This window comes from Pantherophis guttatus, chromosome 7, assembly GCF_059756535.1.
Source record: "Pantherophis guttatus breed Tessera chromosome 7, ASM5975653v1, whole genome shotgun sequence".
Lineage (NCBI taxonomy): Eukaryota > Metazoa > Chordata > Lepidosauria > Squamata > Colubridae > Pantherophis > Pantherophis guttatus.
This window is the reverse complement of record NC_142069.1, coordinates 69826311-69970489: the sequence shown is the minus strand read 5'-3', so window position 1 is coordinate 69970489 and position 144179 is coordinate 69826311. Positions and strand designations below refer to the sequence as shown.

The 144179-nt window shown below is 37.9% G+C and overlaps 2 protein-coding genes across 2 annotated transcripts; both read right to left on the bottom strand.

The window, feature by feature from the left end:
• Window positions 1-60767: 60767 nt before the first annotated feature.
• On the bottom strand, window positions 60768-65059 carry LOC117667842 (hyaluronidase-4-like). Its single transcript, XM_060687062.2, has 3 exons — window positions 64178-65059; window positions 62565-62654; window positions 60768-61178 (listed from the first exon to the last, which is right to left on the bottom strand). Exons 1-3 carry the CDS (start codon window positions 65057-65059, stop codon window positions 60768-60770), a joined length of 1383 nt encoding a protein of 460 aa, XP_060543045.2.
• A 23358-nt stretch (window positions 65060-88417) lies between these two features.
• Window positions 88418-96285, bottom strand: LOC117667820 (hyaluronidase Eo Hy-1). The gene is made up of 4 exons (XM_034421418.3): window positions 96118-96285; window positions 92553-93503; window positions 90708-90797; window positions 88418-88766 (listed from the first exon to the last, which is right to left on the bottom strand). Exons 1-4 carry the CDS (start codon window positions 96133-96135, stop codon window positions 88434-88436), a joined length of 1392 nt encoding a protein of 463 aa, XP_034277309.2. The 5' UTR covers window positions 96136-96285; the 3' UTR covers window positions 88418-88433.
• Window positions 96286-144179: the final 47894 nt, after the last annotated feature.

Below are 144179 nucleotides of genomic sequence, written 5' to 3'. Positions count from 1 at the left end.
ATCTTGTGATCATGCTATCCAAATATGATTTTTTTTTCCTTGAAGCAAATAATGTCTAATAGATGAGAAGAAACACTTTGATTTGAAAGATTGAAATACACAGGGGGAAAAAAATGAGAAAGCAACTGAATGAAAGGCTAAGCAGAAACGGTGGTGGCAATGGCATAAAAAGGATGAAGCAAATTCTATATTTGGAATAACAATATAAAGGCAGACAGGCATTGATGAAGGGGCACACATGAAAGAGGACTGTTGAGGGAGTGAATTTTTTTATTTATTTATTTATAATTAAATTTATATACCGCCCTACTCCCGAAGGACTCAGGGTGGTGAACAGCCAGAAAATAAAATATACATCATACAAACGTTAAAAACCCTTTAAAATACATTAAATACATTGGCCAGATTTAAAACACCCCAATTATAAAACCAATTTAAAAGCAATTAAAAAGGGAGGTTAGGCTAGACCAGCCTGCTGGAATAAGAATGTTTTGAAGGCGCGGCGGAAAGTGCGCAGATCCAGGATCCTCCGTATCTCCGGGGGGAGCTCGTTCCAGATGGCAGGTGCCCCCAAAGAGAAGGGTCTCCCCCTGGGGGCCACCAGTTGACATTGTTTGACCGATGGCACTCTGAGAAGACCCTCTCTATGGGAGCATACTGGTCGGTGAGAGGCTATTGGTGGCACAAGGCGGTCTTGTAGATACCCCGATCCTAAGCCATGGAGCACTCTAAAGGTGGTAACCAAGACCTTGAAGCACACCCAGAACACCACAGGGAGCCAGTGCAGCTCACACAGGAAGAAGTCACATGGAAGCGCCACGTCACTCCCGTAACCCAAATGAAGGGAGATGTAAAGAGGCAGAGAATTACAAGAGTGGAAGGGGAACACAAATAAAAAGTAAACATTAGATTCTCGTGAAAGCAGTCGTATCCCTGCTGATTATTTGAATAGAACTCCAGTTTTCCTCATAATGTATCATAAAGAAATATAATTGAAAAAAATTCTAATCAAAGCATCCTTTCAAAAACGTTCCAGAATGTCTTTCATTGTTTTCAAACAACCAGCTGATCCTTTGTCCCAAAGCTAACAACTCAAGGTTAAATCTTCTCAGGTTCTTGTGAGATGGCTGAGACTTTTGTGCAACTGGGCTGCTGTTCATAATGTTGCTCTTGTGACTACTACAGACCCTGATTGCATAACTCTACATTGTGTTGAAAGGTGTATAGAGATGGCTTCCTCTTTCACCTATAATAAGTAGAAAATAACAAGACCGGTAAAGGTAAAGATGGCTTAACAGGGGAGGTATAGTTAGGGAATCTGGTCCCATTTCTTCACTCACCAGATAGTAATTGTAAGGCCAGAATATCTGAAATTTGGCTGACTGTTCATTGCACAGTCAGCCAAACATTTAGATTAGATTTGGCACTTTCATCCACCTACTGAGTTTTTCCCAAAGACCTAGGGTAGGCAGATGCTATTGTTTGATAACAATAGCAGGATGTAAGCTGTTCCCAGTAAAGCTGTCTTTGCAATTGACTGATGGTGATTTTTTCAGTGCTAAAGAAATTGAAATGAAGCTCCAAATGTTTTGGGATTGCACCCAAATCCCAATTTTTTTAATTACTTTTTTTTTATTACTGTTGTTACTATCATTGCTTTCTTTTGCCATAGTCATTCTACTTCTATTTTAAGGTCTTTATATTTTGCTCCCCCAATTCTTTCTCTTTTATTCTGCTGTCTCCAAGTATTGCCATGTCCAATATCCAGACATTTTGCCTTTCTTATCAGTAATTGTCATTGTGGTAGGGGTTTGTTTAAAGTCCCAGAGCACTTTGGCTTTATCATTTTCTATTACTTTGTCTATTGTTTATTCCCAACACTTCTTGTTTACGGGCAAATGGGATTTCTTGCAACTCTTCCAATATTCCATTTTGCTATTTTGTCGTTTGTAATCAGTCTGTGTGATCTTGCAGCCGCTAACTTCAACACCTTTAAAACCCCAGCAGAGTGGGGGCAACTCAGGAGTCGTCTCGTTGCAGAGGGCAGGCACTGTTATAGAAAAGGTGCACCTCTGGTGTCCTGGTAGATGCCATTATTTAATCAATGGAACCCAGAGCATGCCAACCATGCCAGATCAAACTGGCCAAGCGAATACTATAGGAGACAGATTGTCTCTCGAGTAACCAGACCTTATGCCATGTAGGACTTTATGGGTGGCAGTCAGCACCTTGAATTTCATCTGGCAATAAACTGACAACCAGTTCATCTCATGAAATGAGGCATTATACAGGTATACCAAAGCATGCCCATCACTCCCTGTGCCAGAATATGGTGTAAATATTCTCATCCTGACCATATGGCATAGGGATGCCCTGTTTCACTCCTTCCATTTATATCTTTGAAAACTTGCATAACATTTTCTAAACAGAATCTCTGCTAATTTGAAGGTCACCTTGTTTACTTCATGCATTAACTCAAAAAGACTGAGACCCCCAAAGCTGAAATTCCCTGCTGACACCAAGAAAAATTGACATTAAGAATTCATTCATTGCCTTGCTTCATTTCTGTTATGTTGAGCTGAAGGAGCAGCATAACATTTTGAGTTAAAGTAAATGTCATTTTTAAAATGCATCTTAAAAAAAGCTGTCGCTTGCTTTGAAGCTACCTAATTTTAAGAAGACAATGTCAGCTGTTTAGAGAGACAGCAGATGTATGGAATGTGGCTTTATTAGAAAAGTGATCTTATGAATCAAGGTTGCCACGAACTGTGACCTATTTTCCAATTATGATTTTCCCCACATCTCTGTATTTCTAGACTACCAAAGCAAAATGTACTCTAAGAAAGATTCTCCAGAATTGCAATGAACAGCACCCCAAAATATCTTCCTTGACATCTGCTGAATTTCCTGCCCTGTCAGCATTTCCAGATTGTTCTCTTCCTCCTCCTTGCTTTCTAGAATTTCTTTAGTGAATGATTGCAGATCGGAGACTTTGAAAAGAAAGAAAAAGCTACCTTTGAAATGTTGGAAATGTATAATGTAGCCTCTGTGAAGGGGGTTCCTTTGGGAATTCTACTTCATTTTGTGTCTCTATTGTGCAGACAGTCCTCTCAGGAGTAGCACTTTCTCTCCTATGGAAAAGACTGTCTTCCTTTCGGTTCCTTGGATAAATTTTAGTCTCTTTAGTACAGCATCTCCCTTTTCATTCTGTAAATACATGATTATTCTATTTAAACCTTTCCTTGGACTTGAATTCATTAAGATGTTCTTGCTGGCTATACCAAAGATAAGGAACTTCTAATCTGAGCCTAATATGTCCTTACAGGTGGACAGTTATTCCATAGAGCTTCAAGCAAGGTCCTTCTCCAAAGGTCCTTCTCCATTTTTGTGACAAAAACAGTGGCCCAAACTGTGGATGTTTTTGAGTGCTCCTAGGAAATAGATGACGCACATCCTGGATATTTGTTAAACTTTCATCTATTTTCATCTACTTTCATTAATCTAAATGCTCTTTTATCTATTCACTACCCTGTGGCAAGATGCGAGGCCAATAATTTTAATAAATAAATAAATATTCTTGAGATCAGTCCCTGCCTCTGGATTTAGTCATCTAGCTGCTTTGTAGCCTGATGACTATTTTGCAACTCCAACAGCTTTTTGTGATGATAGCTGGTCCTCAGATATTCAATATCCTCATGGGAGGATGAACAAATTGAGGAAAGTTTTCTCTAAGATAAAAACACATGATTATTGTGTCTCTGATGTTAGTTTCAATTAATCCTGAACTCAGTGACATACATATACATATACATATACATATACATATACATATACATATACATATACATATACATATGTACATATACATATACATATACATATACATATACATATACATATACATATACATATACATATACATATACATATACATATGTAAAGGTTCCCCGACTCTAGGGGACTTTGCTCATCTCTGTTTCAAAGCCGAAGAGCCAGCACTGTCCGAAGACATCTCCATGGTCATGTGCCCAGCTTGATTAAATGCCAAAGGCACACAGAACACTGTTACCTTCCCACCAAAGGTGGTCCCTATTTTTCTACTTGCATTTTTTACGTACTTTCAAACTGCTAGGTTGGCAGAAGCTGGGACAAGTAACAGGAGCTCACCCTGTTACGCGACACTAGGAATTCGAACTGCTGAACTGCTGACCTTTTGATCAACAAGTTCAGTGTCTTAGCCACTGAGCCACTGCGTCCCTCATACATATACATATACATATACATACACATATACATATACATATACATATACATGAATAAAAACACTTTCAAATAACATAAAATTTTGTTGCTGGGTTTTTTTTTTTTTTTGTTCTTGCTGACAATACCAAATGGAACTTAATATTCACACCATTGTATGATAGATAACAATAAAACTGATATCTGGGAAAACAGTGCTGATATTTCTGTTATCCAAACACAACTGTTTTCAATTATGATGGAATAAAAGTGTTCCTTTGGAACTGTGTATAGATGGATAATTAGCAAGGGCAACAAAGTAAATATTAATCTAAAACTCAGCAGGAATTATGAAGCTGATCTAAGTTGGTCCTTGGTACCCAAATAGAATTTAATTCTGGTTTGCTAATGTCTTCTCATTGCTTTTAACAAATGCAGTTATAGTGATGAAATTCTTCTGTAGAACAGCTAGTTAATTTCTTCTTTTGACATCCAGTAATTTAATTTTTAGCAGACTTAACACAATGCTAAAAATAGAAAATAGTATTTGTCAATTCTGAACAGTGTCTCCGATTTGTGTGTATGCTGCAGAATAATCAATGTTGTGGGATGGAAAAGAAAGGAAAAAAATAGCTACAGTAGCATAAGACCTGCTCCATCAGACAGATGATGAGATTAAAAAGGTTACGGTATTTATAGCTTCAAGGGTAAGCATGACCTAATGCAGTGTGGTTGGCTCCAGATGTTACTACCTTACGTAGCAAAAAAGTTACACATATACATTTCCTAAATTAGTGTTTCTCAATCTTAGCAATTTTACATTGAGACAGACTTTAATTCCCAGAATACTGGAAGATGAAGTCCACACATTTTAAAAGTTGACAAGGTGAGGAAACACTGCCCTAAAACAATAATCGAAAAGCTGACTTGTTGTTTTAAAAATGCTGAGTTGTCATTTCCCCACTTTAAAGCTCCCTTTGACAGACATACTGGATTTATAGTACTGTACAGGTAATCCTCGACTTACCCCAGTTCATTTAGTGACAGTTTGAAGTTACAATGGCACTGAAAAAAGTGACTTATGACCATTTTTCACTTATGACCACTGTAGCATGCCCATGGTCACATGATTTACATTTGAATGCTTGACAACTGATTCACATTTATGACGGTCACAGTGTCCTGGGCAGGGGTGGGTTCTACTTACCTTTACTACCGGTTCGCAACTGTGCCACGCACAGAGTTAATGGTGCAGGCCATTAGTTGCTAAAACGTATTCAAACACTAAAACTGATCACATTTTAATGGAAATAATTTTACCCTCTCCCTTCAGTTTATATGTCTTATATTATTTATATCCCATCTTTTTACTCGACTAGTTGAAGTAGCTTGCATAATTTAAAAATCACAATATCTTGTTTAGCTACAGTGAAAAGCACTTGGGGTAGGTGTATGTCTGCTCTCAGAAGCCAACAGTTTTTGTATCCACGTTTTGTAATTATGCTTTCTTTTCTTCCAACAAAAATGATTTTTTTCAAAAAAATACCCCAGATGTACTTATTATACTTCTTGAACAATGCAACAATAAAAAGAAAAGATTACTGTGAGTTCCATATTATTATGAAATGGATTCTATTTCAGGCATGCTTCTGAATCTGGATGCAAGTTTTTTCCAATGAACTAAAAAAAATTGTGCATGGCTTTTCTAAACTGTGTTCACTTTTCATCCAGAAATCCAAAATATCATGCAGGCCAGAGAGGGGGAGGAAGGTTGTGTTGAGGAAAGGAATATAGCAGGGTAGAGTTGTGGTTTCACATGGTGTAGAAACAACTTTTGATCTGTGTAGCGATTTGTTGTTGTTATTGTTGTACATCATTGTATATTATTCTTAACCAATTGTTGAGAAACCGATTACCACATTAATTAATACATCTAACAGATATTGTAGAGAAACCATGTTGAATAGAAATAAACTCAGCATTGTTTCTTTATACATTGAGAACAGGTTCCTTAGCAGCATGCAACCACTGTATGAATTATTGCTACTCACATTTCTAGTTATAGGCCACAACTATATATGTCTAGGGCAGTGTTTTTCAACCTTGTGAACTTTAAGAAATATGGACTTCAATTCCCAGAATTCCCTGGCTGCGGAATTCCCATGCTGGCTAGGGAATTCTGGGAGCTGAAGTTCACACATCTTAAAGTTCCCAAGGTTGAGAAACACTGGTCTAGGGAGATCCATTGGTATAACTACAACAATGCCTTCTGGGTAAGGATAGAAAAATCATTTATTTCCCTATATTCCTAGACTCAAAAGCCAAACAAACCCCTGAAATGAAGAAGATAGACATTTATTTATTTTGTTTGTTTATTTATATCCTGTCTATATTATAACTCGAGGCCAGGCGTCTCGAAACTTGGCAACTTTAAGACTCGTGGACTTCAAGTCCCAGAATTCCTCAGCAAAGCTGGCTGAGAAATTCTGGGACTTGAAGTCCACAAGTTTTAAAGTTGCCAAGTTTGGAGACCCCTGCTCAAGGCAATGAACATACCTTAATATTCTTTCCTCCTCTTCTAATTTCCCCACAACAACAGTGAGATGAGTTGGGCTGAAAGAGAGTGACAGACCCGACAGACCCAGTCAATTTTCATGGCTAACGCATGATTAGAACTCACAATCCCCTGGTCTCCAGTCCAGCATCTTAATCGCTAAACAAAACTGATTCTCATGTGAGCTTTACTCCAGCCTGCCTGTAGCTTATAGAATAAGAATAGCTATGAGGGACTATTCAGCCAACAAATGTGTGGATCATACAATGGAAAATAGGTCCGGAGTATATGCTGTGACACCATATCTAGTAAGGATGTCACCACTGCTTTCCCATCAGTCCAAATAGGCACATTTTTTTCTTTGTATGGTTTTGATTTTACCTTCAATTCCCAACTTGTCTGGGGGTTTTGCTTATTTGTTTGCTTGTTTGAGAACAATTGAGTGTTCTCCTTGATTGGAAGGCAATATCAGTGCCTTAGGCCCTATGAACCCCATTCTATCTAAATCATAAGGACTTTGCTCTGAATCAGACATAAAGGACATCAGAAACTATATTTATTAGTTATCCTGAGACATGCATGATTCATTTTCTGAACAAGGGCATGGTTCTTTCACGCGCTTGAAATTTGCACAGTAGTAACTAAATTGTTACTATTGGATGCCCAAGAAGGATCCTGGGCTTAGCTACAAACAAAAGGTGGAGAAGGTGTGGAGAGCTCTTCTTGAAGGACCTGATGCCTTGAATAGATGTCTGATGATTATGTGGGCAACCTAAATGTACACTGACTTCTTCTCCATGGAATCCATGTTCAGGAGTGATGATGAGAGTACCGATACAGTATAGTCTCAAGCTTGTCTGTGTGCATTTTAACAGAGGATATCACTCAAGCTAAAACTATGCCTCCTATATGGTTTGAAAACCCAAATATTTATCACATACATTTTTGCAGCTTTTTAAATACTAATGAAAGGATAACAGTATGCTCTACTTACATTGCTGCTTACTGCCTCTATCAAAAATTTCACTTTGCCTTGATACTATCAGTGTTTTATACATCTGATGACTTCATCTCAGTTCTTTATATCGAGTCTGTTAGCTGCCTCCGTACTTTATTTCTCTTTCCAAAGTAAATGTTCTGCTGGTCTAAGCATCTGTGAAAACATTCAAGCCAGATGCTACAACTGTTTGCTCTCAGTCTGGAAACCACTTTTCATTCAATCAGTGCTTGCCATATGGCTTCTGCATTTGTATTTTCAATCATCTAAAATGTAAGTATGATGTATACATACAAGTATACAGGTGTCAGGAGTTGCATAACAGTTGAACAACATAAGGCTCAAAGACAAAGAACATGCGGGAAAATTACAAGTATGGCATCCAACACTTGTGCAACCCATGAATAAATAAAAGAACCAACTAAATTGAATGTTTATCAATATTATTGCATCCAAAAATGCACCAGATTAACAATATATAAAAGAACTGATCTTTGCATGTAACATACACAAAAAAGTATGCTAACAAGAATGTTATTATCCAAATTATGATGTTATTTTGTAGAGAAAAACACTATGTCAATTTCAGGGTCCATATTGAAGGTCATTTGTTAAATCCAATTCAAGTTTATTTGCTTTAAATCCTTATACATCGTGTCTAGCATGGCAATCTGAATTTGGATATGTAATGAGGACACACAATAGATTGCCCCAGATGGCATATGTCCTGCTGCTATTATTATCCTATGAAATGTAACTTCATTCATGTCAAGGGTGGATCATGAGATATTTGTGAAATGTTGTTACATTACCTCCTCTACCCAGCTATTCTTTGAACATGAATACCCTTGTTTTACAGATTTCTTCTGAGCATTGAAAGCATTAAAAACAATCTCACTACCAATGTATATTAACTTCAAGTGGATGGTCCTTCCAATAGTTTCAGGGAAAAATAAGCAGGTAATTTCATTCTGGGGGTTGCATCACATACTAGTGATAGGTGGATCAGAAGGAAATGGTGGGAAAGATCAGATTGAACATTATAGGGAGATCATCTTTTCTTTCTCTCTGGCATCTTCTTTTCTCCACTTTCTACTCCTCCTCACTCTTTTCTCTCTTCTTACTCTATAACAGGGTCTGCACTTCCAATTACTGGAAAAACTGTTGAGGCTTCAGTCTCACCCCTTTGTCTAGCAAGGGACAAATATTACTTAATAGACATTTTTGCTTTGTTTCATTTTTACCAGGATGGATTGTCGTTTTGCAAAGTAGGTAAAACTTTATACTCAATGTCATGGGTTTTGCTTTTCGAATTTGTTCATTGAATTGCCCCTAACTTACAGGAAAACAATATTGCCATGATGGAATAGAGAGATAGAATTCTTTAGTGGCCAAGTGTGATTGAACATACAAGAAATTTGTCTCTGGTGCATATCAGTGGTGGGTTTCAAAAATTTTTACTACTGGTTCTGTGGGCGTGGCTTGGTGGGCATGGGTGTGGCTTGGTGGGTGTGGCAGGGGAAGGATACTGTAAAATCTCCATTCCCACCCCACTCCAGGGGAAGGTTACTGCAAAATCCCCATTCCCTCCTGATCAGCAGGGACTTGGGAGGCAGAAAATAGATGGGGGTGGGGCCAGTCAGAATTTTTACTACTGGTTCTCCGAACTACTCAAAATTTTCGCTACCGGCTCTCCAGAACTGGTCAGAACCTGCTGAAACCCACCTCTGGTGCATATGCTCTCAGTGTACATAAAAAGAAAAGATACATTAGTCAAGAATCATAAGGTACACCACTTAATGATAGTCATAGGGTACAAATAAGCAATCAAACCATACTAGGAAACAATCAATATAAATCATAAGGATATAAGCAACAAGTTACAGTCATACAGTTATAAGTGGGAGGAGATGGGTGATAGTAATGAAGTAAAAGAAAGCAGTTCAATGATTTTAAAACCAAATTCCTTTAAATTCTGTCTTTATATAAAGAGTGGAAAGAAAGAAAAATAGAACAACGGGCAGCAAGGTGGACTCAGTTACAGTTGCAATGAGTGCACCATTGGAGACCTGAAAGAACATGCTAGGGATAGTTTGTCTTAGAAAAAATCTATCCATGTGGTTGCTAGGAATTGAAAATCATTTGATGGCGTATCATTGTCATCATCATCACCTTTCATACAGGATGTTGGAATTTTAAGAAGCTTTGAAGTTTGGTGTTAGGCAAGACTCCTAATGAATATTGAATTTAATGAATATTAAAGAAAACAGACCATGTTATGTGAACAACTTAGTCTTTGAAAAAGGCTTTAATACTGAGTAACTTGGAAGGAAAGAGAGGAAGATGACCCGCCACAGATGAATGAACTCAATTACTCAGTGATGAAAGCACTGTTGGAAGCCCTGGAAAACCAGATTAGGGAAAGTCTGTCATGGAGAAAATGTATCTATGTGGTCTCTAAGAATCAGTACTGACTTGATGGTACATAATCAATCAAAATACTCTTTTTGTGGGTAGTTATAGGCAAATAAGGGGTGGGGGGGCAGAAAGGAAAAGTATAGGAGGGAGGAATAATGAAGCTTCTTTGCAAATAAATCGGAGGTTATTGTCATGGATAGAGGGCAGGCAAGGTTAAGCAATTTATCATATCTATTTAAGATAGAACAATCTTTAAGCCAATCAACAATATGTAGCAGCTGCAAAGCAGAACTTCTAGAATGGATAATATGAAACAGTGAGTAAATCAATAAATACAACTTTATTCTCATGGATAATATGAAACAGTGAGTAAATCAATAAATACAACTTTATTCTCATGTTCCTTCCATGATCCACAAGATGTTGCATTGGGACAAGAAACTTGTGTAAGGTGATTGAAAGTGTTAGTTTCATTTGTGGCCAGGCAGACTGTCACTTTCTAAGATATTTTAGTGCATTAGCAAACACCAAAAGATAGCACTTTTTTTAAAAAAATTAGATTTTTGGACAAACTGGGGCTGTCTGGCTATCTAGCATCCTAAACTTCTGAACAACATATTGGATGTGCTTCATAGAAAATTTTGAATCAGGGAACTGAAGTCTCAATTCCCACTTCTGAGTGACATTAAAAAGTGCTCTGAATTGCATGAAGAGTTTGTGCCAAATTAGAACATGGATCCATTGATAAATATATGAACCAAGTTTTGTAACTAATTGGACTAAGACTTTCATCTGTTCTCCACATGATTCTGCTATATTAATACATTAATTTGCTCCAGAACTTTCTATAAATAATACCCAGAAAGATATGCTGAGAATGATAGAGCAGATCAAATTAATTCTAACAGTTCAAAGGGAATTTAGGAATTTTGTTACTTCCCTTGATGATGGCACAGTTTCCCTTAAGGGGTTAATGTTTTCCATCTTCATGAATGGCTTTTAATTAAATGCATCCATAACCAGACTTTGGAGATGACACATCTTGTTACAAATGTAATCCATCAATTTGCAGCAATGGCTGTAGTCATTCTGTCATTTACCACAAGCGGAAAGTGTCTCAACTCTGTGTTAGAGCAGATAGGTGACAACCTCTTTGGGATTATGGAATGAACCTTGATATGAAAGGTTTATCTGTATTGTTGTCATAAATTCACCATGAGTTGATGCTACCTAGTTAATATTGCACTTTTGACATCTCCAGTGTCACATTTCCAACCTCTGCAACAGACAGTTTTGCTAAACACTTCCCCCAGACATACTTAACTAATCCTACTATAGATCTTGCATTTCTCTTTTTACTTTTAAAGGAGAATAATGTAATTCTTCCACTTGTGACGTGCAGATGTAGTCTTCACTCAAACATTAAACATATTGCACACCACTCCATAAGCAAAACATGTCCATATTTTATATTTTCTCCCTTTATACCACTCACACTACCTACATCTCCAGCTTTATTCATTTTTCAACATTTTAACAACGTCTATGACTTCTTGGTCAATTTCTTCTCAGATATTAACATTTAAAGCATTCATTTCAGTTCTGTTTTTCTGACATATTTCTTATAATTCCCATATAAATCTCTAAAATAACTCTTCCAGCATTTCTCCATTTTAGTTTCATCCTAAATCATTTCATTACTTTCATTTTTTAATTTTCCCTGATTCTATAGGAGGTTCCTTTTTTGGACCCTTTTAACTCATTTCCAAAGTCACCCTTGCATTTTCTTTTCTCCTGTGATCTTCCTCTCATTACTTCCTTTCTTCGATTGCATTCTTCTGACTTATTGCATTTTTTGGAGTATAAGATGCACCGGAGTATAAGATGCACCTTAGTTTTTGGGGAGGAAAATAAGAAAAAAGCTGATTGGCAGGTGGATCAGCCTCCCGGAATACCCACAATCAGCTTTCCCAGAGGTGAATTTTAGCAACAGGTTCCTTGGTTGTGAGCTCTGTGCCTTCCTTTTTTTCCCCCTTTTTTTCTGCCATGGTGATGCATGCCTTTCCTTATCTTCTTTCCATATTACAGTGCCATTTTATTTTTTTCCCAAGAAATTATTTTACAGTTGTTATTTTCATAGTAAATATAAACAGCCAAAGAATTTTATTTTCATGAATCAAAGTTTGCATACATTTACATAGATACGATGTAAAAAGTAATATTCTTGATATTTGCTTGCAATAAGAGGCAAAATTACCCTGACACCACCCCACAGTTCCCCTCTCCCCTCCTTTTTGCATAATTTAATAATCTGGATGACAATCTGTCCCTGTGTTTTACAATCATCTTTATAAATAGCTGTTCCCAAATTCTTCAGAACATGATCTAAGCATTAATAATTAATATACCCAAAGCTTAACAACAGAAACATCAATAAACATTCTTCCTTAAGCCATTTTAAAAGAAGCTAATAAAAATGTCTTTCTCTCTTTTTCCTTTTCTTTCAATACATTCCTCATTCATTCGTCTATAAAATGCTTCAGGAAAGTTTCTTACATGATATTTGTGACATTCTAGTCTTTGTGGTCCGTTTTTCCACAATGAAATTTTGTATCATCATTCAGGTCCCAGTGGTCTGTATATTCCATTCCAATAGTGCTTCTACTGTAGATAGCTCTTCTGGCATCTACTGAGTTCCAGGACTTGGACAATTCCTAAAACCAATATTTTCTATATACTCATCTAAAAGGGCAAAAGGTCTCTAATTCAATTGCCAGTACAGGGTTAGAAACCCATAGGATAATATCCAGCTACCTGTATCTGAACAAGGGTGAAACCAGTCATGCGGTGCCTCCTGGTAGTCAAAGTATCCCTCACAATATACATTCTGTGAAAGTAGAAAGAGCAGCGGTGGTAGGATTGAAAATTTTTTACTACCGGTTCGGTGGGCATGGCTTGGTGGGCGTGACATGGCTTGGTGGGCATGGCAGGGGAAGGATATTGTAAAATCTCCATTCCCTCCCCACTCCAGGGGAAGGTTACTGCAAAATCCCCATTTTCTCCCGATCAGCTGGGACTTGGGAGGCAGAGAATAGATGGGGGCGGGGCCAGTCAGAAGTGGTATTTACCAGTTCTCCGAACTACTCAAAATTTCCGCTGCTGGTTCTCCAGAACTGGTCAGAACCTGCTGAATACCACCTCTGGAGAGCAGCCAGTTTGGTGTAGTGATCAAGGCACCAGACTAGAAACTGGAAGATTGTGAGTTCTATTCCCACCTTGGGCACAAAGCCAGCTGGGTGACCTTGGTCAGTCAATCTCTCTCAACTCTCAATATATATATATGCTATATTTAGGAGGTTTCGCAATTCCAATTTTAAGAGGTTAAGAAAAGTTTTTCCTATTATCTCATTTTTCCCACCGTTCTTGTTCCAAAATTATTGATTGCTTGAGCCATTATACCTTAGCTTCCAGGAAGCAGATCAATGTAATAGAAAATCAGGAAGATAATAGAAAATACTGCTTGAGAGATGTTGTGTCTCCTAATTATATAGCTTGCCATAGTGGCAGGTAGAAAAGATCGTATTATCTTCTTAGCCTCCTACTAGTCCAAGTATCCTCTTATTTATACATTTACCTGAGATAATTAGGCAAACCTAGTTTATAACAAGGACTGCTCTTTTCAAGGTTGAATTTCTCTGTGGGCTGGATCTAGACAAGCTGCACAATCTTGATTTCTTTTCTGCTAGTGGAGAGACATATCTCCATGACCTATTCTAGTGCATTTTAACAACTGATCTAAATATTTCTTGCCCTTGAATGATGGCAAATTGGGAGGGCTTTTAACTTTTCAGATCCATAGCCTTTCCAACCATGCTTCCTGACCACCATCCAACATTCTGTGTTTCTCAGTAGCATGTTTCTTATGTTCAGTGTGTGATATAAAGTCCAAGTCTGGATTTCCCTCTTCCAAGTGAGAGTGGTTCTCAAATGGTCCTAAGACTTAGTGCTGCCCCAAGTGTTGAAAAACTGCCAGCTAGGCTGGAAGGAGAGGTTAAGCGAGGGCCTAGCTTGGAGTTTTCACACAACTGAAAGTTGCATAAACTTGACTTCTTCCAAGATCCATGAAATCTTATCTGGTTATTGCCAGGGGAAGGCAAACAGTCAGGAGGTTCTTGTAACATAGGTGGTAAACAATAAAGTTACTGACTTTCAATACTCACAAGTCAGTCTGATTGTTTGCACCTGACACCAAGAATTTCATCTCAGGTGGGTCTATAATCTAATTCAACAGAATGTGTAGATTATGACAAATAGTTTCAATGCAATTTTTAATTTTCCACAATTTCCAAGGACAATGCTTTTCTTTGTGTGAAATAAGAACATAGATATTGATAGATGCTTGCAGTTTATTCGTTTATTGTGATTTTGGCACCACCCAACTCCAGAACCTAGGAGAACAGCCAGATTTTTAAGGCCTTCCTGAATCCCATCAAAGTGGGTGGATTTCAGGGAAGACCCTATTCAGAGCACATATGCCATGAAAGAGAATGTGCATTTCCTGATCACCAAAAGAGGACGCTCTTTAATCAGCTATTACCAGCCAGGCAGTTGGTACTGTTATAGTAACAGAACCATCAACAAACGTTTTGGCAATGTATCTTCAAATCTTTAAGCATTTCTTGTTTATCTACCTACCCATCAACATACCTCATCCGCTCTCTGATACATTGAAACTTTTCAAGTAATATCAGCATTTAATTATTTGCTTTCACTTCATTATGGATGTCTTCCTAATTTAAGCAAAATATTTCATTAGATTCAGTCACACATGATTGATTTCCCTAAATAATATTTTATTTTTTGTGAAATGATCCAAAACAAATGCCTTGGTAGCATGCCAGAAGGACTTTGGGGAATAAATTTCACTCAGTCTCCTGACATTTTTAGTCCATCATAAAGCTGTCATTTTCTTGCATACTTCAAAAGCAAATATTAGTATATTGTAAATTCCCTGCTGAGAAATGGGAAACCAATAGTAAAGATGCACATATGCATTGCTGAGCTATTAATCAAGATTACAGATTTTGATGCAACACAACTCTCTGGCAGCATAAAATGAATAGAAATATCTGGATTCTTTTGAGAGATTACTTGTGATTATTCTACTCTGATGCTCTACGGGATTAAATTATACTTTTTAATGAGTTAGTCTTGCCTTGAAATCAGACTTGAAATCTTCCAAAACTTGCCTTGCAATCAGACCAAAATTGTTTGCCCCACATTATCTAGCCATGGATCCCTGGAAAAATTGGAAGTTCAGTCCAAACTGATTAGGTTATCAGATGGATGAGTCATATCCTAAGCAAGTTCTAGAGCTGTGGCTTATTAATGAGAGGTTTTTTTTTTAAGAGAGAGAGAGAGAGAGAGAGAGAGAGAGAGAGAGAGAGAGAGAGAGAGAGAGAGAGAAACACAAGATTGTGCAAAATATGGAAGCATTTATCTTCATCTCCTGTAATACTAGAGTCTGGGATTCCTGTACCCAGAGAAACTAAAAGTTAAGAGAATCAGTACTCATAAGAAAGGAATACTTTTCAAACTATGGAATTTGTCATCATAGAATGTAGTGACAACTATCAAACTGACAGCTGTCAAAGTCTTATCCAAAATAAGTTTTGTGTAAATTTTAGGATGTGATGGCCAAGAAACATTCCACAAAAGTCATGCAAAGTGAGAGACACTGATATAGTGGTTCCACTTCTACTTAGACTGTTTTCTGAAGGTGGTACTGGATTACTCTTCTATAATTTGATTATAGCTCTCTTTTATTCCATATTCTCTTAAACTTCTACACAAAACTACCGGGGAGATTATTTGAGGATATGAGCCGAGGAGTCATCAATATATACATGATGCCCTCTACTATCTACTGCTCTTTTTAATCTAATGGTTGATGTCTTGGTGTTCTGAACCATTACTCAGATAAGATAATGGAGACTCAATCTAGCTAATTACTGTTTGTGGGTAATGCATCTGCCCAATCGAGTTGTGCCCCACCTATCCCAGAAGAAGTCTCACTCAATCTAAAGGAGCCAGTTTACAGACCCAGGTATCTTGAAGGCATAAAGGCCTTTTAATAGCTTGGCTAATTTAATATTTGTGGCCTTAGTTGGATAGAGACAACCTCGCAACAGTTGTTCATATTATTGACTTTCTGGCTGGATTATATGTTTTATGTGGTGGGCTGCTTGGAAAATTAAGCTCAGGAAAGAGTGACTAATCTGTTCACTGGGGCTTATTGATGTGACCTATTATATCAGTTCTTTGCCATCTACACTGGTAGGTAGTCTGTTTATTGACTAAATTCAAAGTTCTGTTTTTGATGTTTAAAACCATAAGTAGCTTAATACCAGGTTACCCAAAAGAGTGCCTTTTCCTTATGTGTACCTTCCCAACCCTTAAGATCATCCAGCAAGGCCTTTTCCAGGTCCTTCCTTCATCAAAGGAGAGGAGATGGGCCTTTATGAGGGACAGAGCTTTTTTGTGGTGACACCCCATTTAGTCACTCCAGAGAGGCTTAATTGGTGCCCATATTAGCATCATTTCAGTGCCAAGTGAAGATGTTTTCATTTTCCCAGGAGAAAATTGTCTTTCATAGTATTTTAATGATATTTGAATGACCACTTTGCATCTGCCTACTTTATATGGTGTTTTAATTTAGCATGTTGTTATTCAAATTGTATTTTTTTTACTGTGCTTTATTCTAAACCACTCAGGGATTTGACTGACACATTAAGTGTCAGATTAAAAACCCTTTTATTTTCCCAGGCTTTATAATTGAGTTTTAATTGTTTTTTAATTAATTTAATTCTTAGTTTTTGAATGACTTGCACTAATATACATTTTTATGCATTTTGATATTAGAGTATATTATTAATTAATTAACAGATTAATTAAGAGTTGGAAGGGACCTTGTAGGTCATCTAGTCCAATCCCTCACCCAAGCAGGAGACCCTACATCATTTCTGACAAATGGCAGTCCAGTCTCTTCTTGAAAGCTACCAGTGATGAAGCTCCCATGACTTCTGAAGACAATCTGTTCCATTGGTTGATTATGTTTTGATTCAGATGACATTTTAATCTGTTTGATTATAAACTGCCCAGAAAGTTTTGGATATTGGACAGTTATAAATTCTAATAAGCAAAATTTATAGTAAAATAAATAAAATCTATTTTTGTTTTGTTTTTATTATGTCTTTTACTTTATTTTATTGTGCATTTTGTAGATTCTCTTGGACTTGGCTAATGAGTATTATAATGCTATTACAAGCACCATATCATGCAATTCCTGTAGATCATGTTTCTCAGCCTTGGCAACTTTAAGACATGTGGACTTCAGCTCCCAGATTTCCTTGTCTAGCATGCTGGTTGGGGAATTCTGGGAGCTGAAATCCACTTTTCTTAAAGTTGCCAAGACTGAGAAATACTGCTGTAGGGAACTGCTGTTTGACTAACTTCTGTATGGATTCTTCTACTTCATTTATCGGTTTAGCATATTTAGCAGAGCATGCAAAATTAAGTAAAGCTAAGCTTGTCATGAATATCTAGTTTAAACTCCAAAGGAATATCTCAAGTTTATTAGGGAGTTACATGCTCTGCGAGAAAGTCTGCATCTCTGAATATTTTTTGCTTATTGTCATTATCATAATGAAAAAAAGGCAAAGAAGAAAAGATGTTACCTACATTTTTATAGGAAGGGGCTCAGAATATAAATCTTTCCAGTCAAGGAAAAGAAGAGCAGAAAAAGAACTGAACAAAATCTATACACCTTGTTTACTATCTTTGTTTGCAATGCTTATGCTGGTCAATTGGACAAAATGTGCAATGTGTTTACATCCTGGAACTGTATCTCCAACAATTCCTTTCCAATCATCTGAATTTAATTAGGTTTTGAATGCCAATACAAAAACGGAATCAGAATCAAAATAGCAAAGTTGAAAGGGACCTTGGAGATTTTCTAGCCCAACCTTATGCTCAGGAAGGAAACCCTATACCAGTGATGGCTAACCTTTTCACAAAAGTGCATGTGAAACCCCAAAATGCAATGCACACAGCCCCCGTACATGTGGCCTATAGCCCGGCGCATGTGCGCACACCCACCACATGTGCCCTGCTCCCCGCACATGTACACGGGCTCCCATATGTACCCCGCTCCCTCCCAGCATGTGCAGCAGAACCCCAGAGACCAGATGGCCGGCAGATGGCATGCATGCATGCGCAGCAGAGCTGAACTGGAGCGATGGCTCACATGCCATCATAAAGGGCGCTGTGTGCCACCATCACATCCCTATACCATTTCAGACAAATGGTTGTTCTATTTCTCCTTAAAAACCTCCAGGTATTCCTCTGATTAATTATTCTAACTCTCAAGAAATTTCTCCTTAGTTTTAGGTTGCTTCTCTCCTTTATTAGTTTCCCTCCATTGCTTCTTGTCTAGCCCTTTGGTGCTTTGGGAAATAGGTCAAGCCCCTCTTCTTTGTGGCAGCCCCTCAAATATTGGAACAGAGACAGCCAATGCCTCATGCTGGATTGGGGAATTCTGAGAGTTGAAGCCCACACATCTTAAATTGTCAAGATTAAGAAATACTGATGTAGAAGAATACAGACACTATTTGTACTTTCAGCAGATAATTTATTTCCCTGTGAATTGTGACTGTCAAGAAATTTACACCATCAACATTCTCAAGGGAAAACAAACAAACAAAAATTGCCAGATTCTGATCTATGACCATAACCAACTTTAAGTAACTAAACAATTTACCATACTTCATTTCATTTCCATTATTTTTTGCCAGGCATCTAGAAATTAGAGTTATTCTTATCCAATTGTGTTTCAGTGATTTGTTGTTATTTAGAAGCAAGACTCTTCAATATTTATCAGTTTATATTGTTTCTATTCATTGTACAAGGACCTTGTACAGTCTTCTCTGGGCCAGAGTTGGGCCAAATTAATTATTGGATTGCAAATTTCCAGAGAATACCGAGGTATAGACCTGAGTGAGATTCTTAAAGCATCCTGTAAATAAGGCTACAGTAAACTGCTGCTCTTGCCAAGAAACTGTGTCCATGAAGTCACCAAGAGTTCAGCTTGATTTGAGGGAAGCTACCTTTAATGCAATATGTCAATCAAGGATGATTATAATTATTTTTAACAAAACACTAGAAGGTAAAAAAGATGTCTAGAATGTTTAGATTCCATAAATTAAAATCAGTTCATGCCACCTACCTACTCATTATTAACATTCAGCTCTCTCCCCCCCACACCCCCACACCCCTGATCCATGCTGAGGTTCAACTTTGATGGACCTCTGTAGGGAAAAAATTTGTAGCTATAGCAACCACCAAAAAACATCTCTCTATGTGTAAGTACAGAGATTTTAGGTAGCAAACTTGAAAGGCAAATATTTAAGATAATGTAACATAAGACATTTTAATGAAATATAGGTTCTCTTTACTGAGACTGCACTATTCATATTATAAGGAATGAGAGAAATTTCCACCTACAGCTACAGTCCTATGAATATTTAAGGATTGAAAGAGCCCTTTGGGATTAGACCAGCACTTAGTATCACAATCAAATAGCAACCAGTCAGCTACATCCAGAAAGTTCAGGTGCACTATAGAAGGGAAATGACCCACAGTCAGTGTACAGACACCCAAAATTGTAAACCATTTATATCTTTATCTTCAATCACTTTATCCCCTTTTTAAAAATTCATTTTCATAAGATGCCTCAGTCACAAATAGTGGGCATTATAGTTGAATCTTAAATTGGCTGTTATCAGGTAAGCTGGATATATTTTCTTCCTGTTCTTCAACTTTACAAAATCATAATAATCAGAATGCCAGTAATGGCTCAACAATATCTACCTAAAAGCCACACACAACAGCACCATATAAATATCTCACACAGAACAGCTCAACCACACACTCTGCTGGAGAGAAATTCTCTGAGGAAGGGCTCCAGCACGAGTCCAAAACTCAGAAATCTAAAGTTCTGGCCCCGAGGACCGACCCAGAGTGGATCCTGCAATATCTACCTGTATTTTTCAGATTACTGTTTAAGGTTTGTATTATGTTGCTATTCTAATGTTTGTTTTGGCTCTTTGCAGGTTTTAACAACCAAGTCATACAAAGAAAAAAATTAACAAATGTTCAGGGAGACAGTTTTGGATCTGCTGTTCCTGAAAATATGAATTAATATCATTTGTGAGCACTGTTAATAATACAATAAAGGAGAGAAGGAAAGAAGCTTACTGCATTTGTGATGATTTGCATAAACCTGTTATTATATGAATGATGACATGTATGTCATTAGCATAACAACACAATTATGCAAATAGAGAAGATTGTTGCAAATAACGCAAACTTAATAGGTGCTGTTTGGGGGAAACTTATTTCGGTTGAACTTTTATCCATTTCATTTGAAGTTCACCACATAGGAAACTTTAAATTGAAGCTTCATTGTACTAATTATTTTCTACGAATTCTGCTAGAGTCAAGCTCCTAGTTACATATACCTTGAATTCTTCTTACCTTAATTGGTTTTAAATTTTATAGTGCTGAAAAGGAATTGCTCTTGCCCATTAAACATTTTGGCTGTCCTTTTTGGTGCCTTCTTCACCTCGACTCTTCTTGACCCCAAAGGTGATAACACCATTGAAAAGATTTATTTCTTGTGAGATTCACATATTCAAGCTACAATATTATCCTACAACAGTCACTTCTGGATCTTTCTCCTCACTTTCTATGGGATGAGGATTAAGACTTATTGCTTCTTGCCTCATCCAATTTTTGGGGAAATTTTCTTAACTGATATTTAAGTTCTGAACTAACAGAGGTCAGCAGAAACCTGACCTTAACAGGAATTAGCTCATTTATATTGATTGGAAAAAAGGTGAATTGGTATTAATTTGGTGCTCTAATCTTATCTCATTTTTTTTCCAGGCATGTGTAGCTTTTGGAGGGCTTTTATTTTTAACCTTTTAGTACTATTTTTGGTAACTGTACAATTGTAATGCCTTCAGCTTTTAAATCATCCTATTTTAGATGCTTCTCTGGTCTATTACTTATTTACTTATAGTAGGTATAATATGCTTTTAATTTGTATTGCTTTATTTACAGTCTCACAATAATTCTTGGGTTTTGTTCTGCCGATAAAGGACAATTTTGCAGCTTTGGGTTTTTCAGCAAAGTTTTATTGGCTTTGATATTAGAGTCAACTGGGGAAAAGGCACAGGGAATAGCACAAGGTCTGTTTGCTAAGACATTAGCAAAATATATTATACTCTATGAAGGAGTGATAAAATAAATTAAAATAAATTGAATGTTCATGTTTGTTCATTCTAAAAGGCTCACTATGTGATATATCCCTTTAAATAAAAAAAATCTTCCAATTAAATAATGTGCCACCACAGTTTCCACTTAAATAAACACCTTTTTACCATATATCAGTAATCAAATGGATGTGATATATGTTAAAACATAGGGGAACCAATGTCTTGTGTATCCCTCTGTATCTGGAATGTTGAATTAGATTAATTACTGAGTTTAGTAATAATTTTTATACTCTAATTGAAATGCATTTTGGTAGTTGAAGCAATTTACAGCCTTTGTGAAGTAAAGACTGTAAATTGCTTTAAAAATCAAACATGAATTATAATTAGAGTGCTAAAAATATTACAAATTTAATAAGAAATCATTCTCATAGCTGAATGTCTAGTTGAAAGACATTACAGAAGATACTATATGGAATACAAATTTAAAGTCATTTGAGGGTTTTATTTATATATGGAAATATCTTTTAGTGATATGGGCAGAAGAATAAAGATATTAAATATATTATGTATGGTAGACCTGTAGGAAAGTGGGTGAAATAAAATTGATATGGTACAAGGTGATAGGTAACGTTACTGATTGCTTAGTTTAGGAAAAGGGATGTTATGTTTAGATATTAATATACTTAAAAGATTTGAATTAAGAGATATATGTATGGGGGTGGAGGAAATGGGTAGATTATGAGTAGAATAAATGCCAAATTAGGATTTATTACATAGTTTTATAGTCAAATGCTGTTTTGAAATATATAGTATACGGGGGATATAATAATAATGTTAGAAAGAAATGTTTAGTACATAGGGGGTGGTGTAAAAGGGTGGTAAAGTATTATATAATGTGATATTAATTTGGATTTCATCTTGTAGAAGCCATGGGGGGAGGGGAGGGGGAGGGGGGTTAGGGAGTGGGGAGGGGAAAGGGGGGGAAATTTGTATTTGAAAAACTTTTTCAATAAAAAAAAAGAAAAGAAAAGAAATCATTCTCATAGCAACGACCCTATCAAGGAAGCCAATGTACCACTATGCAAATTTGACTTTTAACAAAGAAAATAGCAATATAGATTACCAATAAAACAAATACTGTTTTTGAAATATAGTTCTATTAAAATACATTTTTGAGCCAAATATTGTCAGGTGAAGATAATTTGATTTAAAACTAAGAATTAGGATTTTTTATATTGCATTTTTTAAGTCAAAATAGATTTTAAAAAAATCCACAGCTCTAACTCTGTAGACAGGGAAATAGTGCTTACCGTTTTTACCAACTAGTCTCATTTCTGATTTTAATTTCCTTATACAAGAACAGGAAACTAATTTGAATCAGGCCCATGGACTGAAGCTTTCTCCTTGTTGCTTTATTTATTGTTTTTAAAAATCCAGTATATGAGAGAGTATTTTTCCTCCAAAAAAACAAATATTAGAATTAATTATTAATTTTCTGAATCATCTACTTTTTTCAATGAGGAAGGATTAAAAAATAGAAGAGAAGAAATATGATAAAGATATTTCTGTAGCAGTCCTCATCACTCTTGTATGTACATTTGACCTGTTTCCTTAAGACATAGGATAGGTTGAATTAGTAATTGTTTTTGGGATGGAGTTTGGAGTTTTTGTCTATAGAGACAGTTCCTATAGTCCCATTCCTGCCTTTAACTCAAAATTGTATGTAAATCAGAATTTGAACTTACAAACATTACTATTACTAAAAGTGGCAGAATACATTCTCCTTCCACAAGCTGATAAACTGAACCAATTTTCATAGACTGCTGAAAACCACTGAAAACAGAATAGAACATAAGTCTGTTTTGTGCCATCTTTACACTAGTTACCATAAATGAGGCCTAATCAATACAGGTACTTTCTACTACCAGCAAGTTTTGATACAACCTCTTTTTATTATTTCAGGATGGGCAATACAACTTCCATGGGTGACAAAGTTCATTAAGCTCCAGAATGACATTCCTTGCCCCATTAAATTTTTGCTGAAATTTACACACTTTCATAAGGTTGCCTAAGTTAGGGGTATTCTTTCAAGATCTCAGGGTAGGATTACCAACTTCTTATCAGATCTGGACTTTTTTTTAATATATAATTTCAGGCAATTCCTTTCCTATTTCTTTCTGTGCCTGGAGAATCTTGCCAACAGGAACTGATTACTGTAGGCGTAACTTGACTCACCCCTTGTGATTTCCATTAAAGACTTTTCAGCATAATGAAAATGTAAATTATCATATGATCTTGAAATAAGATGTCTTTATACATTTGTTCTGCAACATTTGGCCATGGAATTGATTTAAAATGACTAATCTGATCATGACAAGCAAATTTAAGAGTTCTCATTGCCAGTCAGAAAATGGCAAACCGTAAACAAGAGTCTCCTTACTTAGCTGACAGCAAGGATCTCAAATTGTGAAGAACATTTCCATTCCCAGATTGCACTCACTGTGAGCTGGCACCAAACCCAAACAATAATTTACCTCAGGCCACAGACACTGATGGTCACTCAGTATGTAAATTTTACACATGAATTCCTGGCATGTTTTGAATCCCATTGTTGAGGCATTCAATAATCTAAGTGCTGAAGAACACTTAGCCTGGAAATGTGAATCTCTCTACATTAACCTAGAGGCAATGTCCTGTCAGACTTTACTTTGCAGTATTCTTTCTGTAGGATATATAAAGTTCTACATGGTGTGTTAGTCACAAAGGTCACAGTATTGAAACAAAACATTTTTCTGTATCTGAGAAATACAATGAAAAAGTGGTACATTAAAATCGAGAAATGTTGTGCCTGTAAGTATAGGCTGTTCTGTGTTTTATGGTACATCATTGTGATAGATTTCATAAAAGAAAATTTTCTAGTTTTATCCTGCACACTCTGAAGGTGAAAAAGAATCAAGACAAAGGCTTCTGCTACTCAAAAGACACAGCCAACTGCGGGAGTCCTCATTACCCTTTATGCATTCATTACCCCATTTTCACTACTAGAGATAGAAATAGAGATAGTTGTTCCTGTATTTGTTTGTCAGCTGGTCTATTATTAGTTAAAGGAATCTCTAGGTTTAAGAGATAAAAGGAAACTTCCTCTCCTTTCTCTGTCTTCAAGATACAGTTCTTATCCTATAAACATCTTAATAAATCTACGTTTACTTCAAATATAATTAATGTCTGCCTGCATTCATTGATAACTGTGCTAAGCCCATACTTGGTATTCAAGACAAATATATGATGAGCATTTTAGAAGAATCACTTGATGAGTGGCAGCCATATAAATTGAACATAAATAAATGCAATCTTCTTTATAAATGGGTTATGCTGCTATTTAATTATTGGATGTAGTTGAGCACTCCCCATATATTCTGGAGCACATCCTCTAACCAGGGCTCCTGCTGAATTCAAATCTTCAAAAGAAGGACTATGTTGGTTATAGTTTTAAAAAATTATTATTCTAGATTAAGTAAAGAGGACTTTATCAAATTCACAATCCTAATATGGGGTGAGATGGTACAAGGCAATAAATCAAGACTGAGTTTTTTCATATGTTTACATGTTTATGTTGCCATTCCTGGGTAAAGTGTAAAATATTTTAAAGTAGTGCATTAAGGTAATTTATAGTTTGGATTTAGCACAGGAACAAATTTTCTGATAGGCTTACAATGTATTTTTTTTAAAAAAAACCATGAAACATAGTCAATATGATTCTATGATTAGAGAACTGAATGAAGATATGGGAAATATAAATTTAAATCCCAGCACAGCTATGAATCTCCCTGAATAGCTATAGAAATGCCATTCTTCCTTAATGTATCCCAGGTCTTTTGGGAAGATAACGAAACACTGAAGTGACCTTCTTAGAAAATCTAAATGCAAGTGTAGTAGTTTGATGCAAAAAGAACAATGCCCAAGATTGTTTGCTTCTTTTGCCAAATGTGTTTTCTTATAAATACTTATTTATATTTCAATTTGCTCCTGAGAGATATTAAAAATCTTCTTTTCCTTCTCCTTGATAATTTTACTGCACACTACTACAAATAGAAGGATGCAACAAATAAACAAACAAACAAGTAAACAAATAAATAAACAAATAAACAAATAAACCTGAGTCATAAGCACACATACCAGGAATTTCAAAAGGCTTAAAAGCTAAAGATGGAATGCATGACCTATAGGTATATAAACCTGCATTTGTATTTATTAGTTTGTCAAACATGTACAAGATGGCAGGTATAAATATAAACATGGATATGAATGAAAGAAATGAATACAAATAAATGGAGACAGTAGGACAGGGACAGTAAGCACGCTGGTGCGCTTATGCATGCCCCCTTTACGGACCTCTTAGGAATGGGGTGAGGTCCACAATAGACAGTTTAAGGTTGAAGTTGTGAGGCTTAAAGGATTTAACAACGGACTCAGGTAGAGCATTCCAGGCATTGACCACTCTGTTGCTGAAGTCGTATTTTCTGCAATCGAGTTTGGAGCAGTTTACCTTGAGTTTGTACCGATTGTTTGCCCATATATTATTGAGGTTGAAGCTGAAGAAGTCATTGACAGGTAAGACGTTGTAGCAGACAATTTTGTGTACTGTGCTTAGCTCATACCACAGGCAGCACAATTCCAGATTGTCCAAGCCCAAAATTTCAAGTATGGTGGCAATTTCAAGTATCTTGTGAAGTACCACTGGACCGCTCAATTGTATTAATGTCCAATATACAGTGTGGATTCCAGGCAGATGAGCTGTATTCGAGAATTGGCCTGGCAAAGGTTTTGTATGCCCTAGTTAGCAATGCAATACAGTACAATACATCTCCTAGAATGAAGCAGCTTGCATGCTAAGAGGTAAGGGCTGACCCAACCATATGTTTGTAAACACTGTACTCGTTTTCAAAAGTTTTCTAAGTGTAATTGAAAGTGCTGTACTTAATTTTTAAGGTCCTAAATGGTTCATAAGTATCTGTTTCCTCAGGTAGCAAGAACCCATTCAATGCACTAATCCCAAATGAAAAAGTTTTCCACAGTCTCATGTTGCTAGGGAATGGCCAACATCTAAAACTGAATTTAGAATATAGAAATCAAATAAATAGTATCAGCAGTAACTGACCAGCATTATCTTTGTGGAAGTAGGTAATGTTCACTAGCAGGATAGACGTTGGTAGCTGTTTACTAACAAAAAGTGTTCAATTATCTACTGCCTTTGTAGCCTGTAACAAGTTTCTGTGATAAAAGCAGAGAGTTCTCCTCTCTTAATAGTCAGTAAAGTGGTGATGGGTTTTCATTGCTTTCTATTTCATCTCAGGATCCATCACCAATATTGCATTGATTGCTAATCAATACCATCTATGCTTTTCTTGTAGAGGAGAAAGAAGATTCAGCCGGGCTTAATTGAAGAGATTTGTGGAAAAGCTGGGTGTGCCATGGTTCAATCCAATTTCTGTCTCTTTTTCGCATCCTTGCCTTGTACCGATTTGCGCAAAAGGAAAGATGGCAAAGAGGATGAAAAAAAGTACAATTAGTCAAAGTGATCAAATCAAATATTTATTATGGACAAAGGCCAGCATAAGGAGAAAAGAATATAGTCAATTAAAAAGCACAGAAATATATTAAAGGCTCAAAAACAATAAAAAGCTAAAATATATAAAACAAAATTATACATAAAAAGCAAAAATCTAAAAGGAAGACTGGCGCATTAGATAGATATAGGGAAGAGAAAAGCCAGAGAGAAAAAATTGCTGTCTAAACTACCGAAATAAAATCACATTTGTAACCTTTGCTGAAATTAATACATTGTAAAAGTTATAATGCTTGGTGTACCTGGTGCCATTTCAAAAACATATTAATACGTTAAAGAACAACAAATCTAGCACCTTTGTGGATTTTTAAAGCATCTTTAAGGGCTCATTGTGAATAACTTATTTCTATTTCTTAAGAAATGCCAGGTTATAAGGAAGCAAACTGTTGTTGCTGTAAAGAACACACTGATCAACATGCTAATTGTAGGGAATCTTTTTTTAAGTACTCTTTTATTGTACTCAGATGAATAATAATGCACAGCAGCTGTGACATTGAACAAGGGTGGTATAATTACAATAACCAAAGCAAGTCTATTGTTCAATAGACCCATAAAATACATCTCCTCCTTTCAATACAGATTTTTCTTGTCCTGCCAGTAATTTAGGAACTTTGCACTAGTACTGATTTCCTCATTCAGAATATCAGAGTGAGCAGGTGGCATTGGTAAGGGAAAGGACTCTACCACCCTGTCTTCAGGAGCATTAATTCCTGAAATTCAAGAGCAACTTACATGCTGCATTATAATGCCCCTGAAAAGGTTTATTCTCCTTGTTCCTAAACCTGCTGGATTTGCCAAAGAACAGCATTTGTTATGTGTTCCTTCAATTCAACATTCCCCATCTGATTCACAATAAGGCTTAGCTTTTTTTTTTTTTTTTTTTTAAAGAAGGGATCAAATGAATCACAGTTCCAACAGAATAACATTAAGAATCTGACAATGGCTGAGGTTCATAATAAAATACGGATTAAATTTAAAAGAAAAGCAGAAAACATGTCAATTGTGATGATGATGCTATTATTCTTAAACAGTACTTTACTTTACTATTACTTTATCATCATAATTAATATCCCCATCAAGCCATACATTTAAACCATCCTTCCCTTATCAGAAAGACGTTTTAAAAATTCAGTTGGTTTAGTAATAGGATTTGTTTTACTAACTTACCTCAATATCCAATTCACAAAAACTTAAAAAATTGTTATCATTCTGACATGCCAAGTAAGGGAAAAAAAGCATAAAGGTGGCTAAGAAAAACAATGAGTCAAAAACGGTACCTGAAATTCTGCAGAAAACAACATGGACAACATCCAGTTCTATTTCCCCAAGTAACATTTGCCAGTGTCTATATACGTTGGCAAATGGCCAGGAATATACAAATTTTACTCTCTCTCTCTCTCTCTCTCTCTCTCTCTCTCTCTCTCTCTCTCTCTATATATATATATATATATATATATATATATATGTGTGTGTGTGTGTGTGTGTGTGTGTGTGTGTGTGTGTGTGTGTGTGTTCTGAGGTTTTCGCAGTGGTTTGTATGTAGGTCTTTGGTTATTTGGGTTTTCTCCCGCATAAAATTGGAAGTGTCTTGGCGACGTTTCGACGAAGTCTCATTCGTCATCTTCAGGCTGTGAAGATTTTCACTCAGAAAAATGATTGCCTAGCGTGTAGTACAGCTTGCTGGGTTAGATAGATCATTCATTGTGTATGTGTATGTGTGTATGTCTCTGTGTGTGTGTGTGTGTGTGTGTGTATGTATGTATGTGTGTATGTATATATATATATATATATATATATATATATATATATATATATATATATATATATATATATGTTTTTCTTCTAGCCAGGTTTTCCCTACGTAGCCAAGGTTTTTTTGTAGCTCCAGCTCAGTAGAATCTCATCTACTTGAGTATATATATATATATAAATTTTAATAACACAAAAACAGTTGCAAAAACATCTCAAAGGCAGAATAATCAGAGAGGCCATTGAAATAGAGAAAAGACCATATTGTATGAATAAACGTGATGACACTTCCTGTCTGCCTACCATAGATCAAAGATTCATCATAATGCCTGTGTTGCCACCATTTCCAGCATAACTTATCCATTAACCCACAACCAAGCAACAGCGCTTCCACCCAATCAAAATACAGCTACGTCATCAGCCAATCAGAATACAACAACACTGTCAACCAATCAGAATACACCTTTGCCTCTTTTCATAGAAAAACGTCAGTTACGATCACACAGTTTGCCCATAAGCACCAAACCGAGAACTTCAGCCAGAAGATGACGAATGTGATTTCGTCTAAACTTCGCTACTACCCTTTTAAGGATATGTTTACAATTACACGGGAAGAAACCCAAGATATAACTGTACACACACACACACACACACACACACACACACACACACACACGTGTGTGTGTGTGTTTTCTTTTCTTTTCGTAGGTCTTTATGTGTATTTCTCTTTAGCCAGGTTCTTCCTACGTAAACCAAGATTTTTCTGCAGCCCTAGTTCAGTGAAATCCCAATCCACTAATTTCTAGGCTTTTTTTTTCCAGCAGCCAGCAAGCTCCCTGCTGTCCATTGGGGGACTAAGGAGACTCCCAATGGGCAGCAGGAAGCTTGCTGGCTGCTGGAAAAAAAAGCCTAGAAACTAGTGGATTGGGATTTCACTGAACTAGGGCTGCAGAAAAATATTGGTTTACGTAGGAAGAACCTGGCTAAAGAGAAATACATACATACATACATACATACATACATACATACATACATACATACATAATCAAATGAATGATCTATCTATCTATCTATCTATCTATCTATCTATCTATCTATCTATCTATCTATCAATCCCTTTGTTTTATATCCTTATGCATAGGAATTTGGGGTATTCAGCAATGCAAATACTGTTTCATTACAACTAAATCATAAAGCCTACCTTCCATCTCCAGAAAAATCTCTTTTCCTACCTACTAGTTTTCTTATCTAATAATCCTGTTGGATGAAAGATTCTAAGTGCCATCATTGAAACAATTTATACAGCTATTTTACATAGCCTCTCTCTCTCTCTTTAAGGAAAGAAAAAGAACACAAGAAGTATTGCAAAAAGTAAGAGAGTTCCCGTGGATGAGAAAAACAGCAGAACTCCTACTGAGTTACCGTATTTTCCGGCGTATAAGACGACTGGGCGTATAAGACGACCCCCAAATTTTCCTGTTAAAATATAGGGTTTGGGCTATACTCGCCGTATAAGATTACCCCTCTTCCAACGCACACCAAATAAAAATTAAAAAAACATCAACTGGCTCACCCACAATGTAAAAGCAGCTGTGCTAGACCCAAAATGGCCCCTGAAACAAGCAGGAACCTCACACAGCCACAAAAAGCCACAAAAAACAACTTTCACACTTTACACACACACAACACAACACAACACAACTGGCTCATCCACAATGTAAAAGCAGCTGTGCTAGACCCAAAATGGCCCCTGCAACAAGCAGGAACCTCACACAGCCACAAAAAGCCCAAAAACCCAACTTTCACACTTTACACACACAAAATTCCACATACAGCTTTGTGAGATTTTGTGTGTTTGTGTAGTTAGAGTGAAACACTACAGAAACACACTAAATCTCAGAAAGCTGCACAAATATTATTTTATTTTATTTTATTTTTATTTTTATATGAAAGCTAAATTTAAAACTTCCTAAACTTTAAATGGCTAGGTCTAAAAAAGAACAACTAAAAAAACCCCCAATTAACTATTTTTTTTTAAAGATCCCAAAGGGGAAAAAAACTTACCCAATAGAACAGGGGTCTCCAACCTTGGCAACTTTAAGACTTGTAGACTTCAACTCCCAGAATTCCTCAGCCAGCTTTGTTTTGCTGGCTGAGGAATTCTGGGAGTTGAAGTCCACAACTCCCTGCCTGCTTGATTGCAGGCAGGGAGTTGCTTGCTGATGGAATGGATTCAGGCAAGCGAAGCAAGGCAAGCAGCTAAGGCAGTGGTTCTCAACCTTCCTAATGCCGCGACCCTTTAATACAGTTCCTCATGTTGTGGTGATCCCCAACAATAAAGTTATTCCTAAAACCATCAAAAATATGTGTTTTCCGATGGTCTTAGGCCAGGGGTCCCCAACCTTTTGGACCTCAGGGACCACCAACTTCATAATTTTAAATTTTGCGGACCACTAATACGAATCCAGTGCACCGCTTGCTGAAGCACCTGGACTCCCAGTACGGGATGGGGTCCTTCAGGCACTCTCCCTCCTGTCTGTCTCTCTCTCTCTGTCTCCCACTCTTTCTCTCTCATTCTCTCTTTCTCTCTCTCTCATTTTCGCGCTCTCTCTCTCCCTCTCTTTCTTTCTCTCCCACACTTTCTCATTCTCTCTTTCTCTCTCCCCCTCTCACTCTCTTTCTCTCTCCCCCTCTCTCATTCTTTCTTTCCCCCACTCTTTCTCTCCCCCCTCATTCTCTTTCTCCCCCCTCTTTCTCATTTTCTCTCTCTCTCTCTCTCTCTCTCTGATTCTCTCTGTCTCTGTCTCTTTCTCTCATTCTCTTTCATTCTGTCTTTTTCTCTCTTTCTCTCTCTGTCTCACTCTGATTCTCTCTCTCTCATTCTCTCTCTGATTCTTTGATTCTCTTTGATTCTGTCTCTTTCTCTGTCTCTCATTCTCTCTCTCTCACTCTCTCTGATTCTCTCTGTCTCTTTCTCTCATTCTCTTCCATTCTGTCTTTCTCTCTCTTTCTCTCTCTGTCTCACTCTGATTCTCTCTCTCTCATTCTCCCTTTCATTCTTTGTCTCTTTCTCTCTCTGTCTCATTCTGATTCTCTCTCTTTCTCTCTCTCTCTCATCTCATGGGCCAGCCAGTGTCTTGGGGCTGAGAGGAAGTCAAGCATCTCCCTGAGAGACTGAGGGCCGAAAGAAGTGTGGGAGCGAAACACTACTTGAACTTGTGCGGCATGAGCATTCGCCTTGGTATATTTGCGCCAGCCGATGGCCAAGGCAGCCCTCATCTGTCTGCTGAAAGTGCAGCATCAGGATTCTGCCTTGCTATATTTGCGGCGCAAGGCAGCCTTTGTTTCCTGCTGCTTGGGACTCAGAGCGGTAAATAGCGTCTGATCCGGAGAGCAGCTGGATTTTGCTCTCTAATCCGGATGCCAAATCGGCCCTCTGCAAACTCTCGTCTCTCGAGGAGCGCTCCCTGAAGCGGGGCTGGAAACTTTGGTTGGACTGCTTGAGAGAGGAGAGCTTGCAGGGGGGCGATTTGGTGTCTGCAATGGAGAGCGGCATCCGGCTTTTTCTCTCCGCTGTAAGAGCGCTGTAAGAGTGGCAGCCCTCATCTCCTAATGCTTGGGACTCGGAGCGGTAAATGGTGACTGGTCCGGGAAGCAGCTGGATTTTGCAGTCCCAAGCATTAGGAGATGAGGGCTGCCACTCTTACAGCGCTCTTAAAGCGGAGAGAAAAAGCCGGATGCCGCTCTCCATTGCAGACATGAGATCGCCCCCCTGCAAGCTTTCCTCTCTCAAGCAGTCCAACCAAAGTTTCCAGCCCCGCTTCAGGGAGCGCTCCTCTAGAGACGAGAGTTTGCAGAGGGCCGATTTGGCATCTGGATTAGAGAGCAAAATCCAGCTGCTCTCCGGACCAGTCACCATTTTCCACTCCAAGTCCCAAGCATTAGGAGATGAGGGCTGCCACTCTTACAGCGCTCTTACAGCGGAGAGAAAAAGCCGGATGCCGCTCTCCATTGCGGACACCAGATCGCCCCACTGCAAGCTTTCCTCTCTCAAGCAGTCCAACCAAAGTTTCCAGCCCCGCTTCAGGGAGCGCTCCTCGAGAGACGAGAGTTTGCAGGGGGCTGATTTGGCATCTGGATTAGAGAGCAAAATCCAGCTGCTCTCCGGACCAGTCACCATTTACCACTCCGAGTCCCAAGCATTAGGAGATGAGGGCTGCCACTCTTACAGCGCTCTTACAGCGGAGAGAAAAAGCCGGATGCCGCTCTCCATTGCGGACACCAGATCGCCCCCCTGCAAGCTTTCCTCTCTCAAGCAGTCCAACCAAAGTTTCCAGCCCCGCTTCAGGGAGCGCTCCTCGAGAGACGAGAGTTTGCAGGGGGCTGATTTGGCATCTGGATTAGAGAGCAAAATCCAGCTGCTCTCCGGACCAGTCACCATTTACCACTCCGAGTCCCAAGCATTAGGAGATGAGGGCTGCCACTCTTACAGCGCTCTTACAGCGGAGAGAAAAAGCCGGATGCCGCTCTCCATTGCGGACACCAGATCGCCCCCCTGCAAGCTCTCCTCTCTCAAGCAGTCCAACCAAAGTTTCCAGCCCCGCTTCAGGGAGCGCTCCTCGAGAGACGAGAGTTTGCAGGGGGCCGATTTGGCATCTGGATTAGAGAGCAAAATCCAGCTGCTCTCCGGATCAGGAGCCATTTACCACTCTGAGTCCCAGGCAACAGAAGAGGAGGGCTGCCTTGCGCCACTCCTGACACAAATATACCAAGGTGGAATGCTGTTGCCGTACAAATGAAAGTAGTGCTTCACTCCCACAGCTTCCAGCCATCGCAAACGCCGCTTCTTCCCGCTTCTGCCGCCCCCTCCCCCACCGCCACAACAGCACCATTCATTCCGGATGGCGAGGGCTGCGCTCGTTTTTCTGTATTGCACCACCTGCAAAACCCCTGTGAAAGGGTTGTTTGACCCCCAACCACTGAGCTAAGGTAAGCAAGCCGGAGGGGGAAAAGTTTTTCCCTTCTCCGTGGCTCTGGCGGTCCCAGCTGAATTGCCTGATTAGAAGGCAAAGCTGGGATCGTCAGAGCTTAGATCGCCAGAGCCATTTAAGGCTCGTCAGAGTCTTTCGGGCTGGTCTGCCTGGTTACAGGAGAACGACACCCGGCGTATAAGACGACCCCCGACTTTTGAGAAGATTTTCATGTGTTAAAAAGTCGTCTTATACGCCGGAAAATACGGTATATCAACCTGAGGCATTGACATGGTACAAGCTTTCTGTTTGAAGCATTTAATTAGTTTCTTAGAACTATTTTTCTCTCCATCAAAGAGAATATTCTTAGATTTCCATTTTGTTCATCTGGTATGTCCTTATACTTTGGGTCCTGTGCTTTTGGAGATTTTGTGTTCTTATCTATATTATCCAAAAATCTTTGGGAGATTTTTATGACATTTAATGATAAAAAGGTCTAGGAATTTCTTAAGAGCCAACATAGTTAAGGATATTTCTCCACTTAAAGTCCACCTGTCATTAAGTTGGCAAAAGATTTGTATCAGCTTGAAATTGTTGCTTCATCGCCAATCCAAATTCTACCTCTGTTGCCTCTGTTTCAAGTCACTACACTCATCTAACTTCTCTCCAAGGTATTGGATGACAGTCAAACAAATCTCACATTTGAAATGGGATGGGCAACACCATGGAAGCAGATGCTGTATCATTTGTGACAGCTCCAATAGTGTTCAGTATCCCGCAAACTGGAAATACAGTATATGAAACTCTGGGTTGAAATCACTCAAAATGTGTGATCTCGGATCTGGGTTAAATAAAGATATTTGAGGAAGTAATCAAGCAACATCTCTATGCAGCTACTAATTGTTGGACTAGAATATTTCAACAGTTGCATGTTCAGTAGGATACCTACCAAATGAAGATGACTTCTTAATCCATGAACTCATATACCAACTTTTCCTGCCTGGTGCTCTAAATATTGATTCATAAAGTTAGGAATTGTAGTCCATAATAATTGAAGGGTACCTGCTTGGAAAAAAAACTGACTTTTACTATGAGAGATGGTAGATAGATAATTCACTGCAGGCAGAAAGCAATTTGTTGGAGGTACTTTCATTTGGATTCTACCACTGAGAAAAGAGGGTTTAACTTGGTCTTCTAAATGGCCTGTTCCATTTCATTAATCTTCTCAAGTAACATAGAACTCTATATCTTTGGCTGCAATAGCTTAATGAGCTATTCACTTTGGAAGTTCTTAACCAAGAGTTAGCTATATATAATCAACCGATGACCAAGAAAATTTTACTACTGGTCATTCCATCTATTTGGAAATATTTTGTGAAGTTTCAGTGCTTTTATCCAAGAAAGTATTCTTTACGACTTTTTAATTCTTTTTTCAATTATTGCTTTCCTAATCAGGATCAATTACTTAGAAATCACCTAACTTCTTTTTAAACATTAACATGAAGATTGATTTGTTCCACTTATTTACAATTTGACAGGATTACACCTGCTTATTTGCCAGTCAATCATGTATACTTTTGATTCAGAAGAAAAGTAATACTTTTACACAATTCAGACTCAAAGGAAAGCTCTTCTGATGGAAAAATTATTTCTTTTCACCCAACTCTGTCAAAATAACAAGGTATCACTGTTAACAATGTTAAATCATTCAGATTTGCTCCCAGTTGGATTCTAGCTTGAAGCAGATCCAATGAAAGTGACTGAGACTGAGTCCAGTTTCACTGCCTGAGAAGATTTTTGAACCTGCTAATCCTGATAAATTCAAATTCAAGTGGACAGGAGTTTTGGGACTATTAGTTCAATCACCTTTATATTAGATTCACAACCCACCTAGTTGTGGGTTGACCTGGAAGTGATGTGTGGCTGGAACCCAGTGGTGATGAATTCTTTGAGAAAGGGAATGAGTTCACCGTTCCTTAAAAGGGGGAAGTATACTCACTCTCAGGAAACCATACCTAGGTTCAAATATGCTTGACAATTTTCATCCAGTCTCCAACTTCATCTTTTTAGGTAAGGTTTAACAGATTTAACAGATTAACAGAGTTGGAAGGAACCTTGTAGGTCATCTAGTCCACCCCCCCCCCAAGCAGAAGACCCTATACCATTTCTGACAAATGGCAGTCCAGTCTCTTCTTGCAAGCTTCTAGTGAAAAAGCTCCCACAACTTCTGAAGGTAAGCTGTTCCATTGGTTGATTGTTCTCACTGTCAGAAAATTTCTCCTTATTTCAAGGTTGAATCTCTCCTTGATCAGTTTCCATCTATTATTCCTTGTCTGGCCTTCAGGTGCTTTGGAAAATAGCTTGACCCCCTCCTCTCTGTGGCAGCCCTCAAATATTGGAACATTGCTATCATGTCTGCCCTGGTCCTTTTCTTCACTAGACTAGACTAGTCTAGTCATTGAGGTCATTGAGAAGATGGACTTGCAGCAGCTCCAGAGAACTATGAAGGAAGTGGATTATTTTCCCAGTCAGTTGTCGGATCTAGCTTTGGCATCGAAATAGCATTAATTACACTTGTAAGTGATCTCTGACAGGAAAGGAATGGAGATGATGTAAACATGCTTGTTCTTCTTGATCTTTTAGAGGTTTCCAATTCCACTGATCATGTTAACCTTCCATGACCAGCTTCAGGTGCTGCGATTGGGCAATGCTGGATTTATTGACTCTCTTTCTTCCACTAGTTGATATTGATAGAGTAGAGAGGTCTAACCCATGGCTCCTGCTTTGTGGGATGCTTCAAGGCTCAACTCCATTCCCATTTAACATCTATGTGAAGCTGCTGGGTGAGATCATCCACCAGCACAGTGTGAAGTATCATCACAATGGTGAAGTTATCCAGATTTAACTTTCCAGTCTTAGATGCAGAGAAAATATCTAGGAATCTGGAGGCTGTGGGAAATTAGAGAAGACTAGCAAAACTGAATGATTCTGTACTATATTTGTAAGTCTACACAGCATTGAAGAAGCAGAAGGGTAGAAGAAAGCAAAAATGAACTTTAAAGTGAATAGCTTAACCCACTGAAGCATTTGACAAGTTAGCAGTATTTTTGAACTACCTTATTGCTTAAAGAGGAGGTTATTCAAAGGCAAGAAGAGTCTTTAGTAAAATAATTAAAATAATCCTTCATAGACTGTACATTATAAATGACAGTTCCTGGTTTAATGTCCTCAAAATGCATGGGACTTCCATATTCAGATGTGTTATTAACAGATGCATTTACTTAAGGTAATATATGTGACTTTAAAAAATCCACAGTGGCTTCCCATAGTTATAGAAATGAAGGATTGAAAAGAAAACAAGGGCAAAATAAAAACTGAATTAAAAAGAATAAAAGCAATGCACTGAAAAAATTACCATGTACAAATATTGCAGGAGAGGCAAGCTTGATGGTTATGGTAAGGAAAGCCAGCTTTGAAAAGTGAATTAGGGAAGAATCTTATCCTTGGTTTTCAATCTTTTATAAGATTTCTGTAGATAAGATTTGTTGAATTACATGTTCACTGGGTAGTCATTTTCCCAGAAAATTGTATCACATTAGACCAGAGGTCTTCAAACCTGGCAGCTTTAACACTTGTGGATTTCAACTCCCAGAATTCTCCAGCCAGCTATGCTATTTTTAAATAAATGATAAATGATACCAATCATTTTCATTAGAATCATTGATTATATCACCTGCTCAATTTGGTATCCTACCTCGTTCTTTAAAAATAAACATTTCATTTCATCTTTATATTATCATAAATATTCAGGCTGAAGAACCAATTGCTTCTCCCATCGAGTTTTGTTTGTTTGTTTGTTTGTTTGTTTTGTTACACAAGTGTTACCTTGCAAACTAATATGATGAACCTGGCTTTAAATATATATATATGGTATGTACCTTAGAAGAGAGAGAATTGCTGGTGCTTGATAATCTTAACAAAGTAAACTAGGTAAGTATTTTCATGGTCCTAATATCTTGTAGCACTATGAAATTAAATAAATATAGCATTACTATATTTATTCAGAGGATAATTCAGAGGATAATTAGAACTGCAGAAAAATTATAATTCAGACATTCAAAGGATAATTAGAACTGCAGAAAAAACAATTGCTACCAACCTGCCTCCCATTGAGGACCTGTACACTGCACGAATCAAAAAGAGGGCTGTGAAAATATCTACAGATCCTTCACATCCTGGACATAAACTGTTTCAATTCCTACCCTCAAAATGACGCTATAGAGCACTACACACCAGAACAACTAGACACAAGAACAGTTTTTTCCCAAACACCATCACTCTGCTAAACAAATAATTCCCTCAACGCCAAACTATTTACTAAATTGGCACTACTATTAATCTTTTCATTGTTCCCATCACCCATCTCCTTCCATGTATGACTGTATGACTGTAACTTTGCTGCTTGTATCCTTATGATTTATATTGATATTGTTTCCTGATTGCTTATTTGTACCCTATGACTATCATTAAGTGTTGTACCTTATGATTCTTGATGAATGTATCTTCCTTTATGTACACTGAGAGCATATGCACCAAAGACAAATTCCTTGTGTGTCCAATCACACTTGGCCAATAAAAAAATCTATTCTATTCTATTCTAAAAATAGCATTGCATTCAACACTAGAAAGGTCAGTGCAGTGAATGATATCTTTCTGTTAGTACAAGGGACTGTTTGAGTTACAATGGCATTTCTTTGATAATGGCATTTTAACAAAAGGATGAGTGTGAGCCATCTCTTTTGTACCTTTATTATATCAGGAATGAAGCAACTCTCCTTCATTCTAAACAGTTTCCTTTTTGTCATTCACCCAATCTTTATGTTTCTCTCTCTTTCTTTCTCTATAAAAGATTTTTTCTTTAAAAAAAAGTTCCTCTAAAAGCAAAGAAGTTGCTTTTGTGTTGGTTTAGTGCCATTTTCTTTTCCATCCATTGATCATAGTGATGCTTAGATAAGATAGTAAGATTCTTTTCTTGTCTCTTATAAAGTTCTTACTCTTTTTTTTTCTTTTTTACTATTGCTGTTATGACTGCAGCTACATTTATTGGTTGCTACTTCATTATTGCCAACACAAGAAGTCCTGTCCAACCAAACAGCACTACCATTATATTCAGTTCCATGGGAAAGAGATGATTATTCCTGATGGGGTGATTCCTAGTTCATTTCAATTTTCTTGGTGCTCTCTTGAGGATGGGGCCTCTTCATTTTCTGGGAGTCCTAGCAAGTGAAATTGAAAGCACAGAGTCAGCAGTCAAAAAAGTGTGACTCTGGTAACAGAACAGAACAGAAGACTCTGAAGCCATTTCAGACAAAGCTATTTTTAAACAACCATCTCTTATGGGTGCTATCTTTGGAAACAACTGGGGAAATGGCTTTTAATAGATCCAAGATAATAGAAAAATTCTGTTTTCATGTAATGAGGTGATAAACTCTTTATTTATATCTCCTTTGGCACAGAATGCTTTAAAGTCTCTTGGGCAGGTTAAACACAAATCTGCTCTCCCTCCTGACAAAAAAAGAGCTTTTCATTTAAGAGGAAAAAATATGACATTTTGAGGCTCCAAAGCTATTAAGATCATTACAATTTTTTTGCCCCAATCATGACAAAAGAGTCGAAGCTCATTTCATTTCCAGTTTATAATAACACATTTAACAATGCAAATATCTAAAACTGACACCTCATCAAATTTTAAAGATAAGCTTCTCCATGGGTTATTTTTTTTTTTTTGAAAACACACACATGCATTTATGCAAATGACTACAAATGAAAGGATTTTAAAAGAAAACCTGAAAAGGAAGGAAGGGATGCTCAGGAAAGTTGCCAATTTTTCTTTCAAAGCCAACTGAATATTACCTTTCATGAAAACTTTGCTGAAAAAAAATACCATACTTCTCTCTGAAGCAAAAATAATACTGGTAAATAATAGTCTCTGTCTTTGTTTGGTGTTGGGAAAAGACCATGCAGGAAGGGAGAAGGAAAAAAAAAAACACAGAAAAATAAGGAATTTTTACATCTTACTGAAAAGCAGTCAAACGTTTCCAGCCTGAAATATGCCTATTAAAAGAGAGGAAAGGGACATATTTGGTCTAAGAAGGCCAAATAATAATGCCTAAATAGTAAGAATCCCATTACCTTTTAGGTAAAATGAAGTAAGAAGTGGTGACAAAGGTTTCATTAAATAATTTATTGTACTGCATCCTAAAATATTAATATTATGGAAATTATATTGGCTTTATTTGATACACTCTATTTATTTATCCATCTTGAATAGTAGCACAGTGAAAAGAATATTGTATCTTTAGACGGCATTAGAGTATGGATTCTGATATTGTGAGTTCTTGAGTTTGTATTTTAATTCTAATCTTTTAATTGGAATTGGTGTCATTTGTATGTCTGTGTGATTTGTCATTGATGCATTAAACTAAATAAGAAAACTATTATGTTGGTGAAAAGAAATGGTAGGCAGTTGGATTGAGGTGATAATCGTGGAGGGAATTCATTTTACCAAGTCTCAAGCAAAGCATTTTTTCAAAGTAAAAACTGCAATGTGATGATTCCATTAGAGATATAGCCATAATGCATCACTTAATGGAGGCTTTGGGGCATGAACTGGCCTCCTGACCTCAAAGAAAAGGGGGTTCCTAAGGCAGTTATCCCCGCAGCAATCCATTTCAAGGTGGTTCACACTTCTCCTTAAGACCTCACCAAGATTTATACACAATTAGTAATTTGAATAGTTTATGCACGTGACAAAGCATATGCTAGACCAGCGGTCACCAACTGGTGGTCCATGAGAAAATTTTGGTGGTCCGCAGAAAAATTATTTGCATTTTTTGTTTGTTTGTTTGTTTGTTTTATTAGATTTATATACCGCCCTACTCCCGCAGGACTCAGGCACAGGCACAGAACAGGCACAAAATAAAATACGTAGATACAAAAGTTAAAAGACATAATTGAAACCAGATTAAATAATTTAGCCCGAGACAATTAAAAAATCCCAATAATTTAAAACAGATTAAAATTTCGATTTAAAAGATTTTTAAAACAGGGGAGAAAATTAGGCCAGGCTGGCTTGCTGGAATAGGAGAATCTTAAGAGCACGGCGGAAAGTGCGTAGATCCGGGATCCTCCGTGTCTCTGGGGGGAGCTCGTTCCAGATAGTGGGTGCCCCCACAGAGAAGGCCCTCCCCCTGGGGGCCGCCAGTCGACAGTGTTTAGCTGACGGCACCCCCTCTCTATGAGAGCGTACCGGCCGGTGGGAGGCTGCTTGTGGTAGTAGGCAGTCCCGTAAATAACCAGGTCCTAAGCCATGGAGCGCTCTAAAGGTGGTAACCAAAACCTTGAAGCGCACCCGGAAGACCACCGGGAGCCAGTGCAGCTCGTACAGGAGAGGTGTCACATGGGAGCGCCATGTTGCTCCCATAACCAACCACGCGGCCGCACTCTGCGCCAGTTGGAGCCTCCGGGTGCTCCTCAAGGAGAGCCCCATGTAGAGAGTGTTGCAGTAGTCCAGGTGGGAAATGACAAGGGCATGAGTGACTGTGTGTAGGGAGTCCCGATCCAGAAAGGGACGCAACTGGCGAATCAGGCGAACCTGATGAAAAATCCTCCTGGTCACGGCCATCAAGTGCTCTTCTAAAGACAGCCGTGAATCCAGGAGGACACCCAAGTTGCGAGCCCTCTCCATGGGGGCCAGCGATTCGCCCCCAATAGTCAGCGATGGTGTCAACTGACTATATTGGGACATCGGAAACCACAGCCACTCGGTCTTGGATGGGTTGAGCCTGAACCTGTTCCTCCCCATCCAGATCCGCACGGCCTCCAGACACTGGGACATCACTTCAAGGGCATCGTTGGGGTGGTCCAGGGTGGAGATGTACAGCTGGGTGTCATCAGTGTACTGGTGGTATTTCACCCCAAAACCACGGATGATCTCACCCAGCGGCTTTACATAAATGTTGAACAAAAGGGGCAAGAGGACCGACCCTTGTGGAACCCCACATATGAGGGGCCTCGGGGTTGACCTCTGCCCCCCTGCCAACACAGCCTGCAACCGGTTGGAGAGAAAGGAGGAGAACCACCGTAATACAGTGCCCCCCACCCCTAACTCTTCCAACCGGTGCAGCATGATACCATGGTCGATGGTATCAAAAGCTGCTGAGAGGTCTAATAGGACCAGGACAGAGGAGCAACACCTGTCCCGAGCCCTCCAGAGATCATCAACCAACGCGAACCAATGCCATTTCCGTGCTGTACCCAGGCCTGAAGCCCGACTGGAATGGATCCAGATACGTCATTTCATCCAGGTGCTGGGAGAGCTGTCGTGCAACCACACTCTCAACAACCCTTGCAACAAAACAAAGATTGGAGACCGGACGATAATTAGCCAACACTGCCGGGTCCAGGGAAGGCTTCTTGAGGAGAGGCCTCACCACCGCCTCTTTCAAGGCAGCAGGGAAATCACCCTCACCCAACAAAGCATTTATAATCCCCTGGAGCCAGCCTCGTGTCACCTCCCGGGAAGCAAGCACTAACCAGGAGGGGCACGGGTCCAATAAACATGTGGTCGCGTTCAGTCCACCCAGAATCCTGTCCATGTCGTCAGGGCTCATAGGATCAAACTCATCCCAGATAACATTCTCAAGACCTGCCTCAGTCAACCCCCCTGGAACTACCCAGTTGGAGTCCAGATCTTCCCGAATCTGAGTGATTTTGTCATACAGATATTGAACAAAATCTTCGGCTCTACCCTCCAAGGGGTCCTCCCGCGCTTCCTGGTGGAGCAGGGAGTGGGTCACCCTAAACAGAGCGGCCGGGCGATTATCTGATGATGCAATAAGAGCAGCAAAATATGTACATTTTGCTGCTTTTATTGCCACTAGGTAATTCTTAATATGAGATCTTACCAGTGTCCGGTCAGATTCAGAAAGACTGGCCCTCCAACTACTCTCTAGGCATCTTTTCTGGCACTTCATCTTCCTCAGCTCCTCAGTGAACCAAGGAGCTAGGTGAGACCGGCGTCGGGTCAGAGGCTGCAAAGGCACGACCCGATCCAGAGCTCCAGCAGCCGCCCTATCCCAGGCGGCCACTAGGTCCCTAGTCAAGGCGTGTGCCAGAGCCTCAGGAAATGGCCTAAGCTCCATCTGGAATCTATCAGGTTCCATCAGGCGCCTGGGGCGGAACCATCTTACTGGCTCCACCTCCCTGTGACAGGGTATAGCGGTTCGAAGGTCAAGGCGAAGGAGAGAGTGATCCAACCATGACAAGGGCTCAGTCCCCTATCTCAAGATCAGTCAACCACTGTCCAGAGACAAAAATCAGGTCCAGCGTGTTTCCCCCTGTGTGGGTAGGGCCATGAATTAACTGGGTCAGGTCCATAGCTGTCATGGAAGCCATGAACTCCTGAGCCACCTCCGACATTTCACCCACAGATGGCAGGTTGAAATCCCCCATGACCATAAGTCTGGGGGTATCAACCGCCACCGCGGCGATAACGTCAAGGAGCTCGAGCAGGGCTGCTGCCACGTGGCAGGGAGCCAAGTACGTGATCAGCAAGCCCATCTGAACCCCATGACCCCACTTCACAAGGAGGGACTCACAGCCGGCCGTCTGAGGGACAGTGGCCTCCCTTCGTCTCAGACCTTCTTTAATAATAACCGCTACTCCCCTGCCCCTGCCCTGTGACCTCGGCTGATGGAATGCAAGGAAACCTGGCGGGCACGTTTCCACGAGGGGAACCCCCTCCCTCCTGGCCCAACCAGGTCTCCGTAATACCTGCCAGGTCCACTCCCCCCTCACCAATTAAGTCACAGATGAGGGGGGGCTTTATTTACTACCGACCTGGCATTGCATAGCATCAGCCAGAGGGCCTGGCCCTGAGGGTCTGTGCAACCTGGGGAGCGGGTGGAGCCTTGGGGGGCCAGAGAGCACCACCGCTCGTAAACAGCGGGTGTGCACTCCCCTAACTCGATATGGTTGATATGATTTTTTATATTGCACTAAGTCAGGGGTCCGCAAACTACAACCCCTGGGCCTGATACGTGCAATGAATGTTTGTGTTACTGCAGAGAGTCTTTCCCCTTTGGGGTCTTTTTGTGCTGGTTGGAGGGGGGCAGAAATTCTAACTTGGGATCTGTTTCAGCCTCCTGGTGCAGGGCTTTGGGTGAAGGCTGGAGGGAAGCGCCACTGGTGGTGAAGAGCTGGAGGGCCTTGTTCCAGTGGGACAACATCATGGCCTGGAACCTACGTCTCAGCCCACTGAGGCTCCAGGTGCCTGTACCTGGCCTTGCACTTCCACAGGTCTTCCCTCTGCTTAGAAAGCCTATGCTTGTAGTCCTCAGTGAGGTGCTTCTGCTGAGCCTCCTTCTCGGTTAGATCCAATTTGAATTTAGCCAGTTGTTTTGCCTACTCTTTCTTTTAGTGACTGCTTAGCTCCAACAACTGCTTCCTGTTAGGGCCCTAAGCCGGGACAGGCAGGCGAGAAGTGGCTGGGAGGGGAGGGGCAGTGGTGGGTTGCTCCTGGTTCTGTCTGGTTCTTTAGAACCGGTAGTAAAAATGGTGGGAGGCTCCACCCACCCACCCGGATGTCATAATTGATGATCTGCATGTGCACACTCCTGTTGCGAACCAGTAGTAAAGGTAAGTAGAACCCACCCCTAGGGAGGAGTGAGTAGAGACCAGCAAGGTGCCCCTTGATGTGAGTGACATCAAGTTGGCCATGCCCACCCAGTCACATGACCACCTAGCCACGCCCACCCAGCCGATCATTAAAAAGATCGTATTAGTGGTCCACGGGATTTAAAATTATGAATTTAGTGGTCCCTGAGGTCCGAAAGATTGGTGACCCCTATTCTAGACCACAAAAGCTTATGTCAGTGTAAGGTGTTTTGACATTACTGATTACTTTTACAGCAATGAATTGATATTCATCATCAGGAATTTATTTATGGCTGTGATGGTTGCAAAGATAAATATTGTCTTCATTTTGTCTCAAGAAAATTTCACTGGAAAATTGATTGTTCTCACCCCAAAGACCTTCAAGACACATAGGATCTGCTCAGTTTCTGTCATTGAACTACATTTTTTTCAGGCAGTGAGTTCCATTGCATAATTTGGTTTTCTAATCCAAAGATGTATCTTTAAATACATCAATTATGACAAACTTAGATCCAGGAACTTTCACATGCTAAATCTTGGTCTTCTTGCATGAACTTAGATGATCTCAACATATTTCATATATGCACATATACAGAAAAATATGCTATTTAAAATGTGAATTTGTGTTTTTATGTGTTCTTTCTTTCATTTTCTTTCTTTCTCTCTCTCTCTTGTTTTCTCTTTCTCTCTCTCTCTCTCTCTTGAGTAGACATGAGTAGAATTGTGCTACATTATTAACCTCTGATTAAATATTTTCATATACACTGTTCCATTGAAATTGATGACTAAAATCTTGCATTAAAACCAGTTCTTTGTGCATCAGAACAAAGTAAGAATCTATGTTTAATTAAAACATGTGTAGGAGAGTTCAAGACATAATCAGAATAATTCCCATTTATAAGTGAAGCCTTTTAGGCTGTCCCTGAAGGAAGTTATCTCAAAGAAAAAATAAAAATATCCAATTCCAGATCTGAGTTTTTTCAATCTGAGCAAATAATGTCACTATCTTGGTCTATTCTGAATCTCTTTCAGTCCAGTCAACTTCTCCCTTCTTCTTACATAGTCATTTTTATTGCTCAGGTGAAATAGCTATTTATGCATAGCCACCAAAATCTCAGCTAAAATTGCTGAAGAACAGGACTTGAACAAATTAGCGAAATCTGTTCTTTGCTACCTCCAATTAATTTTCTGCCACTATTTGCACAAAAGAAGTAATTAGACAGTGAATGTTCAGGTACTGTTCTGAAGATGTATGCCTGCAACATGACAATTATTCAGAAAGCATGCAGTTTTCATAACCCTAACTTATATACAACATATTAATTGACACCATCCCCAACTTTTTGGTTAGCTGAATTTATTTTGAACATTGGGACCATGTAGTGGCTCCTCTTGTAAAATGGCTGCTGTAGTGCAATTTATCTATGGCAAATGAGTGCCATAGTGGGATCTACAGTAGTATAAACAGTCAGAAAGCACTGATTTAACAGGAAGGAAAATGGGGGTGGGGGAGAGAGAGAGAGAGTAAGAGGAAGAGAGGGGGGAGAGAAAGAGGAGGGGAGGGAGAGAGAGAGAGATGTAGATTATAAGCATTTCCTTCTTTGATAAGCTTGTATCTGTTGCCTTTGATTGATTCTGTACCATTAGGTCACTGGCAACTAAATTTAGAAACCACATTGAAATTTTCTCCATAACTACCTGTTTGTAGTCTGATTCTTCAGGTCTTCCATTGGTACCTATTGCCAGTCTAACTAAATGCTATAATACCCAGACTCTTTTGCCCAAGAATAATGGGACGTGCATTTCAATCAGTGGTGGGTTGCTCCTGGTTTGCACCGGTTCGCAAGAACCGGTAGTAAAAATTTGGAGTAGTTCGGAGAACCGGTAATAACATTGGCTGGCCATGCCCCCAAACCAGTCCCCGACCCGGTCGCCGCTCACTTACCCCGCCCACTTCATCAGAGGCTTTTTTTTTTTACTTTTAAAAGCATTTTTTCTGCAACCTCTTTGGCCGAAGAGATTGTAGGGAAAAAAATGCCTTTAAAAGCCTCTGGCGATCCCAGCTGAGTTGCCTGATTGTCAGAGGCTTTTAAAAACATTTTGTTCTGCAACCTCTTAAGGTTGTAGAAAAAATGCTTTTAAAAGTAAAAAAAAAAAAGTTGGCCATACCCACCCAGTCACATTACCATCCCAAGCCACACCCACAAAATAAGCCACGCCCACAGAACCGGTCGTAAAAAAATTTAGAACCCATCCCTGATTTCAATATATCTAGACTAGGGGGTGTCAAACTCAAGGCCCGTGGACCGGATTTGGCCTGCAATGTGGCTAGATCTGCGGGACTGCCCTTGAGACATGAAAAGCAAACCAGCCCCCAGTGCTTCATCCCCTGGCCAGGAAGGAAAGAAGGAAGGAAGGAAGGAGAGAGATGTGAATAAGAAGGAGAGAAGGAGGAAAGGGAGGAAGGAAAGAAGGAGATGGGAATGAGAAGGAGGGAGGGGTGGGAGCAGGGCCGGATTTAGATGAAAAGAGGCCCTAGGCTATTCCACTTATGAGGCCCTTTCACCTATAGTGAAAGTGTAATTTTAATTTTGCTAACAATTTGAATGTAGGCCCCTCTTGATCTTGAGGCCCCTTCTTAATCTTAAGGCCCTAGGCTGAAGCCTAGTTAGCCTATAGGAAAATCCGGCCCTGGGTGGGAGGAAGGAGGAGGGAGGGAGATGAGAAGGAGAAGGAGGGAGGAAAGGAAGCTGGCACACCCTGGTCACGCTCACTCCAGCCAAATCTACCATGCCCACTCCCCCCCAGGTTGACCACACCCTCATGTGGCCCTCAGTGAAATGGAGTTTGACCCCCTGATCTAGACATTAGCCCAGGAGAGAAGGCTGGTATTTAACTAAAAAAACTGAAAACTGAAAAAAGATAGATTCATGGTTTATTGAACTTCAAGATTATTAAACAATAGGTATTTAGCATGTAAAAAAATAAATCCCTGTAACCAAAACTGCCATGTTTATTTGTCATAAATAAATAAAATGCTTGCTCCTTTGTTTACTTTAATTGGAGGACATCAAATTGGGCATCCTTCCTTCCTTCCTTCCTTCCTTCCTTCCTTCCTTCCTTCCTTCCTTTCTTTCTTTCTTTCTTTCTTTCTTTCTTTCTTTTACCTATTTCCAACCTATAGAATCTATAGAGGATGGCCATATAGGCACACATACAAATTCATTTCCTTCCCTGTTGTTTAAATTAAGGTTGACATGCTATTGGTGAGTCTACTGCTGGTCTTTATTGTAATCCTAAATTCATTAATTTTACTGTATATAAATAAAATTCTATTTTGTGGGTGTTGGTTCTGCAGGTTGACCAACCAAAACTTTTTATATGCTATCTAATTTCCTGGGTGATTTTTCCAGCAGAACCTTATAGTATACTCATTCAGGCAGCCAGTTCAATGAACTGTAATAATGTTCCTTCCACATAAGCATTACAGTTGTAGCCCTGATGCCATAATTTTTTTTTTTAATTCCATCGTTATCTAAAATGACTCCATGAGCAGGACCCAGTAATAATCCAGAGCCCAATTTCCCTCAAAACCATTTGAAAATCCCATTTTGCAAAAATAAATAAACCAATAATCTATAACAATTGTGGATTTAGCAACAGAATTAAGGTTTACCTTAATTGCTATTCTCTCTCTCTCTTTTTCCCTGGCATGGGCCACAATCTGCATCCTAGTCTTGGAAAATTAATATCCTTCATTGCTGAAAGTGTTTTTAATCTAAACTGCTACTAAATTATAATGTATATATTATGCATACACCTTACACTAATGCATAAATTAAAAGAGATTGCAGAAACTAAGCTCTGGATCATTATAATTTTCAATTATGTATTTTTCAGAAATTTAACTATTTAATATTTCGGTAATTATGTTTCTGGATCCAGTCTACTCTGTGCTTTTACTTGTCATTGTGGCAAGACAGGTCTGAAACTATTTAAGTCATTCAAAAATCAGAAGAAGCCATATATCTCAAGATCTTCCTAATGTGGCTATCTCTTGAAAAGTCTTTTTTTTTTAATTGCTGCCAGTTATATCTTCTTTTAGAAAAATAAGAGAAACTCCCTAATTTACAAAATTTAAAATACATATACATAGAATAGTAGCAACCTGGTCTACATCAGGGGTGTCAAACTCGATTTCATTGAGAGCCGCATCAGGATTCTGTTTGACCTTGGGGGAGCGGGGGGGCATGGCCAGGGTGGGCGTGGCCAGCTCAACATCAGTCGTGTTGGGGTTGCCTGTGCTGGCCCAAGCATTCTGGCAGTGAAAACGGGCTTCCAAGCTCCATTTTTGACTCGGACGGCCTCTTGCAACCCTCTGCCAGAGCTTGGGAGGGTCACATGTAACCCTCCCGAGCTCTGTTTTCACTGGCAGAGGCACTGTGGCCCAGTCTTTTGCTGTTTCCACGTTGGCCCTGCGGGCCAGATCTTACCCCAGGTCTTGAGTTTGATACCCCTGGTCTACATGTTCTACAACATAATATTCACTGGTCTTAATTTATAGGTACATTGTAAAACAATAAAAGGAAGCCAGTTACACCATCATGAAAAAAGCAGCCCAAGTCCTTATTAAGACAATGACTTTATTAGGTCAACACCGGTCAACTTATGATATTATTTCCTGCTATCATGAAAAGTAGGAAAAATGGAATCTACCTTTCTTTTTAAATTGTGTCACTTCTGTCAGTTGGCAAATACAAACTTTGCAAACTAAATCCAACAGGCCTGACAGTTAATTTTACTAGCAGAAGTGAAACAAGGATTAATTGTGAAGATCCTCCTCTCCTTGAAAGCAAATCTTGAATTTCCTCTGCATTTTTCCTTTGTCAGTATAGTATCTCTATTTCTGGAATATATTCTGAGTTTTTCAGGTGAAGGCCGCCACAGATTTATGAGGCTTAGTGGCAAATGTTGTTGTGATTTTATAAGATAGTAGCATCTTTTGTAAGCTATTTAAAAATTATTAAATAACAATGTTGCCTTCTGTATCCTTGTTTTGTAATATTATAAGGGATAGTGAAGCATAGGAAGAAATCTGCTTTATTAAACAGTATAGGAAAGAATTGCTATTGATTTTCACTGTGTGCTATAATCCTATTCATTAAATGGAGTTGCTGTTTTTCCCTTGCTCTGTGATGAAATTAAAAACAAGCCATCTGCCCATCAGTTTAGTACAGAAAACTAGAGCAGATCGCAGTAGAATTACTGTCACAGGCAAAGACAGGAAAGTCTGTGTTACAAAATTCTTCTTCTACCTTGAGATGTATAGTACCAAGTGGGGGAAAAAACACTGAATACATGGAGACTGCTTGGAAAGATGGTTTTTAACGGTGGACAGGATCACCTGCCTTGATGATGTTGGGTGAAGGAGAAAAAGGGAAGAGATGCTGAGAGTCCCTGGGTTTTATGCCCTCTGTTGGCTTTGAATTTGAGCTTGTATTCTGATTGGTTGTCAGATTCCCATGGGGCCACGCAGGGGCAACTCTGTAGGCTGTCCTGGGTCTCAAGCTTGTTTGAGCTGTGCTGGATGATGATGTAATGAAGAGGCTTTGGGCAATTCCTATTATGGCTCTGCTAGAAGGAGGTAGATCTTTGTTATGTAGAATAGACTGGCCCAGGCCTTAATGGCCCATTAACAAAGGTGGGGGGGGCTGAGTTTCTGCCTCCCTTTTCGGATAAATATTCTGCCCTTTCAATATTTCCTAAAATATCTCATTTTCCTAGGAGAGGGGTGGGTGCTATCTTCCTACAGTAGTACTCAGTTTACCACCATTTGTTTAATAACCATTTGAAGTTACAACAGCACCAGAAAAAGTGACTTACGACCAGTCTTCACACTTTCAAATATCACAGCATTCCCATGGTCATATGATCAACATTCAGGAGCTTGGCAATCAGCATATATTTACAACAGATACAGTGTCCCCGGGTTGATGCAATCACCATTTGTGACGTTCCCAGCCAGTTTCCAATGAACAAAGTCAATAGAAGAAGCTGGATTTGCTTAATGACCAGGGATTCACTTAACCACTGCAGTGATTTACCTAACAATCATGCCAAAATGTCATAAAATCAGGCATGACTCACTCAACAATCACCTTCTAGTCTCTATTGTGGTCATAATTTGAAGACTACCTATTTGAAGTATTGTAACTTTAAGAAGTGACTACAATCACTTCCTCTACCTGAGGTTTCAATACCCAGTAGTAGTTACTCAGATATAAACTGTAAGATTGCACTTGCTTTTTTGCTGCTGTGTTAATAAAAAAAAAATTACTAATTTAATCTTAACTCCAGCTAAGAAGTCCCAAAGGTGCTTTTTAAAGAGGCAACTGGACTTTCTGGTTTTTCTTTGAAGACGTTTCTATGAGCAAGCAAAGATTTTTATATACATTGATGGCAACAAGGCAGGAAATCCTCTGGATCTGATTGCTTGGCCAGTTTGGGGAAGCTAGGGAGGTCCTGGGATTAGTTCTAAAAGTGAGCCTTTCAGGAGTGAGCCTTCCCACAGCAGAGCTGGGAAAGTCCATTGTTAAAGAAAGTCCATTGTTGAGGTCATGAAGGAAGGAGGAGGATGGAAGACTGGGTTTCTCTAGGTTGCAATTCCCTTAGTAGGGTCTGCCTTGGCTGTGAGTTAATGAACTGGTGAGGAGGCTTCTTTCGTGGTTTAGATAGGATTGCAGAGGGCCTTGTCTTGGACAAGGAAGCTCAATGTGGGTCTGATTCTGATCTCCTCTAAAAAAAAACAGGAAAGAAAACCTTTTTCCTCTTCCTTTTCCTCCTTTCTCTCCTACAGTCTTCATTTGCTCCTTCCATTTTCCAGTCATGAAATAACCAATAAACGTTTGGAAGAGTTTTGGACAGCTGAATAAAAGAGTGAATAAATGTTACATCTATGATGGAAAGTGAAAGTATAGTGCCTTTTTAAGCACATGAATAAAAATATGAGTGATGAGTTTAAAGGTATAAAAGATTCATTGGGCATTATGTCATACATCTTTCCTTACAAATAAAACAAAGTCTAGTATTTTTCAATTATATCACAAACTTCAGCTTACAAAATTGCCACAATGCCTTTATGAAAAGAGAATTGCCGTGTTTATGGATTTGAAAGCATGTTTATGGATTTGAAACCCATAAAATGTAAGTATTGCAAACATATAGGTAATACCTTGTATGGGATTATTTATTTATTTGTAAAAATTATTGGGTGTCACCCAATACTTACCACACAGTAACTTTTGGTACAATTTTGATTTACAAAAGGACTTTCAATGAGAGAAAATGAAGATCACCTGGATTCCAGTTTTGCTTCTCTATCAGCATAACAGCTGATATACTTGCCATTAGTGTGAAGTAGATTCAAAATAAAACAAAAGATTTAAAATTTTCAGCTTTAAAATCAAGGAGAAACACAGATAATATACCTGTCTGAAGATAGTGAATATGTCTGGTTCTGGTACTTTCAAAAAGAATGTAAGAGCACATTATTCCTATGAACATTAATATAAATCCCTCAACCGATGAGAAACTTCAGTCTATGTTCATGGAATAACTGTGGTAGCTTTCAAAATTTAAAGGATGTTTTTCTTTTGCAACAAGAATCTTGAATTATAGGATTATTCTCATCCTTCCAAGTATCTGTTGGGCACACATAGAAATAATGGCACAGTCACACTGTTGAGTCTAGTTCCCTTTGTGTCTGAAGAAGAAGGATAGATTTGTGACAAAAATCTGAGGTGATTATGTGAGGGAAAGACAATTTTGGAAAGAAGGAAGAGTTGTTAACAAGGAACTATGAGAAGGGACACTCAACAAGACACCAGCAACCTCTCTGTGGTATTTATTATTTACATTTTGTCTCTCTTTGCAGCCAATTATAATCCTCACATCAATTTAAAAAAAAAAGAGTCAGCCCTTATCTTCAGCCTCCTTGTATTAAAACTCAACTGTGCTGCTAATGTATGCAAATATGTATATGTACAGTATATCTACATGTATGTCTCTATCTGTATCTTATCATCTGTATCTGTATTTGTATCTATATCTGTATCGATATATTGGTAGTCCTCAACTTACAACCAGTTACTTAGTAACCATTCATAATCAAAATGGGAGGTTACTTACAACCTAGATTCAAATTTTGATGGCCAAGCCCTCCTTCACATTTGGTCTTCATTTATGGATGTTTGCAGAGTCCCACAATTACATAATTGCATATTGTGATTTTTTCCCCCTGAAACTGGCATTTACCTCCAGATTCTGGCAAAAAAATGCCCATTGCGGTCAATGGATTTGCATTCACTTAACAACAGCAATGTTTGCTTAACGACTGACACAAAAATAAATAAAATTGGATGCAGTCACATTGTGATCGCTAAATAACTTACAGCCATAATTCCAGGCTCACTTAAGATCAAGGATGACCTGTATATTCCGGCTGTGCTGATCTTCCATTACTGGTGCTCATTATGGCTCTTGTCACAAAACAGAAAAGAAGCTTATGGATTTGATTTACCTTTGTTACCTATAGGAGTTGATCAACCTTGTCAACCATATAGGATGCCTATAATTATTTCTAGTAGAGTATCTAGGCTAGCCTGATTTTTCAGGCTAGCCTAGCCTAAAGAAAAATCCCTTATTCTCCCATTCCTAATTTATTCTGTCTGAGGGGACTCTGAGATGTTTATTTCCATCACTGACCTGTAAATAACAAGGAACTACAGTATTATGATAAAAGTACATAATAACATTGTTCTTATAAAAAAAATAACAACACTAAACTTTACAATTATTACATAACATATAAGACTTTTGAAAGAATGATTTTAAAATATTAGTTTTAATGTAATACCTATATTCTATAATAAATAAAAACAAAGGAAGATAGGAAGATAAAATAGTGTCTGGAGTTTTCTAAAGGAGTAAAAAAGTAAGCTGCAAGTAAGAGTTACAATACAGAATAATATTCAGGATAAATATGTATATTTATTTAATTCTGGTTGTAGAGCAGCATTAAAATAGTACATAACAAAATTTACAGCAAGTTCAATAAGTACAGTGTTTACTGCAAAACAGGGTTAGACAATGTAATAAGTTCTTTTCATAGAGATAATTTGTGGTTGATTTAAAAAAATCCCTAGTGTGAGGCTGTTCGGGGAAAAATATTGTAGACGTAAGGGAACTGGTTGGTATAAAACCCTGGAATAATTACAAAGCACTCTATGAAATGGATCAAGTTTCTGGACACAAAAAAATATTTCTGGAAGATCAACAATAGCAAGAAACAACTTTTATCAGGCTTGGTTGCCATGTGAATAACGCCAGAAAGTTTTGGATTCAAGAATAATTTTAAATTATAGTAGTCTTGGAAAATGGGGCTTTATAATGTTTGTAACATTAAATTATTATTTAGTTGGTCAATGACTGTAATAATAAATAATATCTATATATCTCTCATCTGTCTGTCTATCTATCTCAAACATTTAAAATATTTATTTGCCATGTGAATAGTTCCATTATATTGTTTTACCCCTTTGACTGATTATGTGTAATCGAGTTGGTGTTGATTCTTGATGACCATATAGACCAGAGATCACCAACTGGTGGTCCGTGGACCACTGGTGGTCCGCGAGGAAATTTTGGTGGTCCTCAGAAAAATTATTTGCCTTTTTTGGATTGCACTAAATCAGAGGTCCTCAAACTATGGTCCCTGGGACAGATACATACAATGAACATCTGTGTTACTGCAGAGAGTCTCCCCCTTTGAGGTCTTTTTGTGCGGGGCAGAGGGGGACCTGGTCTTTGGGTGTTAAGTGAATTTTGTTGTATGGGTATACTGTGTATACACGTACAATGACAATAAAGTTATTATTTATTTAGTGGTCCACGGGATTTAAAATTATGAATTTAGTAGTCCCTGAGATCCGAAAGGTTGGGGACCCCTAATATAGACAGATGGTCTTTAGGATGATCTGTCTCCAACAGGGCTCTCCAGATCTTCCAATACAGCACTTATTAATACTGTGGTTGATTCCATTTGGTTGCTGCTGGTCATCTACTTTTTCCTTCCCCTTTCCCAATACTACAGACTTCTCAAGAAAGCTAAATCTTTGCATAAGGTATCCATATGCACATAATGTATCTGAGATGGTCATTTGCATTTTGAGTGAGTCTATGCATCAACATATTCTCAATCTCCCCATTGGGGGAGACAGAGAAAGAATGCATATTTCATTATTTACAGTATATGGTGAAGTGGAATGGATGAGAAAAATAATGAAAAGACCCTAAAATTAAATCAAAAGCTGGGCTGGGTAGGGACAAATAAGTCTTGTACAAATTGGCTCAAATTGCTAAGACAAATTAATTGAGATAATTTAAAAAAGTTTTTCATTGTTTTCTTTTCCTGCCATTTATATTACCCAAAATTATCTTTGGAGGCTAAGGTCCTGTTTGAACTGTGTGAGACTGGACACCAGAGCAGGATTCGTTTTAGAGATGATAGATAGATAGATAGATAGATAGATAGATAGATAGATAGATAGATAGATAGATGATAGATAGAGACAGACAGACAGACAGACAGACAGACAGACAGACAGACAGACAGACAGACAGACAGACAGACAGACAGACAATTACTATCTTCGGTAAAGAAGGAAATTTTAAAACCAGATGGAATTTTGAGTCTGAATAGAATGCATAGCCTAATAGAGCATTATACCCAGCAAGAAAGTTTCATTTTACATAATATCTAATACAGAGACTGACTTTAATTTCTATATAGATTACACATCTGCAAACATCCAGAAAAGATGCAATTTCTGTTTTTTTCCTTTTTTCAAATTATTGTACATTTGTATTTATTTATTGCTGTAGTATCCTTTTCTCCCTTAGTGTACAAAAATCTCAGAAAAGGACATACTTCTATAGTTCTACCCATTCAGAAAATGAAATGTATTTAGAAGAACCAGGAATATTTTTCCTTCAACGATTAAAATGTTAAATCAACGGTGACCTGGTGTCACAGGAAAATCTCTGTAACATCCCAAGAATATCATAATTCAATGAAGCATTTTTGTTGCTGAATGATTATGTTAGTTTGCTTCTATAAATACTACTTTATTACTATAGTTAATGTCTGTGTGGCGCCAAAACAAAACTGTATGGGTAATATGCAATAAAATTCAGTAAAATATAAGACATGATAGCCCAAACTGAAAAACAAATCACAAAGTAGGCATCTTACTGGAATTATCAAGGGACAATGAAATGACCAGACTTCCTAGTTTAAAATTGGCTCCATCAAAAAGCTATTCAATATAAAGAGTAGCTGAATTGCCAATTGAAACTGTGCCAACTAAAATCTCTTGGGGAGACAAGTTGGAGAACTAGGATGCTTTAAATGAAGAGTGAGCAACATCCTTCTGCTCATGTTTACAAGCCAGATGGAGCCAGAGCAGGAGTATGTCATTGAAACCAGTCATTCTTTCTCTTTTAGTTATGCTTTTTTCCCCTCTCATCTCCATATAATCCCTGCCACGCTGCATGCTGGCAGTAAAAAGTAAAAGTGATCTTTGTCACTTTTCTTTAGAGAGAAAAGACGTGTTTGAAAATCACCAGAGATATCCTGAGTGCAAGCCAATACTCTTCAAGAGAAGCTGGCTGGATCATAGTCTTTCAAACTGAGTAGCCCCCTTCAGATATTCAGAGTATTCATCACCTCCAGATGAGCTATTAATCATTAATATTACACAACATTTCCTGCACACCGTTCCTGCCCACAGAGAGATATTTATTGTCTGTAAGAGAGACACTGTGGTGAAAGTAAGAATACAGAGAATACAGTTTTGGCCATGCAGACCACTCTGGGAACCCCCTGGATATTTGAGTTGAAAATAAATAACAACATTGTATAGAAAATCCAGGTTTAGGGGACATGAAAGCTTTCAGGATTTGTAGCATGAAATAGAGAAGGTGAAATAATTTATAAGCAAAACACTGCCATCAAATTGCCTAGCAGTGTCTGCTGAATTAGATATTCTTACCTTTATTTTATTTTTATTTATTTTTTTATTTATCAGCCTTGACATAGTACCTCATTATGAAAAGTTCTCAATGTTGGCGTCTTTTAACACCAAAGCCCTTTTTTAATTTCTCCACATGAAAAAGAAAAAAGGTTAATTGTTTGTTGTATTTTACTTCACCAGAGATATCCTGAATCAAGTGAGTTTTGAAGTTGAAATCTCAATAACTCTACTCATATTTTCACCTTGTGTTCGCTTTCCTAGATTAACTGGCGATCTTTTGAGCTCATTTTAACTTGTTGATTTTACTTATTGATTTTGTACTGAGATTTTATATTGTAATTTTTATTCTTTTAGTCTGAAATATTCTCGGTGCAAAGTTATTTGTAAATATACTAATAAATACAGTGGCTAGGAATCTACAAAATCATCATTGCCATGCCTTTTCAAGACAATTGGAACAAATCTAAATTAAAAAGTTGTTCTTCAAATTCCTTATATGCATCTCTTTGCTACCGCCTAGTGGTTGATTGTAAAATAGTTTTATATATCAGTTCTATTCCTCCAGCTGAGTACAACTTAGATATGGTATCTGTTTCAGTCTTAATTGGCAATGTTTAATTAATTTAATTAAGTAGATGAGAAATCACCATTCTTACTCTCAATTTTTTCTATAAATGATTTAAAGTACACGTGTCCAGCTGAAAGAAAGATGATCTTTTTTTTTTTTTGTTTTACCAGATCTAGGTTGTGAAAATCTGCACAAAACTCTACAAGGCTATGAAAGGTTTGTTTTCTGTTATCTATTCTCCATGTTCTAGAGCAGGGGTCTCTAACTATGGCAACTTTAAGCCTGGAAGACTTCAACTCCCAGAATTCCCCAACCAGCTTTGCCCTGAGCCAAAGAATCTGAGCTGCAAAAATCCAGCCAAGCACTGAATAGTGGTGAAACAGCTCCTGCTACCCTCAATGATCCGGAGCACGAACTTTGCTGCACCTCATAATGGGTTTGCCCCCCTATGGAGTTCATCCCATGCTATTGTGAACAGCATTATTGTATGTGATCTCAGCAAAAGGCAGGAGGTCCGTCCAATTGGACTGCTAATAGTTCACATAACACCTCAGGTTCTGTTCTACCACGGTGTTCAGTCTCTTTCTGTCCCCCACCCCCCTTTGGTACTTGTCTTGGTTTTGTACTATTATTTATAATGTACATGATAGCTTTTTGTTTTGCAGTTATGTCTTCTTCATACATTAACCTAGACCTGTAAAAGTAACTGCTTATATTTCATGCTTATTATGCTAATGAGTGTTATTTAGCAGAAAAAAACGTATCATTTTGTGTTTTATCCTCCTGATAAAATAGAGTAAAGTAATGCCGCCAACTGCAGAACAGACCTATATATCATTAGATCCACATGGGTACTAAAACAACTGTTTCACTTTCCTCATTTGGGAGGGTTGATCTAATTTCTTACAGAAAAGCTTTCCTACTTCCTGGTAAATAAATAAAGAAAAATGCTTGGTTTATGTGTCCTGTAGCACGATAATGCTCTTTTACTAATTACTAATTGCCTCCTCCAGTCAATTGAACCAAGGTTTATTATAATTTCCTTACTCGCACTAATCCATTTCATTCCCATCAAATAATAATGTTAATTCATAATACAAGAGTATAATAATTGCCTGTCACAATTAAGCTTTAGTTAATTAATCCATTAATTAAAGTGATCATGAGTCTCAGAGGTGCATAGAGGGTTCATGCTTTAAACCAGGAGTGTGTATCTGCAAGGTTTAAGGCATCCATTTTGCTCTTTAAACTTAAGACATCATTAATCCATCATTCAATAACTGTAACACTCTGAAACAATAACATCTGCCTATCCCAGGTCCTTGGGAAGGACTTAATAGGTCTAAACATCTGGCTGACTGTGCAACCAACCACAAAAGAAACAAATAACCATATCTAACCCCCCATATTGCTACCACCTCCCTTTCTAATAATTGCACTTTACTTCTTATATGTCTTAGATTCTTAGAAGCTTCTTCTAAATTCTAGAAGCCTAGAAACCTACAAGTGATGGGAACATTAGCAGAGCTTCTGTGTAAGTCTAAGCTTAGCTGAAAATCAGCTCAAATGTTTGCACTGAGAATGGGATTGGAGAAGTCCAGGCTGATGGGTAAAAAGGCATTGGCAATTGAGATGATCCATATCTCTATTTTGCTATTTACTTTAGGCACGCTTGACTCAAAATAAATGCCTCATCTGGAATTAACACTGAATTATTTGCTCTCCTTTTATTTGCCTCATCTGTGTAGGTGTCTGGAGATCAAATTAAAATGAAATGAAAAAAAAAGGAAGGATTAGTTTCATAATTCAGAGAACAGTCAATTTATTTGGAAATGGCCAATGAAGTCTTCCTTTCTCATTTTTTTTTAATAAAGCACCAGGGTCCTGTAGTATGCCTGTTTATCACACCAAGGGGATTGCCTTGTATTTTGACACTGCTTCCTATAAATCAGAGGTGGCTTTCAGCAGGTTCTGACCAGTTCTGGAGAACCAGTAATGGAAATTTTGAGTAGTTCAGAGAACCGATAGTAAAAATTCTGACTGGCTCCACCTCCATCTATTCTCTGCCTCCCAAGTCCCAGCTGATCGGGAGGAAATGGGGATTTTGCAGTATCTTCCCCTGGAGTGGGGACAGAATGGAGATTTTATAGTATCCTTCTCCTGCCACGCCCACCAAGCCATGTCCACCAAGCCATGCCACGCCCACCAACCACACCCACAGAACCGGAGTAAAAAAATTTGAAACCCACCACTGCTATAAATAATACTTGGCCACCCACAATGTTTTGTAGGTAAGCATGTATCTGAATAAGCAATATACTACTTCATTGCAGGTGAATTTTAGGGCCTTTTTAAAGTGCTTCTCTCCCCAGTAAAAAAAAACTGCCTTTTTAAACATTGTCTTCTTGCCAGCTGGAAGAATTGTTGGTCAGATTAAAGAGGGGATGATGATGACACTAATTGGGTATTGCAAAAGTAATGCTAAAAGCAGGGGTGTCAAACTTGCATCGTCACAGTGGTGTCACGTGACATTTTTAATTTATTTTATTTTATTTATTATTTTATCAAACATGTAAGATAACAGATATAAGTATAAATATGATTATGAATACATGATAAGGATATGAATAAATGGGGACAGTAGGACAGGGACAGTAGGCACACTGGTGCACTTATGCACGCCCCTTACAGACCTCTTAGGTATGGGGTGAGGTCAACAGTAGACAGTCTAAGGTTAAAATTTTGGGGGTTTGAGATGAAACCAGAGTCAGGTAGTGCATTCCAGGCATTGACCACTCTGTTGCTGAAGTCATATTTTCTGCAATCAAGTTTGGAGTGTTTTTTTTCCCCTTCACTAAACCAGGCGGGGGTGGGGCCAGCACATGACGCATCTGGCCTGCGGGCCGCGAATTTGACACCCCTCGCTTAGAGTAAGAGTGGAGCAAAGCTGATGATTGTGTGAAAGGTGCTTGAGACTTCACTGCTGCTCCTTTTGACAGCTGTGACATTGGAATAAAACCAGGTTGTACAAAATGCACCTGCCAATTTTTACATGTTTGCATTGGTAGGAAAGCACCAAAACGCTAGCTCACAGAAGCAAAATACTGCATGCATTAGTTTCACGTTTTGTCCTATAGAATGACATCTCATTTTAATGGATTGAAAGGGGTGGAGAGGGGGACGTGTTATTCTAGGCAACTTCCATTGAATAGTAAAGTATGTAATTGCAGAGATTATATTATTAGCATAGCGATGTTATTTGCATCACTATGTCAAGTATGATGCAAATGATTTAGTGACATCATTATACAAGCAACATAAACCAATGCAGAAGTTTGCCTGTTGCAGGCCAAGATCACTGAATCAAGGTGTATTAAACTATGATTTTATGTGTGTCTATAACCTTATGCATGGAAATAAGAATTCATAGGATAACTGTCTTTACACTTCTATTGCTCTTCTGGAGCAACAGATCTTATGGGAAATTACTACTTTGCCATTGTCAAAAAGAAATCTCAACAATTAAAAAGTTGAAGGAAACCAAGTTTATCATAATTATTATTCTGGATGAGATTAAACTGACAGAGTACCCTGGTTGCCAGCCGAAAGTCTTGATTTTCCTACAATCAGCTCCTTCAAATCCTTGATAACAATGGCAAGTGAATTTCTCTGCCATTGTTTGAAGGTCAGTTGAAGATGCTACCCCTGTCACAGTAACTCCATTCTTTGAAGCTTTGATTTGAAAATTCTGAGGATTTAAATGAAGATAATCCAAAGCTTTCCAATTTCTTCGTATGCACCTTCCATTATTCCGACACAGATTCTGGCTGCACACCTCTGCAGCTTTGGTTACATTGGTGATGTAAGGACTTAATTTAGAAGCAATGAATTCCTTCACCTTTGTGCAATTGGACTGCAAGAAAGAAGCAATATGTAAATCATGGGAAGGCTGTCCAATGCCATGTCTATGTCATAAATATATATATATACGTAGAACCGGTAGCAAAAATTCCTGCCCCTGTCCCCCATGCCCAGCTGAGCCCCGCAATCATCAGAGCCTTATTTTTCTTTTAAATGGCTCTGACCAGCCAAGCTCTAACATCCCAGCTGAGTTGCCTGCTAATCAGGCAACTCAGCTCGGATCGCCAGAGCCATGTAAAAGAAAAAAAGTTTCTTTTTTTCTCCCCTCCCCCTCTCCCAGCCTCCAGCTTGCTTACCTTAGCTGCTGATCGCATGACGATCGCAATCCATGCATCAGCAAGCAACTGAATCTCCCTGCCTGCAATCAAGCTCATCGATGAGCAGCTCTTTCTGCCTGCCTGCCTTCCTGCCTAGACTTGTGGACTTCAACTCCCAGCAAAGCTGGCTGAGGAATTCTGGGAGTTGAAGTCCACAAGTCTTAAAGTTGCCAAGGTTGGAGACCCCTGTTCTATTGGGTAAGATTTTTTCCCCTTTGGGAGCTTTAAAAAAAATAGTTAATTGGAGTTTTTTTAAGTTGTTCTTTTTTTAGACCTAGCCATTTAAAGTTTAGGAAGCTTTAAATTTAGCTGCTTTTATATAAAAATAAAAATAAAATAAAATAAAATAAAATAATATTTGTGCAGCTTTCTGAGATTTAGTGTGTTTCTGTAGTGTTTCACTCTAACTACACAAACACAAAATCTCACAAAGCTGTATGTGGAATTTTGTGTGTGTAAAGTGTGAAAGTTGGTTTTTGGGGCTTTTTGTGGCTGTGTGAGGTTCCTGCTTGTTGCAGGGGCCATTTTGGGTCTAGCACAGTTGCTTTTACATTGTGAGTGAGCCAGTTGTGTTGTGTTGTGTTGTGTGTGTGTAAAGTGTGAAAGTTGTTTTTTTGGGCTTTTTGTGGCTGTGTGAAGTTCCTGCTTGTTGCGAAGCCATTTTGAGTCTAACACAGCTGCTTTTACATTGTGGGTGAGCCAGTTGTTTTGTGTTGTGTTTTTTAGCTTAAAAAGGGCAAAGAAGTGACATTGGCCACGCCCACCCAGTCACCTTACCACCAAGCCCCGCCCACTAATTAAGCCACACACACAGAACCGGTAGCAAAAAAAATTAGATTTCACCCCTGATATAAAACCTATGTAACCTTACTTTCCAAAGCTTTGAAAGAAAGTTATAGATTTTTGCCAAATGTTCCCTGAAGCTTCTCCTACTCATAATCTGATCTTGCATAAGAAAAAATGAATAGATAAAAAGTGAGTGTACTATATTAAAGAATGCCGGGTCAAAAGGAAGACTTTTAGGCAACTTAAAAGATTTTAAAACGACGACTTTAATTTACCTCTGATGATGTTAAATTCATGTCTCCCCAAATAACAATTCCTGCAGCTCCCAAGGCAGCACTCTCACCAATTGTGCTAACAAGATCTTGCTACACAGGAACAGAAGAAAATATTATCAGTCAATTATTGTATATCATAACTGGGCACATTAACAGCATCATTATGAGGTACCCCATTCTGAGTAGCCAAGCTTTCAGAAGAATTTGTAACTAATTGCTGCAAATATTCATGTTTTAATGTGGTTCATCTTCAATCAGTTTTATATCTGTAGTAAGGATATTTTGTTATTTCAATTTCACCATGCCAATTTGAAGATAAGATAGACGCTGCATAAATATTTTTTGTCATGAATCTAGAAAAATCTTGCTGTTCAAAACATGAGATCAGATATTATTTTTTCAACAGTCCTATTTCTGTCTTCTAAGATTGCATTTTGTGTATTCGGCTGAAAGAAACTGTTATTAGAGAGAGAGAAAAAGCTCAGAACAAAATGTAACAATACAGTGAACCATACACTAACCAACTGGAGATACTAATACACACACACATGGGAGGGAAAGAGGGAGGGAGGGAGGGACAGGGACAGGGACAGGGACAGGGACAGGGACAGGGAGAGATGAAATTTCCCAGACTTTATGCATTGTGCAGATGAAGCCCTAAGGTCTTTAAATGATATGATTAGGTTTGTTTTGTGCATATAGTATATTCATTTCATGCTGGATTGACTTCAAATATAGAACACCAAACCTGAGATTTATAAATGTTTAAATAAATATTCAAATGTAAGCATAAATTATATAAACAAATCCTGGGTTAGGCAAGTGGAGTGAGAACCGTCAATTAAAAGGAAAAAAGTAAATAATTCTTCAGACATAAGATGTCTGCACACAAAAGTATGATGTGATATTGAGATGTGTTCAAATAAATCATTTCCAATGATTTCCCCCAAAATGTCTAAGGTTGCAATTCGATATGCCAAGGAACTTTTTTTTACTATGAAGAAATGTTGGCTTAGAAGAAAAATGAATTGAGAGCTAGTGATGATTATAATAGTTGCAACATTCCAGATACTTTGACATTATGCTTCTCTTACTTGACATTAAAATAGATTCAATGCCATGAATAAACATGTATTTATTTAACTTGCACCTCCACCACAAGCCAATGACTCTTTGCAACTTAATTCACAGATTTTCCACTCCAACTAGAGACAATGGCCATTAATCAAATCTAGGAGTTGTATTAGGAAAGGGAAGGATCTCACTGACAGCAGGATGTTGGGTAATTGTCTCTGAAAGTGTAAGAAGGAGAAGGAATTATAGGAATGTAATGATAGGGATGTGGTTAGTTAGCAGGGAAATGAAAGATGGTGAAGGAGAGAGAGTATTTGTCCTGTATTTTTAAGAACCTAAAAAGAAACTTGCTGGATCAAAGCAAGGTCTTATTTAATCCAGTATTATTTTCCCATTGTGGCCAACCAAATGCCCTTGGGTGTTCTTGATTGATGTTAAATGTGAATTAGCTCTTCCCGATTTAAGAGTTCCACTGGTCCACAGCAATGGTGTGTTTGTTCTACAGAAGCCACAAAATTGATGATCTCCAGAGAGCTTACCATAGAAAGAAATAACAAAGGCTGATCTTTATAGTCTAGTCGAGTGTATACAAATACTGGGAGAGAATAATCATGTGAGGTCATAAAGGAAATCCTCATGGATTCTTTCACTCTAAACTGTGAAAAGCGTAATGTGTTTTCACTGCTTCCGAGGGATTTCTTAATGCCAATGGAGGGATATAATGCTGCACTGCTATTCCACAACCACAACAGTTCATTATTCCTCATGAGTTCATTTTCTGGACATGAGCCAGTATAGTTCTGCTCATGGAAATTGTAATTGTGGCAGTCAGGATATAAGTAATATCCCCAGAGGCCCTTGGGCCTGCTTTTAATCCCCAGTTCAATTGTTTCTTTCATGAAAGCCTTAGCACATTTTTCGAAAGAAAATTTAGCTAAACGTTCGATAGCATTTGCAGAAATGTTCTCTTGCAGTTTGGAAATTAGTTTCCTCGACTGTCTCTTGTAAATATTTTTGGTGTTCCAGTTACGCTCCCACTGGGGTCTCCAGTGTTCCCAGTCTATGACTGCCAACCCAGTGAAATCCTTATCAGGAATATAGTAGTTAATATCTTGATTAGCTTTCTCCAGGTGCGTTTGCAAGCTGAAATTCTGAGGGAGGCCACCGTTGATTGGGATTTCTTGTGATGTGTACCAGGGATAATATCCCAGCCTGTTGACATAAAATATGGTCACATTCTGTCCTCTTGCTTTGGCAAATGGACTTCCAATCACGTGGAACATTCTTAAGCTGATTGTGATATTATATCGGATGGAGCAATGATCTGTCGGTGCGTTCCAGGCAGCTATGAAAGGCATCCGTCGAAACACAGGAAGCTGAGCAGACTTCAGGGCCAAAGCAGAACTCCACATAAATGACATCTGTAACCAGAATGTAGAATGGACCTGCTAGGAAATAGAAAATGATTTTAACTTTTATAGTTAGTTTACTTTACTGATTAACCCTTGGGCCATATCAAAGTGCAGAGTTCCAGACACAAATTATTACTAAAATCTGATAAAAACAGTTTAAAATGGAATTGGATAAAATACAATTTAAAATGAAATTGGAATAAAATACAGTTTAAAATGAAATTGGAATAAAACACAGTAATTTAATATATAGATAAATAAAATATGATAAAGTTATATTTCGGTATCACCCCCACAATCTAACCCAATCAGTTCCACATATGCTGCTCTCAACCAAACCATTTTGCTCAAGTGCTGTGCTGTGTTAAATGTTAAGGGAAAAAAAATCCTCGCGATATAAAAACATTTAGTCCCATCATTTTATTCTTTAAGGGGGCAAATAACATTATGCAGAAGCAAGGCAAAGAAACAAGACAGAGTAATGCAAAGAAATTAAGACATGACGGAAGAAAAAGAAAGGAATTAGTGCCAAACCAGCCAAATGTATACAACCCCACCCAATATATCTATTTTTTTCATATATTTTATCCAACCATTATTATTTTTACAAATAGCTCAAGGCAGCGAACATATGAAACACAACTTCCTCCTCCTATTTTCCCCACAGCAACAACCCTGTGAGGTAGGTTGGGTTGAGAGAGAGAGAGCGACTGACCCAAGGGCACCCAGTTGGCTTTCATGGCAAAGGCAGGAGACTAGTTTCTTGCCTGGTTCCTTAACACTATACCAAACTGGCTCTCTTGGATTTTTTCTGTCAGCATCTTTGCTTCCACCCCCATCCATACATTGCCTGAATACATTATCTTCTGTACTTTGACTTTTTCACTTCTCTTTCTGGCAAGAAAACCTGAGTCTTCCTCTCAACTCGTTCATTCTTCCTGTTCTGCAGCTCAGTGCTGATTCATTCTATATAATACATATTTATACTTGTCACTCCCATTTATATTCCTTCCACATTCATTCACTTTTGAGCTGATCATTTCTTGTTTTACTACACACACTTCTTAAATAACAAATGCCCACTGTATTCACACAATTTTTCTTACGTACCCAGTTTTTACTCCCGTATAACTAAATAAGTAGAAGTATGCTTTTATAATTGGACTTCCTGCTTTTTAAATAAACCTTCTATTGCTTTTCTATCAGCATCACAACATTCTGGGGGGGGGGAATCCATCTATTTTTCATTTTTAATAATTTTGTATGAGCTGCACAATATATACTGCTCAAAAAAATAAAGGGAACACAAGCAGAAGACATCCGAGATCTGAATGAATGAAATAGCCTTATTAAATACTTTGTTCTTTACATACAGTAATTTATACACTGCTCAAACAACTAAAGGGAACACAAAACTACTGTATGTAACGAACAAAGTATTTAATACGGCTATTTCATTCATTCAGATCTCGGATGTCTTCTGCTTGTGTTCCCTTTATTTTTTTGAGCAGTGTATATCCTCCTGTTTTTAATCTTTACCTTTGTTTCTTTGCTTGTAGTCATCAATTCCAAGGGAAGAAAATATTTGTAACCCTTAGGCTGAACTGTGGGTTCTATGGTGCTCTCTGAACTTGGTTGTTTTTTTGCAGACACTTCATTACCAAACTAGGTAACATAATTAGTGCCAAAAAGGAGTGGGGTGTGATCTCATATTATATACTGGTGGCTTGCCCTGTCAGGGTTGGTGAAAGAGGTCTTGGTAATTCATAGAATAGAATAGAATAGAATAGAATAGAATAGAATAGAATAGAATAGAATAGAATAGAATAGAATAGAATAGAATAGAATTTTTTATTGGCCAAGTGTGATTGAACACACAAGGAATTTGTCTTGGTGCGTATGCTCTCAGGCTGTTGTCTACTGTTTAGCTTTTTTCTCTGAGTTGGTAGTTCCTTGACTGGGGCATTGTTTACTTCTTGATTGTTGGTCTAGAATTAATCTAAGTGTTAATCTCTGCTCATCAGCTGGTGAGGAATTTTTGCCGGTGAGGAATTTTTGCTGTGAGAAGTCTTTTTGTTTCCTTTTTGGCCTTTTGATTGTCTCTTTTGAATGGTTTGTGTAGCCTGTTTATCTTTATGTATCTGCTGATGGTCAATTTGCCCGAGTCCAGGCTTCTAGGAATTCTCTAGTGTTTTGGGACTTGGCTTGGTCTAGGATTGTCACAATTTCCCAGTTACGTTTGTCCATGTGTTGTGAAACTAAAGAATTTTCATTATGTCTTCTGACTGCTAGTTGGTACTCAAGCTAGTCTTCTACCTATTTGTCCTACATAGCGGCTATTACAGATCTTACACTGCATGCTTTAGATGACTCCTCTTTTTTCTTCTGGGGCTGCTGGGTCTTTTGGGATGTTTTGGAGAGCTTTAGTTAGTATGTATGCTATGGTGATGCAATGTGGTTGTACTGGTCTGTTGGTGGTTTCTGGGTTGTTTTTGATGTATGGAAACATTATAAAAGTTGCCAGACCACCTTGTTGGAAATTACGTTTTCATCATCTATATAGATGTCTATGCAAAATCTTCCAACAAAATGGATACCTATGCAACTTTATCAAAAAGTCCTGACCATGCAACCTAATATAGCACAACCAACACAAAAACATCACAACAAATAATTTTAGGTCTTAAACAGTAGTTCAGAATAGGTGATTTATAGATTTCTACATTATAACACTATGGTGCCTAACCCTGCTTCACTAGATGCCCAAGAGTTAGTGGCTTCTGTATCTCTTTGGTGTCATCTTACAGAGTTTGTAGTTGAGATCTGGAACAACTGTTCTACATATAGGAACCTTGAGTTTCTCATTCTGTGTGTGAATAAAACAATGTTGCATAAGAAATCAATGGATATTACAAGATCATTGGTCATGGTCCATAAATATATAACCATGATTTTAAGGTTGTGATCAAAAACATCTCATTCTAAAGAAATTCTATGCTTTTTATGTTTAACTTAACTGAATTTAATTCAGTAGAATTGCAGACGTTCTCCTTTGCCACTTTCAGTCATTGGGATTCTATTTCAAGCACCTTTAAAATAAAAGAAAGCTATTTAAAGAAAAGTTCAGAGTGTGGTTTTGTGTTAATTTAGGTGTATACCAAACACTGGACTGGAATGCCTTTGTTTAAAAGCATAGTTTAAAAATATATGGCATTTCAATAATAGGTTTTAAAACAGAAAACAATCATTTTTAGAATGGCCACTTATCTCTCTTGAGGATCTACTATTATGTCAAGAGGAGCAGAATAAGCCTTGACATCAAGAGGATTAATATGCATATGCATATGCATATGCATATGCATATACACACATATGTATACATATATATATGTATGAATATATGTATATTTGTGTATGTATATTTGTGTGTGTGTGTATGTGTGTATATTATATATTCCTTGATTTGCAACAGTTCATTTAGTGGCCATTCAAAGTTACAATGGTGAAAAAGTGACTTATGACCCTTTTTCACACTTATAACCATTGTAGCATTCCCTTGGTTACACTATCAAAATTCACATGCTTAGAAACTGATTCATATTTATGATGGTTGCAGTGTCCTTGGGTCATGTTATCAGCTTTTGCGACCTCAGCAACATAGGTTTGGGCTCAATTGTGGTAATAAATCGAGGCCTGTGTGTATGTGTATGTGTGTGTGTTTGTGTTTGTATAACATTTATAAAAGCAGATTGTATGTTTTAATAAAACCAATTTACAGATATATAGAGAGAGAAAGAGACTATGAATCCATGAAATGCATTAGCATCTACAAAAGCGCAGATTCAATTCCTCATATTTCTAGTCAGAAAGGAAAACAACTTCAGTTTCAAAGATTGTAGATCTGTGACCAGTAGAAAATAGTTCCTATAATCACAAAAAGAAAAAAAAGTTGCACTGTTTTTATATATCTGAGATGCCTAATCAAAAACGTCATGTGCTCTTGTGGCCTACGAACCCCTTAGGGCAGTGATGGCTAAAAGCGGGGGGAACGCAGGGGGGTTGTGTGCATGCGTGCCTACACCCATAATTCAATGCGCCCCAGCACATGTATGGCGACACCCCTTCCGCGGTCCCCCAACTTTTGGCATGCAATGACACGGTGGGCCCGATAGGCCTATTTTCCACCCTCCCCATGTTCCAGAGGCTTTCTTCGAGCCTCTTTGGGGAGGGTGAAAACAGCCTTCCCCCCGCCGAGGCCCTCCAGAGGCCGGAAACAGCCTGTTTCCCGACTTCCAGTGGGCCCGGAAGGCCTGAAAATCATCTGGCCGGTGCATGCGTGTGCGCTGGAGCTGAGCTAGGGCAACGCTTGCCTGCCCACCGATATGGCTTTGCATGCTACCTGTGGCACACATGCCATAAATTCGCCACCACGGCCTTAGGGTAATCCTCAAAACCTCTGCAAATATTTCAAAATGTAATGCAAAGATTCAGGAAATGGTTATCTGAACACCCAGCTACAAACTCTTCCATTATCGGAAGAAAATTCCAGCTCCTTTTACAAGACAATAGAAAAAGACTCCCCCCAGGACATTAGGGAATAAATTGATTATAAGTGACAAATAGTTCAGTTGCTGAAGTTCTTATAAACTTATCTTTGTCATTTCAATAAATCCTGCTTAAGAATATTTTGTAAATCTCATTCTTGGATAGAAATACTTTCAGTTTGAGGCAACAATCAAAGAACCAGACAGTATTAAACTCTCACCTTTACATGTGGCAAATCCATTAACTATATAGAAAATTGTCATAGTAAATGCAGTAAATTAAATTACCATTTAGTCAGATGCATTCTTTTATTTGATCCCATACATTTCATTTGCATAATAGTGTTGAGTTTCACAAGTAAATGGAGTCCTCACCTTATCATCCATTCAATGAGTGACCATGACCGTTCAAAGTTACAATGGCACTGAAAAAATGTGACTTATGTATGGTCCTCACTCTTACGACCTTTCCAGCATCCCCAGGGTCACAGGATAAAAAATCAGGTGCTTGGCATGTATTTATGACAATTGCAGCATCCCAGGGTCATGTGAGTGTCATTTGCAACCTTTCCAGCAAGTAGTGGTTAGTAGGCAAAACCAAATTGACTTAACAACCTCATGGTTCACTTAATAACTTCAGTGATTCACTTAACAACCATGGCAAAAAAGTCATAAATTTGGGCACAACTCAATAACTACCTTGCTTAGCAACAGAAGTTCCAAATTATGGCTTTAAATTAAGGACTACCTGTGTGATAGGTGACATAATACTCAAAAGTCAGGCACGGCAGACTAAAGCACTGTTATTAACAGTTATTAACATCAGCTGCCTGCAATTACTACAAGTTCAAAACTCACCAGGCTCAAGGTTGACTCAGCCTTCCATCCTTTCTAAGGTAGGTAAAATGAGGACCCAGATTGTGGGGACAATAAGCTGACTAAAAATATACAAAAGCATGAAGGCTATTGCTTAACGCATTGTAAGCTGTCCTGAGTCTCTGGAGAAGAGCAGTATATAAATCAATTTTTTTTAAAAAAGGCAGCTCTCAATCTTCTCCCTCTCTAGATTTTATATCAAAGCTGTTAAAGATCTATTACAAACAGAAAATGTTAACAATTTAAACTTGAAAGTATGATGTAAATTACTCTGAGGAATTGACATCTTCAGGATTCAGACTTGAAATTTAGGCTATTATTGAAATCTAGACACACACAAAGAAACTGCATAAGCAAACATGAGCTTTTTAAAATTTCCTTCTGAATATGCCACTTTTTTTGTCTATTACAATTTAGCTTCTTATTTTTAGTTAGCAGGAGTTTGCAAAAATGACCCAAAGGTTGGCAACATCCTTCCATTATTTCCAAATGCAATTAGTGTAAGGTTTTCAAGAGACATGGACCAGCAATGTTCTTCACATCAATTCTGTCATAGTGGCATTTGATGATTAGCACATTAATGTCGTTGCAGCTGTAAAGCTCAAGGCATCTTTGCACATTATTCACTGTTGAAAAATTTTCAGGAGCTTTCAAACTGGAATGGCCACATTTGTCTTAGGCAAAACAAGTGGTGCTGATATAGCCCACAGGAAAGGGGAATGGGGAAAGTTTTTTTAAAAAAAGAAAAAAACCCTGCAGAAATCTGTTGGGTCTGAAAGAAAAGTTCTAATCATGTCAACATGTGCATAGGTTATATGTCTAAAAATGTTGAAGATTGCAATACTGTTCATATTAATCTGGATAAAGTCAGGAATGATATCCGTGCAATTGATTTAGGAAAGGAGAAGTTAATATAATATAATATACTTTCCAGATTATTTCATTTCTGCTACTACTTGTGAACATTAGTTGATTAATCATCACAGCTGCTGTTTCTACTTATTTATTTTGTAGATGTTTTTATTGTTTTAATCTTTTAAATTATTTTGTTTTAGAATTTTAGAAATGTAAGACTCTCAGAATCAATTGGTTGAATTAGGCAGCTATAGAAAATCCATCAATCAATCATACAGTTGTGATTGTCATTGTTTTTCCGTATACTATATGCTTCCCTTTCCAAGGAAATGAAAGAATTACTGAGGTAAAAAAAAATCAGTCAAACACTAGCAAAACCAGGAAAACTGTTGTGATAATCACTGAGTCCCCTAAAGAAATAAGGAAAGGAATAATCTCAATAAAATAATCTTAATTAAATTCAAGTTTTGGAGAATACAAGTTTTCTTGTCAACAAAATAAATGTGAATGGTGGGAGAGGGAGAGGAAACAGAAAAAGATAGGGCCATAAGTATCAGCAGATGGCCTCATCTAGCTATTCTTAGATGATCCCAGATATAAAGGCGATTCAGTCTTGTTTGGGTGGTCTAACTAAAAACAGGTTATTGGTTAATCTTGGAAGTCAACATATTCTTGGAAGAAAGCACTTGCAAGAAGACTTCCTGAATGCATTTACTAGGATCTGAAATTATCTGAAAGCATCTGTTATTGTTGCTGCTTATTTTATTTTTTTATTTTAGAGAGAAGAAGTAAAAAAAAATTTTTTTTAATTAATTCACAATCTGGAAAGACAGATGGGAAGGACACAAAGAGAGCAATGCGTATTTGCCATTGACTTTAGATAAGCTTTAGACTTACATATATGATTATGGTGCTGTGAGAAGTGGAAAAGGTAAAGCCACATCAGAAATATTCTGATTGAAATTAAATGTTCAAAGGACTTTTATGATATGGATTCACTGATCCAGATGTAATATGAAATGTTACTGAATGGGAAGATGTCACCTTAGAATTGGATACTGGACAAGAGGTCACTCAAGAAGCCATCCAGTTAAAAACAATGTCACTTGCAAATGGACCTCCACATTGAAGTTTAAGGCTCCTAATCCAACAAATGGGAGTGGGAGTCTCCTTACACACATGGATCTTTTAACTTGAGTTAGAACAATGATGTCATTGAAGATTTGGGGCTTTTTTAAGTACTAAGTTGTGTCCAGGCATTCATTCTCTGTGTCTCTATAATTTCCAGTTTATTTTTAGTAAACCTGTGTTGCAAAGGCTCCCACTCTCTGAAGCTGGCACAGATTGATAGGAAATGGCTTTTGTTTTGACCTAAAAGGATATGTGACCTCCTTGGGGAGAAGATGAATCTCATTATCCTATTAAATAAAGTTTTAAGACAGTACTTCAATACAAATAATATTTAGAGGAAAATGACAATTCAAACAAAAAAATGTAATGATTCAGTACTTTGAAATTATATAATAAAATCTTCCCCCATCTCTTTTTTACCACAACTATGTTGCAGCTCAGGGGTGGGTTCTACTTATCTTTACTACCGGTTTGCAATAGGGCTGGGCTCGCACGCACGCACGCTCTTTGCGCAAGCACAGAAGCTTCTGTGCATGCACAGAAGCGTTTTGATGACATTAGGGTCAGTGGGAGGAGCCTCCCACCAGTTTTACTACCCGTTCTATAGAACCGGTGCAAACTGGGGGCAACCCACCACTGTTGCAGCTTCATTAAAGACATTAATTTAGGAATAAGTCATCTCTAAGCCAAAAAATATAGTTTGCACATGCACTGTGCCATTGTAACTAAGATTTGTTAAAGGAGTAATAATGGCTTGGTTTATCTATAACATGAAGCAATAAACCAAAGTTTACAAATCATAATGGCTTAGCTCACATATGATGCTGAGGTAAAAAGAAGCCACATTCTGGTTCACTAGAGTTGTATGAAACTTGAGAATAATTAATGCCAGATGAGATTTGACCAACAGATATGTCCAGACCAGGGGTGGGTTCTACATACCTTTACTACGGGTTCGCAATGGGATCGCGCACATGCGCAGATTGCTGATGACGACATCCGGGTTGGTGGGTAGGGCCTCCCGCCAGTTTTACTACTGGCGAACCGGTCCGAACCGGGGGCAACCCACCACTGGTCCAGACCAAATCTTCATTTAAGTGGTCAGATCAAATAGCATGTCCTCTGAAATTGCTTTAGAAAGATTAGAGGATGATCTGTAAGTCAAGTGTTGCCTTCCATATATGGGCAAGGCAGGAAAGACAGAATTCAGAGATATAATAGGTATCTATCTCTATAACTTAGTGTATTTACTTTAAAGTTTAGTTTTAATACTTTATTCCTTCAAGGAAGTCTTCACCCCTGGACTAGTTCCAGCAATTTTCTTGGCACGATTTTCAAAAGTAGTTTGCCATTGCTTGCTTCTTAGGGCCAAGAGTGGCTGGCTTAGGCTGGCCCAAGCCCACCCAGCTGGCTTTGTGCCTAAGGCAGGCCAAACTATCATCGTCTCTCAGTTTCTAGCCTGATACTTTACTACATCAAGCTGGCTAATTCATATCAAAATAATTAATCTTTGAGTTTGATAATTGTTATTCTAAATTGAATACAGCATTAAATCATGGAATTTTATAGAATCTAATTTATGTATTTCTGCTTATTAGCCTGCACTTCAAATGAAATAAAAAAACAATTGCAATTGGTTTATTTTTACTTTTAACGGTTTTATACACAACCTAGAAAATATAATTTGGCTAAATCCGAAATATTCTAATAAAATTTCACCACTGTGTCTTATACAATATCTATTATTCCCATAGCTCCTTCCTGGAAGAATTTGTGTCTCATATTTGAGAGCCGAGGTGGCGCAGTGGTTAGAGTGCAGTACTGCAGTACTACAGCTACTTCAGTTGACTGCTAGTTCAGCAGATCAGCAGATCAAATCTCACCGGCTCAAGGTTGACTCAGCCTTCCATCCTTCCGAGGTGGGTAAAATGAGGACCCAGATTGTTGGGGACAATATGCTATTTAATTTCCTGTCTTTGGTGTAAGCCGTCCAGAGTCCTCGGAGAGTGGGCGGCATAGAAATATGACTAATAAATAAATAAATAAATAAATAAATAAATAAATAAATATTTGGCCAAATTATTACTAAAGTTATTGAATTAGTGATATTTGCAATAACGAATAAATAATATCGAACATTTTGTAGTGCTTAAGACTGGTACAATCAGATCTGGACTGCAAAGATGGTAGCAAAGTACCAAAAGCTTTATTTAAGATTACAATCTTTAAAAAACATTTTCTAACAATAGGGTTTGTTGAATTTAAATTGGATTACACTGCATTGTTGGGCCCTGTGCCCATAACAGATTTGACTGTGTCAATAGGGGAGATAAATACATTATGGTAATACCAACATTGAGCAAATTGACTAATAACTAAGAGGATGTGCAAAACAGACACAGTTATATACAACGTTTCACTAATTCCATGCAGTGATTACAACATTCACGTTTACTCAATTGACCTGTTTTTGCATCCTGAGGCTGGAGAAAAGGATCTGGAGAAAAAGAGAAAGTGGGCTTCTCTACTACAAAAATCATCGCCAAAGCATGGCACCATGGAAAACAAATCACTCAAACATTGGTCACAGTGCCTGTCTGGTCAATGGGAAGGGACAGTGATGTCATGAGAAATTGTCAGTACTTTTTCCAGTGAAAAATACTGTAGCTACTTCTTGCAGAAAACTAATGAGGACTCTGTTTTTCCACCATGGTGGGTGGATCTGATTACTGTAGTTGTCTTCTGCTGGAACTACTTGTAAAGTGGCTTGACTAGATTTACTGTATTCTAAGAGCAGGGCTTTGAAGTATCTGAAGGACTATTATTTGAAGTATCTGAAGTATTATTTGAAGTATCTGAAGAACTGTTATCTTGAAACACTGACATGTTATTTCTGTTCACCTTTGAAATAGCCCAGATTTATTACCTCAACAATAAAAGAGGACTAACTCTAGAAAACAATTGAGCCACATAAAGTCTACAAGAATCGTTCATTCCTAAATGAAACTCCTAGCAGTAAAATTAAGGAACCCCAACTGAACTCATGGATTAATTTTTGAGTAGACTTCCACTTAGTAGTATTCAGAACTTAGTAGACAGAGTGCATTGTCGATACTGGTGAGGTCCACTGGGAGTGAGGGGTCAGAAGGGTAAAAAAAAGGTGAAGGATGGCAGTCACAGGAGTATGATCAAAGCTCCACCCCTTGAGCTTTGATTGCTGTGACTGCCATCTTGACCTTCTCCAGAAACCTACTATCTTTCCACAGGGACACCAGTACATGCCTATTTCAATAAAAGAGCAATGTAACAAGGGAATCTGCCCCTAGATTAGTTTGTGCCATTATTAAAATATTAAAAAGCAATGAGCAAAGGGGAATCCATTATCTCACTGCTGAACAAAATGTAAGCATCATCCATCTGGTTTATAATTAAAGTGGTATCATTGCTGTGTTGTCAGATTCAAAAACAGAGACCTAGCTTGAAATAACTTCCCAATTGTCATGGGTATCATTCATCCTAGGCAAATTAATCTCAGCATATTATTCCTTAAAAGGTTGTGAAGATAAGGTAGATTTTTTTTAAAAAAAACCTTCTCACAGCAGAAGGTAGCATGATAAAGTAATAATTGAAAAGCAAAGAAATCTATTTCTGAATAATTTTTGGAAGCCATGTACTTATGGGGTGATTACAGTGCTATTTATAGTACTGAATATACTTATAGCAAAATCAGAAAAATTAGGAATGCAGGAATATATATTGAGCAAGGAATTTCCCTTATAATTTGTTCAGAGGAAACACAGATAAAATATCAATTACAATTTGAATATATGTTAATGTTCTGAATTTAATTTGTCATTAAATTATAAGTTGTATACTAGTGATATAATATTTTATTCTCCACCTCTAAACAGTTGAATCATTTATACAGAAGAATTAATCATTTCCTCTAATAATGATTTCAGGTTATGAGGACCAATGAGAATGGAGCCAAAATGAGGCAACTGTGAAATTAGAGTGTGTAGGGGGTATAGCTTGCAAAATGTGTAGAAACACAAATAGAAAAATCTAATGAGGCAAGACAAAATAAGGACTAATGAGAATTTACCACAGTGGGTAGCCACAGAACGTTAAGAAAGAAAAATGGAAAGTGCGGAGACAGTAAAATAGAATTTCTAATGAGAAGAAACAATTGGCTAAAGGCCCAAATTGGAAACTATTCCTGTTGGGCAGATAGTTTTACTTTTAATTCAACATTTTAATGTTTCCAATTGTAAATTTTTCATGACAAATGATAAATATTATTTGCAGAGAAAATGTACTTTCTAGGATTACAGTTTACAGGTTTGGAAATTATCTAATATTCTTTCTAAAGCAGAATTTAAAAGATATTACTAAAAAGAATATTAGTCCACAAGAGTATATCTAATTTAAATGTCTAATTCATGGGGCAGGAAGTGTACACTTTGCAAGATGCATCACCATGGAAAAGCCTTTTGCAGTTCTATTGGAATGCCCCTAGGATTTAAGAATATAATCCCTCATAAAGAATAAATTGCATTTATGTTATAATTCTAAAGAAATATTTGGATTAATTATGCATTACCAAGAAATGGCAGTCATTGATTATTTTCACGTAGTCAAATTAATTTAGTTCATCCAGCAGTTTATATGTCAGCAGTTGGCACTGAAGTTATATTAGGCAAACAAAATAAATATCATAAATGTCAAGACATTTCAGTTTCTTCCAAAAAGAATGAACATAACATTTTAGATGAGAAAAAATATAATTATGATTACCTTCCAGTGTGCCATCAGTATGCAAGTTGTTCCATGCAGAGAGAAGCAGAATGTCAAAATGTTTTTGGTCTGCTTTCCAGAAAACATGTCATTATAGGGTGACTCAGGGCAACAGGCAAAACTGGAAGTTTGTGCTAAATCTCTATTTAACTGAAGTGAGTCCCACGTAAATGCCTTGGTTTAAACTAGCCATTACTACCTTATAATATTCATTGCAATGCTAGACTCATTTTTGCCTGCTTTTTTGCCTCTTCTAAACCCCCCCACCCACCTCCACAAGCATTCTGCAGGCTAAAACCAGGCAAAAATGGCTCATTTTTTGGCCAAAAACAGGCCATTTTTGCCTGGTTTTTTGCCTCTTCTAACCCCTTCCCCCCACCTCCATGAGCATTCTGCAGGCTAAAATTGTTGAACTTACCTTTTGGTTCCAGCGGGTAGCTCTCCCGAAGGCAAGTCCTGCACTCTGCTGAAGGGTGGGTTGGGTGATGTGGGCGGGGCAACCTCGTGGTAGTCCGTGGGCCAGATTAATTGGTTCAGCGGGCCGCATGTGGCCCACGGGCCATAGTTTGAGGACCCATGTTCTCGACTCAAGCCTTTGTTTAAACAGTGAACCACAGCTTGGAAAAAATTGAAGCAAGCTGTGTAATTTTTGTATGATATTTATGTATCCGTCAATCAATCAATCAATCTATCTATCTATCTATCTATCTATCTATCTATCTATCTATTCTGTATCTGTCTTTAAATTGGCTTCTATACAGAGAGAGAGAGAGAGAGAGATTACTTTTTTGAAGACTGCAAAGTCCACATTTTGGACAGAGAAGACCATTAGTTTGAAAGAGGATCAAAGAAGCCATATATGTTAAAATTGAACAGCACCACCTGTCTCCTGTCTATAACACAATCCTTTTAGCAGTCCCAAGAAGGTTCCACACCCATTTGCACTGAGATTCAAGCCTCAAGGACTCTCAGAGAGCTAACAACTGACTTTCAGAATGCTAATGACCAGATGACTTCAAAAAAATATAAACCCTTCTATTTCCTACCATTCAGTTAAAACTGAAGAAGCTTCTTGGATGAGAAGCGAAAAGTTTTCAAGGAAAAAACCCAAGAAAGTTCAGTTGCCTTTTGAAAAGCACCTTTGGGACAATCATGAACTGGATGAACACCTTTTGAATTGTGCGGGAGGGCAAACAGATTTTCAGAAAACTTGCAGACTACAGGAACCATTTGTACTTCAATTTGAGATGCAGACAACACAAAGTCATCCCCAAAATATTGTATCAACAATGAAAAGATATAGTGCAGAAAGCATCATGCAGAAAGTACAGCTCCAGCTTCTCAATGAAAGTATAAGATAGATTTTTACCATTTAGTTTTTGGAAGAGAGAGTGGAACACAGATTCCAAGAATTTAAATCACTTCTACCAACAGAGGTATTGGAGAAGGTCACAGAATTTACAAAGAATGCACAACTAGCACAACACAAGAGCAAAGAACAACAGAAACGCAAGTTTTCTACCTTGCAGTTTAGACATGAAAAACACACAAAACAGAAGACCCAACCCAGATGAGAGAGGACAGTGACGTATCTCAGAGAACTAACCGATGGGTGAAAGATCTGTCTGACAGAGAGTTTACTCAAACAGAAAAGAATGTTTTATCCAAAGGTCTGGATTTTGCGGTAACACCAGAATAGTTACCAGCCATCAGGAACAAAGAACTGGCAGAACCACAGGCAGAACAATTAAGGATAAAGCAGCAGTGAAATCCACTTACCTTTGCTATCAGTTCGGGAACGGGAGCGCACAGGAGCCTTCTGCACATGCGCAGAGGATAAAAAATGGGATGTAATGACGTCTCGGTGGATGGGCGGATGCTCCCACCACCGGTGCTACCAGTTCGCTTGAACCGGATAGATCCGGCCGGATTTCACCACTGGGATGAAGGTATCTGCAGCCCTTACCAGTGCCAAAACACCCCTTCTAGCCTCACAGTTCAAGAATTCACTGCTCAAGTAAAGAAGTGACATCACTAGGAACTGACCTGAACATCACCCTCCTGCCAGCTGCAGCTGATAAAGAAAAATGCAGAGTTATCCTGAACATAGATGACTACAATGTCTAGGTGAACAGTTTTCTGAAGAACACTGCTACGTATGAGACTGAAGAGAGATCCCACCAGCAGTTTTAAGAAAAAGGTCATCAATTTCCTGCAATTTCTGAAGAACAATGCTTTGGGACTTTGGACACAAAGAAGTTCCATCCATCCAGCCATCCATCTCTTTACCCTTGATTTATTTTCTATTGACTCCAGTATTTGCTTCCTAATAATCATGAACTTAACACAATGAGGAACTGTAAGCATCATTTGTACTATAATAATTCTTGTCTGTCTGTCTGTCTGTCTGTCTGTCTGTCTCTCTCTCTCTCTCTCTCTGTGTGTGTGTGTGTGTGTGTGTGTGTGTGTGTGTGTGTTATATTGGTACAGATTTCATCTTCAAAATGATTCTGGCCTTATTTTAAATTTCATGCAGAACATGGGTATGTCATGTAGTCCTGATCTCAATTCACGGTAAAGTGTGAGACTACAATTGTGGAAAACTATTCTTGGTTTTCCTTTCCTACATTTCAATTTACAATATTTGGAGAGCTACAGATGGTGCACCCCTGATTTAAAACGAAGACATTATGTATCTCTTAGTACATTTGGTAAGAAACAAGAAAAAAAAAATCAGACATTGTTATGAATGAAATACATAAATGCTAAGCATATAAAGTTTGTTCACAGAAGGCAAAACAGCAGGTATGAATGCTCATGAAAACATCTAAAGAAAAGATGCTTGAATGCAATACCACAGAAGATTTTTGGTAAATCTGTTATATAAAAGTTTATGAAATGCATATAAAAAAGAGAGAGTAAGAAAACATAACAGGACGTGTAAGTTTTACACTAATTCTCCAAAATCATGAAAGTTCTTAATTGTTCATATATAAGGTTGTGTGGATGATGTTAATTTATTTAATTACTTTAACACATAGAGATTTTTAGACACCCTGATTTTATTCTTGGAGATACAAAAAACACAAAGAATATACGGTATTCCTTTGAAAATGTTAGCTATGAATTAAAATGTATGTCCATACTTGTTTAGACCATCCTCAAATTTTAAAAAATCAGATAAAAAAAAGAATTAGCAAAATGTGTACTGTTCATAAATTCTTCCAGCATTATTATTATTATTATTTGAATTAGCAAAAGTTGTTTTAGTAAAACATATCCTATTGATTATATTCTGAAGATAGATGCATATCATGACCAAAACTCGGAAGCTTGCCTTGCTCTTCTAATAAACTATTATTTTAAAAGACTAATATGGAATGTTATAACATTAAATATAACATCTAACACACTGGAAAGTAGTCATAATGAGTAGTGGGATATATTTTTGGCTTTTGTCATTTCCTTGTTTTGAATCCTCCTATGAAAGTTGTTAAAAATTATTTTGGTGACTAAGGCAGCATGCAAGTATATATCTAAATAATGCTTCAAATGTATAAATGCAAAACAAAAAATATTTAACAATATAAGAAGACTGACCCCCATTTGCATGGAACTGAGTCTGTTGTAGGCCAGGCTTGGTAGTAACTGTCAGGAAGCTGGACATTTGTCTAAACTAAAACTAATTTCTTTTCCATGCATAATTCTTGCATGGTGTCTTTAACAAGATCTTTGAGAAGCAATGGAATTGCAAGAATTCTAACAGCTAGACTATTCCCCATCTATAAACAATATAGTTCCAAAGTAAATAAGGGCAGAGATCTCCTTCTCCTTCTCTCTCTTCTTTTCTTCTTCTTCTCTTTCTGTCAAATGACAAATTGGCAGGTCTGTTTATTGATAACAAAGTAGCTTATTTGTTATTAATGTAGTTTTACAAAGTAGTTTTACTGGATTCATATAATTGTGTGTTTTATTTTATAGCTGCCATTGCTATATTGCCCTAGGTCATGGGTGTCAAATTTGCTGCCATCACGTGACGTATCATGACATTTTTTTCCCTTCGCGGAGCTGGAGTCAGTGTGGCCTGTGTGTGATACATCCGGTCTGCGGGCCGCCAGTTTGACACCTCTGTCCTATGTCTTGTGTACATTATTTGGAGTCAAATGTTAAAGCAGTTTATGAATGAATGAATGAATCAATTAATGAATGAATCAATCCATCTCCTTCAAAAATTAATAATCACAGTAACCAGAAATATCTTTACATCATGACAAAATTAGGAAGGGAATGTGTGTATTGTTCAAGATAGACCACAGAATACCAAATGCCTGTTAAAGATCTTGACAAGCAGCCTGACTGTGTATATATTTAAATCATTATTATATATATATATTTAAAAAAAATGTGGGGGGTGGGGGTGGGAGGAGTTTAGAAGCAAAAAAATGTGTTTGCAATTGTAACAAGAATTCATTCCTAAATTCAGTTTTGGAGTCTCTGAAAAAGAAGTATTAGATGTAAGCAAAGACCACTCCAAGTGGAGTGCAGAAAAAAAGGAAGCAAAGATCTTAATTAGGTAGACCCAAGATCTGAAAACCAGTCATGTCTATCCTTCCTTCCAAAGCACATTAATACAACCACCTGCGTCCTTCTTTTCCTTAATTTTTAATTACAGCATTTTATTTTTCTTAGAAACTTAAAAGTTGTACCTATTTGTAAGTCTTCAGAAGATCTAATAGAATTGCTGCTCTCAAATCAAAGTTGGATATCTTTTTTTTTTTTTGAAAAAAATTTTTTTTAAACAAGTATTAAAAAAACAAATAAAAAGCCATCTTCAATTACAAATACAAACAGTGTGTCGGTTGGTTACAAATCTTTTGTGTGTCTTCACCTTATTCATGTATATCCATACATTTATTATCATAATTAACCATATGGCTATTTCTTCCCTCATTTCATTTCAGATATTCTAAAATTGAGTTAATTTATATTATATCATTCATTTCATCCTCTTAAATCGCTCCAACGATAGTACATCTTTATATTATATTTTATATAATTCTACATTTCTTGTATTAGAAAGATCATATTTCATTTCCATATTTTTTTATCTAACCATTGGTAAAATAAGTCCTATATCTTATAATATTGTTTATCTTCTTGTTCTTTAATTTCAAATGTCAATTTACTCATTTCAGCACACTCCATTATTTTCTTAATAACTTCTTCTTGCGTTGGGATTTTCTCATTTTTCCAATTTTTAGCAAACACAATTCTAGCTGCTGTTAATACATTCACAATCAAATATCTCAATTCTCTATTGTATATTTCAGGTACCATCCCCAATAAAAAAAATCTCTAGTTTAAAATCTATATGCTTTTTTATCATTTTTTCCATTCATGTGTGGATTTTAGTCCAGTATCTTTTAGCTTCCATCGTCCATCACATATGGTAATATGAGCCCGGTATCTGATGACATTTCCAACATTTTTCAGATTTATTCTTGAACATTCTGGCTATTCTCGTCGGGGGTAAATGCCACCTGTAAAACATCTTATTTTGCAACCACAATTTTTGCCATTTCTCTAAGTCTATTCCATGTCCAAAATTTTTCCCCACAAGCAATCATTGTTTCTTTAACTTGTTCATCTTCCAATTTAACCTCTAATAAATATTCAATTTTTTAATTATGTTTTCATCAGTACCTGTTAAAATTTTATCCAAACTAGTCAAATTATTATAAAAACCTTCTGTTTTATAATCTTTATCATGTCTAGACTGTATTTGCAAATAAGAAAACCAGTACATCTTTATACCTTGTACTTCTAATTCTTATTAGAAGCATAGATTTAAGTTCACTGTTTTCATTCAATATTTCACTATATCTAACAATTTGTTCCTTTCTAAATGTTATTGAATATGAGAATGCTTCAATAGATGATAACCAGACTGGAATTTTTAAGTAATGTTGTCTTTTTACCTTCTCCCAATTTAATAGCAAAGCTTCTCATATAAAGTGTCTTCTAAAATACCCGTGTTTTTGTTTCCTTGTACCACAAAAATGCATGCCAACCCAATAACGAGTCTTGTCCTTCTAAAGATAATAATCTAGCATTTCTTAATGTTATCCATTCCTTGATCCACATCAAACTTGTCGCTTGATAATATAGCTCCCAATTAGGCAAACCAAAACCTCCTCGCATTCTAGAGTCTTGCAACAACTTTAGTTTTATCCTTGCTATTTTATCCTGACAAATATATTTCATCACTATTTTATTCAAATCTTCAAAATAATCTTTCCCCAAACTAATTGGAATTGTCTGGAACAAATATAGAATTTTAGGCAATATATTCATCTTAATCATTGATATCCTCCCTATCAATGACAGTTGTAAATTTTCCCACTTTGCCAAATCTATCACTATCTGTTCCTTAAGTTTATTATAGTTATTTTCTTTATATTGAAGAATATAATATAATATAATATAATATTGAAGTGAAGATTTTGTAGTTTGAATTTAGCAGAGAAATAGGCCTATAATTCTTGATTTGTTGTGGGTCGGTGTCCTCCTTTGGAATAAGTGTAATATATGCTTCTAACCATGACTTGGGTAATTTCATCGTTAACATGACTTCATTCATGACTTCTAACAATGGGAGATTCAGTGATTCCTGTAGTGTCTTATAGTATTCTGCTGACAATCCATCCGGGCCTGGTGCCTTCCCATTCTTTTGTTTTTTAAGTGCTTCAGTTAGTTCCATCATCGTTATATTTCCTTCTAACATCATTTCAGTGTCTTTAGAAATCTGGGGTAGATTCACCTTCTGCAGGTATTATTTAACACTTTCCTCATCTATGTTCTCTTGCTCATACAGTTTTCTATAATAATCTTGTATAATTTTTTTCTTCTCTTTATTTCCATATCTAGTTTGTCCTTGGTCATCCAGTTGTATTATTTTCCTTGATTATCTCTCTTTTTTCAATTTGTATGCTAACCATCTACCTGGTTTATTTGCATCTTCAAAATAGTTCTGTTTAGCACTTCTAATTTTTTGTGCCAGGTCCTCTTTTTCTATTAGCCCCATTTTATGTTTAATTGTGTCCATTTTTATTTTAATGTCCTTTTTTTGTGGATATTTCTGTAATTCTTTTTCAAGTTTCTTGTACTCATCCGCTAATGTTTTATATGCTTGTCTTTTCTTACTATTTCTTTTCCTTTTATAGTCTATAATCAAACCTCTAGCATACAATTTCATTGTATCCCAAAGGTTTTGCATTGATGTATCCTCTTTTCTATTTTCTTTAAAAAAAGAAGGCCAATTCTTTCTCCATTTTCTGTACAAAATCCTTTTCTTTTAATACTGTATTATTTAGAGTCCATCTAGATCTTCTCCTTTGCCCTTTCCATTTCATTGTCATTGGATTATGATATGCCCAGGTATTTGCTTCTGTATCAATTTCTTCTATATTAGAAGTCAATTCCCTTGTCATCCATATCATATCTATTCTGGACCATGATGAATGTCTATTTGAATAAAAAGTATATTGTCTGTTTTTTAAAATTTCTTTCTCTCCATACATCTTTTAAGTTTATTTCCTCTATCATTTTAAAAAAGGATTTCAGAAGAATCTTTCTACTTTGCTTTATCGTCTTCTGTGTGTTATAATCTAATTTCTCATCCACTATACCATTGAAGTCTCCCATCATGCAAATATTATCATAATCCAGTTCAATTATTTTCATATGTAATTTTCTATAAAAATCTTGTTGATTATCATTAGATGCATATATTGCTATTAAAAGTATTTTCATATTGTTATCTGTTATTTCCACCATCAAAATTCTTCCATCTTCATCTGTATAGATTTGCTGCGCTGGGATTGTATCTCTAATATATAGAACAACTCCTCTTTTCTTACATTGTGGTAATGAAATGAATATTTTCCCTAATTTTGGCTGTGCCAATATTTGTTCATGTTGCTTTTTAATATGCACCTCTTGTAGACAGATTATAACAAACTTTAATTTCTCTAATTTATGAAATGTCTTTCTTCTTTTAGTAGCTATATTAAGTCCGTTTATGTTTATTGTAATCAGTTTTTTCTCTTCCATGTTTATATTTTATAAGAAGGGTTTATTGCTCTTTATATTCCACATTTTCATCCACTGTTCCTTCTTCTTTTTCTATCATTGCTAGGCATTCCTCTTGTAATTCAAACAAAGATTCTTCTCTTCTTATCTCCACTTCTTTCTCTCTGATGTGTTCTACGTAGAAGGCTTTTGCTTTATCGATTGAATATATTCTGTATTTTTGTTGTTGCCATGTAAACACCAGGCCTTCTGTTATCAACCATCTGTAGTTCACACATTTCTGAAGTAATATTTTGGTCAAGAAGTGATATTCTCTTCTCATCTCCCTCACTCTTCTCGGTATTTGCTTCAGAACCACAATTTCCTTATCTTTATATTTCAATGTTTTCTCTCTAGTAATCTGCAATATTTGCATTTTAATCAATTTCTTGGTGAATCTTATATGGACTTCTCTTGGTAGCTTGTTTCTCATTGCATATCTTATATAGACTCGAAATATCTCATCTATGCCATCCATCATCTTTTCTTTAGTAATTTCTAATGCTTCTGCTAGGATTTCTATCATTATTTCTGCCAAGTTTTCACCCTTTTCTTCTTCTATATTTTGGAATCTGAGGTAAAATTCTGCTCTATCCATCTCCCATCCCAATATTCCACTTTTATCTTATTCAACCTCGTTCAATCTACTGTCAATGTCACTGATTTTTTTGTCTCTTTGTTCTTCTTTTTCCTCAATCTTTTGTTTAGTTTTTAGTTTAGTTTTATTTGATTTGTATACCGCCCTACTCCCGAAGGACTCAGGGCGGTGAACAGCCAAGCAATAAAATACATAAATACAAAAATTTAAAAAACCAGTTAAAATCAAATTAAATCATTTTGGCCCAGACAAATTAAAACACCCCAATAATTTAAGAACAGATTTAAAATTTATATATTAAAAGAGGGAGGAAATTAGGCCAAGCCTGCTTGATGGAATAAAAGAGTCTTCACAGCGCGGCGGAAGGTGCGCAGATCCGGGATCCTCCGTATCTCTGGGGGAGCTCATTCCAGACGGTAGGTGCCCCCACAGAGAAGGCTCTCCCCCTAGGGGTCGCCAGCCGACATTGTTTGGCTGACGGCACCCGGAGGAGTCCCTCTCTATGAGAGCGTACTGGCCGGTGGGAGGCTATTGGTGGTAGTAGGCGGTCCCGTAGATAACCAGGCCCTAAGCCATGGAGCGCTTTAAAGGTGGTAACCAAAACCTTGAAGCACACCCGGAAGACCACCGGGAGCCAGTGCAGCTCGCGCAGGAGAGGTGTCACATGGGAGCGCCATGACGCTCCCATTACCACCCGCGCGGCCACACTCTGCGCCAGTTGGAGCCTCCGGGTGCTCCTCAAGGGGAGCCCCATGTAGAGAGCATTACAATAGTCCAGGCGGGAGGTGACGAGGGCATGAGTGACCGTTTTGGAGTCTATTCTCATATTTCTTCATCATTTGCTGTATGTTCTCCACCTTTTCATCTGATTTTTCTGTTCTCTGTTCAATATTCTCTACTCTTGTGTGTACTTTTTGAATTCCTTGCCAAATCATATGCAGTGTCACTTCCTTTTCCTTCTCTCGTTCTTTTTCCTTCTCCTGTATTGTCTGTATTTATCGTTGTTCTCCAGACAGTGAGGAGGGAGGAGTCGATGTAGATGAACCAATAGCTGTTGCCTTTCTACTCATTTCTGTAAGGTGCTTGTGAAAGGATCAAACAAATAGAAAATCTTCAGGTTTTTCTATACTTTAATCCACTTATATATAGGACAGATATTACCCCAGGTACCAGTAAGCAAAAGAAAATCAAAAAGCAAAAAAAAAAAGACCACAAAAACCACAAAAAAAAGGAAGAGGGAAAAAAGGGAGTAGAAAAGGTCTTCAAGCTCTTGTATGCCTTAATCCAATTTAACAAGAACAGAAAAATGCCAAAAAAGAAAAGAAGAGCCAAACACTAGGAAAAAATCGATATGTATGTGAAAAATTAGAAGTCCTTCAAAAAAAATCACAGTCCGGTTAAATGTAATTTAATAAAGGGAGAGTGGAGAAGTAGCACCAAAAAAAGAAAAGAAAAGAGAAACAAATTCTTTTGTTGAATCTCAAATATATATTTACAGCTCTCTTTCCAGAGTCACTGTAATCTTCTTCTTTTCAATCTCAGACTCCTGCCACTGACAGTTTCCCAGAAGAGCACCTGAATAAACAATCCTGCAGGCTGTCTTTGATGCTCTTCCCACTATCTTATCTATGATTAGGCTCAGAGTCCTTGAAGAATAACACAGTTGTTACTTTCTTAAGCCAAAGAGAAAAAAAAGGTAACAATGTTTCCAATCCACTAGATGGCAGTGCTACTTATTTTCTCCACCTTCCCTGCCTTCTTGTTGTTCAATCCACCATAAAATATAAATGGAGAGAAAGAGAAAAATAGATAAAAAGAAAACAAATAAAAGATTTATACTAAAAAGGCATTAAAAAGTTATTAATTGAATAGATAAAACGGAAATCTCCAATCCAATCCAGTCCAGTCTGAGTTACAAAATAAAATTGTCCTTAAGCATCCACACATAAAAATAAGTCGAAAAATAAGCAAAACTACCTTCGACTCAAGCTTAATACCGCCACCTCCTCTTCTTCTGTCTTCAATTTTGACTTCCTTAAAACCTCAGGGTGTTCTCTCAAATAATCTATTTAAAAGTTCTCTCACCAAGCTGACACACTTTCACTTGATCTCTTTCGTTCCAGAGCTATCCCAATTTCAGCAGCTTCTATGGTTGCCTCTTCGTCACCGGAAAAAAAGGGCTTCTCCTGGATCAATCAGGGACTTTGTGGTATCCCTGGAATCAACAGAATGTGCCCTCCACTATCTCTATGGGATTATGAGGTCCGAAAATGGACTGTCCAGCGACGAAGATATCGACAGCAATCTTGGAGCTTCAAGATCACCCGTCATACTGTCGCAACGCCAGCTCCACCCTCCAAAGTTGGATATCTTTGTCTTGTGATCTGTGTGACAATTTTCTTTTGTTTGGGAGTAAATAAAAGACTCTTCACTGCATTTAATTTCCTTATATTTAATTTCCTTCTTTTATAGAATGATCTTCACAATATAGTCCTTTCCAGTGTTGGTAACACTGACACTTAAATTTATTTCTTAAGTACCTCAAATTCTCCAACTCCAGTTTTCCTTTCACAGTCACTTTCCTCTCTGTTGCATTGGCATGCACCATGATCCTAAAACTTTCAGGAAACAAGTGCAAAAAGGCATTTGAATCATTATGTTTACGAACACATCTTCCCTTTTTCTTGCAAAGGACATGGCTACAAATCTTGGCTGCAGAAGTCACATTAATGATATAATGTCCGAATGGACCATTCATGTACTCTTTCACTTTTTGACAGGTTTCCTAAAATAAAACAAAGAATGATAATTGATTTTTGCATTACTATAGAATATAAAATATATCTACTCAGGAATTAGTCCAATTGAATTCACTGGAGTTTATATCCAGAGAATTGGGCATACTTCAAAACTTAAGACCTCCATTGATAATTGTTCAGAAGATCCAAAAAGCATTCTGTCATATTCAAAACAATCCTGAAAAGTTAGTCTTACTTTACTATTATTAAATTCTAAACCCCTTGGAACTAAGTATTGGAAAAGCAAAGCTTGAAAAACAGAAAACATCTGTGGCTGGATTTTGGTAGTGCCAGTCAAGATCCACTTCCACCCACCCATTTCTTTCCAAGGGGAACCAGCTCCTTTCTCCTTGCATTCAAAGTCTGACCAAAAAAAAGAGGCAATGGCAAAGTTTGATAACTGTTGGGATATAAATTTATAAGCAGAAATACATATGCAGAAAATGATTGCGTGTAGTAGAACTGTAAACATTTTACAGCCTGAGATTTATATTTCTTTCTGTAGCCACTAAACTATAGGAGGCCACCTATAAGACAATGACTTTAGTAGAATGATAACTGGTTTTGATCAGCGGTGGGTTTCAAAACCTGCCGCTACTGGTTTGCTTGTGTGTGCGTGCTCGCGCACACACACAACACTTCTGCACATGTGCAGAAGCGTCTGGGTGAGTGGGCAGAGCTTCCCGCCACCGCCGCTACCAGTTGGCCCAATCCAGTGCGAACTGGTAGCAACCCATCACTGGTTTTGATATTATATATATATATATGTGATATAGCTACCAAGAGTTCCATGTCCATTTAATTATATCTTTATTTGAAATTAGATTCATTACAACTTTCTTTTATCATTAATGCCATTTAAATAGCTTTTGTATCCAGAAAGCCACATCTATTTTTCTGGGCTAAAGATTGTAGAAAACTACAATCAGGCTACAGATAAACATTTCATTAAATTCATATACATACATACATACATATATACATACATACATACATACATACATACATACATACATACATATTTATTTATTCATCACATTTTTGAATCACCCATCTCCCTCAGAGAGGAACTCAGAGAGGAAAATTTAAAAGGAAACAAAGATGATTAAACCCTGTTTAAAAGGTGAAAGGAAAGGTCTCAGAGCACCAACCAGCCCCACAGCTGCATGTTCTTCTGGGCTCCCCCATGAGGTCACAGAGCCATATTACCAATACACATACTGGTGTGTGAATAGCCATAGGGACATTCTCATCATAAAAATAATTGTGCAGGCAATAACTTTGATGCCTTTTCTACTGCAGACCATTGGTCTTTCACAGCTAATAGCACAGGGAAACCAATGCTCTTGAATAAGTTAAAAGAGTGACCTTAAGCACCATGTCTTCTTTCTCCTTCCTCCAAATACTACAGACTGCTCCTGTTTATTACTCTTATCTCTGAGAATATATTTTTGGAGGGGTGGCAGAAAGTTTATCCTTTTTATCAACTGCTTCAGTTAATAAAAGAGAAATGATCAGTTTTTAGGACTGGTGTCACAAGTAACATGTTATCCAATTGTCCATTCATTACTAACAAAGGGCAGAAAAGTAATGTGATTTCTTAGGTAAGGTACACTTGGGTAGTTTCCATATTTATTTTTCTGTGCCAGTGAAGACATTAGAATAATGATGCTACAAATCTTTTCATTCCATTAATTGCTTTCTGAATATTATTGCAGAAATTGAAGATAGTTATTGTATTTAATAAGATGTTTTCACCCTGTGATTGGGTGAACATGGTTGATAATCCCCTAAGAATCCCTAACTCTATATCAATTCCTGGACCGCTTATTACAAGCTGTAAATGTTGACATAAAAGGAAGGGAGGGGATCTCAAGAATTCTAATGAATATGGCTTATGGGCATTTTGGTCACCCACACTAACTTACAATGGTACTGGCATATTGCATGCTTCCCCAAAAGACCATTCCTGCTGCCCCCATGGCCGCTGTTTCACCAATTGTAGTCACCAAGTCTTCCTGGAAAGTAAGGCAATGAATAGGGATATTTTAATAGAACACCACACACTGATAATAAACAGTCATTCCCCCTACCGCTTATTTGGGGAGGGGGGTGTATTTGTGATTAAAAACTGTTTAAACAGAAGACCTGTTTGGCCCAACTGCAAGAAAATTTAGCACCCTAAATTTTAGCTAGCGCTATCAAATGCCTGGCTAAAAGTCAACAAGGATGCATCCTCCCAGTAAAAAAAATATTGTGTGGTTTCTTGGGTATGAGACTTTTTCAGCTTATCAAGCCAAGTTTTGTCCTAACTTGGCAACTTTAAGACTTGTCCACTTCAACTCCCAGAATTCCCCAGCCAAGAAGTTGCCAAATTAGGACCCTCCTGAGTTACAATATGTTAAATATGTGGACTTTATACTATAGTATGTTGGAGATTCCTTTACATTCAAATGCTGTGTTTAGAAAATTGCCTATAATTTTCTGCTGAGAGTGTATCTCCAAAAATATCTGATTCCTGAACCAGTAAGTGCATTAGTAATTTTGAAATGTGGTATTGGGACTCTTAAAATGATTGCTACTGAGGTTTTTGCTAATAAAATAAAATGTTACTAGAAGGAAAAGAAGGAGGGAAATGCCACTATAGTCTATGCAGGGTTCAGCTCAGGGGTGGGTTCTAAAATGTTTTACTACCGGTTCTGTGGGCATGGCTTATTTTGTGGGCGAGGCTTGATGGTCATGTGACAATTCTTTAGGATTTAGCAGAGGTACTGGTCTACCAGGCTTTTAACTACTTGCAGAGCTGTACCGGTCTACCAATTTATTTTTGCAGGCACCGGTCTACTCATTTGTTTTCTTTTAACACTGATCAGCTGTAGGGCCCTTTGAAGCCCCGTGGCAAGAGTTTAAACAGTTTTTTTCCCTCTAGCCGATCAGCTGGGACTCAGGAGGCAGCAATAGATTGGGGGTGGGGCCAAATAAGAGGTAAGAATAATGCAGAGGGGGCGGGAGGCGGGGGGCAGGGGGGGCAGAACCGGTTCGGTGATGTCATAGTCATATCATCACCGCTACCAGCTCGGCGGAACCGGGCGGAACCAGGAGGAACCCACCACTGGCTCAGCTGCTATGTAACAGACATAAACTATTTAAGATCAGCCTTGCCAATATGTAATTCAAGCCTAAGATAGTACATTGAATTATGAAAATAGGTTGGACATTATGCATATTCAGATTTGTATCATAGAGTAACATTCCAATTGTCAACGTATACATGCATGCAGTTCAAGGAACACCTGAGGGATGTGGGATTTTACCTGCTGACTGGTGCAATAGGATTGGGTGTTTTGTTAATATGATTTATTGGGTTAGGGATTTTCTGTCTTTACTGTAAGTTGTATTGTGTTGGGGGGGTGCACTGAGGGAGCTCAACCAATCTCATTGTAATATGTTGTGCACTGACAATAAAGATTTGAATTGAATTGAATTGAACTATTCCTTTCCCATGATCATGTGGTTGATAATGATGTAAAATAGACCTACTCTGTTTACTTAGGATCCTTTAAAATTAAGGATTCTAACCAGTCATGATTCCTGGTTACATGTAGAATCTGACATGCAACAAATTTACCCATGTTGGACTTCTCCTATGCCAGTGTTCAAAAGGAGAAAATAAAACATGCTAATGGGTATGAACCGGATGGAGTTCTAATAAATATGTAGTGTAAGCTGTCAACAGACATTGATTCTGAGATTCATACACCCCAATACCTTACCTCTGTTAAAGGTTCAAAGGTATATGCATAAAATGGCCTGGCATATACAAAAACAGGCAAGGCATAATCTTTCCTAGCCATGGAAGCAATGCGCATTGATTCCTTAAGGCGATGGTGCACAAATTTCAAAGCATTGGCACTTGATTTCAATATGATTTCAAGATATATAGAAGGGAAAAGGGCAGTACTGTCTCTCCAAAGCCAAAGTAGTTGATCATTCCGTGAAATTTCAATATTTGGACATTTGCCTGTGTATTGGTCAGGTTTTTTCTTATAATCATAATTATAGCAATCTGGATATAGATAGTAGCCCCAATATCCATCTGGTCGCATATTTTCAGCTACTAAAAGTGTCTCTCTCATGAAACTCTTCCCAGCTTTTTCATATTCTTGCTTAGCTAATCTCTTGATTGCAGCTTCAGACAACTCTGGATGCAACTCTCTAGCAAATTGAATAGATCTGTTTCTGTAAACATTTTTACTACCCCAGTTTCTATCCCACTGGGGTCTCCAGTTTTCCCAGTCAATGACTCCAAGTCCATGAAATTTCTTCAGTGGGATCATTCGGTCGATATCCAATTTTGTTTTTCTGAGATGTTTGGTGAGGCTTTCATTTTGCGGTATAATCCCATGGAGGAAATGCCCATGGTCATCAATATGGGGATAGACCCCCAACTGGGTAGGATAAAATATTGTCACAGCAGACCCACTTAAAGTCTCATTGGCATTTGGTACAATGTGATAAGTCTTGAGATCTAAATCCACCTTATAACGCAGCTGACATTGGGTAGTAGGTGCATTCCAGAACACAAGGAAAGGTTCGTTAGGATACATTGGAGCTTTGGTCTGCATAACATGAACTCCATTAAATCTCTTCAGTAATATCCAAGTTGCCAGGCATTTAATCCATAGATGACACATAATACACAGTTTTTCTGATACTTTTAGTTCCTTGAGGGAGGGAAAGAAAAACAGGAAAAGTACAGTGATGATAAGAAAAGACAGAAATTCATAGTTGCAGTAGATATGGTAGACAGCTAGATTTTCATACTATTTATTAAAAGGTAACCAAAGTTGAATTAATCAATTATTTATGATCATAGTTAAAGGGTGTTTAATGTAATGCTGATCTAATTAGTTAGACAGGTGAAATCAATATATTAATTCAAATAAAATAATTGCAATATAATTTCTATATCAACACAAATAGAGCCCACCATCATTAGCTCTTACTGTAAGCAGCAAGAGCCAAAGTTTTCAGAGAAGAGATGCCAACCAAAACCAAAAAAATATATAGTGTAAAGACTCCTTTGAAACATAAGAAGGGCAAAAAAAAAGCAATGGTTTTAAACTGCCTTGAATAAAAGATGGGATTAGACCTTTGTATTGACAGAGGACAATTTAATGTGGGTTTTAGTCTCATTTCCCCTCTAGCACAGCTAATGCTTTTGTTTTTTCAAGTGGGAGAATCAAAATGGATTAACTTAATTAAAATTATTGAGAAATTACAACTTTTATGAGATAAATGATTGTTATACCAATACCAGGCAACATGGTAAGAACAAGATTGAATACTGGATTAATGCAGAACTGGATAAAGTAGTAGTTAGGAATTGGAACTTATCCCTGCATTATCTTTTCAGAGTCACTTGATAATTGATGGTCAACAAATCAATTTAATAAATAAATCTTCGAGAATTTAGTATCAAATTATTTGGCACAACCAAAAGGAATAATGTCAAAAATCTATAGGCCATTTTTAAACTGAAATGATGAATCACTCTTATGGCTTGAATGGTTTGGGATACTAATTTGGGCAATGTAATAGTTGAAGCAAAATAGCAATCATTATGAAAATCAAAGTTTTCTTTCTGCCTCTAACCAAGAGTTACAATTGAAAAAGGCAATTAACATTGATGAATAAATCCCACACAATCACTCTTGAAGACATTGGTGAGCTGTACACAGAAGGGATCAGGTAGTCCTCTTCTGGCACAATGTTATAAGAGATATTAGAATGACTACAAATTATGAGTCAGATATTCTCCAAAGCTAGGATTGTTAAATCAATTTATATGATCTAATGCCTCATTTAAAAATAAAGAGCTGATTGTCTATTTACTTTGGGAAGCCAAATTAATTAATACTCAAAGTTGAAAATGTTTTGAAAACTTAACCATTTATTTGAGGATTTTAAAAAGGTGTTTTCAATTGCTTTGTTACAAAAAAAACATCTTAGAATAACTTTGATAACTGAGCAAGAATCATATTTTTATCAAGTTTGACAGAATTTATTGTTTTGTTAATGACAGCAGGTGTAACTTTATCCATTCTTCTGACATATGGAAATTATGAACAACTTGTGGATTTTATTGTTGTTATTAACAGGGCCCTTGACTTTTTATTTACTTATTTTATGTTTTGTATTCATCAAAATAACATTGCACATTCTGTTTTTTTCCCCTCTTTGTTTAGACCAGACCTGTCAAACTAGCGTCCGCAGGCCGGATGCATCATGCACAGGCCATGCCCACCCCAGCTCTGCAAAGGCAAAAAATGTCATGATACATTACGATATGTCACATGACACAATCGAGTTTGACACCAATGGTTTAGACCATTGTTCAATTAAATGTAGTTTCAGTCTAATTGTAATAAAGTATTTTATCTAGCTAAACCAGATCAGATCTCTAATAAAATTAGAGTTTAGTGGTCCAACTGTGCCCAGAGGATGAAAGGCTGGAGGTTTCATGTCTCTTCTCCAGGAAGCCCATTGGATTTAACCTATTTCTACTCTGATGCTGCTGGTTTATAATGAGTTCTGCTACCACCTGTCTTCCATAGGGCACTTCACTTGACTTCTTCCCTGATCTTAGTTGTACGAGAAAAATAGGGCTCTTTAAAAGGGAATACTATTTAATGTGGTCTCATTCTATCTGCAGTAAGGATTTTTATTTAAGGAGACCATATTTATTTAAGGAGACCAATATGAATGAAGTCAGATTGAGCCAAGCAGTCAAATGAAGCCATGTGAAGTCAAGAGTTGGAGATTAACACAAGGCCCTGCTCTAAAGATCATGAGACTAGCTGCTGAGTAGGTTCATATGATGAGGAGGGTTGCTGTAATCTTTGTTCTCCTACCAATTTCTCAGCTGAGTATGTACTATTTCCCAATTTATGTATTCCTCAGATTAGAATATTCTGATCATACAAAGTACTGCAGGATACTGTACACTTTAATCCCTAGATGTGTGAATTCTCTTGTTTCCTATAAAATAGATGATACTTGCTAAACATAATAGAACTATAATAAATAAGGTATTAATTATCAAGTCCATATTAATGGTTTGCTTGTGTCAACATTCACATGGAACCTGTAGCTTTTCCCCACCCGATCCAAATTTTTAACTGTGTATTCTATATTTAGTGTATTGAAAAATAGATAAACATGAACTTCGGCATTTTATTCTATACATAAACTAAAATAAATTACTCTGGTGTTATCACTCAAAACATTCCCCCTGAAGTAGATGAGCAACCCAAACTGGTACTCCATTTTACTTACAAAGATATGCTGCAACATCAGATTAGATTAATTCTGCAATTTATCATTATATTCTCATGTATAACACTTTGTAAGTCACAGTGTGAAAAGAAGACACAACTTTCTTAAACATCTTGTATGAAGTCACTTCTGTTTAACCTCATCTTTAGAGAACTTTGGTGAAACATAGATAGAATCTTGGTGATGAAAACAATAGAGCAAGAACGTTGGCACAAAAGGGCATTGCAGTACAAGCAGCTTAGAAAAATAGCAATACAAGTAGCATACTGCAACCATTTATCTTCTCAGCACCCTTAATTTAGGTCATCAATTTGATGTCCTTTCAGACCCTGACACTCAAGTTTCACATCAGAGCATAGCATGGAGACAGCATTAATCATGAGATAGGAATGATAGTATTGTCCAGCTTCTCCTTGATTTGTCAGGATCTTTTGATATTTATCATTATGTTCTTCTGGACTGCCTCCAAGGATGTTAGAGTGGGGAGGGAAGTACTTTGTAAAGATTCTCCTTTCTTTGTAGCCGGTTCCAGTTGGTTTAACAATCAGGTCCAAGGCCTCATTTGTGAGGTGTCTGCAGCTCAATCTTCTCATTCTAATATCTATCTGAGGAAACTGGACAAGATCAACCATGAATACAAATGATACTTGACTGTACATGTGATTATAGGCTGACCAAAACACACTGCCAATGTCCTAGTGTCTGGAGATGTCAACCCCACTAGATAGCCCAGACCAAGAAATTATGCTTCAGCCACTTTTTCCTAGGTAACAGTCCTTGCATGTCTCTGGCAAAGTCTTCTGCCTTCAGGAGGCTATACGGCTCTGTATAGGGAGAAATGAGTTCAGATTTAATCCTAGCAAAATTATTGACTGCGGATATTCCCAATTCAGATTTTTTTTTTTCCCCCTTAAGACTCACAGTTCCTGTTCAGGATAGGTGGCAGCAAGGGGCAGGAAGATTCTTGCACAATCTATCTGTTGTACCAACTGTATTTGTCCCTGAACCAGGAAGCTCTTCAGGTAGTCAGTAATGGTCCTATAGCAATGGCTACAGCTGATCCACAATGCAGTGGTGCGGATAATAATGTAAAAAGTGTATTTTGTCCTGTTTTACAACCTTTTTTGCCACAGTTGTTAAGAGAATCACTGTAGTTGTTAAGTTAGTAGCACAGTTGTTAAATGAATCTGGCTTCCCGGCCAACTTGTCAGAAGGTGGCAAAAGGTGATCACATGATCCCAGAACACTACAACTCTCATAAATATGAGTCAGTTGCAAAGCATCTGAGTTTGGATGGGGAAATCTTCACAAAAACTTGTACTTTTTATGAGTATTTGCCCATATATGTTTACTTCATATGCAGTTTTTGTAGCATGCATGCTTAGAAAAAGCATTTTTCTTTCATTTTTTCTTTCCTGTGCAAACCTTTCCCTAATACACACATTTTATGTATTTTTAATACTCTTGCTGTTCACCTCTATCTTAATTATGAAGCTGAGCTTCATGACCTGTGCATCCTTTCTGGTGTCAAATTTCAGTAACCACTGTAAGAGAAATAATCACACAAATCAAAAAAATCGAGTGGGGATTTGGATGCCTTTCATATAATGATGTTGCTACTATAGTCAAACAATCCATGATTTATTGCCTCAGTAGGAATTCTGAAGCATCTATATTTTATGATTTATCAGCAAGTCAAACGACGGGCTGATCACCTACTCAGTGATGTTCTTCAAAGAATCCTCATCTATTTGTTTATGGTTTTATAACTCTCAAAGATTCAGCTCAAATTCAGTTAAGAAATATGGAACCTTTGAAAGTCATCTGTTAAAATCTGAAATTAAGCATATTTGAGATTTTTTTCTCATGTTTTAAATTTATTTTCAATTTTAATGATAATAACCTGTACAAATATTTTCCAAGCTGAGCCATGAAAGAGATTCAATTTTATTCCCTGTATGAGGTGATGAGACATTTTCAATTTTCTTTCTTTTTTCCACTGTTAAAATGCTCTGTCTGTACGCAACCCTGCTGGAATTTTTGCACTTATGCTGACTCTCCCGCAGCCCTTCTTGGAATGACAATTCTTATGGTTTAGGCACTGCTGCATCCAAATAAGGATTATGCTGTTTAGTGTGAGGTATTTACTGTTTAGTGTGATAGTGTTATAAGGCGGCTCCCTAGGTGGCTCAGTGGCTAAGACACTGAGCTTGTCAATCAGAAAAGTTGGTGGTTTGAATCCCTAGTATAGATCTCCTGCGTGAGTAGGGGGTTTGGACTAGATGACCTCCAAGGTCCCTTCCAACTGTGTCATTGTACTATGTGGTGTTTACACTTCTCTCTGGAGATAAATTGTAGACATCATTGCTAATAGAAACCAGTGTAAACAACCATACAGTTGTTATGTGATAGAATCAGATGACAGGATGCAATATTAAACACTTATTTTTGAAAAATATATATTGAACTACATATTAATAGTCCTTATATTTACTTTAATGTATCAAGACTGTACTCCAAAACAGGCATTCCTGTGGAGGAACATCCAGGCATGGCAAATTTTAAGAATGTTTACTTTTGTCTTTTTTTATATGTATATCTATTGAAACTACTTGTTTAATGTGCTACTATTTGGGGTTCAGGTTAAAGTTATGTGAGCAATATAAATAGATTATTATTGTACATAACAGGTACATTTTTCTTGTTCTTTTTAAACTGAAAATTGCAAATCTATTGCACTACTTCAAACCCTAATGATTCCATTACATATTATCATTAAATTGGTAAAAACTGCTCAGTCATGCTCAATTAAACTTTCAAAGGTGACACATCATTTTCCCACTTACATGAGTGACCTAAAAAGAAATCATGCAGAAATATTTTGGCTCCATAGCTGGAGCACAAAAAGAGGGCTTCAGAAATTAATGAGGTGAAGCTTGTGCCCAAGCCTGCTAAAAGAAGTAAAAGTATTTCCAGGAGATTTTCAATTTGTAAAATTGATTTGTATAACCCACAAATAAAGAGAGTGTGGGAAGTATTTCAGAAAGCACCCTCTCTGGTTTTCTGGATAGTAAAAGGAGAGGAAGGGAGTTTCAGCATTGCAAGTTTTTTTGTTAATGTAGCAGTACAATAAAGATACACTTAGTAGTCCTGGTTGCAATCTGGACTACTTTGAAGGGTTAACAGAATGTGAAAGATGCAAAAGACATGGGAAATATTCTCATTTCTCCTGTGGCTGCTCTACATACCTTTCTAAACAGCAAAATGGACACTAGCCAGAGGGACTGTCAAAAATTACCATTGCCAATTATATTTGAAAATGATCATAGTAGAGTACTGGGAAAAGTTTTCAGTTAGTAATCATCATGTCACAGATTAATCTTATTAGCTACAACACTGCCACCACAACAAAATATTTGCATCAGTGCTATATGGAATCATGTTATAGATTTATAAAGAAGTTTCTAAATTAGAAATTCTTAAAGGCTATCTTTATAGAAATGGCTTGTTCATATTATTATGAAAAAACATAATGATGTTGACTAACATAAAATGTGATTTGAAGTTAATGCCTTATTTTACTGCAACAGAGGGTGTCGGAAGTCAATGTTTCTTTTTCTTTTTTTCTTATCCTTCTTTACTTCTCTTACCCCTCTTCCTCCCCACAGTTTTCCTATTTACTTTTGTATTTTGTATCTTATTTTATCTTATAATCCAATAAAAATGTTAAACCAGAAGTTCTTAAAGTCTAAAACACAGGTTCCTTATTCCATGCTTAACTCCTATATTCAGCTTAACTCCTATATCAGGTTGCATCTCCTTCAGAGTCATCTGATACTGACTGAAGCAAATTTTGGAGGGTCCACCTCACCTTTCTAAATAGAATCTTCCCTAAAATGTCTTGATCTAGTTTACTGAGATTTTACTTTCCCAGCATTAGCTGGAGCCTTCCTTACGCTTCAGTGGAGTATCCAAGACTTCAATCCCCAAACAGATACAACAGCTCAATGATCCATTACAGCTTAATGATAACCTCCTTGCTCCATTCCCAGTCACTTTTATAACATTTAACATAGGAAATTCTTCACCTTTGACCAAATCACCAAATTACCCTTAAAGGCAACAACTGGTATCTCTAGGAATATCACTCTATATGTTCCCAGGTATAGTGGAAGTCAAATCTGTTTTATATGTATTGTTATAATGCTGTCTGTATAATAAATAGAAGTTAGGACACATAACACCAATTGTTAAATCTTAATCTTAACCTTGGGCAGGAGGTCATCATGTTTGTCTGGGCAGATTATCTTTCTACTGGGAATCAAATTGTTAACAAAAGCCAAGGCTTCCAGAAACCCCTCCTGGGATCTTTCTTACACTATTATTGCTTCCAGCTTTTTAATATGAGTTTGGGGGGGGGGGTTTCATTGTTTTATATTTGATGTGTTGAAATATTCTTCTTTTGAATATTGTTCTTTGTCTGCAAATATGCCAAGAAGAAATGTAGCTACAAATCATGCTTGCATTATACTTGAATCCTGATTGTTCTTCACTTGTAGAAATGAACTGAATTTCTTCTAAGAGTGCATATTCTTGATTAACTAAACCTTGTTTCCAAGCATAATAAAATATTGGAATTCTTTATTGTATTATTATTCTTGAACCGAGTGTGCAAAAAATTGTCTATGTGCAATTTGCCAGAACTTTTATTTTCCCCAATATCATGCTATTCATAAACACATTTCCACTGTAAAAATGATTATGAAATTAATTAATATTATTCATTTTAGATACACCATACTTGGGTTACCAAAAAAATCTAAACTTCTGCAGATTCCACAGAAATATACAGGAAACTCTGGATTTTTACTGCCATCTAGAGCTCATCTATATCATTTCAACCCATGTATGAGATGCCTATATCAACATGTGCCCAATGTGTGTGAGCAGATTTTTGTTTAAAGACAATTAGTGTGAAGGTACAAAGTTTCTAGATTGTTTTGTGTAGTGTTTTAGTGATTAAAAAATCATCTGCACAACTGTAAAATGCTGTAAGCATTGATGCAAGCTTAGGGTAATGTAGAAATGCTGAGAGATGATTGATAGCATTTTATTAATATCCATATGCATACTGGTAATAGAAAAAGATGCAAATGGAGGGAAGAAACTAAGGTAAAGCAAAGTATAGATTTGTCAGTTCTACAACTAGAAAACATTTCTGAATGAAATAATTAAAGTCTGCTTATCTGTAGGAATCTGGAGGAGAAGGCCCCTCTGAATCCTGCCTTTTGTGGATTATCTCTTGCAGGGGTCCCACAGTAAGATCTTCTCAGTCTTGCCCTTTCTCTGGAATAATATTCTTCTAGACATCAAAGTGGCCCAACCCTCTTGGCTTTTTGGAAACTCCATGACACCTGGCTATTTCTGTGGACCTCTACAGATTAAGGGAGTCACTTTGGCTTCTCCTGATGTGTATGGATGGTGTTATGGTTGCTCCCTGGTGCATGGAAAGTTATTGGTTACTTACCACATTTATTTCAATATATTGTTATATATTGTGATGCTTTTGGTTTGATTTTATTGCTGCTTTGGGAGGACTGACACAATCAGGAGTCACATCAGTGGTGGGTTTCAAATTTTTTACTACCGGTTCTTTGGGTGTGGTTTGGTGGGTGTGACATGGCTTGGTGGGCATGGCTTGGTGGGCGTGGCAGGGGAAGGATACTGTAAAATCTCCATTCCCTCCCCACTCCAGGGGAAGGTTACTGCAAAAATCCCCATTTCCTCCCGATCAGCTGGTACTCGGATGACAGAGAATAGATGGGGGTAGGGCCAGTCAGAGGTGGTATTTACTGGTTCTCCGAACTACTCAAAATTTCCACTACTGGTTTTCCGGAACTGGTCAGAACCTGCTGAAACCCACCTCTCAGTCACATAATACAAACCCAGTAAAACAAACTAACTATCCAGGAGTAATAAAACCCACAGCTTTAACTAAAGGTATTTAGTTTCTAAGCTATTCTACCTATTTTACTGATATTTTGTATGTACAGTATTTACCAAAGCATATGCCTACAAGCATGGGTGTCCAGCTTTGACAACTTTAAGATTTGTGGACTTCAACTTCCAAAATTCCCCAGCCGGGTCTGAAAGTTGCCAAGGTTGCATAGTCCTGATCTACAGCATTAGCATTTTTTGTCAGTTTTCCTTCTCATAGTTTGAGAAGGAAACTTCTTTTACTTTGTCCATCCATCTGTAAAATGCCCTATGCCCTTGAAACTGAGCAGGACTGAACTTTACACAAGAGCATAGATATCCTTGATTTTCATGAAAAACCAACATACATATCCATATTCATGGATAAATAATAGTGCTACAATTGAATTGCCTAGAACTGAACCTTCTACCAAATTAGAGAAATCACAAGTTATTTGAAGTTCTTGCTTCCAGCTTTTCTTGCACAATTGAAACTGCCATTACCAAACAGTAGCCGTAGTAATTGTAGTAGTCGTAGTTGTAGTCGTTGTAGTAGTAATAGTAGTAGGAAGCTACTATTGTATACTTTGATATTTGCTTTTCTCCTCTGGAAAAAATGAATAATTCCTTTTCACGGTATAGGTGGGCTGGCACCCACTAATAGCACATCAAGGACCTACGTGTAGGGTGCTCTAATGTATATCCATTTTGAGTCAAAAATAAAAGCCATTTCCTTTTAATGGTTTAAGATTGATACTTTGGGAGCATGTTTTGATCACACCACCCTAAAATGAATTTGAGAGAATGGAACAAGGATAGCAATATTAATAGCACTTAGACTTACCGTATATACCACTTCACAGTGCTTTACAGTCCTCTCTAAGCAGTTTACAGAGTCAGCATATTGCCCCAACAATCTGGGTCCTCATTTTATTGAGCTTGGAAAGATGGAAGGCTGAGTCAACCTTGAGCCCGGTAAGATTTGAACTGCCAATTTGCAGGCAGCCAGCAGAAGTAGCCTGCAGTATTGCATTCTAACCACTGCGCCACCATGGCTGTTAAAGAACTTCCCATTCATTTCAATGGGGCAAGGAGATAATTTAGCCCATTTATTACATTTTAAGAATTATCCCTGCTCCTATAAGTGCCTCGTGCAATCTGTTCATGAATACCAAGACAAAGAAAGCTTTTAGAGAACTTTTCAACTTTCAATTTTCAAACATTAGAGGTGCTCAAAAGTTGTGACAAAATTTTATAGCAGTTTGAAAACTTAGTTGTTAATGTTTGTTGTGGAATAAGTCTTTAAAAACTGGGAGAAATATCTCCTTTTCAAATCACAGAAATGTTACTAAAAGTGATCAGCTTGACCACTAGATATTTTGTTCAGGGCACCATGATATGTGCTTTAATAGGCTATTATAGTTAAATTGGCAAAAGAAGAAGGGAATGGCAGAGAACAAGGTGGCTGGATGGAGTCACTGAAGCAGTAGACGTGAGCTTGAATGGACTCTGGGGGATGGTAGAGGACAGGAAGGCCTGGAGGAATGTTGTCCATGGGTTGGACACGACTTCGCAACTAACAACGACAACAATTAAATTATCAGCCACAGCCATTTTTTCATTGTGAAGTCTGTGTCCAGTTCTGTGCCACAGCTTTTATGGCCAATATTAAGAGATTAATTATGGTATAGATCAGGGGTGAAATGCTCCCAGTTCGGACCGGATCGCCCGATCCAGTAGCGATGGCAGTGGGTGGTTCGGAGAACCGGTAGCAAAAATCCCTGCAGCCCCCATCCACCCACCCACCATCCCCAGCTGAGCCGCATGATCATCAGAGGCTTTTTTTTTTTACTTTTAAAAGCATATTTTCTACAACTTCTTCCACCAAAAAAATGCTTTTAAAAGTAAAAAAAAAAAAAGCCTCTGATGATCAGGCAACACAGCTGGGATCGTCAGAGCCTTTTCAAAGCATTTTTTAATCATCTCTTCCCCAGAAGAGGTTGCAGAAAAAAATGCTTTAAAAGTCTCTCTGACGATCCCAGCTGAGTTGCCTGATTGTCAGAGAGACTTTTCAAAGCATTTTTTAAAACAATCAGGCAACTCAGCTGGGATCATCAGAGAGACTTTTAAAGCATTTTTTTCTGCAACCTCTTTAGGGGAAGAGGTGGTTAAAAAAATGCTTTGAAAAGGCTCTGTCAATCCCAGCTGTGTTCCTGATTGGCAGAGGGTTTTCAAAGCATTTTTTGCATTTGCAGAAAAAATGCTTTGAAAAGTTAAAAATAAAAAGTTGGCCACGCCCATCCAGTCACATTACTCATGCCACCAAGCCACGCCCACAGAACCGGTAGTAACAAATTTTACATTTCACCCCTCATACTGATCAATAACTGATGGTGTCGTAGTAGAACTGAAAGTCTGCAATGATGTTCTATTACAAAACTTGGTTAAAGGGTCTTTTCAACTGTAAGTCTCTAAACCCATAGAAGCTTGAGACTATTTCACTTATCCATTGATCAGTAGTAAGAAGAAATCTTGGCAGAACAATTAAGAAGAGCTACTACATTTATATGAAACTCTGTCCTTTTATACATAGTAAACAAGTATCTGCCAATCTAGCAGCTCAAAAGCATGTACAAAATGCAAGTAGAAAAATAGGGACCACCTTTGGTGGGAAGGTAACAGCGTTTCGTGCACCTTTGGCATTGAGTCATGCCAGCCACATGACCACAGAGACGTCTTCGGACAGTGCTGGCTCTTCAGCTTTGAAACAGAGATGAGCATCGCCCCCTAGAGTCGGAAATGACTAGCACATATGTGCAAGGGAAACATTTACCTTTATCTTTTTAAACAAGTAAAATCCTGATTTGATCACAAGGAATGGAAATCTCATCTCTCAAAGGACATAAAACTTTAAATCAATCAAAGTTGCTCTATTCTAGTTGGGATGATCCTTGTGGTAATTGTTCTTGGGTCTTAAATTATGCATAGGAGATAAGCAGGTAGCCAGGGGCTAAATGGTGAGAGCAGAGTATCCTAAATCTCTATAAGTTTGAGTGAGATAAGTATTGTTTTACAGTTTTTACATTTTCAATGATATTCCAGAAGGTGGTGCTAAAAGACTAATACTTTTCCCTTTAATAGTAATTGTACAAATGTGTATTGTTGTCACTTATGTTCATTTGAACCGCAATATATCCACTTTGTTGGTTACAAACAAAGGAGGGAGGGAGGGAGGGAGGGAGGGAGGGAGAAAGAGAAAGAGAGAGAGAGGGAGGGAGGGAGAAAGAGAGAAAGATTTTCTGCTCCTCCTCCTCCATCACCAATATACAGACATGACAGTGACTCTGCCAGCATACTTGCCAGTAAGTCAGGATGAGACATAAGGACATAGAATCATTCAACATTTCTTTATTTCCACTCTTTCTTCCTAGCACATGTTCAGTCTCTCAAGCCTTCAGGGGTAGATGCAAAAAGTATGACATAAGTTTTAATTACATGTCATACAAGTATGACATGTAATTAAAATAGCATTTGCTACTATAGGAGCAGTCTTCTCCTAACTCCAATTTAAGAAATACATAAAAAACAAATAAGAGCTGTCCATTAATTTATTTAAATTTTCTGCCACTATATAATTGGAAAATTATATAGCTGTAAAACTTCCTAAAAAATAAGTCTGTGTCCATTGCTCAGTTACTAGCCTGTTAGATTATGACTGCTTATATGGATATTATTAAACTTTTTGAACATTATTAAACTTTTTGAACATTCCAAAATTATCCTATTCCTTGACATCCAGTTTGTCTTTTTATATTATAAATCCATATTCTGAATTTTCTAGCAAGCTTCTAGCAAAGCAAGCTCTGAAAAAGAACAAGAAGGCAATGGTTTACTTCTTTGTTTGTTTTAAAAGCCCTCACTTGGAGTAATAAGCACTGTAGGAAAGTTTAACAAAAGATTCTTTAACAAGAAAAGCCAATCCAGACCATCAAATATTGAAGTACTGTTTGAAATTAATAAATTAATTAACATCTATTTACATATAAATCTAGCAGAAAGAAATAGGACTTAATTCAGCCTTCTAAAATATAGACTTTTTTTAAAAAAAAATGATCACATCTTTTTTATAAGAAGGAAACTTTCAGCCATAAAACTTTGGCTTTTATTCTGATTTATTTATTTAGATCAAAATGTAAATGTTGACAGGTTCTTCCTGTTTTACCATAACTATTATACTATAAGAATTATATCCTTTGTGCTCTGCTCTACAGAACTCTAGGCCACCCAAGTAAAATTTTACCAAGGAAGTGACATCCCAAATTCCGTTCAGTTGTGACATCTTCTTTTCCTATATGTGTGGGTTATGAAAAGCATGCAAATTTTAGTATCAAAAACCATATATTTAAGAAGGAAGAATAAGCATGTTCAAATTTCTGCTCATGGTTCCAAGCCAAAAATTGTAAAATAACATTTTATTTTGCATGCTCTGTCAAAAAAAAAAAAAAAAGCAGCTGTAACGGCCTTGTTCAGACTTCTTGTGACATTTTTTTCATTGCTACTTTTGGGCTGGTGATAGCTGTTAGCAGGACATTTAAACATGTTTTAAAGTTAGTTTACTTTTCATAATGGTTTTTGGTGTGACATTCAGATGAGCCTCATGTATTCTCAGGTACAAACACATAACTAAGGTTGATTATCAGCAGATAGTCAGAACATGCAAAGATGAATTCAGAATGAAGAAAAACTTGCAATAAAAGTCAAAAATAATTCTAAAAGTTGGGGGGTTTAGGTTTCATTGGATTTTTATTTTTAAATATACATCAATATCAGTATATAAAAAGCGTGGCCTCTGGGTATAATTCATTTTGATACAAACAGCAATAATAATAATAATAATAATAATAATAATAATAATAATAATAATAATAATAAATTTATTATTGACTTAATGCATAATAAAGTCAAGGAATTAACTTCAGCCAAGTACATTCGGCGAATTCGTAAGATATTAATGTCCAAATTGAGTGGGGGAAACATCATAAAAGCCATAAATACCTGGGCTATACCTGTGATTAGATACTCTGCAGGAATAATTGACTGGACCCAGATGGAGTTAGACAATTTGGACAGAAAAACAAGGAAGCTTATGACAATGAATCATGCCTTGCACCCTAAAAGTGATGTTGACCGATTATATTTACCAAGAGCAGAGGGTGGTCGAGGACTCCTACAAGTAAAGCAGACTGTGGAAGAAGAAAAATGCAGCTTGAATGATTACATCCAGAAAAGTGAAGAACCAATGATTAAGGAAGTAAATAAAGGAGGCCTTTTAAAGACAACTAAAACAAAAGCAGAATATAAGAAAGAAGTAATTGAGCAGCGAGCTGAAAATTGGAAACACAAAGCTCTGCATGGCCAATACTTAAAAAGTATTGAAGGCAAAGCTGACCAGCAACTAACTTGGAACTGGTTAAGATCAGGAGTACTGAAAAAAGAAACTGAAAGCTTTATTTTGGCAGCTCAAGAACAAGCCCTAGCCACAAACTGTATGTAGGCAAAAATTCAACATGTTACCACCAACAGCAAATGCCGCCTCTGCAATGAGAAAGATGAGACAGTCGACCACCTGATCAGTGGGTGCAGCAAAATTTCACAAACTGACTACCTACAACGCCATGACCGTGTTGCTAAAATCATTCACTGGAAATTGTGCCAGAAGTTTGGATTTGAGTACAGCAAAAACCACTGGGAACATCAGGTTGAGAAAGTTTTAGAAAATGAGAAACTCAAGATCTTGTGGGACTTTAGGATTCAGACTGACAGGCACTTGGTCCACAACACACCTGACATAACAATAGTTGAAAAGAAAAAAGTATGGTTCATTGACATTGCAATACCTGGTGATGCACGAATTGAAGATAAGCAGCAAGAAAAAATCACAAAGTACCGGGACTTACAAATTGAAGTTGAGCGACTGTGGAAAAAGAAATCGTGTGTTGTCCCGATTGTAATTGGAGCCCTCGGAGCAATACCCAAAGGGCTACCCCGCTATTTAGAAATTCTAAATTTGCCGGACTTGAACATTTTGACTCTACAAAAAACCACCTTACTCGGAACAGCTTACATCCTCCGACGATACCTTAACAGTTCCTAGGTCCTTGGTTAGGACTCGAGCTGCTGAGCTATTAACCAGCCTCAAAGGCTGTGAATCTCACTAAAGATTAAATAATAATAATAATAATAATAATAATAATAATAATAATAATAATGCTGGCAGCAACCAGTATCAATCATTAGCACCAGTCAATGGTATTTGTGACACATTTTAAATGATCAGTTGACTACGTTTCATGTGTAATAAATAAAAGAGATGATGATGATGATGATGATGATGATGATGATGATGATAATAATAATAATAATAATAATAATAATAATAATTGTTACATTGATCAAACTTATATAATCCTAGTATTGATATACATGTTCTTTTAGAGTACCGTATTTTCCGGCGTATAAGACGACTGGGCGTATAAGACGACCCCCTACTTTTCCTGTTAAAATATAGGGTTTGGGCTATACTCGCCGTATAAGACTATCCCTCTTCCAACGCACACCAAATAAAAATTAAAAAAACATCAACTGGCTCACCCACAATGTAAAAGCAGCTGTGCTAGACCCAAAATGGCCCCTGAAACAAGCAGGAACCTCACACAGCCCCAAAAAGCCCCAAAAAACAACTTTCACGCTTTACACACACACAACACAACACAACACAACACAACTGGCTCATCCACAATGTAAAAGTAGCTGTGCTAGACCCAAAATGGCCCCTGCAACAAGCAGGAACTTCACACAGCCACAAAAAGCCCCAAAACCCAACTTTCACACTTTACACACACAAAATTCCACATACAGCTGTGTGAGATTTTGTGTGTTTGTGTAGTTAGAGTGAAACACTACAGAAACACACTAAATCTCAGAAAGCTGCACAAATATTATTTTATTTTATTTTATTTTATTTTTATATGAAAGCTAAATTTAAAACTTCCTAAACTTTAAATGGCTAGGTCTAAAAAAGAACTTAAAAAAAACCCAATTAACTATTTTTTTTTAAAGATCCCAAAGGGGAAAAAAACTTACGTACCCAATAGAACAGGGGTCTCCCACCTTGGCAACTTTAAGACTTGTAGACTTCAACTCCCACAATTCCTCAGCCAGCTTTGTTTTGCTGGCTGAGGAATTCTGGGAGTTGAAGTCCACAACTCCCTGCCTGCTTGGTTGTAGGCAGGGAGTTGCTTGCTGATGGAATGGATTCAGGCAAGCGAAGCAAGGCAAGCAGCTAAGGCAGTGGTTCTCAACCTTCCTAATGCCGCGACCCTTTAATACAGTTCCTCATGTTGTGGTGACCCCCAACGATAAAGTTATTCCTAAAACCATCAAAAATATTTGTTTTCCGATGGTCTTAGGCCAGGGGTCCCCAACCTTTTGGACCTCAGGGACCACCAACTTCATAATTTTAAATTTCGCAGACCACTAATACGAATCCAGTGCCCCGCTTGCTGAAGCACCTGGACTCCCAGTACGGGATGGGGTCCTTCAGGTACTCTCCATCCTCTCTGTCTCTCTCTCTCTCTGTCTCCCACTCTTTCTCTCTCATTCTCTCTTTCTCTCTCTCTCATTTTCGCTTTCTCTCTCTCTCCCTCTCTTTCTTTCTCTCCCACTCTTTCTCATTCTCTCTTTCTCTCTCCCCCTCTCTCATTCTCTTTCTCTCTCCCCCTCTCTTTCTCATTCTTTCTTTCCCCCACTCTTTCCCTTTCTCTCCCCTCTTTCTCATTCTTTCTCTCTCTCTCCCACTCTTTCTCTCTCATTCTCTTTCTCCCCCCTTTCTCTCTCTCTTTCTCCCACTCTCTTTCTCTCCCCCCCACTCTCTCTCATTCTCTCTTTCTCTCTGTCCCCCTTTCTCTTTCTCCCTCCCGCTCTTTCTCTTTCTCTCTCATTCTCTTTCTCTCTCCCCCTCTTTCTCTCTCTCCCCACTCTCTCCCTCTCATTCTGATTCTCTCACTCTGATTCTCTTTCATTTTCTCTCCCTCTCTCTCATTCTCTCTCTGATTCTTTGGTTCTCTTTGATTCTGTCTCTTTCTCTGTCTCTCATTCTCTCTCTCTCACTCTCTCTCTCTGATTCTCTCTGTCTCTTTCTCTCATTCTCTTTCATTCTGTCTTTCTCTCTCTTTCATTCTTTGTCTCTTTCTCTCTCTGTCTTATTCTGATTCTCTCTTTCTCTCTCATTCTCTCTCTCTCTCATCTCATGGGCCAGCCAGTGTCTTGGGGCTGAGAGGAAGTCAAGCATCTCCCTGAGAGACTGAGGGCCGGAAGAAGTGTGGGAGCGAAGCACTACTTGAACTTGTGCGGCATGAGCATTCGCCTTGGTATATTTGCGCCAGCCGATGGCCAAGGCAGCCCTCATCTGTCTGCTGAAAGTGCAGCATCAGGATTCTGCCTTGCTATATTTGCGGCGCAAGGCAGCCTTTGTTTCCTGCTGCTTGGGACTCAGAGCGGTAAATAGCGTCTGATCCGGAGAGCTGCTGGATTTTGCTCTCTAATCCGGATGCCAAATCGGCCCCCTGCAAACTCTCGTCTCTCAAGGAGCGCTCCCTGAAGCGGGGCTGGAAACTTTGGTTGGACTGCTTGAGAGGAGAGCTTGCAGGGGGGCGATCTGGTGTCTGCAATGGAGAACGGCATCCGGCTTTTTCTCTCCGCTGTAAGAGCGCTGTAAGAACGGCAGCCCTCATCTCCTAATGTTTGGGACTCGGAGCGATAAATGGTGACTGGTCCAGGGAGCAGCTGGATTTTGCAGTCCCAAGCATTAGGAGATGAGGGCTGCCACTCTTACAGCGCTCTTACAGCGGAGAGAAAAAGCCGGATGCCGCTCTCCATTGCAGACATCAGATCGCCCCCCTGCAAGCTCTCCTCTCAAGCAGTCCAACCAAAGTTTCCAGCCCCGCTTCAGGGAGCGCTCCTTGAGAGACGAGAGTTTGCAGGGGGCCGATTTGGCATCCGGATTAGAGAGCAAAATCCAGCAGCTCTCCGGATCAGACGCCATTTACCACTCTGAGTCCCAGGCAGCAGGAAACAAAGGCTGCCTTGCGCCACTCCTGACACAAATATACCAAGGCGGAATGCTGCTGCCATACAAATGAAAGTTGTGCTTCACTCCCACAGCTTCCAGCCATCGCAAACGCCGCTTCTTCCCGCTTCTGCCGCCCCCTCCCCCACCGCCACAACAGCACCATTCATTCCGGATGGCGAGGGCTGCGCTCGTTTTTCTGTATTGCACCACCATCAAAACCCCTGTGAAAGGGTTGTTTGACCCCCCCAACCACTGAGCTAAGGTAAGCAAGCCAGGAAAATGCGCTGCGCACTCCCACCCTTTGCCTGCGAGCCCGGACGCTGATCCGGACGGCTGCAGAACGAACTGGGCACCGGCTGTCATGTCTTTTCTGCTGTGCGGGGTTCGGCACCTGGGCTCCCGGGGTTTAAGCCTCTGGGCCAGCCCGTGCTGCTCCAGGATGTTCACTTCGGGCTCCTTGGAATCGCTGCTGGGCAGTTCTTCCCGTTGGGGCGATGGTGGGTGGCAGCGATCGGCGTCGCTTGGACTGCGGGAGCCACGGCGGACTCCTTCCCCACGAGGTATTGCTCTGCATTTCACCACCTCTTCCAGGCTCGCAGCCACCCACCATCGCCCCAACGGGAAGAACCACCCAGCAGCGATTCCAAGGAGCCTGAAGCGAACATCCTGGAGCAGCACGGGCTGGCCCGGAGGCTTAAACCCCGGGAGCATAGGTGCCGAACCCCGCACAGCAGAAAAGACATGACAGCCGGTGCCCAGTTCGTTCTGCAGCCGTCCGGATCGGCGCCAAGCCAGGAAAATGCGCTGCGCACTCCCACCCTTTGCCTGCGAGCCCGGACGCTGATCCGGATGGCTGCAGAAGGAACTGGGCACCGGCTGTCATGTCTTTTCTGCTGTGCGGGGTTCGGCATCTGGGCTCCCAGGGTTTAAGCCTCTGGGCCAGCCCGTGCTGCTCCAGGATGTTCGCTTCGGGCTCCTTGGAATCGCTGCCGGGCGGTTCTTCCCGTTGGGGCGATGGTGGGTGGCTGCGATCAGCGTCGATCGCTGCGCACTCCCACCCTTCGCCTGCGAGCCCAGGTGCCGATCTTCTTGGACTGCGGGAGCCACGGCGGTGCTGGCCGGGCTGGGTCTGGTGCGGTGGGCGGAGATGAAGGAGCAGCCTCGGCGGCAGCAGCAGCAGCAATTACAACGGGAAAAGCCGTGGGGAAAGGAGGACGAGGAAGATCTGGCAAGGCGGTGCGAGCACTTCATGGCTCCTCCGGTGAGCGGATTGCGAGAGCTGCGCGACTGGGGCGGAGACATGCGAAGTCGCATGGAGCTTCTCATAATGGAGACGCAGAGCCAGGTGTGCAAGGCGCTGGCCCAGGTCGACCGCGCCGCCGCTTTCACCGTGGACTGCTGGGAAAGGAAGGAAGGTGACCCGAATTCCGGGGTAGAGTGGGGACGCGTTCCTTTCTCGTGGGCCGCGCACTGCCTGGCACCTCTTGTAGGTTGGAACTAATTCAGAGTACAGCTTCCCCTCAATGTTGCCGGCGCTCCCAAAGTGTCATCAGTCAGCGCCAGCAACTCAGATTCGGGTACCCGGCGTATAAGACGACCCCCGACTTTTGAGATGATTTTCCTGGGTTAAAAAGTCGTCTTATACGCCGGAAAATACGGTAGTTATTCAATATTTCAATGTTCCATTTTAATGCCAATGATATTATTGAGCGTACATAGCAATACCATCTTTCAACCTCTAATCTTTCTATCTAATTATTACTTATATTCTATTATATAAAAATTATATCTGAAAAAAGTTTTTTCAACATATCAATAACAAGAAAAAATTGAAGGAAACAGTAGGTCCACTAAAGAGAGAAGATGGCAAGGAAGTAACAGGTAGTAGGGAGAAAGCAGAGCTGCTTAACTCATTCTTTGCATCAGTCTTAGCGCAAAAAGAAATTATAGCTGAACATACCAAAAAAATACTGTAAAAGACAAACTAGAAATAAAAATTAAAATAAGCAAGAAAATGGTAAGAGAATACCTCTCTGACCTTGACAAATATAAATCACCGAAACCTGACAGATTACATCCCAGAGTTCTAAAGGAGCTGGCAGATGTTATCTCAGAACCATTGTACCATATATTTTAAAAAATCCTGGAGCACTGGGGAAGTATCTGAGGATTGGAAAAGGGCTTTCCCATCTTCAAGAAAGAGAAAAAAACAGACCCAGGAAACTTCAGCCCAATCAGTCTAACATCAATACTTGGAAAGATCCTGGAAAAGATGATCAAGAAACAGATCTGTGAACAACTGGAAGCAAATAAAGGTATAACTAGTATCCAGCATGGGTTTGTTAAAAACAGATCATGCCAAACCAATCTCATTTAATTCTTTGATAAAGTGACTAAATTAATAGACCAGCAAAATGCTGTGGACATAGTATACTTAGATTTCAGAAAGGCATTCGACAAAGTAGACCACAACCTACTTCTTGGTAAGCTAGAAAAATGTGGAATAGACAACGCCATCGCCAAATGGATTTGTACCTGCCTGACAATACATACTCAACAGGTACTCCTTAATGGTATTACATCCACATGCAGAGAAGTAAGTAGTGGGGTACCACAAGGCTCCGTCTTAGGCCCAATACTCCATTTTAGGCCCAATAGTGAGGACAATTAACCAGTAGAATAGCTTGCCTTCAGAAATCGTGGGTGCTCCATCACTGGAGGTTTTTAAGAACAAACTAGACAGCGACTTATCTGAAATAGTATAAATTCTCCTGCTTGAGCAGGGGGCTGGATTAGATGATCTCCAAGGTCTCTTCCTGTTCCTCTTCTCTTCTCTTCTCTTCTCTTCTCTTCTCTTCTCTTCTCTTCTCTTCTCTTCTCTTCCCTTCCCTTCCCTTCCCTTCCCTTCCCTTCCATTCCATTCCATTCCATTCCATTCCATTTCATTCTATCCCTAGCATGTTCTTTCAAGTCTCCAATGGTGCATTCATTGCAACTGTAACTGTGTCCATCCACCTTGTTGCTCATCATTCTATTTTTCTCTTTCCTCCCCAACCAAAGGAATTTGGTTTTAAAATCATTGAACTGCTTTCTTTTAAATTTGGTATACTTCATTCCATCACGACAACATTGTTTTCATGTAAGTTAGGGGCAATTCAGTGAACAAATTCAAAAAGCAAAACCCATAACATTGCGTATAAAGTTTTACCCACTTTGCAAAACGACAATCCATCCTGGTAAAAATTAAAAATGCCTAATAAATAATATTTGTTCCTTGCTAAGACAAAGGGGAGAGACTGAAACTTAAAACAGTTTTTCCAGGTATTGGAAGTGCAGACCCTGTTATAGGATAAGAAGAGAGAAAAGAGGGAGGAAGAGTGGAAAGTGGAGAAAAGAAGATGCCAGAGAGAAAGAAAAGATGACCTCCCCTTAATGTTCAATCTGATCTTTCCCACCATTTCTTTCTGATCCACCTATCATTGGTATGTGATGCAACCCCCAGAATTAAATTCTGAACATGCAGCCCTTGCTTTATGTTTATATTTATATGTTGTATTTACAAAAAGAATGGCATTTTGAATCGGATAAGTGTCTGCATCCGGTTTGTGCTTAGGACTACCTGCTTATTTTCCCCTGAAACTGTTGGAAGAATCCATCCACTTGAAGTTAATATACGCTGCTACTGAGATTGTTTTTAATGCTTTCAGTGCTGAGAAGAAATCTGCAAAACAAGGGTATTCACATTAAGAGAATACCTGGGTAGAGGAGGTAATGTAACAACACTTCACAAATATCTCATGAGCCACCCTCATGACCTGAATGAAGTTACATTTCATAGGATAATAACAGTGAGGACAATTGACCAATGGAATAGCTTACCTTCAGAAACCATGGGCGCTCCATCACTGGGATTTTTTAAGAAGAGACTAGACAGCCACTTATCTGAAATAGTATAGGTTCTCCTGCTTGAGCAGGGGGTTGGACTAGAAAACCTCCAAGGTCCCTTCCAACTCCTATTCTATTCTATTCTATTCTATTCTATTCTATTCTATTCTATTCTATTCTATTCTATTCTATTCTATTCTATTAATTTGCTATTTTGATCTGCAGTCAAATTAACCTGAAACCAGCATAAAATGGATACAGTATGATGATCCTTCTTTCTGATAATACTATTCTATTGAGATGTAACTGTTTAAATAGTTTTCTATTGTACTTCTTTGTACTTAGAACTGAAGCTATGCTGAATTAAGCTTGCTGTCACCTGTTATATTATTATGAGTCATTTTAAGCTACCATTGCAGGTACAATTACATTTTCCAGAGCAAACGGAAATGTTTTCCTTTCCACAGAGACTGGAATGCCGCTTAGTAAGATTCCTGTTAGAGTCTATTGACTCTTTAAGTGTATAAATGTTAAAGTGTCAACAGAATGATCTGTATTTCTGAGAATCAGAAGAACTCGATTGATTGATTGATTGATTGAAGTCGAGAAATAAAAATGATTGTCTCAAAGAGGAAACAACATCTATTTCCATCATCCATAAATTACAGAACAGAATGGAAAACCTCCATTGGAATCACTATCTCTTTTTAATTTTTAATTTATTTATTTATTTATTTTGTCAAGTACATATTAGATAATATATATAAGTATAAGCATGAATTGAATACATAAAATGAGTACAATTAAAGGGAACATTAGGACAGGGATGGTACGCACGCTGGTGCTCTTATGCATGCCCCTTACAGACCTATTAGGAATGGGGTGAGGTCAACAGTAGATAGTTTTATGTTAAAGTTTTGGGGGTTTGGGGATGAGACCACAGAGTCTGGTAGTGCATTCCAGGCATTAACAACTCTGTTACTGAAGTCATATTTTCTGCAATTGAGTTTGGAGCAGTTCACTTTAAGTTTGTATCTACTGTGTGCTCATGTATTGTTGTGGTTGAAGCTGAAGTAGTCATTGACAGGTAGGACATTGTAGCAGATGATTTTATGAGTTACGCTTAGGTCATACCGAAGGCGGCGTAGTTCTAAATTTTCTAAACCCAGAATTTCAAGTCTGGTGGCATAGGATATTTTTTTACGAGCAGAGGAGTGGAGGACTCTTCTTGTGAAATATTTCTGGACACGCTCAATTGTATTAATGTCTGATATGCAGTGCGGGTTCCAGACAGATGAGCTGTATTGGAGAATTGGTCTAGTAAATGTTTTGTATGCTCTGGTTAGTAGTGTAATATTACTGGAGAAGAAGCTACGCAAGATTAGGTTTACAACCCTTAATACCTTTTTGGCGATGTTGATACAGTGGGCTTTGGCACTTAGATTATTTGATATGAGTACTCCAAGGTCCTTGACAGAGTGAAGGTCAGATCTACAAGGTCATATCTACTCAGTTTATACTTAGTGTTCTGATTCTTTTTTGCCAATGTGTAAGACAGAGCATTTGTTGGTTGAGATTTGGAGTTGCCAATTGTTTGACCATTCTGACACAAAGTCAAGGTCTTTTTGAAAGGTAGCAGCATTGTCAGTGGTGTTAGATATTTTTACATCATCGGCAAAGAGAATGCAGTTGCTTATAATATGAACACATAGGTCATTTATGTATAGTATGAAGAGTGTTGGTCCTAGAACGCTGCCTTGGGAGACACTGCTATTAACAGGTGCAGGATTTGATAGGGCGCTCCCTATTTGACCACTTGTTGTCTGTTTGACAGGAACACAGTTATCCAATTATGGAGGGGTCCGGAGATGCCATAGGATTTTAGTTTTAGAAGTAGTTTGTCATGAACCACTGAATCAAAGGCTTTACAGAAGTCTATGTAAATTGCATCTATTGCTTTGCCCTGATCAAGATTTGTAGTTCATATGTTTTTGCAGTGTAGAAGTTGTAGATTACAGGATATATTTTTTTTTCTGAAACCAAATTGTTTATTAGAGAGTAGGTTGTTTGTTTCTAGGTGGAGGGTAATGGATTGATTGATGATTGATTCCATGACTGCAGGTGACACAGCATAAAGAGATTGGTCTGTAATTTTCAACTAGGCTGGGGTCTCCCTTTTTGAAGATAGGGATGACTGTGGTTAGTGACCATAGGTTGGGGAGGGAACCCAAACCCAGATTTTTCCCTAGGAAAAATCTGAAAGATTTTTCAAAGATTATGCTTAGGGGTGCTGCTATAGCAGTGGAAAGCTTTTTTAAGAAATATACACATAGTCCATCAGGTCCAATAGATAGAGATGGTTTCAGTCTATGTAGTGCCTTTTCAACATTATCTTCTGTGAAATCTATTTGTGTTAGATCGTTGTAGTCATTAGTAGTACGACTAGGGAATGCTAGGCATGAGCCATTGCTGTTAACAAAGACTGAGCCGAAGAATGTGTTAAAGAGGTTTGCTTTAATTTCTTCATCACTGCATTCTTTACCATTAGGTCCTTTTAGGGGTGGGATGGATCTCAAGTCTTTAAGTTTGTTGTTTACAAAATTATAGAAGGCACGATTGGATTTCGTACGCAGAAGATTTTCTTCTTGTTTTATGTGGTAATTGGTGCATTCAGTCTTTATTTGGTTTATTTTTTTATTTTTATTTATTTGATGGCATATATTAGTGTGAAATAATTGAATATATGTAATTAATGAATGTTACAGACCTAGTTTAGTATAGTGGTCAAGATACCCATTTAAGAATAGAATAGAATAGAATTTTTATTGGCCAAGTGTGATTGGACACACAAGGAATTTGTCTTGGAGCATATGCTCTCAATGTACATAAAATAAAGAAACTGAGAGACCAGGAATTCTAGTTTATCCTTAGGCATGGAACCAGCTGATGGACGTTGGACCAGTCCCCTCTTTGTTAAGCCTAGGAAAAAGAAAGCAATGGCAAACAATTTCTAAAATCTTGCCAAGAAAATTGCAGGGACATATTCAGGAAATTGCGAGAAGTTAACACTAACTTGAAAGTGCTATTTTAAAAAAAAAAAAATCTAGTTTACACTCAATGCACGTATACGGTTCCCATTGTTCTACTACATAGAAACAAATTTAGTTCTTTTTGGTCAATATCAAGAAATGTTCCCACATTTGAAACAGGTCCCAATTTCTAACTTGGTGCCTTAATCACTAAACTACAATTTTCAATTTGTGAACAGATGTATTGCGAATGTACTTTTTATGTCTCCCTTGAATGATAACATCAAAAATAAAAGGAACATCGCCGACATGAGAACTGCAACACTGAAACATCATAAGCAGATGGACAGAAACTTTATTTTGGCCATTTACCAATAAAAATAAACTTTATAGGGATTTGAAGTTGATTTTAAGTTTCATTTAATACATAGACTTCAATTTAAATCAACCCCATGCATACCCCTATATAGTAGTTCATTTTGGTTTTGCACATGTATCACTGCATCAGCCATCAAATCTATCCTGCTTTATCTTGGAACTTTTTAAAGTTTATATACAGATTTATATAAACTTCTAATTTTTTAATCATTTCAAACTAACTCAACAGAAGCTCAAAATACAAATGCCAGGCATTAGTATATATTTGGTGGAATTTACTCCTCTTTAGGAAATAAAGAAAAAGAGTATAATAGAATGTATTAAGACTCACCACAATATAATAAAAATGGAAAAAGACAAAATATACCAGCAAACAGGCGATGTAATATATTTTACTGTATTGTTGCAGAAGTAAAGCCCATTTATATCCATTTGATACTGCCTCTGGAGACTTAATTGGAATGATAATAGTTTATTGTTCTTCAAACAGACTTCCAGAGAAGCCAAATTTCAAAAAAAAATTACATATTTTTCTGACAAATCACTGTATTTTAAATTGAGAAAGTAGTACCATTTGGTGGATGATGAAAATAAAAGTAGCACCTCTATTTTTGAAAGAAGTTATAAACAGTACATTTCTTTGCTCATTAACGTGCTTCAAGATTTTTGTCTATTATGAAAAATAGGAAAAGTATAATGTTCTTCCTGATATTTTAAAAAAATAATATTATAGAAAATATAAGAGCTCAATCCTATTTCAGCTTAAATTTTATGTACTTCCTAAGGACCTTAACCCCTTGCTATGTTATCACAAGTCCACCATGACCCATCACTGGTAGGCATTCCATCCACCATTGATTTCTGACTCCTAGACTGCACTGTCAAGATGGCCACATTTTGAGCCATTTGGGGAAGCTTTGTGGGGTTAAGGACAAGCTTGTCTCATAGAGGATTCCAGCCCCCGTTTTCTGGTAATCTCAAAACACAATTGAGAAGTACATAACTTGGCAAGGGTCAATGGGTTTAAATATATTTAATTATATACTACAGTCTACCTCCAACCTATAATAAATGCACTTTTGATTTTACTATAAATACATTAATTTGAAATATAGCAATAGGTCTCATTAACTTGCAAAATGAAAAATGATTCAGGGCTGTAGATAGTTGCTTTGCAGAGAATACATGGAATGACATCCTAACCACATTCCTTTAATATAATAACAGTACTAATTGGAAAGTCAACCCTAATCTGACGATAGCACTTTACCCATTGCTTCTTAGTCTTTCTATCGAGTTGTAATACAGTATGTCATTATTGCATTATAAACAGGGAGTTGAGAATTTATCTATAAATATTCATATTTAGTTTGGTTTAGTTTTTTCTTGAATCTGCTTTAAAGATTGAATTCACATGAACATAACCTATTCAGAATTTCTGACAAGTATATCTGGGCTGTTGAATACATAACACTGTTTCTCATGACAGAGCAAGAGTTTACTCTTCATGTACATTGTATTCTGCAATATTACAGAAAAAGGAAGAAACATTTCATTTCATTTTTTTAATTTAATTTATTTTACTTTATTTTAGTATTATAAATGCATAGGCCACCCATCTTACCTCAGGGTAACTCTTGTATTGGGTACAGAAATGAACATGTTTAAAATTTCTCCAATAATCATATCTTTTCAGCCTTTCTGAAACCAACATAAAATTAAACAAATAAGCAAACATGCCATATAAGCAAATGTGATTAATTTGCATAATTTGTGCAATTTGTTCAAATCCCCTGGCCCAGAATTTAATGAGGCAAGTAGTTTAGGGGCAGGGCACACATTCTTGTTGATTCATTTTCAAGTATTTCCATAAAGTTCTGGAAATGTTCACTGCCTGAAATCCAGGACAACAAACATCACTCAATGGATGCTTGTTCTAAATCTCTCCTTCCTACCAGAGAACATTGATGAATATAAATAGAACATAGAATTGCAGACCCTGATCAAACAGAGGCACACAGGACTTCTGAATTTATACTAGGCCATACCGTCTGTCTTCAGAAGTGCCAGGATCTGGCTGACCTTTGAGTAGTTGGAAAGACCAGAGACAGAGCTGGTTATATTTTGATGGATTTCTTCAGAGAATCTAAATGCTTTATCCAATATCAGATAAAATTCTAAAAGTAACTCCCTAGAATTATGCTTATGACACTTCTTTGTTCTCTCAAATATAGCATTGTCTTTGTAGTACTGCTTCCATTACTTAATTGATTCACCCTAAGTATTTCATTCAACACATGATTTGCTGTTACATCAAATCAAAATATGCTGCTGCAACCAGTTTTTAATTTTACTGTATCTGATATTTCTATACTTTATTTGCTTACACAGAGGAGTTGAAGCCCCAGTCTCTTTAGGTTAACCTTGGCAGTTTTCAGGACCATAACACATAAAACAATTTCTAGTGCCAAAGAACAGTCAAAACAGAAGATTACTGCTAAAGCACTTTGGCTCAGCCACAAATAGAAAGCACAAGGAAACTCCACAAAATTTTCTCATGTCTTGCCTGAACTTGCCCTAAAAAAAGAAAAGAAAAAGAATTAATGTACTTTATCCTGTAGAACTTCTATCCTAGTTAAAAATAAAGGGCTGGTAATTGTAATTGGCAACTAATTAAGATTAGAACTCTTCCTATTGCGAACAGAAATAGTATTAACAAATTATTATTTATTTTCCTTTTTCCTGAGTGGTAGATGGAAAATCAAATCATGTAAATAAAATTATATTAATATTTCTTCTTTTATTGGAAGAATGGTGGTGGTAGAGTCTGACATGCTTGTTCTGGGTATTCTGAAAAGCTGAAGGTAGAAACCTAAACCTGAATTTCTAAATATCACTAAACAAACTGTTGTAAGTCAAGGACTATCTGTAATGATGTAATGGCTATTTACACTGCTGATTTTAAAAAAGTATGAACTGGAATGCACTAGAGAAAACTTAAGTCTTTCTTAATTCAGTGGCATCCAAGGAGGAGAAAACGTCAAAACAGAAAAATCAGTGATCACAACAGTACAGTCAAATACCCATTCATATGAATTTATGAATTACACTAGTAGATATAGAAAATGGGTAGAATTTGAATATTGTACTGCTATGACTGCTGACTTTCCTATTTTGAGGCCACCTGCCATAGATGCTACTCCCTTTGTCAGTTGTTATTTTGACAAAAATCACCCAAACCCTGAAGATACAGTATTTTTTTTCCTAATGTTAATTGAAATACAATAAAAGGTGCGGTAACTGGAGGACAGGAGTTCAGCTAACATTCCCTGCAGGGGTAATCACTTCCTCTATGCTTAGTATTTAATTACATTCTTTTAATTCACAGGATGTTTATTTATTAAACATATATTAGTTATTAAGGATAGCGATGCTTTGTGAGGATGTATTTGCTGTTCCATCTCAGCAGCCAAGTTTTCTACTGGGTCTTGTGGATGTGTTACCTCCATAGTGAATCTAATCAATGGTCCATCTCTAACCTTAGATGCCTCCAGATGTGACTATCAATGAGAATTCTGACAGATGACTCCCACACATCTGAAGGGAACCCAGTTCCTCCAAAACATGGCTCACAAAAGCAGGAGGCTATTAGTGTTTGGCTATTTCCTTATCACTGCCCAAACACTTGAAAATGAAAAAATATATTAAATTTGTGTCCAGTTTTTTTACTTCATCCAATATGATTAAGAAGACTTAAATTGAGTAAGAAAGATTCTTACTGAAGTCAAAACGGGATGCACAGAGAGTTTGGGAGGCCTGCAAAGTGTTCCTGGGGGCCGGGGAGGGAAAAAACTATTTTTTTCTTGTTTTCCTCTTCAAAATCTTGGTGAGTCTTATACTCTGGTGTGTCTTATAGTCCTAAAAATATGGTACATTCTTCTATCCTGTGGCATAGAATATATATTGTGAAGCATAATGATTTTCTACTGATTGCTATTTCTTCACTCCATAGAACCAGAATAATAATATAGATATTTCCTTGATGTCATCAGGTATCAAGTTGATTTAATTTTATATTTTTCTACTCACTATGCTTCCACTTTTCTTTTTTGCTTTCTTCTTTTTCTTTCTGTCTCTCTTTCCCTCTCTTTTTGCAGCCCTGAATTAACACAGGGAGCAAAGCAAATACTGCAGCTAAGAGTCGTTCATATTTTGGGATCTAGTTCCAGTTTGATGCTTTAAACCATGCTTATTTATACTTTCTCCCCTCATCCAAACTTACAAGCAGGTAAACAATTTCTAGTGCCAAAGAAGAGTCAAAACAGAAGATTACTGCTGAAGCACTTTGGCTCAGCATTAATAGGAACCACAAATAGGAAGCACAAGGAAGCTTCATAAAACTTTATCATGTCTTGCCTGAACTTGCCCTAAAAAAAAAGAAAAGAAAAAGAATTAGTGTACTTTATCCTGTAGAGCTTCTATCCTAGTTTAAAATAAAGGGCTGGGAACTCTAGTTGGCAACTAATTAAGACTAGAACTCTTCTTATTGTGAACCGAAATAGTATTAACAAGTTATTATTTATTTCCCTTTTTCCTGAGCGGTAGATGGAAAATCAGATCATGTAAATAAAATTATATTATTATTTCTTCTTTTATTGGAAGAATGGTGGTGGTAGAATCTTCACTGACATGCTTGTTCTGGATATTCTGAAAAGCTGAAGGTAGAAACCTAAACCTGAATTTTCAGAGATAGCTATATTAACTTATTTGATCAGCAAAAAGAATGTTTATGGATACCTGGATAACTCTTATTGAGTTTTTGAATGAAATTGGGAAAAGTACATTTATGGCTGCTTATATGACACATCTTTATGACTAGAAAAAAAATAGATAATAGAAAAAGTGAGCTTTTCTTATAGTAAAGTAAGAGGTAAAGTAAAGTAATAATGCTTGTATTTTCTGCAAAGGCAATCAGAAAGGTTTCTTTTTATCCTTTTTTTCTTCACTTTCGTTTTTTTTCCGCCTTTATCTCTACTTCTTTGTTTTCTTTATTCCATGTTAGGTTTTTACGTTCTCTTTAAAAAATTTAAATATACACCTAAACTATCCACCTGCCATGTTTCCCCCTCCTGTGGATGCCACTGCTTTTTAGTTCCACTGGAGGAGAAATTGCTTTCAAATCTTTTATTATGAAGCATTAGCAGGAGTTTTGTCAAGTGCAGCTTCCACAGCAAAAAATCTCAGTGCAATAGCACAGGCTCTGAAGTTCAAACTGCATGTTACAGTACAGGTAGGCCTCAACTTCCAATCACAACTGAGCACAAAATTTCTGTTCCTAAGTGAGACAGTTGTTAAGTGAATCATTTTACAACCTTTCTTACCACAGTTGTTAAGTAAATCATTCAGTTGTTAAGTTACTAACATGGTTGTTAAGTGAATCTGGCTTCCCCATTGATTTTGTTTGTCAGAAGGTCTCAAGAGGTGATCACATGACCCTGGGACACTGCAACCATCATAAATATCAGTTAGCTGCCAAGCATCAAAATTTCGATCACATGACTATGAGAATGCTGCCATGGTTGTAAGGGTGAAAAAAGGTCATAAGTCACTTTGTTCAGTGAGGTTGTAACTTTGAATGGTCACTAAACAAACTGTTGTAAGTTGAGGACTACCTGTAATGATGTAATGGATATTCACATTGCTGATTTTCAAAAATTATGAACCTGAATACGCAAGAGAAAACTTAAGTCTTCTTTAATTCCCCGCATCCAAGGAGGGGAAAACATCAAAACAGAGAAATCGGTGATCATGACAATACAATCTAATACCCACTCATATGAATTTATGAATTACACTAGTAGATATAGAAAGGGGGTAGGATTTGAACATTGTACTGCTATGACTGCTGACTTTCGTATTTTGAGGCCACCTGCCATAGATGCTACTGCCTTTGTCAGTTGTGATATTGACAAAAATCACCCAAACCCTGAAGATACAGTATTTTTTTTTTCTAATGTTAAATGAAATACAGTAAAAGGTGCGGTAACTGGAGGACAGGAGTTCAGCTAACATTCCCTGCAGGGATAATCACTTCCTCTATGCTTAGTATTTAATTACATTTTTTTTAATTCACAGGATTTTTATTTTATACATATATATATATATATATATGCATATATATATATATATATATATATATATATATATATATATATATATTTGTTTTCTGAGGTTTTCGCAGGTGTTTGTATGTAGGTCTTTGGTTATTCGGGTTTTCTGATTGGGTGGAGGTGTGTTCTGATTGGATGGGGGGTTGGCTGTGCTCTGATTGGATGGGTGTGTGTTCTGTTTAGGTGGGGGCTTGGTTGTGCTCGGGTTAGTCTGAGTAGCAGGGGGATTTGAGCTGGTGAGCTGTGTTGCTGTTGTTTGGCTTCGTGTTCGTGGCCGTGCCATCTCTTCATGTTGGGTGTCAGTCTCCTTCATGTATGGATTGGAGGGGTTTAAAGTGGCTAATGATGCAGCTGTGGTCTGGCTTCTGGTCCGTGGTCGTGCCTGATCATCAGTGTGGGTTTGAGTCTGCTTTCTGCGTGGGTGTGTGGTGGTTACATCCTGTGTGGCTCTCGTGAGTGTGGGTCTGGTGTCATTCTTTGTGTTAGGGACTCGTTTGTCAATAAGGGCGGGTTTCCAAATGGCTGGCAGGCGGGAGGTATCATCTCGTTTATTCATATATTTCTGGCAGCCAGCAGGAAAAAAAAAGCCCAGAATCGAGTGGATGTGACTCCACTGAACTAGGGCTGTAGAAAAATCTTGGTTACGTAGGAAAAACCTGGCTAAAAGAAAAACACACATAAAACCTACGAAAAAGTAAGAATATATATACACAGACAAAAATCTATTCAGCTTCAGTGGTGGGATTCAATATTTTTAACAACCGGTTCTGTAGGCGTGGCTTAGTTGGGGGTGTGGCTTGGTGGTCATGTGACCAGGTGGGCATGGCTAGCTGGTCATGTGACCTGGTGGGCGTGGCTATGTGCATAGGCACTACTCAGAGGGCTGAAAAAAATCATTTCTGACTGGTCCTCGCACTTATGACCATCCTCACATTTATGCCCATTGTGGCATTCTTAACCACCGTGTCAGTCATTTCACCACTACTTCTCTTCACCATGGTGACAAGATAGGGCGTAAAACATAAAATGTGAGGACAGTCGTAAGTTCAAGGACTGGTCAAAAGTGCGAGGACCAGTCAAAAATAACTTTTTCAGCCTTCTGACTAGTCCATATGCACATAGGGACTATTCAGAGGGCTGAAAAAAGTCATTTCTGACTGGTCCTCACATTTTTGACCGGTCCTCGCACTTATGACCTTCCTCACATTTATGCCCGTTGCGGCATTCTTAACAACTGTGTCAGTCATTTCACCACTACCTGTCTTCACCACAGTGACAAGATAGGGCACAAAACATAAAATGTGAATACAGTCGTAAGTGCGAGGACTGGTCAAAAGTGCGAGGACCGGTCAAAAATAACTTTTTCAGCCCTCTGAGTAATCCATATGCGCAAAAGGATACAGCAATAGAGAGGGATGAAGGAAGGAGAAGAGAGATGGAAGAAAGAAGGAGAGACAGGGAAGGAAGAGAAGGGAGGAAGGGAAGGGAAATTAGAGTAAGAGTGAGGGTAAGAGAGGGAGGAAGAGAGGAGGAGAAGAAGGGAGGGAAGAGAAAGTAAGAAGGAAACAAAAGAGAGAGGTGGTAGGTTTGAGGAGAAAGATTGCTGTACAGTAAAAAAGATGAAATGGAAGAAAGGCAACCCCAAACAAATATAAAGATATTAAGATAAAGAATGAATTGTTAAACTTTAAAGAATAAAAGAGAATAAATATGAATAAATAGCAGTAATTAGAAACACACATACAAACATACAATGTATTTTCTTTGAACAGAGTATTTGGCCGGTTCACAAATTTAACCAGTGTTTAGTCATTTCAATTAAATTTACAATTTCTATATTTCCTTTTTGCCATATTTATTCCTTATCTATTTAAAAAAAAAAAACAATATTACCCTTCATCCTCATCTCTAATCTTAATCAAATTCAATTTTTCCCTTCTATTCTATATTATACCCCTTCTCATTATCATCTATTTTTATATCCATCCTCACATTGGTTAATTATGTAATATTACAGTTTAATATAAATTCAACATTTTAATATAAATCAATTAGTTATATAACTATCTTTTTTGTATATTAATCAATATGAACATGAATATTCAAATTATTTCCATGCAATCCAATTTCTTACAAATCAATTAATTATATTTACCAATAATAATAAACCAAATAATTTCCCCCATATATTCCTCCAAACCACAATTTAACCATTTCTGCTTTCAATACAATATACAATTAATAGTATCTCAATTATTACAATTCCCTATTTAAATAGAGCTTTTTTTCTTTTGTGTTTTAAAATCTTGAACTCTCCTCTTTTTCCCTAAAGAGGAACTACCTCTTTAGGGAAAACTACCTTTCCACTAAAGGTAGTTTGCACCTACCTTTTTTGGTGAGGAAAAAGAAAAGAAATCTGCCTGCCTAATTTTCCAACGTTGCAGCAACAGTAAAGCAGGCTTTTACTTTCAGTTTCGTTTTTCAGCATAGATAGGGGGGGGGGAAATCTGCACTCTTTGCAAGCAAGCAGCAGAGCCCTGAGCAAAACAGCTGAGAGCAAATCAGCTGAGAGTCGGTAGCCGATCTAAGCAAGGGCTAATTAGCCTATGCTGAAGCTCCGCGGGCCAATAAAATTACAAAAAAACACCGAACCGTTTGTTAAATTGCTGGCTCGCCCACCTCTCGCCCACCACTATTTATTGGCAATAAATAGTGGTGCGGAGGGGCGGGTCAAGGGGCGGGGTGAGCCAGCAATTTAACAAAGGGTTCGGCCGAACCCCCTAGAACCGGCAGAATCCCACCACTGTTCAGCTTCCATAGCTGAAGGTTAGTTAGTTAGGTATTAAATTGATATGCCCCATCTCTCTCTCTCTCTCAAGTGATTCTTTTTGCCAGTCAGTAATCATGAAGTTAGGTCTTTTTTTCTGTTCTGATCCTTCAAGATTCACCTCCATTATTTAAAGATTGGAGAACCTTCCCTACCAACTGACTGAATTTTATGACTATGATAATAACCATTTTTTCTTCATCAGATTCAATAAACACCTTTCAGTTTGCCTTACCATAATGAAAGACATTTATCAGGCTAATGTCCAAGTTCCTAGTCTCGCATCTATTGTGGTGCTATGGAAGCTGATCCTTTCCATTCTTCCAGCTTTCAATAGACAGCTCTTTTGCACTGTCAGCTACTGAACCACATTATTGATCTGTTTGATGATTAATTTTTGCTGGATCTGATATGGATGTACAAAGATGAAAGTAAATTTTAGACAATATACTGAATTAAAAGAATTAAAACCACAGAAGCAAAAGATATAGACAGACCATTCTGCATCATTTCTCTTTTTTTCAAACAGTTTTATTAAGTTAAAATAATAGAATACAAAATAACAGAAAAGGAAAAACTATGAGACACAAGGATCAAAAAGAGAAAAAAGTTTAGAAGTTACAAGAAAAAATATGAAAAGGGATTTTCAAACTTTCTTCTATAGAAATGCAAATATATAATAAAATATTTAAATAACCTCTTACTCTAAGTAAGTAAAACAACACAAAAGCATTATATAAAAAGTATACAAACGAAGTAATCAATACATAATAAAATAACCTCTTACTCTAAATTTAAATCTAAACATATATACCATATATGTATACACACACACACACACAACTAACAATAAAATAAACATAGGCAAAATTTCTGTAATCATAACAGATCTAAGCATCAAATAGTAAAATCAAAATTTAATTTTTATCTTTCTCATGCAAGAAGTCCCTTGTTTTCTTTTAATCTTCTTATTCATTATACTTAAAAGTAAAATGATTTACTTTTCTGATTTCATCTATACATATCTTCTGAATCTAATAACAAATATGATCCCAATAATTGTTGGCAATCTTAGATGTCCGCTAAAGATAATAAAAAGTACCTTCACGCTGCTTACTTTTCCAACACTTATTTGATATTCCCTTATATTTTATTCCCTTATATATTTTCCCATTGATTAAGCATATTACATTTTGTCCATTTAATTGTATAGTCTTTAATACATTCATCATCCTGATTCATTTTAGTAGCACTTTATATACCTGGCAGTAGGAAATTTATCATTAGTATATAGATCCATTTCAAAGTCTATTTTTTCATCTACAAAAACAAAATTCTTTTTATCCAATTTAAATCACTCTGCAAAATTTCTTATAGAATGAGTGGTAATAACCTATGCCCTTGGTTGACTAGTATCACAAGACTAGAAGGCAGTGTTCTACAGAAGGTCAGATTAAATCCTTTCTTTTATATATCATTCTCCAATTTGTTTTCAAACTGATCTGTCTATTAAGTGGAAACAAGAAGTACCAAGTTAAAACATTCAATATATCTGGACTGAGGGAGATGAAAATACACAAAACTAACAGTAGCTGACATTTGCAATAAGAAACAGGCAGGCAGACGTGTGATAGAGGAACAATTCATGCACTCAAACAGATTTGTATAGACCAGTTGTATTCCATACCTTATATTGTGTTGAAATAACATTACACGTAGGATTGGCTCTATCATTAATCAGATTGAAAATATCACTCAAGGCAGCATATTTGATATGTCAAGCAAGACCAGCAATTACTTGTTAAATTGCTATAGGTTTTGTCTTGGGGACAGGAAATTGTGGAATATTCTGCCTCATGTATCAAAATTAATTTCACTATTTTTAGTTATTAAGCATCTGGAGGGAGCCCAGTTACTCAAAAGCAGGAGGCTATTAGTATGTGGATACTTCCTTAACACTGCCCAAACACTTAAAAGTGAAAAATATATATATATCCAGTTTTTTTTTTTACTTTATCCAATATGGTTAAGAAGACTTAAACTGAGTAACAAAGATCCTTACTGAAGTCATAAAGTTTCACTTACAGTGGAATATACATTTCTCTCCGAGTATTAGCCCAACTCTTAGTTTTCTTGAGCTTCCTTCTATAACATGAAGACCTACTGTTTTATTATTTTACCTATTGCAAAAATCCTTGAAAGAAACCCAGACATGACATGCCACTTAAACACAGCCCAATCATCACATTGCAAAATCAAGACAGGCCCCATGTTACAATGACCTCACATTTCACTAAAGTAACAACATTGCTGTGGAGTGACTGAAATACATTAACTGTAAAAACAGAATGCCTGAACTATATAATCAAGCAAAGTAAATTATCAACCCGTCTGCAAGTTGTAAAGGGAGAGCTTTTTGTTTGTACATGTGTAAGGTATGTTTGTAATTGTCTGAAGCTCACTCCCTCACTTTCTAGTGTCAGCACCGCCAGAAGACAGTCACGACATTTCCAACTTGATCAACTTCCTTTGGATTTTCTCTCTCTCTCTCTTTAACTCAACTGTAAACTCGTTCTAAATCAGTGAAACACTTGGATTACCTTGAAACAATTGAATATGACTATAAGAAATAAAGAAAGTTATAGACTATTAGAAATATACCATATGAAATCAAGGGCATATTTATGGTAGAATGCAAGCCTATTCTTTAAAGTTTTGCCCTACAGGAAGTGGATTGACCTAGAAGTAATATGGGCTCAGCTCTGATTTGATCTCCAATAATGAGTCAGTTGCTAGTTCTACTAGGTAAAAGGGCAATGGTTAAATGAATCTGAAGTAGAATTGGTTCTCGGGATATTTTTATTTCTGAAAAAAAGTGTCATGTTTCATTATATATTTTTTATTTTTATTTGATCTTAATGTAATATTACAGTCATACCTTGGTACTCATCTGCTCTGAAACTCATTGAATTTGATAGCCAATGCATTTTGACAAGAAAATGTTGTCCTGGTATTCATAATTTGTTTAGTACTCAATGTTTTTTTGTTTGTTTGTTTGTTTTTTAATTTGATTTATATGCCGCCCTTCTCCGGAGACTCAGGGCGGCTTACAGTGCATTAAGCAATAGCCTTCATACTTTTGTATATTTTTTACAAAGTCAGCTTATTGCCCCCACAAACTGGGTCCTCAATTTACCTACCTTAGAAAGGATGGAAGGCTGAGTCAACCTTGAGCCTGGGGAGATTCGAACTAGCAGTAATTGCGGGCAGCTGAATGTTAATAACAGGCTATTAGTCTGCTGCGCCACCAGGCTCTTGTGCAAGTTAGAGCTTATCAATGTCAGTTGCCTCATGACTATGCTACCCTTTCCAATCGAAACAAAGTGTCATGCATTAGTCATGTGGTAGTTCTTGCCCTGTGCACATTCCCTTACTGTCTTTAGTTTGTGTGGTCATTTTGTGTATTTTTGTGCTTTTTTTTCTCATCAGTACAGGCAAAGTTTTTATTTTATTTAATCTAAGTATTTATTAATTTTTAGGTTTATTTCTCACTGTAAAGTAATGATATACACACCCTTTTTATATATTGCATTAAATTTATTTACATTATTTCTTATGGGAAAAATTTGTTTGGAGCTCATTGTTTTTGGTATTCGTCCTGCCTCCTGGAACCAATTAACAATGAATACCGAGATACCAATATATATGTGGTATTTTTTGTAAATCAGTAGCTATGTATAAACTTAACCTTTTTGTTAAATCTCTAGTTTTAACCCTAATCCTTTAGTATTGTAAATTGTTAAAAATGGTTACTGTTTGCTGGGGAAGAGTGTTTTCTGTTATTATTCTGTATTTTTGTGCTGTATTTATAGTTTGGAATTTTCTACAAATAAAAAATAAAGTTTGGAGAAAAATGTTAAATAGCGAGCGGTTGAAGAAAGGACTTGACACAAGTATAATATCAATGCTTTATTTAAACTCCGTAACAGCAATGGCAACTCCAGCCGCAGCAGCCCTTTTTAAGCCGGAGCTGTCTGTGGCTTCAGCCACTGTCGTTTCTCTAAATCTCTAAAAGGCACTTGTCCCTTTTTACCTTGAGCCCCACTTTCTGGAATCTTGTTAGCACCTCCCGTAATCACTGTTTCAATTGGGTCGTGTCTTTTGCTGATATAAGGACATCGTCGAAATAAGGGATGACTCTGTCAATTCCTTGCAGAAGCCATTCCATCAGGCTCTGGAATAGTCCAGGCGCTACGCTCACCCCAAATTGCAGTCTTTTACACTTAAATGCCCCTCTGTGGGTGACGATTGTTTGGGCCTCAGCAGTGGCCTCGTCTACTGGAAACTGTTGGTACGCTTGTGCCAGGTCTAACTTTGCAAAGATCCTTCCCCTGCCCAAAGAGTGCAGCAGATGTTGTACTACTGGTACGGGGTATGCGCTTTGTTGGAGCGCCTTGTTAAGGGTACTTTTATAATCTCCGCACAAACGTACTGACCCATCTGGCTTAATGGGTGTCACGATAGGGGTCTCCCATTTTGCATGATCTATAGGCTCTAAAACTCCCTGGGCAACCAGCTTGTCTGTTTGCTCATCTATCTTAGGCCTTAGAGCAAAAGGGACCCTTCGGGGCTTAATCCGGACAGGGGCTACCTGGGGATCTAGGCTAAATGTGATTGGGGACCCCTTGTACTTGTCTAGCTCGCCGTTAAACACTTCCGCAAACTCCTTCATCAGGTCCTCTTCCCAGGCGTCATCCCCGATGTGGTCGATGCCGGTAATTGCCAGTCCCAGCGGCTCGAACCACTCCATGCCCAATAGGCTGGGTCTGTCTCTGTCCACTATTGTGAGGGGCAATTTAGCTTTGAAGTTCTTGTAGGAGATGTTGAACATGCCAATGCCTACTACAGGAATTTGGTGCCCTTGGTAATCGATGAGCATTAGGCGTTGCCGTTTGAGTTCGTGGGTCATGATGTGTGGTATCAGCTTCTTTATCGTTGTCCAGGATACCATTGATAGGCAGGACCCCGAGTCCACCTCCATTTTGCAGGGTCTTCCTTCTATGAGGACAGTCGCCGCCATCATGGCCGACTGTCTGATGGTCTGATGGGTTTCGCCTCGGTCTGCTCTGTGGTCCTCGTTCCTATGGCCTCGTCCGAACGGTTGCTTCCTTCCGCTGGCCTGGAACTTTTTGTTATTCGTTGGTGAACAGAGAGGTCTGGTCCTTCTAGAAACTGGCTGGGATGCCCTGCAAGCTCTTGCTATGTGCCCTTTTTTCTCACATCTCTGGCAAATAGCATCCCGGAACCTGCACTCAGCCCGTGGGTGGTTGCCTTCACATCCCAAGCACCAGGCCTCTTTTTTTCCTTGTTGCCTCTCTTTCGGTTCGGAATGGAGGTGATGGACCTCATCTTCCTCTTCTTCCTCCTCCGATTCTGACTCCACTTTCTCATAATGTACGGATGCCTCATCCTTTACTGGCGGTCCGTTTTTCATCTTTTTCATAGCCGCTGCAGATTTCTGGGATGCTACAGTTGCTGATGCCTCTTCCAGAGCCTCCTTGAATGTAATCTGAGGTCTTGCTAGCAACCTGCTCTGCAAAGTGAGGTCTCTCAGTCCCAGCACCAAACGATCCCTCATTGCCTCTTCCAAATTCAAGAAGTCACATGTGGCGGCTATCTCTCTTAATGTTGCCACGAACGCACTGATTGACTCTCCCTCTCTCTGGTCCCTCCGGTAAAACTCATGCCTTCTTACCAGTAAGGATGTTTGTGGCGCGTAGTGAGTCTTCAGTATTTCCTGTAGCGTTGTCCAGGTCATTGTTCTCAGGTCGGCCGGGGCGGTGAGTGCCTTTGCCATTTTAAAAACTGCCAGTCCGCAATGGGTGAGGAAAAGGGCTCTTTTCCTCTGTTCTGAAAAGCTTAATAAGTCATTCACCTCCATGAACATATAGAAACGCTCCATGTAGGCCCCCCAATCTTCTCCGGTTGGGTTGAATGGAGCGGGTGGGCTGATTGATGACATCTCGGTAACGATGATCTGACCAGTGCGGTGTAGTAGATCTGATGATTGTTGATTGCTTGGAGCTCACTCTACCATCCTTTTCTTCAGGATCCCACCTTCATCGCCAGTGTTAAATAGCGGGCGGTTGAAGAAAGGGCTTGACACAAGTATAATATCAATGCTTTATTTAAACTCCATAACAGCAATGGCAACTCTAGCCACGGCAGCCCTTTTAAGCCGGAGCTGTCCGCGGCTTCAGTCACTGACGTTTCTCTAAATTTCCCGCTCTCAGGATTAATTCCTGATTGGCTCATTTAAACTGTCACTTAATACTCAACAAAAAATTGACAAATATAAGAAATAATTTATAAGCTGAATATATACCTGAGGCTGAATATAATAAAGACTCACTTTAACAGTTTACCAAGGTCTTCTAACATCTTGGTCCAATGCACAGAAGGTCCTCAAAGCTCTATTAATTTTGGCCATCTCTATACAATAAGGTGACTGATGGAGATAAGCCAGATAGATTGGTTATGAGAGCAGTGAGCCAAAAAGCTTGACTTGGGCTCAGAGGAATTTGAGTGGAGGAGGAAATGGCTCAGAAAGCACCTTCTAGATTCACAGAAGCAGAGGGAGGGCAATTAGATTTAGAAGATTTATGTCAGTCCTGGCCAAGAAAGTAAATCCAAAAAAGGGTTAACAGCGTTATATATAATCTATAGTAACAGAATCTTACAATTGTGCTTTTATTTATTCAACACCTAGTGAATAGATGTGTCTATAGGAGTAGGGATATTATATACATACTATAGCATCTATGGGTATGATGATAGAAGGATTTTCTACTCCTGATTATATTCCTACTTTTTGAATCTTTGGCTGTAGGAATTAAGGTTAACCTTCTAGGATACAACCCTGAAGCATTAGAAAACTCAAATTAGTTAAAGCTCTTCCATAACAAAATTAGTCTACTACACCCTGATTAGCAGACCTGAAGAGTAACCGTCACTAAAGCTAATGGGGAGAGCGACCGAATGATAAAATACAACCTCAGCCTATTGATAACATTATCCTTTCATCTTACTTAATCCAGATACACTACATTCTTTCATGAAGTATTACTTTTTAAAGAACACATTAAATTTCTAGAGTAGCTTAAGGGGCCAGAAAAACAAAGAAATTCCTAATAATCACAATATCTCCTTCAATAAATTAAGTTGTATGCATCAACTGGATGTGAATCACCCGCATAAATGATTATATGTCTTTAATGTGTCATTTTCTACCAAGTGTTTACAATAACAGAAGTGGCAAGTTACTTAAAACTAATAAAAGGAAACCATAAAACATCATTTAAGATGGCTCGGTTCCTAGCCAATATTCTTGAAGACATTTTCTAATTAATATGTTTCATTTTGCATGTAATTTAGGGCTATTTTAATTCCACATAGAATGACTCCTGTAGGTGTAAAACACACAAAAACTGAAGTTACCCTAATTTCTTGGACTGTAGTTTGCAATATGCAGTAATAACATACTGTATAAGGCTGTCTTGATTTTCTAGAATAATCTTCTTTAACACCTACTTCCTTTGGAAGCCAACATATGGTTTGACAGTTTTCCTAGAACTATCTGAAAAGGCCTTTTAGCACAGTGTCTACAGGGACTGCTGCTGGATCCATCTGGTGTTGGAGCTCATTGTGCTGGTTCTTGTACAGAAAAGAGAACTTCACTCTGAAATGCTGTAGCTGCTCTGGTTTTATATAAAGATCCATGATAAGCCATCTCATGCATCAGTGGTGAAATCCAAATTTTTTTACTACCAGTTCAGTGGGTGTGGCTTAGTGGGCGTGGTGTGGCTTGGTGGGTGTGGCAGAATCCCAATTCTCTCCCCACTCCTGTGGGAAGGATATTGCAAAATCTCCATTCCCACCCCACTCTGGGGCCAGCCAGAGGTGGTGTTTGTCGGTTCTATGAACTACTCAAAATTTCCGCTACCGGTTCTCCGAACTGCTCAAAATTTCTGCTACCGGTTCTCCAGAACCTGCTGGATTTCACCCCGTCATGCATCCTCATCACCTGCAACTATTAGAGTAACCTTTCAAATGATGGCTGAAAGCTTGCATTTAGCAATACAAAGACACTATGTCAGCAGGTTGTTATGGAATTAGTCTCTAGACATTAGAAGCAAAACTTTCAACGTTTAAAAAAGTAACTCCTGTATAACAATTCTACTGGACATGTGGGTTTAAATAAGCTAAGGGCACAAATATCTCTCTAGTACTATGTGAGGTACCTAAAGTAGCTAAGACTGTAGAATACAGGTAGTCCTCTTTATAGCTACAGTTGGGACCATAACTGCTGATGTAAATCATTGCAGACTTAAGACAACTCGGGCATAATTTTATGATAGTTTTTAGGGCAGTCATTAATGGAATTACATGCTTGTTAAGCAGATCAGGTTTCGCTAATGGGCGTTTTTGCCAGAAATTGGCAAAAAAAAAAAAAGGTGACAAATTACAACCACTTGACTGGAGGATGCTACAACCATCATAAATATGAGCCTGTTGCCAAGTGCCTGAATTGAGGTCAAGTGACCTTGCAGGTGGTATGATTGTCATAAGTGTAAGTATGGATCATTAGTTTTTTCAATGCCATTGTAACTTTGAACCGTTGTTAAATGAACAGCTGTAAGTCAAGAACTACCTGTGGATGAGGGTACCAAATTCTTAAAAATTCAGTAATGGTCAATGCAACATTTCTTTCTAGCACCAGTTACCTGCCTGGTTAGACAAATGCTTATTTAACATCATTTCTGTCCCCAAAGCCAGGCCTTCTATTATTGCTATCACCTGTGGATAAGCATACATCTCCGTGTGAAGAAAATTGCAGTTGATGCATCCACTATTGCTTTTTCTCTTAATTCAGGCCATTAAACACCTACTGAAGCATACAGAACCATGCACTTGGAGAAGCCAGAATTGGAAACCTGCCCTTGTATTTCAGTGTCGAGTTTCAGCCTAGGACATTTTAATCTCCTATTTGGATGGAGCTCTGTGATTAATTGACACCCCAAAATTACCAGCATCTGACACCTGCTTATTTGAGGCCCATATAAAATAAACAATTCACTTCAAGGTTACTCTTCATCGACAGGGGTGAGTGCATGTGATACGTAATGTCTAACGTACATTAGCTTACTATACCTGGGAACAGGATCAGCTTTTTTGCAGCAAGACACTCTGAGCCAGAAGGAAAAGAATAGGAACCTTAGGCGAAAAGTTAAAAACCCAAACATGTTGCAAGTATTGTTGGATTTCTCTATCATTAATCTAGAGTTATTGTGAGTGGGTAGGCGGCTATATAAATTTTCCAAATAAATAACATCCTAATTAAATATTAAGGAATTCCTGAATAACATATGCTGGAGCAGAAGATCACATCACTGATTAAATACCTTCCATTACTGTTTCAAGGGGGAAATCTTTCTCAACCTTAAGTGAAAGACAGAGTACAGGAACATGAAGGAGAACTGGCTGTATTATGCCACTGATATTCTATTTAATCAGAGAAAATTTGCTTTGCTGACATTTCAGCTACTTTCTTCATATTAGATTGTGACTGAATCCTTTAACCATTAGATATTCCCAGGTAAAATAGAAAAACGGTGCTAGTTATCTCTGTTCTAAGTATATTGTTGCTAACAATTTATGGGAGGATTTTCTGAAACCTTGATCCTATCAAATTGAGAACATTCTATTATTATAAATTATAGTAGGTGGAAGGAATCCATGAAAAAAAATACCTTCCAATAAATCTCAGTTGTTCTCAACAATTACATTAAATATTAATATCCAGTGTTTTTCCTGTTGGTTATTCAGAATTAATATTAATGGGAATGGGAAATATTGCACGAGGATCTCGGTGCATCAGGATAAGGTTGATTCTTTTCCCCTCGACTACAATCCTTATGAAAACCTTCTGTTTCACGATATGGCAGTGAATCTTGGGAAAACTACAGTCTAATATAGTTAGTTGTCTATAGCATCGCATGCTACAACTCCTATTCCAGCTTCTGTTCCCATTTTGAATTAGGGGTGCTAATGCTAGTTTAAATCTGATAAAATAAGAGGAATAAAACTATTTGGTAACTTAGATAAAAAGTACATGATAGAATATTCAACAGTCCCTTTTAAACAAAAGTATGTGCATAGGTGGAATATTGAATTTTGAAATGATTTCTGAAAGGCCTGCGATATAGTCTTTTCCTTACTTATTGGTACCAGTGCTTTTAATGGGATGTGTTACATGCAGGAATGAAAGCCAATGTAGAATAGTGATTAAAGTGCTGGACTAGAAGCAGGGAAACGAAATTCTAGTCTTCCCTTAGGCACAAGACAACTGGTGACCTTGGCCAGTTACTCCCTCTTAATTGTAATCAGAGTTTGGCTCTGTGACAACCAGGTGAAACTACAAGTCCTTATTGCATCATGCATTGATGGCTTAACTTTAAGAATCCAATTAATTCAAAAATAAATGGGGCCCTGCAACCAAGTGGACAAACACTAAGAAGACAAACTTCCTGGCAGGTATATTTAAGACCAGATGGAGCACTGACATAACTTATGAAAGAACTATATTACTTCTGATATGAGGTCCAAAGCATGATGTACTATGAAATTTAAAACATAATAAAATATTGATGGTTTCAAGATAATGCCAAGTGTATTATAGCAAAGTTTTTTTAAAAAAACACCACAGTGATATTTGTCTATGTGCTCTTTAGAATTCAGCATTTTTACATAAATATACATTTCAAACAATTTAGAATTTATTTTATAACAACTTTTTGCCAGGTACATAATACATTGCAGTAATGTTTCAGAAACCGGATGGTGCGGGGAGGGAGGATGGAGTGTCTCATAATCTATTTTTTCCCAAAGCCTTTCTATGATTCAGCACTACCTCCCAGTACATAAATCTACTTAACATAGATTTTACTTCCAAGAGTTCTCTTCATTTGCATTCCACTATATTAAATTGACTCCAATTTAGAGTCAATTTAACTCTATACATACAATATGTATTATTCTATTTGTCTATTAATCGATCTGTATTTGTTAAGTGATGAAGAACTGAAAAAAACTATTGCATAGTAGCAGCATTCAATGCTATGATCATGTTACTAAGCGTTTGCTCCACAGCCCACTTCTTATGAAGAACATCCGCTAGAGTTAAGAAGACAATTCTCTTCTAGTAATGTTCTTGCTCTTTGTTGCAACGAAGATGAAAACAATAGGTGCAGGGAGAATTAAGCTGGTGTTCTGCTGGTTCTTCATTAATTGCTAAGATTACATTGTACTATCTCAAAATAGATGTCATTCTCTTGCTAGCCCCTACAATACAGAGTTTCCCCTGTATTGTAGGGGCTATGATGCAGTATTATGTCACTAAAAAAAAATTCCCATTACTGAGATAAAACTATCTTTGGGACAAAAGATTATAGTGTTCTGCAAAGGTACCACTCTGCCAGAACCACAACATTTTATTTTATTTATTTTATTATTTTTTATTTTTGAGGAACCTGATGCCTGGAAACCCTAAGTCAGTGATGGTTAACCTTTTTGCCGTCGTGTGCCAAAAGCGGGGGGAGTGCGAGGGTTGCGTGTGCATGTGCCCACACCCATAATTCAATACGCCCTGCTCTCCCCGCACAGGACCCCCCATGCTCCCCCCACTTTTGGCACGCGATGGCACAGTGGGCCTGGTAGGCCCGTTTTTCGCCCTCCGCAGGCTCCAGAGGCTTTCTTGGAGCCTTGGGAGGGTGAAAACGGCCCGGGGTGAAATGCTCCCAGTTTGGACCGGATTGCCCAATCCGGTAGCGATGGAGGCAGGTAGTTCGGAGAACCAGTAGCAAAAATCCCTCCCCCCCCCCGCCCAGCTGAACTGCACAATCATCAGAGGCTTTTTTTTTTTTTTAAATTTTTAAAAGCATTTTTTCTACAACCTCTTCAGTGGAAAAAATGCTTTTAAAAGTTTTTTAAAAAGCCTCTGATGATTGCGCGGCTCAGCTGGGATCATCAAATGCTTTTAAAAACCTCTGATGATCCCAGCTGAGTTGCCTGATTGGCAGAGGCTTTTTTTCTTTTAAAAGCCTCTGATGATCCAAGCTGAGTTGCCTGATTGGCAGTGGCTTTTAAAAGAAAAAAAGCCTCTGCCGATCAGGCAACTCAGCTGGGATCGTCAGAGTCTTTTGAAAGTATTTTTTTACAACCTCTTCGCTGAAGAGGTTGTAGAAAAAATGGTTTTAAAAGTAAAAAAAAAAATGGCCACGCCCACCCAGTCACATTACCCCCCCACCAAGCCACGCCCACAGAACTAGTAGTAACAAATTTTAGATTTCACCACTGAAAACGCCCCACCCCGAGGCCCTCCAGAGGCCTGAAACGGCCTGTTTGCTGACTTCCAGTGGTCCAGAAGGCCTGAAAATCAGCTGGCTGGCGCACGCATGTACACTGCAGAACTAGGGCAACGGTCATGTGCCCACCAATATGGCTCCGCGTGCCACCTGTGGCATGCGTGCCATAGGTTCGCCATCACAGCCCTAAGTTATTGCAAGGTGCAAAACAGGATTAGAAAGAATCCTGGCAAGATGTAGACACTATTTCTTCTGATGCATTTCAGTTGCAGATACTTCCATCTTTGTTCTGGTGGGGCAAAGAGCATGTATACAATTCTTCCAGATTCATGGCTCTTGGTTAAAAAAAAAAAAAAAAAAAGCAGATGAAGGCTGTGTCTAGGTAGGGTTTTTGTCCAGACGATAGGACAGCTGAAACCTTTTATGGATCAGGATGCCCTAAAAATGGCTTGGACCATTTGTACAATCTGCCCATCTAAAAAGAGGCTGAAAATCCGTTTGAAATCAAGGGAGACTTCTCAATGATGATCCAAGTTAGGATAGTCACTTCCTTGTTTTCTTTTTGAACATTATCCTTTTTCACCAGTCTATCAGGATGGAAGAAACAACTTAATTGGAAGCAGCCAAATATGAGATAAAGCATTTATGGGCCACATGATGTGTTTTATTTATTTATTTTCACCTGGGTTTTGTGGCTAATTATGTTTTTTGTCTGTGGGCTCCATCTTATTTTATCTGCTTACAATCCTAACTAAATAAAGCATAAGTGAATAAGTGATTATTATATTAACAAACACATATGCTATCACCCATCTATGAACTCAAATAATTTACCCTACCAATCTTTCTTTGAACTGAACTTTTTAACTAGTGTTCCAACTAAAGAAAAGGGTCACCTCCAGTGCACATGCCTACTGCACACTCAAGGAAGAAGGCTTTGTTAGAATGTATGAGCTGTTAGCAGGAACTTTGAAGAGGTGTTATACGTTTAAGACAATGGGACAGAATAGAATACTTCATGGGTGTGTAATGTGAAAGGCCTCTGCAAATGCCGTGGGTGGGATGACTTAGAACACTGAACAATGTGATAGAAAACCACTCTGCTGCTAGTTTCTTGTCCTATGGAAGAACTACCACTGTGCAACCTTCCAGTGGCATTTATCGGCACACTTGGAAGTAGCTCGTAGGGGAATTGTAGCTTTTGAGAGATTGCTCCAGTCTAACAGCTAAAATGTGTGCTTCATTGGGTCAAACTTTTAAAAGTCTACATTGGGTACTATGGAATATCAGGCACTATAAATCATGCTGCAGTGAACACATCAGGTAAAAACTGACATTTGTATTTGTATCATAATTCCCATAATTCCAATTGAAATACCTCAGATAAATATTTCCTGATGACTTATCCTTCTGAACCTTAAAATATCTGATGGTGAGTAAGCTTGCAGTTATATTAATTGGGATGTGAGTTTACAGATATGAAAATATTAGAGCTTGCTATGTCTCTGATAGAGTAGTGAAACAAAAAATATACTCTAGCCTTAGTCACAAATGCAGAAAGTAATGATTTTCAGAAAGCAGCCATAGTTCCAGATCAATTTTATTGGCCTCTTGATCATTTGTACATTTTTAAATGAAAATATTTGTAATCTATTTTTTTTCCCTTTTTTAAACAAAAAGGTTGGGGAACAGGATGATTTCCTTCTTTGAAGTTTCACATCTGTAATCAAAATTAATGGGCTATTTCATTTTTTGGCAAGATATTATAGGATGTTTGTATATCAAAAGATATTTCAGGGCTGAATAATTTTAATCCTGTCATGTACTAAAGTTCACAACAGATGTTTTCTGCAATTTGTATACATTCACTCAACAATTCAGAGCATCTGACTATACAGTAGTATGCAGTATTTCCTGATAGAATTCTACTCTCTTCTATCAAAGTGTTTCAGATCTGTCTCCCATTTTTCAATAAAATGCAAATATGTTGGTTACAGGACATTACATAGTGTATTAGAATAATTTTAAATATTTTTGCAAAATATTTTAGAATCATCTTTTAACGATCCCATAATCCCTTGCAGGGTGGAGTCTGGGCAACTGAATGGAGCTAGCAGAGTGTTTAATGGCCAGATGCCCTTCCTGTCACCAATGCGAAGTTTTGTTCAGCAGATATATTCTCATTGTGCCCAGAGAAATATCTGCCTCTACCTAGGATCGAACACCAGCCTCCTGATTGTGAGGCAAGAGTTCCACCATGAAAATCATAAACAGATATTATGTACATTAGTATTAAAGATAATCCTTGCTTAGCGACCGTTACAATAGACTCTTCTCCCAAAGCTACTTGTTCCAGCCTTCCAAAAGCCATACACGCAAAGCAACCATGTTCTGGCTGCTTGGCAAGTAGGTCACATATTTGGCTGTTTGCAATGTCCCCTGCCATGGGACAATTTTTGGTGGGATTTACCAGTTTCTGGCGTTTACTTCCAGCATCTAGCAAAAAACACTCACTGAAGAAACCAGGTTCACTTAATGACTCTGGTGTTAACAACTGCTGCACAGAGAGTCATCAAAAGAGTCACATGGTGACCCACTTATCAACTGCCAGAATGTACAACTGTAATTCCAGGCTCAATTACAGCTGTAATTCAAGAGCTACCTGTATCCTGAATATAATTACCTGTTTAATTAAAGTCTACTGCTGTGTTAAGTTCATATTTTTTTTCCTCATTTTCCTCTTCATTTTGTTGGTAATTCTTGGTAGGTCTTCACTTTTAGTAGGTCTGAGTCCATAGAATTAGTTTTGCAATGTCAGGGGCCCAGGGCTAAGAGTATATTAATATAATAAAGAAATACACTCAAACATGCTATATTTTTCCTTTAATTTTATCAAGGAAGAAACTAGCTGCAATCCAATGTTGTACTAAGCCATAATGCTTCAAACAAATTGGAGTAATTGAGTTTTAATGTGCTTAGTAGCGTATGTGAACCCAGACATTTTGGTGTAAACAAGAGCATTATGCAAAGCTTTCAAGTTGGGTTACACAGAATCAAAGAGTTCCTTCAGAATTTATTGGGGTTCCATACAAAAGTTCACTCCAATGCAACCAATTTTCCATCACTAGAAATTTGCCTCTTAATCATAGGTTTTAGGATGTGTGTGAACTTAGCTAGTAATGGTTAACTCAGGGACACTTAAATACTATTGTGGATCACATGTGAACTTGGTCACTATTTCTATAAACATCCTGTCCTAGTGAATGCTCTTAAATAAGCAAATATAGCTTAGAATACTCTGGATGTGTAGGATACAAGGTACACTTTCCAAACAGAATTTAATTATCTCCCTTTGGAAATAAACCATTGAACAAGCCATCATTGTTATGGTTGGTTGCAAATGTTTGGATTGGGTTTGACATTTTTATCCACCTATCGAGTCCTTCCCAAGGACTTGGCAGATGTTCTTGTTTGATAGTATTAAAAGTATTATCGCAGGATGTAAGCTGTCCAGTAAGGCTGTCTTTTACATTGATTCTGGCAGTGCCAATGTGGTTCAAGTGATGCTCCAGATTTATTGGATTGCACCGATGGCATTGTCCCAAAGGTGCTTGTTCAACAGGCAACTGGACTTTCTGGTTCGGAAGATGTTTCGCTTCTCATCCAAAAAGTTTCTTCAGCTCTATAGGATTTTGAAGATTATAATAATCATCCTGTAATAATGCTGACCATTTTATGAGCAATGCAAAATATTATATGTTTTTATCATTCGTCAGTAATGATGATTCAACATGGCTGAAGTTTGAGATTGTGCTACCAATGTTTCCTTGCAAAATGAGTATCTTCAAAGAAAGAGGTTTTTTTTCCAAGCAGAACAGGCCATTTGATTAAAGCCATTACTACAGACACAAGCAATGCTCACAAGTACATGAAGATTCCTCCAGACAAAAAGCCAGGAATTCCATAAAGCCAAGGATGAGACTTAGCAAAACAATCCCAGTTCAGTTAAAAAGTAGGAGTTCTTTCTTTTGTTTCGAACCTCCATGTCAGCGTTTCTCAACCCTGGCAACTCAAAAAAATGTGTAGACTTCAATTCCGAGAATTCCCCAACCAGCATGCTGGGAGTTGAAAGTCCACCCATCTTCGACTTGTCAAGGTTGAGAAACGCTGCTCCATTTGGACACCCGCGATCCGAGTTCCTCCATTTCAAAGGCCTTTTAACCCCGTTCAACATGATTTTTTTTT

What these genes read in the sequence shown, in the direction of transcription:
- LOC117667842 (XM_060687062.2), bottom strand. Translation starts at nt 65,059, where the DNA reads ATGTCATTTATGTGGAGTTCTGCTTTGGCCCTGAAGTCTGCTCAGCTT. An exon ending in CTTTGTTATTTCTTTCTATG is followed by an intron (nt 62,655 to 64,177) that starts GTAAGCTCTCTG and finishes GTTCCTGTGTAG; the next exon opens with CAAGATCTTGTTAGCACAAT. An exon ending in TGAATTTAACATCATCAGAG is followed by an intron (nt 61,179 to 62,564) that starts GTAAATTAAAGT and finishes TCTTTCTTGCAG; the next exon opens with TCCAATTGCACAAAGGTGAA.
- LOC117667820 (XM_034421418.3), bottom strand. An exon ending in CCTTTGAACCTTTAACAGAG is followed by an intron (nt 90,798 to 92,552) that starts GTAAGGTATTGG and finishes CTTACTTTCCAG; the next exon opens with GAAGACTTGGTGACTACAAT. An exon ending in TGCAATATGCCAGTACCATT is followed by an intron (nt 88,767 to 90,707) that starts GTAAGTTAGTGT and finishes GTTTTATTTTAG; the next exon opens with GAAACCTGTCAAAAAGTGAA.